The 136,809-nt window shown below is 40.7% G+C and overlaps 8 protein-coding genes and 1 long non-coding RNA gene across 13 annotated transcripts; 6 read left to right on the forward strand and 3 right to left on the reverse strand.

Annotated features, from left to right (window-relative positions):
- The first annotated feature begins 4,611 nt into the window (after positions 1 to 4,611).
- LOC101158634 (cadherin-6) lies at positions 4,612 to 24,545 on the forward strand. Of its 2 annotated transcripts, XM_004078930.4 has the most exons (12): positions 4,612 to 4,684; positions 9,456 to 9,770; positions 11,429 to 11,723; positions 11,813 to 11,932; positions 13,748 to 13,921; positions 14,728 to 14,915; positions 15,761 to 16,011; positions 18,448 to 18,584; positions 19,761 to 19,882; positions 20,259 to 20,376; positions 21,022 to 21,273; positions 23,257 to 24,545. In XM_004078930.4, exons 2-12 carry the CDS (start codon positions 9,528 to 9,530, stop codon positions 23,793 to 23,795), a joined length of 2,439 nt encoding a protein of 812 aa, XP_004078978.1. In that variant the 5' UTR covers positions 4,612 to 4,684; positions 9,456 to 9,527; the 3' UTR covers positions 23,796 to 24,545. The 2 variants fall into 2 exon arrangements, with proteins under 2 accessions (XP_004078978.1, XP_023821187.1); XM_023965419.1 differs by lacking the exon at positions 4,612 to 4,684 and having other exon boundaries at positions 8,759 to 9,770.
- Positions 24,546 to 25,941: 1,396 nt separating this feature from the next.
- Positions 25,942 to 31,589, forward strand: c17h5orf22 (chromosome 17 C5orf22 homolog). The gene is made up of 10 exons (XM_004078872.4): positions 25,942 to 26,188; positions 27,497 to 27,642; positions 28,424 to 28,573; positions 28,661 to 28,794; positions 29,138 to 29,430; positions 29,899 to 29,961; positions 30,124 to 30,245; positions 30,720 to 30,786; positions 30,988 to 31,127; positions 31,222 to 31,589. The coding sequence occupies exons 1-10, from the start codon at positions 26,120 to 26,122 to the stop codon at positions 31,376 to 31,378; spliced, it is 1,341 nt and encodes a 446-aa protein (XP_004078920.1). The 5' UTR covers positions 25,942 to 26,119; the 3' UTR covers positions 31,379 to 31,589.
- A 1,918-nt stretch (positions 31,590 to 33,507) lies between these two features.
- tmem70 (transmembrane protein 70) lies at positions 33,508 to 39,224 on the forward strand. Of its 2 annotated transcripts, XM_011486357.3 has the most exons (4): positions 33,508 to 33,781; positions 34,564 to 34,663; positions 37,863 to 38,073; positions 38,161 to 39,224. In XM_011486357.3, exons 1-4 carry the CDS (start codon positions 33,602 to 33,604, stop codon positions 38,303 to 38,305), a joined length of 636 nt encoding a protein of 211 aa, XP_011484659.1. In that variant the 5' UTR covers positions 33,508 to 33,601; the 3' UTR covers positions 38,306 to 39,224. The 2 variants fall into 2 exon arrangements, with proteins under 2 accessions (XP_011484659.1, XP_004078921.1); XM_004078873.4 differs by having other exon boundaries at positions 33,512 to 33,781; positions 37,863 to 39,224.
- Positions 38,574 to 43,915, reverse strand: LOC101161267 (E3 ubiquitin-protein ligase TRIM21). Its single transcript, XM_004078874.4, has 3 exons — positions 42,133 to 43,915; positions 40,363 to 42,040; positions 38,574 to 39,895 (listed from the first exon to the last, which is right to left on the reverse strand). The coding sequence occupies exon 2, from the start codon at positions 42,013 to 42,015 to the stop codon at positions 40,375 to 40,377; it is 1,641 nt and encodes a 546-aa protein (XP_004078922.1). The 5' UTR covers positions 42,016 to 42,040; positions 42,133 to 43,915; the 3' UTR covers positions 38,574 to 39,895; positions 40,363 to 40,374.
- Positions 43,916 to 49,341: 5,426 nt separating this feature from the next.
- On the forward strand, positions 49,342 to 77,291 carry LOC105356172 (sickle tail protein). Of its 2 annotated transcripts, XM_011486358.3 has the most exons (17): positions 49,342 to 50,301; positions 55,258 to 55,502; positions 58,853 to 59,018; positions 59,678 to 59,873; positions 62,125 to 62,212; positions 63,434 to 63,713; positions 63,897 to 64,143; positions 64,607 to 64,903; positions 66,632 to 66,721; positions 66,807 to 66,869; positions 67,007 to 67,044; positions 67,123 to 67,265; positions 69,542 to 69,717; positions 73,534 to 73,667; positions 74,332 to 74,479; positions 74,567 to 74,816; positions 76,687 to 77,291. In XM_011486358.3, exons 1-17 carry the CDS (start codon positions 50,025 to 50,027, stop codon positions 76,738 to 76,740), a joined length of 2,892 nt encoding a protein of 963 aa, XP_011484660.1. In that variant the 5' UTR covers positions 49,342 to 50,024; the 3' UTR covers positions 76,741 to 77,291. The 2 variants fall into 2 exon arrangements, with proteins under 2 accessions (XP_011484660.1, XP_011484661.1); XM_011486359.3 differs by lacking the exons at positions 49,342 to 50,301; positions 55,258 to 55,502 and adding an exon at positions 56,449 to 57,142.
- A 1,814-nt stretch (positions 77,292 to 79,105) lies between these two features.
- On the reverse strand, positions 79,106 to 103,680 carry paxip1 (PAX interacting protein 1). Of its 2 annotated transcripts, XM_011486360.3 has the most exons (23): positions 103,407 to 103,680; positions 101,391 to 101,525; positions 101,058 to 101,101; positions 99,620 to 99,683; positions 99,379 to 99,489; positions 98,627 to 98,702; positions 97,213 to 97,740; positions 94,966 to 95,078; positions 92,432 to 93,194; positions 92,263 to 92,357; positions 92,084 to 92,179; positions 91,116 to 91,253; positions 90,115 to 90,236; positions 89,539 to 89,723; positions 89,374 to 89,417; positions 87,616 to 87,683; positions 84,730 to 84,832; positions 84,473 to 84,641; positions 83,464 to 83,564; positions 83,025 to 83,159; positions 82,871 to 82,946; positions 81,096 to 81,156; positions 79,106 to 79,372 (listed from the first exon to the last, which is right to left on the reverse strand). In XM_011486360.3, the coding sequence occupies exons 1-23, from the start codon at positions 103,485 to 103,487 to the stop codon at positions 79,357 to 79,359; spliced, it is 3,324 nt and encodes a 1,107-aa protein (XP_011484662.1). In that variant the 5' UTR covers positions 103,488 to 103,680; the 3' UTR covers positions 79,106 to 79,356. The 2 variants fall into 2 exon arrangements, with proteins under 2 accessions (XP_011484662.1, XP_004078979.1); XM_004078931.4 differs by lacking the exon at positions 79,106 to 79,372 and having other exon boundaries at positions 79,620 to 81,156.
- A 2,646-nt stretch (positions 103,681 to 106,326) lies between these two features.
- On the forward strand, positions 106,327 to 107,154 carry LOC110016987. Its single transcript, XR_002875135.1, has 2 exons — positions 106,327 to 106,440; positions 106,834 to 107,154. It is a non-coding gene; the product is annotated as an uncharacterized LOC110016987 (long non-coding RNA).
- An 11,548-nt stretch (positions 107,155 to 118,702) lies between these two features.
- Positions 118,703 to 122,022, reverse strand: LOC105356186 (nuclear mitotic apparatus protein 1-like). Its single transcript, XM_011486438.3, has one exon. The coding sequence runs from the start codon at positions 121,211 to 121,213 to the stop codon at positions 118,745 to 118,747; it is 2,469 nt and encodes an 822-aa protein (XP_011484740.3). The 5' UTR covers positions 121,214 to 122,022; the 3' UTR covers positions 118,703 to 118,744.
- A 7,802-nt stretch (positions 122,023 to 129,824) lies between these two features.
- LOC101161508 (homeobox protein engrailed-1-B) lies at positions 129,825 to 135,570 on the forward strand. The gene is made up of 2 exons (XM_004078875.4): positions 129,825 to 130,605; positions 132,116 to 135,570. Exons 1-2 carry the CDS (start codon positions 130,194 to 130,196, stop codon positions 132,430 to 132,432), a joined length of 729 nt encoding a protein of 242 aa, XP_004078923.1. The 5' UTR covers positions 129,825 to 130,193; the 3' UTR covers positions 132,433 to 135,570.
- The last annotated feature ends 1,239 nt before the right edge of the window (positions 135,571 to 136,809 follow it).

Here is a 136,809-nt window from a genome sequence, read left to right on the forward strand (position 1 = left end):
GATCTCCCTCCACACTTTGGTTACTATAACTCTAAGTGAAGCCTCACTGTACGTACCGACTCACCAAGGTTGAGAAATCGTGCGAGGACAGAGGAAATGCGAGGGTAAAGGGAGAGCGGAAATGGCAAGATTCTGAGTCAGATGAAAAACATAGACTTTTATTCTGTACTTTGCCCTTTAATCTGCAGAAACACTTTGTTTGCGAAAATGACAAAGCCACACATGAGACTTCAACAAAAATTCCTGTTGTGGGAAATTACCCTTTGAAGACACCAATAAGGGAATTTGAAATTCTTTCCAACTTATCATGGGTAGAAAATCCACGTCAATGACTTCATTTGTTTCTCATCTTTAAAAAAAACTGACACGGTTTTAAAATGATCTCAAACATTAATTTGAAAGTTTACATAATCATTACACACATTGAAACTCACAAATGGTTGAAAAACAATCTGGTTTTTCTCCATAAATACCTCTAAATATACAGTCAGGAGCATACATATTTGGACAGAGACACATTCTTTCTAATTTTTTTTCTGTACATTACCACAGTGAATTTTAAATAAACAACTCAGATGCCATTGAAGTGCAGACTCTCAGCTTTTATTCCATGGGTTGAACAAAAAGAATTTCAGAAAAATGTGAAAAACTAAAGCATTTTTTAAACACAATCCCTTCATTTTATGGGCTTGTAAATACTTGAACAAATGAAATAAATGAAAACATCATTAATAATATTTGGTTGAAAAAACCCTTTGTTGGCAATGACAGCCTGAAGTCTTGAACTCATGGACATCATGGTCCTGACTGTACATCTCCAAACCTGCACCACCCAGTCTCAGGTGAAGTAACTACACACATAAATCTACCTAAGCTTCGGTCACAAATGCCCTTACAGGTGGATACGGGCCGTCTGTGGGGGAAAAATGGGCAAACCTGTTCGGGGCTAGCAGGTGGCCCTAAGGAAATCGCAGGGTCGTGGACCGCTTGGTGAAAGCGTTGCGTGAAAATGTTCATGGTGCGGGTAACATGTCGTAGAGAACACTTATAAATCAAACGCAAGGGTAAGTAAGGATGAAGTAAGAGTGACGTAGGTAAGACCCAAGTGTGTTGTACAAATTTTTCAATTTTTCTATCCCGACTAATCCTGCGCCCAAAGAGCCTGCTGGTTCTGTTCAAGTGATCAGTGTGTTCATCTTGTGTGCTCCTTACTTGCAGTTTGACTGTTAGAAATGAGGAAATTAGACTTTCAGAGGGTAGTTTGTGGGTATCCTTTAGGCACTTACGCATCATCTGTACACCCTGTGTGTGCAGCATTTGCGCGGTCAGTAAGGAGCTCGTGCACACACCTTAGCAACGACTAGAGTGTGGCGTAAGGGCGCCATACGCCAACACCATAAGTGCTTGTACCTGTTTAATTTACATTATCCTTACAAATTCTTCACAATACACTCACCATATGCACAACAATGGTATCAGTTTTCACAGCCGCATAAAACTCAAAAGAATTCAGACCTAACATGTAACCTTGACCTAACATGCATTTTTATGATTGATTATGAGCAAAACATTTTGGTTGATGAGACGTGTTTGTGAGAGGGATGTAAATTCACAGATGGAGGCTTGAAAAAGCTAAAATTTCTGCTTTTTTGTTTGTTCCTTTGACAAAAATACAAACTCGTCTACCATGAATTATATTAAAATTTTCTTTGTTCTGTATTGGTGGATTCTTATTTCATAATTTTGTTTGGACCCTGACTTCTCTTTTAGTTTAAACACAAAGAGAGTTCTCAGCAGCAGAACTGCTGTTGATGTAACTGGTTATTATTCTGTTCTATTCTAAATTGTGACTTCAATTATCAATGAAAACCTTGAGACATAATATGTACAACCTCAGTATTTATTGAAGTCATCAGGTTTAACCCTTGTACTATCTTAGATGACCCCACCCTTACATTGAAGTGTTCTCCCTACCATGACAAAGGTGGATAAAGGTGGAAAGATTTCATGTAATCCATGGACACCAGTGAAGATCACAAATCATTGAAGAAAAAAGGTTCAGAGCACTGTCTAGTGGGTCTAGATGACCCAACTCCCAATGTTAAAGTGCCTAGGATAGCACAATTTCATCTCTGTTGGAGAACTGAACAGAATCGAAAGTGGAGGTTTAATTAAATAGCCATCAAGTACAAACATGAGTCTATTTTTCATTTTCATTAACAATTCACGTGTGTTATAGTTAAAATCAATTTGTAGTCCAGGTTCATTGGAGCGACTTACTCTTTGTGGTACGGACCAAAATGTCAGCTGACAAGCCAGACATTTCAACTGACGGTCTAATCTTTGAGCCCAAATCTTAAATGATCAAAAGTCTCCCCACTAAATCTAAGCCTTTAATTCTGATGGGAGCAGTTGTCAGAGGTTTTGCAGAAACACTGTGGATTCAGGAAGGATGACTGGCAGGGTGTGATTGGAATGACAGGCAGACAGGATGTGTGCACCAGGAAAAGGAAACCAGCCAAGGTGACTGAGGAACAGAGGAACAGCCACACGATTTGACGATTTCAGATTTTCATTTGAACCATCACCTTCAACTGCAGACATACAGCCACAAAGGACGTGCCAGAGGCTGATTGGACTGAAAACAGCATCACGACATCAACCCTTAGAGTCTCCTGCAAAAACCTTTGGAGTGTGATAATTAACCCAAAAAAAGTCTTTTAAAATACTTTTTTTACATTAAAGTTGATCGACCATAAAGCTGATTTCCCTGAGTCTCAATAGAAAATCCAACAAGGACTTTGAGACGACTGTTGTGATTTTGGGCTAAAATGGAATTGAAGTGAACTGGCATGGCTCTAAATTAGCTAAACAAGACGTGGGTTGGATTTTCTTTTACTCGAATCTGTGGGTTTAATAAGATCATGAGAATTAAGATCAAGTGAACAGTTTAATTTTATGCTGTTTAGTCTCGGAACTGTTGTCAAAGTCCACATTCCCATAGGAGATGTCAAGATGTCTGTTTTTATTACATTACTGCCTTGTTCAAATAAAATGGATTGAATTAAAATGACTGTAAAATGAATTTAATGCTTTTTCAATAACAGTTTTGGTCAAAACCCTTTTCTCTCCTTTTTCCACTTATAAACATTATTCGGTTGTAAACCTGATCATTTTAATTGTGTTGTGACAACTCTATGTATTCAAAAGAGCTTAGGCATTTTGTATCGTTGTTTGTTTGACATTGAGGCAATAATTTAAAAGAAACCATCAAATTGGATCAAAGAAAAATTGTTCTTCTTAAGTCTGGAGTCCTGCAAATGAGCTTTTGGTGAAACTGCATAAGTGTGTATATGTTTGTGTTATTTTGTAATAATTAAAGATCTTTTTCATATTTTTAAGTCTCACTATTATGTTTCAGGGAATAATGGCATGATTTAACCACATCACAAATACTAGAATAAAAGCAACTGCCCTAATAAGTGATGAGTAAAAACATAATAGGTTTTTTTTTTGACAATTTTGCAACCACAAGTATTGTTATTTAAAAAAAACCTAATACTCTTTTAGGTCTAAATACATAAAATCTCTAAAAAAAATGTTTTTTTAAATAATTAGACTTTTGAATCGATCTGATTAACATAAAATTCATATTACTCTCTATTATTATATTTGTGGTCATGAAAAGGTTTCCTCTCTTGTGAAACTCAAATTTTTGTGAAAGTGGAACGAAAAAAAGATATCTGCCTGAATTGCATTTCAGAAATTTGTCATTTTAGTTCTACTGAGTTTTAGAAATAATTATTTATCCCACTTTTCTGAATATTTAATGTTGTAAAAACAACCAAAAATTGAACATGTTTTACTTTGACAGTTTTTTAGCAGATTTGGACAGTCTTGTTGAAGAGCCTCTCTCTTAATTTTTGCTAAATAATTCACAGCTCTGCTTTTTGGACAATTAGGACAGTGGGAAAAAAAAATCCCACTAACAAATCTTATTTTTAAGATATTTTATTTTGGAACAGTAAAAAACAGACAAACTGAAAATTTTCAAGGTAAGTTTTCAACTTTACTCTGTAGAATTCTAGTTTGACATTTCTATACAATGTCAAAAATAGATTAAAATAGAAGTCAAATGTTTATGAATTGTATTAAAAACATGTACTCAGAAATGTTTTAAATTGGTTAAATTTGCAATTATTTTAATTTTTGCAAACACGTTTGAGCCTTACAGCTGATAATATGAAAAGCATTTTTATCTTCATAGATAATCAACGGGATGAATTATTTCATTCCATATATTATTCCTCTTCGCATGGTTATTTTGGCAATTTTTTACGCCGGATGCCCTTCCTGACGCAACCCTCTCTATTTATCCGGGCTTGGGACCGGCACAGAAGTTACTGGCTTGCAACCCCTGTGGCTAGATTCCATATATTATTCCTGATGTTTCAAAATAAAAGCCTTCCCTGTCAGATTAATGTTTGACCTTTTCTGTAACGCTTTTTGTTTTCTATAAATTGTGTGAAATATATGCTAAAGCCTGTGTTGAACAGGGAGGTGCACCTTTTCTATGCCTGTAGCCTGTGGGCGGTGTTTGGGGTGGAGATGGAGCAAAGCTGCGCGGCGCTGCGCGGCGCAGCCAGTCCCGCGTGCGTCCCCGCCTGCAGGAGCGTCCATCCCGGTGAGTGTCCCTGACTCCCGCTGATAGTCGCTGTAACTCTGCTGCCGTTTATTTCCCTTTTTTGTGCCCATCTTTATGCAAATATTTTTGATTTTTTAATCTGTCCTTCCTTGTGGTCATTCTGTCACTTTGTGCCTCGGAGGAAAGCAGACCCCTTCAGGTTCTTCTATCTATATATATGTTGTTCTCTAAAGCACAAACGCAAAATCTATATGTGGAAACACTTTGCATTCAGCTGCTGGCAAAGTTCTTCTTCATATTTTTATTACAACCATATTTTGCTCTAAAACATACAATCAAAACAGAACCTCAGATACCTCAGTGCAAAGAAAGTCCAGCTTTTGATACAGACTTTGGTCCAAGAATGCAATTTAATAAATAGAAATTACATCGCTTATGAACCAGAATTCACTTACGTGGTCTGATGGCAGAGTGACAGTTTGTTGTTAAAAAATATTTAAATATATTTTTCATGGACTTCTGATACATGAAACGTTTTTTAAAAATTGGTTGTGCTTCATTCAGGTTTTTTTCTTCTTATCCCTCTGTTTATGATAGCATTGATATTATTCTAAATTCGATTTTTGCATAAAATCATAAATGTATGTATCAAATGTAAGGGTTTTGTGTGTGAAATCATTATTTTATGTTCCATTTCAAGCTTATTTGACATTCAGAATAACACCTTTGGTTAAGTTTAACTGTCAACTTTTTGCAAATATGCTTTTCTGATTCTGAAATGAGAAACCAGCCCAATGTTGTGTGTAAAGGATTCCCAGTGAGTGACATTATTGTTCAAAAAATAATTTAAAAGTATAAGTAAGTTGTTTATCCTTTGCAAATAAAAATGCACCTAAGGTGTTATGAATCTTTCAGAAAAAAACTTTAAAACAGGTGGATAAAAATCCTTAATCTGATTTAGATCAGTTAAATATCATTCCATAATTAGTAAGAGTCACATGAATTCACTTCAAGTTATTAAAACCCCTTATGATGATAAAATCCCATTACTTAGATGTTTTATTGTGGTATGTTATGAGCATTGTGAAGCTTTCCTTTTTTAAGTAATTTTGGTTTATCGTTAAATATGACGTCAAACATTTTCGGAGTACATAATTAGTTGATTTTGTGGTGTGCTATTATATACGTCAGCGGGAAAAAGTAGGATTATTCTAAATATTTATCTATTTGCTAATTGTGTGCATTTCTTACTGACTCACTCAAAGGGATCTGAAAAGTCTGTTAAATATACAAACTTGGTTTGTTGACTGAAGGACCCTGAAGTCTGTTCACTGTACCAGAGTGCGTCGGGTTTTATTGATCCTGATTGTAAAGGTTAACAATGGCTGCTTTTGTTTGCAAAAGCCTAAAATAGCTCTTTTTTTTAAAGCACCATTCCAGTGTGAGGGTGGTCTTCACTTTTTCTTGTGAATAACCTCAACCTACATTTGCCTTTAACATAATGTCTGCAAACAGTGCTGAGAAGCACAAAGGCTGACGTGGAGGTGCAAACTTTCTCGACTTCACCAAAGCTGAGAAATAAAAAAACAAAGACAGAATTTTGTGCTTTTCTATCGGTTTGTTCAGAGAAAGGATTTTTGTAATATCTTGGGAAATGAAGGATTACATTCAAATGACTTTCCTGGGTGATTAATCTGTAATAAACAGGTTTTCCTCAGGAGTTCCTCTGCACTCAGCTGATTTTATTGTCTTTTCGTACAGAATCCTGCTATTTGTAAGGAAGCTTTTAGTGTAAAAAAGAAATGACGTGTTAATCATTAGAAATCAAATTTACATAAACATTACAGCCAAGAATTTGTCATTTAAATGACAAATTCATTTATTTAATACAATTAATTCTATCTTTTCTCACATATAAATCCATCTGTTTTGATATCTCTGTTAGAAGATGTAGGTTTCTTCACAGTGACAAACAGAGTTTTTATGCTATAAACACTAAAAAAAGTTTTTAATTGCTAACTTAGAAGACTTTTTTGTCAGTCTAAAACAACGTGTTCCTTTTTTTTACATTAAAAAAAATTCCAAAGAAAAGAGACAGTTAACCTCCTGCTTTGGAGCGCTGTTCACTGTCTGAACGCTCTTGTGAAACCTTATCTCATCGATACTTTTCTGAAAAATACATTTTTCTGTTTCATTAATTAAAAAATGAAGAAATTACCAGCAAAAATGCCGGAACGACTGAAATAACTGGAGGCAACACAACAAAGCTTTTAAACTGCAGCTCCAACAGCGGGAAAGTTCCGTGCACTGTGAGTGGTTTTATGCTTAAAGTGTTTACTAAGATCATTTAAACTTCATGTTGGAATACAGCTGTTTTTATCTGCAGTCAGAAAATGTGCAGTCTTTTTCTAATACTTTTTAATTCTTGATTAAGTAAATTCTCATCAATTAAATTTCCTAACCATTCAGAAAAGAAAATTCAAACTGTTGAGTGGTTTAATTTCATGATAGATCTTGATGGATCATCTCTGTCAGTTGGAGACCTACAGATTAAAAAAGGAGGAGTGTTTGATGGACTCAGGTGATGTGATCGTCTGCTGAGCACACATCATCACAGAAGCTCTGAATGCTAATGAAGGCCTGAAAATGCTCTTCATGTTGATTGGCTCTGATGACACACAGAAGTCTTTGTGCACTGTATGTTAATGTATGTTTGTGTGTGTGTGTTTGTGTGTACGTGTGTAGGTGTGTGGGGGGGGTTGCATTTGTTTTGTTTTTTAAAGAGTAATTAGTCATTTCCCCATAAATCATGCGGTCAATTTAACTAAATAACTCCATAATTCATAACAGTAATCACTTCTCTTGTTAATTTGGGTCATTGAGAAGCCATCAAACACTGCAGATTGTGAAAACTATAAAAACTAGTGTTTGCATGGTTGGTATATAAGACAGAGTGACATTTATCTGCAGCCAAAGCTTTCAAGTTAAATGTATTTCTATGACAGATTTCATTTCTAAAGTTATCCGGACTGGTTTAGGAAACATCTGAAGGAGTTTCACATTTTGCCTTATTGACCATTAAACTTTATTAAATCAGCAAATCAAAAGAGCAGATTTAGCACCGACTTAAAGGCAATTGGTGTCAAAATGCTTTCTGAAGGTAACATGAACACAAAGCGGTACATGAATGTTATTGTTACTTCTATCATTTTTGCATACTGATTAAAAATAACACGTTCATGATTGTAAAACTATAATGATCATTTTAACATGAAAGGTGTCAAAGCGTCTGCCTGCTCCTTTTCAAACCTGTTAGTATTATATTACTGTTGTTAATTGTACAATAATTATTTTGACGTTTCCATCATATGGATGTTGTAATTATTAACATGTTTGACACGGATTTGGTTTATAAAAAGTCTAAAGTGTTAAGCAAATCCTAAACAGAAAATGTCACCAAAGCTTCTCCTGATTCAGAGTATATTTTTTCTTTGCTGTATTGAAACGCTGTGAAATAAAAAACTTGGATGACCACAATTGGGAACTTATTATATATTAAATTGTGCAGAGATGTTTTCAATGAAAACGCGTCTTGCGAATTATAAAAAAAAAATACAACATTGAAACATCTGTGAGGGCCATTCTGCATTTTCATCCTGTGAAGTTCAGTAGCGTTACCTAAAGTATTTATTAAAACAATTAGCTGTCTACAGGCTTCTATGTAAATATTCACAAAAATAACAACATTAACTTTTAAATACGGAGGTTTGCTATGTAAATATTACATAAATCTATCTAAAGGACACAAAAGCGCTCTGCTGAAAAGCAGCATAACAGGTTTCCTCTGATGCTCAGTGGAGCAAACCACAAAACTTCAAATTGGTGATCAGTGAATCCCACCTGCAGCTCCCCTTTTTTTTTTAAATGATGCAGCACAGTTTTAGCTGATGATAGAGTTCATTGTTAAAAGTCATAGTGAGAAAAAACATCTGCCAAGCCTTAAATCTGATCTGATCAACATGTCTTAAAGCTCCTAAGAAAAACAGATAAGACAGCGTTTAAAAAACATACTGAGGAAATTTCCCAGTAAAGTTATGAACCGATGATACCCAGAGAGGATCCAAAAATGATCCTTAAGTTAAAGTAGCATTACTACAAAAATATCATTCAAGTAGAACTAAAATGCAAATAGTAAGAAGTTGTCATCCAAATACCTATCTGAGAAATAAAAAAAGGATACGGTGATAATATTAAAGTTTTGAGTACTAGTTTGAATTTACGTAATTTATGGTCTAAAACATATTTGCAGATGTTCCAATACATTTTGAATTACTGGTACAAAAAGTAACTTACTATTTTTGAAGTTTTGCTAAAAACCTGCAGCTTATAAATGATGTGGAGTCATGAAGCTTGTTTTTCTTCTATTTTATTGTAATTTTAAAAAAACCTTTATGTGCCCGAAGAATAAATGGTACAAAGGGTTTACACATCAATATGTAAAGCCCAATGTAACTGAGGTTGATCATCATACATCTACTTTAGTAATAGTATAAAGAAGTATGATTTAGTATAGAAGTATATCTTAGAAAAGCTACTCAATAAAGAACTATTTTTACCAAAATTTACCCAGAGAAATGTAATTGAGTAAATGTAGTTGTCTATAAAACTTGTAGTCATAACCCTTAATGACAGACTGAGTGACACGGTTAGATCTTGTAGTTTAATAAAAGCTGTGGTGATTTACCGTCTTACATATTTGTTCCCCAGCATATCTTGAGAACTAACATCTTTTTTCCGTTTTTATTTACAGCTGATTCCAGCAACCAAATGAGCTGACGGGCGGTGATCCTCCACTCAAACTCAAAGAGATCAAGCTGTTGAGATGGATCATTCTCCATCTGTGTTCTCAGGAGTTATGAGGACCATTACATTGGGTATTGTGTGGCTCTTTCTCTGTCCTTCAGTGGATGCAATGTCTTTGAAAGGGCAGAATGTAGACCAACAGGAAGGAAAGGCAGAAGTCAGAGAAGAGACGCTGCCTAAAAGAGTAAAGCGAGGCTGGATGTGGAACCAGTTTTCCGTGATGGAGGAGTATACCGGGACTGACTACCAGTATATTGGCAGGGTAAGTGCTGTCCCGCTGTCTCCCAGCTGTTATTTAAATAAAAGAAAGGCTATCTGAGGAGTAAACAATTGGGATCAGTACACACATTTAAAGGAAAAAGGGAATCAGGTATAAAATTGAGGTATTTGTCATCAATTTACAGTAAAAGGTTTGACTTATGTTTACATATTTCATCTAGAGAGTGTCTTCCTAGTTCTGCATCCAAAACCATACCGGCTAGATGTATTCTAATTGGTTGTAGAACCTGATTTAATTAGAAATTGTGCTTAAATCTGGTTTACCTCTTCATTATTTTGTCTTAGACTGATGACAATATTTTTCAAAAAACAATTAGGTGCGAGAGACGGTCATTCTGACAGGTCAGGTGGCCACACCTAAAAAACGCAGACAAATAGAATAAAGACAATATTTTGCCAGATAATGAAGAATAAGGGCGAAAATCAACATTCTTGTGTCTTGCTTTAAGGATGGTGGCTAAATGCATAAACATTATGCCTGTGATGACACCTCGGGATATGCAAAACTTGGAAACACTTACATAAAAACATAAACAACATCAGTCAATGACCCACTTTCTGATTAGTGACCATTGGAAAGCATAACATGATGGGATAAAGGACAGAATTTCGGTCATCACAGCACGAGGAGAAAGTTTATGCTTTTAAAATGTGGTTTACTTTCTTTGTAAATTCAAGTGCTGACATGTCTGTAAAAATGATTTGGCAAAATCTGATGCTAAAGCACAAAAGTTTTAACCAGGAAATTAGAAAACAATAGCAAGTTATGAGCGTTTTCTAAAATCCTTTTACTTTGATTTGCTCATCTACATGTTCGATTGCACTTTGCATGCAAATGACATGTAGGAGTTTTTGTTTCAGATGTTTTCCTCACAGGCAGTCAAGACAACCTGTAGTTAATAGAAAATGTTCTCAAGAAATTAATGATAATTCCCAGGTAGGAGTTGATTTACCAAAATTAATAATCATTTAGAACATGATGTCAATCAGATAATAAGTGGCATGTAAAGATGGAACAGGAAGCCTCGTAATAAAACTTTATCTGCCTCATATTTATGATGGTTATTGCATCATTTCTAAAAGGCTGCACCATGTAATAATGAACACATTTTACAGTTGTTGTAAACTATCTATGATCAAAACCTTTCTGTAAACATCTATGCAACAATAGTTTGTGTGGACATCATTTGTATCTTATTTGTTTTTGTTTTTCGTATTAATAGTAAAGAAAAGCTTGTGTAGTCAGTATGCAGCAAATCCAAGCCACATTCTATAGCTTTAACGTTATGGTCTAAAACAGTTTTAGGCATAAAAACAAACAGAAAGTGCAATATTCCAAAAGCAGCCTTTTTTGCCTTCAGTGGGTACTTGAGATCAGTTTTCTTTTTTGCAATCAACCACCAAACTTCAGAAAAAGATTATCAGGTTTCAGAATTTTTTTTCCTATGAGCCAAAAAAAGAGAAAGTAAAAAAGTCAAGGTAATAAGGCACTCGTTTTTCAATAAATCTATTTAATTTCTTTATAGAAATATACATATACAAGTCTAATTTGGGGAAGCCAGGTTGAGAAAATGTTCCCATATAATAGTATCTTTGCACTGTGATGTGTAAAGTGTTTTACATGTTTGGGTCTTTCTGCAGCTCCAGTCTGACAAGGATCCGGACAACGGCTCTGTCAAGTACGTTCTCTCTGGCGAGGGGGCCGGCACCATCTTTGTCATTGATGAGAGCAAAGGGTTCCTGCACGCCACTCGGCGCCTGGACCGTGAGGAAAAGGCTTTTTACAAGCTCAAAGCCACAGTGGTCAACAAACAGACAGGTCTGCAGCTGGAGCCAGAAACAGAGTTCATCATTAAACTCCAGGACATGAATGATAATGAGCCACAGTTCAGCCAGGAGGTGTACACTGCCAGCATACCTGAGAGGTCTGATGTTGGTGAGTATTTCCCGTCCTTCACATTTTATTTGCACAGTGATCAAACCATTCGGGGACTTTTTCCTAACTTGTTAATGTGAATCTTCCAGGAACGCCGGTGATCCAGGTGACGGCTACAGATGCAGACGATAGCATGTATGGGATTGGTGCCAAGCTGTTCTACAGCATCAGCCGGGGACACCCATACTTCTCTGTGGACCCCACCACTGGTATTTTGACAGTCATCCATCCATTCAGCAGAATAATGCCATTTTGCAAATGTTACAAAATTAAAGAAGACAAAGGACACAGACTGAATATAAATGTGACAGTTTTGCAACCAAATCCAGTCACTTTTTTACTTACAGCTTCTTTTTCTGCTACGTAGTCCAGTGAGTAGAACAAACAAGTCATTCTGTGCAAGAAATTTGAAACAAAAACCCTTTCCTCACTTTAGCTCTCAGTACATTTAGTACTGAATGTTTCCAATATAAAACTCCTTACTGTGAATTTTTATCACATAAAATGAATGCTTTATCTCTTCATTAACAGAAAATTATAAACAAATCAATTTGCAAGAGCAGAAAACATTCAAGCCTATTAAACTACCAGTATGAGTGCAGACATTGCAAACATAATAATAACAGAGAACTATGACACTTCAGAACATCTGTTTCTTTTTATGATTTTAGCCCCAGTAGGGATTCTTAGTGCCACAAATTGCCGGTTTGGTCTAGGGTTGTTGCAGTGGTTCTCACCCTTGCTGTGCCGGTCTGGGTGTTGCACTGTATTGATTTTTTTGTGGCTGAGCTGACTCCTTGGTAGGAATAGATTCCCAGTATACTGTTTTAAGCTGTTTCAAGTTCCTCTTACAAGTTGTTTTTATAATAAGTATTAACTGTGTGTAATGGGATGCATGTACTAACGGAGGGAAGGGGGAAGGGTTAAGGTTGGAGTGGGTTTTTATTTTAATTTCTGTGTCCATCTCACCGCTGGAGTAAGACAGCAGTGAGATGTGCTGTTCATGTCTCAGAGGTGGAGGTGGGATTGCACCAAGGATCAAATCAAGTCTATCTTTATTCATATTGCAGTTTTTTAATATAGAACATAACCCAAAGTTCCTTACACCGGAACAAACAAATAATAAATGAGCACATCAATATGTCAATAAAAATAAATCCCCCCTATTCTCAGCCCTGCCCCCGACCCACACAGAATCTCTAACCCCATTCACACTTTCCACCCCCTTAGATGATAGAGATAAACATTGGGAAAGAAGCTGAGAATGGAAAAAGTTTATTGGTTTAAATCCTAATATTTGGAACCTCCCTCTCTGTGGATAGCTTGCATAGCCAGCCGGGTGCAGCATTGCAGGCGGGGACCCAGCCACACCACAGCAAGGATGGCGATAACGGTCCCTATCTGGAGCTGCCGCACCTGAATAGCAGCCGACCCAGAGGGAGAGGATCCAACTGAGTAGCCATAATCGGTTAAAAAAACTAAGTAATTAACAATAAAACGTGGAATAATTTCTGGTGTAAAATAATAAAATGTGATAAAGTGGATAAATGCATACATACAAAATTAATAAAACTATAAAAAATAGTAGAATTAGCTAAAAGTCAAGTTTAAAAGATGGGTCTTGAGCTTTTTCTTAAATGTTCAATGCTCTGCGGCTCACAGGTCGTCTGGCAGACTGTTCCATTAAAAAGGCCAGAATGAAATAGGATCAGTATTAGGATCAGCTCTGATCTCCTTCATGTTTGTTGTGGTGATGGACAGACTAACACATGAGGTTAGACAGGAATCTCTGTGGATATTGATGTTTGCAGATGAAATTGTGATCTATAGTGATAGCAGGGAGCAAGAGAGGTGGAGGACACACAAATTACCTATAACCTAGAGCACTGATCACTAATTTATAATAATTAAAAATGAAACTGTCTATTGTTAATGACCTTTACAATTATTCTGTCCATTGGAAACTACCGCACATAAAAAAGAAACAACAAAACGTGGAGTTCTCTTGTTTGTTTTATTCTCAGGTGTAATTCGTACCGCTTTGGGTCCTAAGGATATGGATCGTGAGACAAAGGAGCACTACCAGGTTGTGATCGAAGCCAAAGACATGGCTGGACAAAGAGGAGGGCTCACTGGTACTACTGTAGTTAACATCTCCCTCACTGATGTCAATGACAACCCTCCAGTCTTCACTCAAAGTAAGAAAAGTTCACCAACTGCAACAAAAAAGTGTATTTTAGAGTTGAGGAGCAAACATCTAAAGAGCATCAGACTAAAATATAAAATAGATATGATAAAAAAGTCAAGGAATGATTTGAAATTTCAGCTGCAAATTTAATCATTTGCAAAGTTTATGAAAGCTAATTATTAGCTGCTGTGAAAAATTTGCTGGCAGAATCCTCAGAGTGTAAAAAGATATGTAATGGTGACAGTCAGGGGAAGGGGAGACATTGCTGCTATTACACACTTTTATCTGCCAATGACAATGTTTGGCTTGACGGTATTTTGATGTTTAAAAATCTGATCAATTAGATTACTTATTGAATGGCCCTGGTTTACAATGTTTCATTTGTGGCTTTTGTTTTTTTAATTTAATTTAACTTAAATAAATGTTGACTATGCTGTTGTTCATGCAAGGATGTAAGAAACACAGTTTTGACGTCTTAAGATGTCTTAAGATGTTGCTGCCCAATGTCATCATCATAATACCCCAAATTTATTTATTATTATGTTATTATATAAATTTATTTGACTGAATTTAGGAGGATGTGAAGGACTTTTTCTTTTTACAAAAAAGGCAAAAATAAACAACCTGTCAAGTATGCAGTAGTAGAATTTTGTTCAGGATCTCAGAGGCTTGCTTTTGTATTTCTAGTTTGAAGACATTTATTGGCTAAATATAACAGTACAGATTTTTGACATCATGTGGTAAAATGGCTCTATAAAAACAAATGTACAAATGTATTCCACATCAGTGCAGCTTATTGTCAGTGCTGTTTTTCAGGTGTGTACCAACTAAGTGTTCCTGAATCAGCCATGTTTGGGACAGTGGTTGGAAGCGTTCAAGCTACTGACAGAGACATTGGGAGGAATGCAGAGATGTCTTTCAGTATCACCAGTGGGGACAGCATGGGTATTTTTGATATTTCTACCGACAAGAACACTCAAAATGGAGTCATCACTGTCAAAAAGGTGAGAGTGACTGGGAGGGTGTGTATATATAGCTTTTCTGGACTGAGATATCTGAGGTCTTACTGCCCCGAGTGCTCCAATTACCACAGGCACCACTGTCACCTTCACTTTCCATGCTTTCTCCAGTTCTTCTCTGAGTCCCTGGTATTTCTCCAGTTTCCCATGTGCCGTCTTTGTGATGTTTCCATCTCTTGGCACTGCCACATCCACCACAACGGCTTTCCTCTGTACTTTATCCACCACTACAATGTCTGGTTGGTTTGCCATTACCATTTCCTGTCAGGCTGGATCTGGAGTCCAACAAGATCTTTGCCCTCTCATTCTCTACCACTTTTGGAGGTGTTTCCCATTTTGACCTTGCGGATTCCAGTTCATATCCTGCACACATGTTTCTGTATATTATTCCAGCCACTTGATTGTGGCGCTCCATGTACGCTTTACCTGCCAGCATCTTACACCCTGCAGTTATGTGCTGGATTGTTTCAGTCAGCTCTTTGCACAGTCTACACCTTGGGTCTTGTCTAGTGTGGTAAATCTGAGCCTCTATCGCTCTGGTGCTCAGGGCTTGTTCCTGAATTGCCAGGATGAGTGCTTCAGTGCTGTCGTGCAGCAAACATGAAGGGGCACAACGTTGATCCTTGGTACAGTCCAACTTTCATCCTCATCTCTTCTGTAACACCTACAGTAGTTCTCACCACTGCCCTAGCAGAAAGTTAAGTTGCTGTTATGTTTGTGTTAAATGAAGATTACTTTATTATGCTGATATCTTTCTTCCAGCACTCCCAGAACATATTTACAACATACAATATTGATTTTCTTTCTTCTTTTTTCATCATTTTTGGCAGCCTTTGGATTATGAGAAAAAATCCTCATACACAATAGAAATCCAGGTCCGGAACAGCCAGAAGGACCATGTTTTCATGTTGAGAGACTCTAAAGACATGGCCACAGTTCAGATCAGGGTGGAAGATGTTGATGAACCACCACTGTTCAGCAAAGCTCACTACCTGATGGAAGTGAAGGAGGATGCACCAATCAGCACAGCTGTTGGGTCTGTTAGTGCCACAGACCCTGATCAAGTTCGTCGTGTAATCACGTAAGCTCAAATCTTTTCATTTTAACACATTCTCACAAAATGAATCAATCAAAATTTAAGTATTATGCATATGTTTTGTTTGGGCTCAAAGAACTTAGATTGAAAAAACTAATGAAAGAGGCTTGATTATTTAACAGTTGATTGAATGTTGATCTAATTTGAGTAGTTCCTTTTCTCTTAGACATTCCTAGAAGTGTTTATGAACCATATGGATGTGACAAAAGTATGTATAAAGGAAAAAAAAACTCTTAAGCAAGTTTATAAACATTGAAGTTATTGCTCTTCACAAGTCTGAATAAAATATTCATTAAATTATTTGCATTATTCAATTATTATTTGCATTATTTTACATTTCCATCCATTTTCTAAACTCCCTGAATCCCTTTTGTGGACACAGGGTTGCCGGAGCCTATCCCAGTGACTGTTGGGCAAAGGCAGGGTACACCCAGAACTGGTCACAGGGTCACACAAACACATACATTCACACGTAGAGACGATTTCAATCCCCAACCTATGATGAATGTTTAAGCTTGTGGAAGGAAGGCAGAGTGCCCAAGCAAAAACCCACGCATGCACAAGAAGAACATGCACATAGAAAGGTGCACATAGAATCTGCACATAGAAAGGTGCCAGCCAGGATTTGAACCAGGGCCTTTTTGCTGTTAAGCGAAAGTATAAACCAGTAACTACAACCCTTGCAACATGTCATTAGGTCAAAAAAGTCAAGATAGTTGTCCAAAGTAAGAGCTCTGTCTCCCCCCGGTCACCGACGGAGTTCTAGACACTGAAACGTTCTCCCAGCAACCCCAGCGCACACTTCCTGGATGCCAGACACCTGACTCTCATGTACAATCATTGGCCCTGCCTGTCTGACCCTGTTTTAGCTTTGTGGACTTTTAGCTGAGTTAATAAACCTACTCCATTTGTATCCTGCCTGTTCTTGAAGCAATAGTAGACTGTAAAATAATTAATAGAAACTATGAATTATTCAAAAACGCATTAGGACACCACGGGAAGTGTCAGTGTCAAAGGCTCCACAGTGTGGAGCTGTGGTTGGGACCGCCATTCTGATAACATTAGTCTAGTTCAAATTTTGAAAACTTTGAGAGCAGGTCTTTATATGTTGTCATTGTAACAATAGCTTGTTAAGAAAGCTATGTTTAGCTCAATACTGTATAATCCATAACAGGATACATGTTTACTGTAGAAGTTACCAGAGTGTTGGAAATGCCCCAATGTATCTACCTTGGGTAACCACTTTCACATCTGTAAAAATGTGACAGATTTGTGTTTCTAAAGTTTTTCCACATTGTGGCATTACTTTCATTGCGGCATTAAATCACTGCAATGGCTCCCTGTGCGTTTCAGGATTGATTTTAAAATTCTTTTAATGGTTTATAAATGTTTTAATGGTCTTGGGCCTTCTTATTTAAATGATATTATTTTAAAATATGAGCCCTTGCGGACCCTGAGGTCCTCTGGCACTGGCCCCCTAGTTGTTCCTAAGGTGAGGACCAAAACACACGGTGAGCCCTCATTCCACCATTACGGTCCTCGCCTGTGGAACAGCCTGCCGGAGAACCTCAGGGCCGCAGAGACTGTAGAGGTTTTTAAAAAGAGGCTCAATACCCACCTTTTTAGTCTGGCTTTTACATGACTTTGGTAATTGCTTATGTCTTTTATTATTTATCTATTAATTAATTTTTCTTTTTTTAAGGACTTTTATTATTATCTTTATGTTTTTAATATTTTACTTTACTTAATATTTTTTAATTACTAATGTTGTTATATCTTATTTTATTTTTATTGTTGTTATTTTATCATAATTTTTTTATTCTGATGTTTTTTACTCCAGTGTTTCATCTTGGGGATCCATTGTTCTGGGGAACTACCGGCTTCACCTGTAGGGGGTGCTGTTGCTGCGGTGCCCGTTCTCATTGGGTTGGCTGGGGTCCCGCTCTGTGGTCTAATACCTGTAGAGTGGGCCCTAGGCTGCTCTGTGTTGGGCGGGCGTTGTGTTAAAGACCCCCGTTGTTGGGCTGGGCCTTGGAGTAAATGGATCCCCATGATATCATTTCCTCACAGCAGGACCAAGCCAGACCTTCTTTTAGCTGCAGTTCTTTATTTGTTCAGGGTTTTACTGGGGGAACTGGGTGGGTGGAGGGAGGAATCTGGTGAGGGAGGATTCCCATCTGTGTGTGATTGTCCTGTGTTCTTAATAAATTTCATTTTTTTAGGATTATTTTATCTGCTTTTATGTTAAGCGCTTTGTGTTTTTAACTGAAATGAAAGGCACTATATAAATAAATAAAGTTTGAGTTTGAGTTTACTTTGATTTTGCTCTCTGATTGTGTTGGTGTCTTCAATAATCAGAAATCAACCTTTCTTTACTTGATGAGATTTTTGTAACACTTGATTCCTTCCTGTTTGTTGCAGATATTCAATTGAACGACACACTGACATGGATCACGTATTTGGCATCCACCCAGGAAATGGATCTGTCTTCCTACTCAAACACTTGGACCGGGAGCAAAAGGCCTGGCATAATTTTTCAGTCATTGCAAAAGAATTTCGTAAGTCTGTGGTTTTTGAGCTACTTTTTGTTACGTCGTTTTTTTTAACCATTGAGGGCTTTTGTCTGATTAGCAGAGTATGGGTTCATAAAAATTGTAAGGTCACTGCAAACACAGCAGGCCTTCTTCTAGGGCTGCAGACAGACTGTTTTATTTGTTTCTGCACCACCTCATTGCTTGAGCTCCTTCTCTGTTTTCCGCTGATTTATAATGTAGAATCAATGACACGATAAATTAAAATGGTGGCGTTTGTACATAGTGTGTTTTGAACAAATCATCTGCTAATTCTGATCAAATAGCAAAACTTTGTTTTTTATTTTAAAGGGCCCAAACCATGCTATTCTTAAGCATTTTATATGTGCATGTATATTAATAATATGCTACCTTTGGCACACAAAAGAACACTTTTTTAAATTAAATATGAGTAATTTTCCCCTAGTTCTTTACCAACCCAGAAAAGAAAGACGACTTGATCTCTGAGGCTCTGGCTTTTGCTTCCTTGTGGGCGCCGCCCATTTCATGACATCATCCTAGAGCCGGTGTCTGCAGCGTGTCTGCGTTTTGTCCACAAAAACAAATAACATCAAACGATTTTCCAAAGATGGATGACCATAGAAGGAAAGCACTTATGCTGCTAAGCTCAGTGCAGAAAGTGTGTGTGTGCGTGTGTGTTACCTGTGGGCAGACTCTTCCTGGAAGGGGCTGTTCTCACTTAAACCTGCTAGTTTTTGTGAGTTGGGAGGGGCTGATGCTCAGAGTGCAGGTTTTTAAAAGAACGCTCAGAAATGCATGAATGGACCAAAGTACTACTTTGGGATTTCTTTTCTGAGAGAATTAAAATTTTAATACACTTAAAGCTCAAAAAATTGATTTTGCATGGCATAGGCCCTTTAAGTCTTAGTGAATCAGGCTCTAAGAGGTTTGTTACAAAAAATTTTTTAGGTCTTATCTATACAATGTAGAAAGTTGCACAAAAAAACCCAACTCTGTCTGACTTAAAGTTGAGGCCATGACATAATGTAGCTGTTTGCATCTTCAGCTGCTAATGTTCTGTCCTCAGACTAGCAAAGTGCTGCTCAGCGGGTGTGAGCGGGTACCAGAGAGTGTTTGTGCTGTGATATGAACCACAGTGTGAATTTGAAAACAAGTCCAATTTTTCTGTTTTTTACTCTCTAGGTCATCCCCATCAGAGCAGCCATACTCTGGTCTACGTTCGCCTGCTGGACATCAACGACAATGCCCCCACCTTTGCCACTGATTATGAAACCTTTGTGTGTGAGAGAACCAAGGTTGGCCAGGTATTGCAGCTTGACATAAGCATAGTGAGCAAGTGTTGTGCCGGCACTAATGCACTCAAGTGCACTTTCCAAAACTCTTATGTAATGCAATGGTATGACGTTTTGACTCTTAATCACTTACCTGTTAATTTCTGGTGTAATGCAATGAGTTGCATTTAGATATAGTAAGCATAATAGGAACTTCTTATTTTCATTCAATGTTAAATATCAGCACTTACCTAAAAACCTACCTAAAAAGCTGCCAAATGTTTTAAATGTGACATGAAGGAAAAAACATCGAGCTAACCAGCTAGTTTATCAACTCAACAGCTCCTATGATGTTCTCGGACCATGCTGGATGCTATGTAGATGAAATGCGTGTTGATCTCTCTTCCAGCTAATCCAGACCATCAGAGCTGTTGATGCAGATGCTCCTTCAGCAGGACACAGTTTCTATTTCAGCTTGGCTCCTGATGAGGCCAACACAAGCAACTTTACTATCCGAGACAATGCAGGTAGATGAGAAGACGCTGGGTGCATGGGTTGGTTTTATAATATCCGAGTTTATTGTAAATATTTGCCAAAAATGTGTTATAAGGGATAATACGTTCATTCACGTTTGGATTTATTATGGTTTCTCACTTTTCTTTGTGAATAAACAGAATCCACATCTTGAAACACTGCAAAAAGGGCTGTTGCTCCTGCTTTTTTTATATATATTGTTACCAAGCTTGATGAGGATGCAGGTTTTATCCATGTGGAGTTAAAAAATCAATGTAAACGTGATGCTAAGTTAAGCATAAAGAATGCTGAAAATAACTTTTGGATAACTTTTACTTGAGTTGCCGTGTCCAAAGTGTGGCCCACGGCCGAAATGTGGTCAATTTTAATCTTACTGGTATGTTTGACTGAGAAGGCAGGCCAAGGACCTGCAAGCATGTGTCTGCAGAAATGATGAGCAAAGAGCTTTTGATTATTTCATGTCAAATACTCAAACCCCATTAAATGACTTGCATCTTTTGTCGATCATTCATTTTTTAGCTGCTTTTGTGTTGCTGAGGATTGTACAAACTGTCACATGTACTTATGAGATACACTGATCAGGCTAATGACTTTTGCACTGAAAAATCATTTTCTGACAGAACCTTGTTGTGTTTCAGACAACACTGCTGGGATTTTGACTCGTCGATCCAGCTACAGCCGCTTCCAGCAGAGTGTCCACTTTGTTCCTGTGGTAATCACTGATGGAGACTATCCAATTCAGAGCAGCACCAGCACGCTCACTGTCAGAGTTTGTGCCTGTGATCATAAAGGCAACATGGAGCTTTGTAATGTAGAGGCGATGAGTGACTCTCCTGGACTCGTCACTGGAGCCCTTGTTTCTGTTCTTCTCTGTCTCCTCATACTGCTAAGTAAGTAATAAAAAAATTCAAAGCTTCTCCCAACATAAACTGCTACAAATTTACTAATTTTGTGACATTGGACAAACTTTTGTCATTTGTCTTGTACTGTTGTAGTCCAGGGTGGGACACTGTTGTCCAAAACCCATCTCCAACTCTTATCAGTTTGATTTCATGCATGTCAGACAACTTAAAGAGAAATTAGTGAAGCCAAAATATGTCTTCAAGACAAATTATTCAAGAAAATGAAGGCCTGTTGAAAGTTAAACTCAGATTTGGTAGTGACGAACGGATGACTTCCCTTTTATTTCACGGAAGTGCCAAGCATTTAAATATTGATCATGAAGGAGAAATTAATAATTATGGTTTGAGCCCAGATGGACTTCTATGACACCAAGTCTTTCATATATTGGACCAGAGCTGTGAAATAAAAAGCCTGGAGTAATGTTTGCGAGATTTGCACCACGTCAACATTTAGCGCAAGCATCCTACAACTGTATGTGGTGGACATCGAGTACCAAGAGTCCAGTGTGATCACGAGGGACTAAATGCGTGTTCTTGAACTGGAGTCACATGCCCGGTGTGAACGTAGCTTTAGACCAGGGGTGTCAAACTCATTTTCACCGAGGGCCACATCAGCATAGTGGCTGTCCTCAAAGGGGCAAATATAACTCATGAATGAAAAATAAACGTAACTACTCCTTAATGTTAAATAACTCATTATTTATTTATTATAACTTTTTAAAGTGACAATTGCAGTTGCATGAAAAAACAGATGTTTGCTTGTTACTTTAGCATAAATCATTTTAAATGTGATTCTGTCAGGTTAGGTTATATGGACAGTTTAAGTCCTAAAGTATAGTTGCCCAATCCGATATTTTAAGTGCGATTCCCCCTAGATATGAATAAAAACACACCAATTTTTATATTTTTATTTTAATAAATTAAAAACTTTTATGCTCTTGAGGGGCCACATAAAATGACATGGTGGGCCACATTTGGCCCCCGGGCCTTGAGTTTGACACATGTGCTTTAGAGGATCATTGGATAAGGGCGTTGGCAGCATCAGCTCTGCAGTCTCTCAAAAATCCACTCTGGCAGCATCAAAACATCACACGCAAGACAAAGCTCCAGATTCACAACCTAGCAGTACTCTCCATCCTGTTTTATGGTTCGGAGACATGGCCTTTAAATAAGAGCTTAGCCACAAGAATAGATTACTTCGACAGCCGGGCTCTCAGGAACATTGAGAAGATCAAGTGGCCCCAACGCGTCTCCAACAGAGCATTAAGAGCCCGAAGGTGCCAGCCCCAAGCCTCCTGCCTTGTTTTGCAGTGCCGCACCAGTTTGATCGGCCACGTTTTCTGTCTTCCCTGTTACCGTCCAACGTAAGCCATTTTGCAGCTTAACCCAGGGGCTGCAGGCTGGAAATGACCTCAAGGCAAACCCCGCACTCGGTGGACATACATCATTGCGGGGGACGTCAAACCTTATGGGGTTGCCGTGAAGGATGCGGAGCCTCTGGCACAAGACCAGGAATAAATAGAAAAACCGTGTGTTTTTGGTTGGCTCTACGCACCGGGAAGGGTCACCCCCCGCCTTGATGATGACTATCATCAGAGTCGATCGCACCATTGCTGCATTCAAACAGAGTAAAGGAGATCCACTGCAAAGGGTCACAGTTCCTGGAGTTTTCTACATTTTCCTGTTTCCACAGAAGAGAAAGCTAGTGAAACTTGAAGGCTTTTAAAATTTGATGAAAACTACTATAAATTTATGAGATATTCATTTGTGTTCAAGGTCAAGTATTTCATCCCTATTGTTGGATAGGTTCAGCACATAAATTGTGTCATGAATTACCCTGATTTCCATTTCTTCTTCTTGCTATCAGCTTTCTTGCAGTGGTATAGTGTTTTCAAATGATAATTACGTAACCCTAACATCTATGTTACTCCTTTATTCTTTTGCTGTAAACATTTCTCTTGATTCTTGCAGTTGTTGTTATTTTCTTCACCACACTGAAACGCAGAAGGAAACAAGAACCTCTCATCGACTCCAAAGAGGATGTCCGGGATAATGTAGTGAGCTACAATGATGAGGGGGGTGGCGAGGAGGACACTCAGGCTTTTGATATTGGTGCACTATACCATCCAGCCCCAGCCCTGGAGGAGTCTGTTAAACAGAGGCGGGACATTATCCCCTATGACACACTGCTGTACCCTTCAAACCTGTGGCAGGCTCCCATGACTTCCGGTCCTGTGGTATCTGCAGCAGTGACCTCCAGCAACAATGAAGACGTGTGGGAATTCATCAACCAGAAGGTTCTGGAGAACGACTGCAACCCAACAGGTCCGCCATATGACTCATTGGCCACGTATGCTTACGAGGGCTCCGGTTCAGTGGTGGAGTCGCTCAGCTCACTGGGCTCTGCCTTGTCTGAGACGGAACAGGAATACCACTACCTGCATGAATGGGGACCCAGGTTCAGGAAGCTGGCGGACATGTATGGAGCCGCGGATAATGACTTTTCTTAGCAAGATGTTCACTGCCCAGAGGCATCTTAGGAGGTTTCTTATTCCAGAAAACCATAAATGCTCCTGGTGGGCTTTGCAGGGATTGTTTTTTTACTTTTACACACTGTCTGGAAAATCAGTGTATTCATGAATCACTTGACTCATTATGTAATAAAAACCAAACATGCCAAACAGCAAATTAAAATACTTTTTAAGCTATGCATTAACCACCTGTGCAATATGGGATTTGAAAACAAACAGTTTAAAGTTGAAAATCAAGTTTACTGATTTCTAACTATATGCAGGAATTTATATGCACTCGCAAAACAAGTTTTTTTTTGTTTGGATCAAGTGGCCTTCTGCTTCCCTTTAGGCTGAACTGATGAAGCATCTCAACTGGATGATAGATTAGGTTCTAAACAAGTGTTTTTTCATCTTTAGTGCTCTTTTCTTTTTTTTTCTTTTTTTGCTTGTTGACTGAAGCTTTGTTTGAGACCCTTGTAGCCCAGTATCTGCTCAGGGGGGCTGGCTTTTGATTCCAACTTTCACTGGATGGTTCAAGCACAAGTACTTTTATTAGACTCAAAAAGTGTGATTAAGATCACAAAAGAAAGCTGCACCTGTTTTCAACAGTGCTTTAGTCACTCCAAAAAGTTTCACTCTGCTTTTATGATTTCATTAGTGTAAATGTAAAAAATGGTCAGAATTGAATAGCTTGCTAATAAAAATGTATATATAACTCTTTTCTAAAAATAAAATGTTTGCTAAAAAGGGTTTGTACATATTCTAAATCTGGAACATTAGACATATTTGAGCATACACTGACATTAAACATTTTCACGACATTTAAATTAAAGTGAAGGACTAGTTTTAAGCACCCCTAAAAACATCAACACCATCTTAATTCTGTCAAAACAATAAGCACGTGTGACCCATAGACTCTTAAATTCTGTCCGTTTCAAAGCTCAGCATCATCTGTGCAGCTGATGAAATTGGGATTCTGACTCCAACAATTCACTTAAAGTCCTTTTTTTGCTAAAATGTGATTTGACATCCCTGGCTCTCCTCGAGCTACAGAGTTGCATTTTACTAGATATATAATAAAAATTCATGAATATTTATTTAAAAGTTATTTAACCAACAGATACTAAAAGACATCTAATATGCTGTCTTTTCTTTTAACAATTGGGTTTTGTTCCATATTAAATTGTTGTCAACAAAACATGAAACGAGCTTCTGCTTTAATAGTTCATTATGTTACTCCTTTTTTTTTCTTTTTTTTTAAACTTGTTCTGTCCAACAGCTGGGCAAACAGATGAGAGCTGAAGGCTTTGAAGATTTATATCAAAATTAAATCCAAAACATAAAGTTCCACAATTTCATTGAAAAAGCTATGACGAATATCTACACGGTTACATGAGAGGACGCGGATGACAGAATAACATGTCTATCAAAAAAAATTCACAATTCATTTTATACTAGGACTCAACTACAGTACGATATGTACAAACAATAACATTTTTTTACATGCAAAAAGAAAATGATACCTTTGACAGTTTGTGTTCCGTTACAACAGTATATTTTACCTTAACAACAGGGGTCATGAATCTTCAGACAAACCAGTGTAACTTTTGTTTTAGAAAAATATTCTGTCTGAACATATTTAATATAAAACATATCAACAACAACATTGACTGTGTTTTAACACACTGACAGGTTGACAAAAACCTGATGTAAAATAAAGAAAAATTCCAAGGTAATTTCTACAAGGATGTAGATTCATATCTGTAAAAAAGCTTACATGGGAAAAATGCAGCATAAATGTGTGGAGAGGAGACGAAAGGAAAAATCCCCCAAAACAATATCCAATTTGTTTAATTTTTGCACTGACCATACTTTTGCTCAAAAAAAATCATGCATAAAGAAAAATTGGATTCTGATTATATTCACGAGAAAGAAAAAAAGCCAGAAAGAATAGTTAAGCCTTTTATACATGATTTGATGAAAGGGTAACTTGTCCAGTTGTGATGATAAAATAAAATCGTCTTAGTTTTTTATTTTATTTATCAGCAGTTAAAATAATAAAAAGTTTAGCAAAAGTAAAATTAAGACGGCATACACTGTAATTTGGACGGCACTGTTTATTATCACCCTGTTTCTACCCGGACACAATAACAGTGACGATCTCACTTTCCCCGCCCCGCGGCATTGAATGTGGAAATTATTATTATTTCTTAATTAGGTGCTTGTTTGTTTTTTTATTATTAAAGGAGGACATACACCTAAGAAAAAAACCGTTGTGTTCACTTTGATATAGGAAAAACTGTAGGTGTTTTCGTGTTTGGATGAGTTCAACGCCGCTAAAGAGGTCGTACCGGGATCTGCCGGTGTGGATCGTGGAGGACCACCACCATGTAAGCAGACAAACATACAAACTTGATTTCCTTAACGTTTATAGCTGTTACTTCAGGATCTATATTAAACCAACAGATGAACAGACGCGTAACTGTAACAACGACTTTAAACTACACCGTTAACCAACCTGATAGCATTTCATCCAAAATAGGCGTGGATATGCTGGAATTACTAGACTCTAGTTAGGGACAGATCTGTATATCACCATTTATTATAATCAATAGAAATAAATGCATATAAATCATCTAAATTCAATGACAGAACACGGCAGGAGTTGTATCATGATATGTGGAGATTTCAATGAACACTCTGGGAGAAAAGAAGAAGAAAACAAAAAACAGTGAGGTCTTTGAGCAATTTATGGATGAGAGAAATTTGGTCCGGATCAATGGTAGGAGGAGGTCACAAATAATTGCACACATAGGGAACATATCAGCACGAGATCTAACACTGTACCGCAAGATCTTGAGCTGACAACACATCAAGGGTGGAAAGTGCAAGGAGACAGACTTTATAGTAATTTTAATGAGGGTTTATGGGGGAAAGGATGTGTGTCAGAGGATAAACAGCGGGTTGGATTTTTGATACACCTAGATGAAATAAAATACATTATATGAGTAAAAAAAAAAAAAGAGAGAATTTGAGACTTTTTACCTCATAAGAAAGAGGCATTTAGGATGATGCAATTAAAGGGTCTAAAGAAGAGCAAACAAATATAGAGAGAAACAGAGGTATCAAGGAAGACCTGTCATTTTAAAATTTAGGAGTATAAAAGATTTCAGACAAAGGTAAGAAAAATCAATAAAAAGACAAAGAGAGCTGGAGAAGATATTGTGCCAAACTAGTCAAACTACCCCAGAAAGTGAACTAAGAAAGATAAAAAGTATTTGAAGAAAATTGAACTTATCCAGTGTGTTATAATTGTGGGGTTTAATAACTATAACTAACAAGAATACATCAGATTTAATAGTTGATGCAATTCATTGTTCAAGGAGGACTTTAAAGCAGTTGATATGAAGTCTCTGGGTAAAAAACAAGTTTCTTATAAAATGCTTTAAAAAAAATCTAATTACTATTCCAACAAGTGATTCCATAAAGGGTTTAAAGATATAGTTGCTGGAAAATTTTGAAACAAATTTGTACATTCTTTTTCATTTTTTACCGCATCGACTCTTGCATAGACACTGTGTGTTTTTATCGATGAAGAACAAAAGTCACATTTTATTGGCCTTCTTTTCAGTCCTTGGCTTTAAAAGTACCGTAAGAAGAATGTGAATTTATCGTATGAAATATCTGCTTTCTGACAGGTGGTGCAGCACATATACAGGGCCATCGCCTCAAGACATCTCCCACCGAGTAATATCAAGATGATTCATTTGGACTCGCACCCAGATCTTCTCATCCCAGTCAACATGTCTGCTGACACAGTCTTTGAAAAAGAAAAACTCTTCAGGTATCGTTCTTGAGTCAAGCAATCAGCCCTTTAGCACTGAATCATGACAAATGACAAAAATCCCTGTACAGGTGGAATGGTTGGAGTGGATACTGCAATATTTAGGGATTAGAGGCAAAGTTTTTGCTGCTCTTCTCAATTCCAGATTATTTGTTTTCCTCCAGTTCTTCAGTTAACAGTGCAGGAAAAACTGTAAAAAGTAAGGACAGCACCGAATGAAGTCTAAGACAGCAGAGCACAATCCTACTCTTGCTCCTGGACTGACCAGGCTTCATGATGTGCTAATGTGGCGAAGAAACAAGACTCCAGTGTTTAGCCTCCTAGGATACAATGTCTTTTGCATTTTGCTGTCCCCATGTCTGTGATGCTTCCTCACTAAGGAAATGTATCTCATCTATTTAGGATTTTTTTTTATTGCTTTCCAGATCAGAATTCAGCGTTTTTCTCATTATACCAGGAAAGGTCTACAGTAGTTTTTATTTTTCTTGCATTGGCTTTTATTTTTATTTCCTTGAAGCCTATTGACACAAATATGCATCAAACCACTTCTGCTCTAACATTTAAAGTTACCTTAATTTAGTATCTACTTGAAAGCAAAAACATAAGTGGTTATTTTTCAAAGCTGATAATAAATTCAGGTATCATGGGGTCAAGAGTGAACTGATTGGACAAAAGCTTTAAAGATCCCAAAGGCCTAGTAAACTGTGATGTTTGCTTCATCATTACTTGAGTTGGTAAATAGATACATTTCAAAGCTAAACAGGCTTTCTATTTTTTTCAGTGAGTTGAGTATTGAAAACTGGATAATGCCCATGGTGTATGCTGGTCACGTGTCCAGTGTGGCGTGGTTGCATCCATACTGGGCCCAGCAAATCCGAGACGGAGAACAGAAAATGTGTGTTGGTCGAGACTCGTCAACCACCACCATCAGGTTAGGACAGAGGTCAAAAGTGGAAGTTTCCTGTTTTTTTTGTAATTCTGGCTTTTCTCTGGTCCATGCGGCTCTCCTCTTGTGCAGAGTTTCCAGCACAGACAACTACTTCCTCAGTGACGGTCTGTTTGTCTGTGAGGAGCAGCTGGAGAACTCCAAGCCTTTCACACTCAGTGTCATTCGAGTGAATTCTGTCAAACCAAGCTGTGAATCTCTTCCAGGTATTTGTTCTTTTGCTTCGTCACATGACTGCTGACATTTTCTTTTTAGTTGCAGCCAACTGCTCTAAATGACTTGAGTCTTTTATGTACTTAGGTTCTATCACATGCCAGCTGTAAACAAAACATAAAAACTTTAGCAGTTAACATTAGGAGATCAATTCAGTTATAGAAATTGAAGGCATTTACATTGTTATTGTTGGTTGTTTGGAAAGATTATAGATCAGATTATTTTGGTCAGAGGTGTCAGACTCAAGGCCTCAAGGTTCCGGCATCCGGCTGGTTTTTCAGAAACTTGGCCCCATCTGTTTCTACTCACCTGGATCAGATGTGTTTTTTATTTCAGGGCCTGAGGCTGAGGCTAAATGCTCAGCCAAAAGATGTTGTACTGAGAGGAGTGAAAACGGGGAGACCAGTTGTCCGCGCACTGCTTCCCCACCCGCCACATCAGTCCAGCCAGCAGAGGCCAGCGACAGAAGGGCAGGCGTGAGCAACAAAGATGGTGAAGACGATGATGGATCAACGAGTTATGTTCTTGGGAGACTGGCTTTACTTCTTGGTCCAACTGAGCCGTTCATCCTGGACATTGACTTGGACTTCTTTTCCTGTAAAAACCCCTTCAGAGAGCTTTATACAGAGGTGCAGGTGTTTCTTTTTTTCAAAAGTTTACATTTCTCCATCAAGTCTTTGTGCAACCTAGATTTTTGTGTTTTTGGTAAATGTCTTGCTTTATTTTCTAAAATTGAATTAGCAGTGATCAAATGTCTACAGTAATACAGACAGAAGGAATAGAAAAGGTAATCTGGTTTATCTTCTGACAGTGCACAGAAAACAAAGAGGGAAAGAAGTCAGTGTTTGTAGAAAAACCTGGGCAGTTATTAACCAAATCTATGTAATAAAAAATCAAAATATAAAGAAATTGGGGGTGAATGATTTTATTGGAATAGTGTTTTTAAAATTGCATTGTGAGTGTCCATTTTCTGTACATCCTGTGCTTCAATCATGTTTTCCAGCTGATCATAGATGCTGCAGCCTGCCTGCATTTCTAAGAGTCCCATGAAACACGTGTGTTAAAGGTGACCAGTATCATCTGTTCTCTCTGTCCAGGAAGAATTCTCCATCCTCAAAGAGCTATACAACTTCAGAGAACCCAGCCCAAATGCGGATAAGGTCAGATCTCTTGTTTCAAGTTAAAAACTTTTTTTTTCTTTAGTATTTCAGCTTCCCTTTTGGAGCATCATAGGAATTCTCCATTGATGGCGTGGAAGAAGAAGAAAAGTTTGCAAAATTTGCATTTGCATTTTTAACCACTGTGTGTATGTGTGTCTCCAGGAGGAGGTTGAAGAGTGTGTAGAGCTTCGTGTTCGTCAGTTAGAAGACCTTGAAGCAGCATTTGCTGACCTGTTGGAGGACGACGGAGATGAGACTGTTTCACGCTGGGCCGGCAACCCAGGGTACAAATGCACCATGTAGCATTTGTCTGGATGACAGAACTTATTTACTTATGCTCTTCATCCAATTACTAAAGCAAATACAAATTTACAACACCAGAAGTAGAAAGAATAGACATTTCTGGACCATCTTGAGTAGTTTGAATTAGTAGAAGGCGTTAGACCATAAGATGTCCTACATAAAGCAGATTCTTAGAAACTTGAAGGTAGACACCCATTCAACAGCTGTCCTGTTGATGCTCTTTTTTGCATCCTGAAGTTTACAACAAGTTTCTTGGTCTAGTAAATGTTCAAGAGCATTGCAATCATTTTCAGTTACAGTGCAAATAAACATCTTTCTGACTATAATTTTTGAAAAATATCATTTTGACTTGTCTGTTTGGATTGACGTCTTTTTGACGTCTATAACTTTTAATATTTGAGTGGGCAAATCTGTTACATTGTGTCATCTAACGTAGCATTCTTGTATTTTTTCAGATTGTCATCTTTAACCCAACTGATTTCTAGTTTGAAGGCAAGAAATCCTTCTCCTGACTATGAAATGGTAGGTGAGAGTTGTGTTATAAATCAATGTGTTGATGGTTAGAGATATAATGGATTTAAAATAATGTTTAGAGTAGGGCGGGGGTCTGTTTTAATTAAATATTCAAATTATGTATTTTACAAATGCCTTGAAAATGCCAAAAACTGAAATGGAACAATAAGAGTGAGGACAAATCCTTTCACCCATTATTGGATCTCCCAGGTTCACCAGGCGGGGTTAACCTGCGACTCTGCAGAGCTTCCTCACCATGTCAGCACTGACGAGGAGATTGATAGACTCATCTCAGCTGTGCGGCGTTTCCTCACCGCTTTACCCAAACCTACTCTGGTCACCATGTCTAGGTAACCAATAAAAAGCCTAGATCAAACCTGAATGTCCTGCTGTGCTGTGCAGGTAACTACAGTAGTTGGAACCTCTGTTTTTGTTTGCTTTCAGATCTAGTCTGGATGAATACTGTCCTATCGAACAAGTGGATTCAATCCAACATAGAGTTCTCACTGCACTTGAGAGTCTGTATGGAGTTCTAGACTTACATGAAGACTATGAAAAGTGCAAGACAGACACTCAAGACTGCCAGCCCCAGGCTACATAACAAACACACCAAAATACACCATTTCTTGATGACATCTCTGGAGTTTACATCCAAGACACTGGGTGGAAAATGAAAATGTTGTGAATTGTTTAATGGCTGAATATCGAGATGCTACAAGGATCCAGGTTCAAACTAAGCAAAACTAATCTACATTTGTACAACATCCTGAGAACTGACAAAAAAAAAGATTAAAACATCACTTCATAATAATTTATCTGTTTTTGTTGTCTGAAAATAATGGAGTGTGTTCCTTCCAGGAAAAAAATCCCATTGTGGTTGATGGTAATGACCCGAAACCATGTAACCTAAGTAGACAATACTATCCAGTTTCAGGTCTGACTCCTGCCCCATGAGCACATATAAACCAGCTCTTTTACCAGAATTGACAAAGCCTTCTGGATAAGAGGTGAAATGTCTTCAGCTTTAAAAACCAAGTCCAGATGACAACCTTTAAACCTACTACTATGATGGAATCTACCTGGATGAATGAGAGTCTTCATAGACATGTTGATGGTAAAGTAGAATTAGGATGAAGAAGCTGTAAAACCTTTGGCTAAAAGGCTTTTCATTATAAAAATTAGGAAGCAGTGGTAATGGTTTTTGTGACTACCTCTGATTTTTTGCGCATTGACGTCTTTTGTTTGTCTTGAGCTGCTCAAATCTTGTTGTAATTTACAATAGGAATGAGAATCAGTTATTTTGTATTCTGATCAATCTTCACAATTACATGTTTCTAAAAGACGTCAGAACTTACGACCACCTGTTCCTGCCAATTTTCTCTTCTTTGGCTTAACTTTAGTGAAATTCATGAGATTAGGTATTGTGAGTGATCATGGTCTTCAGGTCATCGGTGATATTCTTTAAATCTGGAACATATTTTCAAAAATTGGATTTCATCTCATGCATTAGTCATGTACTAGAATAAAAAGATGAACTTGCTTATTTGGTCACTACGCCCAAAGTATACATTATTTCATTTGAAGAAATGCCAGTCATCTGCTGTTTGATAAGATTTTTGATCATTTTTTGTTTTTACTCATTCAGAAACATGGAGATCATGACAAGGATTCACACACCTGTAGAGTAACATGCTGGCGCTGAAACACACATTTCAGAAAAACAGGAAGGTGCTGTGTTTTGATTTTCTTTGAATAGTTTTTGGTCAGCTCAGTTCTTTAAACATCAGAAGCTTCTGAGAGTAGGCCTAGGCTACTGAAAACCAAACAAAAACTGAAAAAAAATGTATTGACTGCTTAAAGTGTAACAGATATCTCTATGTTTTTAAAGAGGCGGCTTTTAGTTAGAAAGTTGAAGAAACATTTTTTCCTAAATATCATATGACTCCCTGAGTCCCTCCGGAGACTCAGGAAAGGCTGGAATTCCAACACCTCACCTCATCACCTTCTACAAGGGCACCATTGAGAACATCCTGACAGAGCTTCACATTATGGTTTGGCAGCTGCAAGGTTCAGGACAAACAACGGCTCAGCAAGATTGTCAGGACTGAGAACAAGGTTGTTGGTGCACCTCTCCCGATCCTGGAGGAGCTATAAGAGCAGCGCTGCCTACGCATACGAACCTCCATCATTAGGGACCCCCAGCACCCCTCTCATGGACTGTTGTCCCTCATGCCATCTGAGAGGAGGTTCAGGAGTATCAGCTGAAGATCCAGCAGGATGCTAAAAAGCTGCTTCCCACAAGCTGTGAGACTACTGAACGGACTGTCCTCATACATTCATGCTCTCACAAAGTGCACTCTGCAATAAGACCCAAAGGATTACCCCCAACCCACACAACCCGAAGACAGAATACATGGATACAGACTCTAACAACCCCCCCCCCCCTCCCCGGTCTCTATTTTACTTTATTTTATTCTATTTTAATTTTATTTATCTTATTTTATTGCTATTTTTATTCTTTGATTGTTGTTGTTTGTTTTTGCTTGCCTCTTTGCACTGTCGTGCCAGTGAGAAACAACATCTCGTCTCACCAGTGTATTTCTCTGCAAATACTATGTGTGGAATGACAATAAACAGAATCTTGAATCTTGAATCCAATGGGTCGTTGGGTCTCAACCATCAGGAAAACCTTGTAACAGTAGGTGGCGGTAAGTCACCAAGTGCGAGTTAAACTCGAAAAAGAAGAAGAAAAAAAGAACGAGAAGAAGAAGAAAAAACAATTTTAACTCGTACCTTAACCAGGGTCACCATCCGTTCTTAAAAAATGACTTATATCAATATTCTGCGGCCATTACGACCGCGTTTTGTCCTCTTTCCCGGATGCACGCGCTTCCCGCCCATCCGCCATGCAGCTCAGGCGTCCGCGTGCTGTCTGCGAGGATCTAACAAGCCGCTTCTTCAGCTTTCCGCTGCGGCGGAAAGGCCGTTCTCTGTCCCGGTAAAGGTATGTGACTGCCGGCAGAGACCCGGCTCGCACTCCACGGTCTTCCATGCATGGATGAACCGGAACTGGAGCGTTCCCACCATCACAGCTCCTTTCTCTTTGTTGCAGTTGCAGAGAGACAGCATCTCATTGTATCAGAGATTGATACAGAATGTCAAACCCATCTTACTGCTGACACTACTGTCAGTTTATTAGCAAACAGAATAATTAAAACAGTCCATCACAGATAACTTGTCTACATTTCCCATTGAAAGTATATATTTATCATAATATTTTATTTACTTGTACAGACCCAACTTGCTACATTAATTTGCCATTGACCAAAACTCGTAAATCATTTAGTTTTATTGATATTTAAAGTAGTATTCTGAAAACACCAACTCTGTTCCATACGCATTTTATTTTACTTTTCCTTATGTCATGTTTGCTTCTGCTGACTCAGCAAAGCCGTTCTTATTCCTGAGTTTTCATGTTAGATTATGTGTCAACTGCACCCCATTTCACTCTGATTACCCCAAAAAAGTGTTTTTTGATTGTAAAGTTTACACTTTACAATCAAAACATTTTCACATGTTCACATGATGCGAACACTGATATTTGCCTTTTTCTGTCAATCAAGCTTCATGATTTGTCTTTTGAATAGGCAAACATTTTGTGTCAAAAGTCACCTTGTGGAGAGTTGAGTGGTTTTTCAATAGATTTCTAATTAATAGAAAGTCCACAAATTTCTATTTTACTAGCAGAAACCAAAGTAAAACCATGCTTTCCGTGTTTTTATAAAGGTGTGGTCCAAATGTTTGAGCAGCCGCTGTCTCTCCACAACAACGCCCCCAAATGAGGGGAATCTGATCTACATTGGCAGCATGGGTGGTGTTGTTCGTGGTAAGTCATTCTCACTCTTTCTATTGCATCTGTGCAGTAAACCTGTGTTGATACTACATGTATTAATACACTTATGAGAGCCATTGACTGTATATGAGAACTGGACTGAGTGACCCTCCAGCCTTTGCATTCCAATATGCCACTGGGCTCCAAGAAGCCAAAATCCCATCCACTTCTATTTATTCCTAGAGTAACAAACAGCTATTACTCAGTCATTACATTAAAGTTGTCAGGAAAACTGTTGGAGCTGGAAGTAAGCCATTTTTCATGGGTGAAGTCACACTCACTCAGTTCAGTTCTCACTTACAGTCAACGGTGAGAACCGGTCCTCAACAGAACTTTGAGAGGACAATTGCAACCTCCACTCAATCTAAATAGATATAACTTTTTGAGCGTCCAAACTAAGGAAGTCCTGATCCAATCACGCGGTTGATGGCTTGATCATTATCGGATGTCGGCTCCCAATCAGTATCGGACATTTAATTTATTATTATAATAGCAGTGCTTTATACAGTGGTGGACGAAATTGTTGGTACCCCTCAGTTAAAGAAAGAAAGTCCACAATGCTCACTGAATTGACTTGAAACGTTCAAAAGTAACAATAAATTAAAATGTGTTGAAAATTAAATAATCAAAATCAGCCATTTACTTCTGAGTTGTTGATTAACAGAATTAGTTAAAAAAACTAACTAATGAAATAGGGCTGGACAAAAATGATGGCACCCATAACTTAATATTTTGTTGCACAACCTTTTGAGGCAATCACTGCAATTAAAAGGTTTCTGTATTTGTCAATGAGTCTTCTGCACCTGTCCACAGGTATTTTGGCCCACTCCTCATGAGCAAACTGCTCCAGTTGTCTCAGGTTTGACGGTGTCTTCTCCAAATGGCATGTATCAGCTCCGATTCTATGAGCACCTCCTGGGCTCATAGAATCCACTTCAGAATAGTCCAACGCTTTTCTCTTAGCCATTCTTGGGGATTTTTGGCTGTGTGTTTTGGATCCTTGTCCTGTTGGAAGACCCATGAGCTGCGACTGACACCAAGCTTTCTGACACTAAGCAGCACATTTCTATCCAGAATGCCTTGATAATCTTGAGATTTCATTTTACTTTGCACAACTTCAAGACACCCTGTGCCAGATGCAGACTCATTTTTGAGTCTATGACCGTAGAGCTGATGTGCCTCACCAAAAAGCTCCAGTTTGGTCTCATCTGTCCAAAGGACATTTTCCCACAAGCTTTGTGGCTTGTCAACATGCATTTTTGCTAATTCCAGTCTCAACCTCCTTGGTCGTCTCCCATGAAGTCCACTCTGGCTCAAACAACGACGAATGGTGCAATATGACACTGATGTACCTTGAACTAGGAGTTCACCTTTAATGTCTTTGGAGGTTGTTCTGGGCTCTTTGGATACAGTTAAAACTATCCGTCTCCTCAATTTGTCATCATTTTCCTCTTCCGGCCACGTCCAGGGAGGTTGGCTACTGTCCCGTGGGTCTTAAACTTCTGAATAATATGTGCCACTGTCATCACAGGAACTTCAAGCTGCTTAGAGATGGTTTTATAGCCTTTAAATTTACAATGTGTGTCTATAATTTTGTTTCTAATTCTCTCCTTCCCTTTCTGTTGTCCATGTTCAGTGTGGTTCACACCTTTCCACCAAACAGCAACGTGACTATTTGTCTCCTTTTTAATAGTCAGACTGACTGATTATGGGTTTGAAAACAGCTGTGATGTCAATTAAAGGACAAACCTGAGTTCATCATGACCCCCTGGGCGATTAATTCTCAGTCTTTTATGGAGGTACCATCATTTTTGTCAAGCTGTATTTCATTATTTTTTTTTTTTTTTAAATAATTCTGTTAATCAATAACTCAAAAGTAATGGCTGATTTTGATTATTTAATTTTCAATACATTTTAATTTATTGTTACTTTTCAACGTTTCAAGTCATTTCAGTGAGCATTGTGGACTTTCTTTCTTTAACTGAGGGGTACCAACAATTTTGTCCACCACTGTATATTTCCAATATATCATTTTGGATAAATAGTCTACTAGAAGTTTGCTTGTCATCAATGGATCATGACATTTTATTGCCATAAAGCAGAGCAGAATACAGCAGCATTTCCAGCTGGAGGCTAACAAAAACAGTTCAGTCATGCTAGCGAGACATTCAATGATTCGGACTTCTGGGATCAATAACTTTTAAAAACTGACAACAAGTACCTCTTTTGTCTTGTCCTAGCGCAAACAACAACTACAAATGACTTTCAACAGAAAATAGATCAGGTTTTTGTTTATTAATGCACAGCAGCCCCTAACTGTGCTAAGTGCTAGCCCAGGAATGTAACTTTAAGACCCGAGCTCTTCTTTGATTTGCTTAGTATTTCTCTGACAAACCCCAGTTAAGAAAATTAACTACTGTCGTGATAAAACCCAAAATGTGATGTCTAAAGAGGTTAAAGTCTTAAGAGGTCATATGAAGAATCCCATAATCATTAAAAAATAAAAAAATTTACATAAAAAATAAAAGGTTCTACTGAAATCAGCTTGTCACGAATACTCATCATCATGTTCATGCTGCAACAGAGTCATCATTCATTTTTAAGAATTTTAAATGAAGATATGAATCACATTTGGTTAAACATGTTTGAAAGTTCTGAGGAGATTAAAACTAAAGTCACTAAACTTTCTCATATGACTAATTATCACCTATATTTAGTAGATAAAAGTAGATTTCTTTTCCTAGTTAATAGTTGCACTATTTTAACTTGATTGTACAAGTAAGTTTACAGAAGTGCTCTAAGTGTTAAATGATAAAATAATGTTAATGAAATAAAAATGTAGGAAATTGTAATCCGCTTATTCATTTTGGGACTTTGTATCGGCAGATACTCAGTATCAAATGACTCAGAATCAGATCAGAATCAAAAAACCTGATCAGGAGATCCCTAGTCCAAGCTTAGTTGTAGAGTTGTGGTTAGAAAGGGGCTGTGATTAAAATTAGTGGAAGGGTCTATTAAGTCGTCGACTAGTCGTTTGCCAACAAACAAGTTGCTATTGCTCTAGTAAGGCAGCCTTTTCACATTGGTTGCTTGAGGATTGGTGAGATGCTGTATGAATGAACTGAAATGAAGTCAGAGAATTTGCATTGAGTTTCAATTTTGAACTTTTTCTCTGTCAATCTCGTTTGCACAGGCGTGAAGTTTTTCTCCTACAGCACCAGTTTAGCCACCCTCTGCCTCGTGCCTCCGATCCTCCTCAAAACTGCACTTGCGGTCCAGGGCTTGGCTGTTCAGGTGGCCTTTTGCAGTTGCATGAGCTTCTTTACCTTCCTCACGCCCATCCTTCTCCATCTTCTCACCAAAGGCTACGTGATCAGACTGTACCACAACCCCGACAGCGACATGTACACTGCCGTCACCTACAATGCTTTTATGTTTGAAAAGAAAACCGTGTTCCATCAAAGTCAGGTCCGTGTCCCATCTGTCAGCAGGATGTTCACCACCTTCTACGCTGGTCAAGCAGGGCTGCTGGTGAACCCAGACTATTTCGAGCTTCCGCAGGACTACAACCACTTAATGGGCTACGACAAGCCCTTCAGCTTCAGCCCAGACCACATTGACCCCGACAGGAGCTGACACACACACACTGATGTGTAGTTGTGTTGTCCAGCTGAAAGAGGAGACATTCGCTCTTGATGCAGAAACTGCTTCTCTACCAGTGTTAATAAATTACCAACCTGTTTTTGTGGCACACAGTCATTTTAAATTAAGGTTTGCTTTTAATTTTAACTTTTGCCTTTCATAAGGAACTATTGGTTCTGAAGGAATGGCTATTATTTTTCTCTTATGTTTTTATCCTTTCAGTTCAGTTTTAAAATCTTAATCATTTTCTGACACTTCAAAATTGTTTTTTTGATTGTGTTTTTATTTTCATGTTAACACAGCACAGGATAACCGTTTTGTAAATTATTTCAGTATTGTGTGGCAGAATAAATAATTTCTGATTTAGATTTAAATACTCTGGCTCATAGGATACAAAATAAAAAATTTAGATTATTCAAAACACTTCATTTGTTTTCATGAAGCAATTAAAAGCAGTTTAGGATACTATGTAATACAAAAATATGAAGTATAAAATGTACATTCACACATACACAACAATGGTATGTGAAGAGGAAGAGACAAGTCCAAATCTACTGCTGTGACAAATACAGGTGAATATTCTTCAATGTGTCTTCAGGCTAAGGGCCACTCAAACAAAATGTTTTGTTCATTCACAGAAAACAGGCCATTCTTTGACAGTTTAAAAGATTTGAAACAGACCCTTTGAAAGTGAGTTAGACTAGTCCAGTTTTGCAAGCTGATGAAGTTAGGCCAGGAGATATAAGATAACGTTTAGGAGATTTTACAGTCATGGAACTGGTAACGGATGACACGTTTATTGACATCAAACTATTTGAACTTCTGTAGAATCTGGTGTTGGGCAAAGAATTGTAACAAAAGTCTTCATGAAGAGTTAAAGTAAAAAAATAAAATAAAAACATTTCCCGATTTCTTTCTGAGCTCTCTCTTCTAAATATTGCTGTTATCACTCATGTTGGTATTGAGGTTTGCAATTGTAGCACCTTCTTATACCCCTCCTTGAGACTGTATGATGTCTGATCACCCTGTGGCTGTTCCCCTTATCAACCGTATTGTCTTCAACTCCCGTTTAGGAGAAACCATTTGATCGTGTCTCTCATTGTGTTTCTTCTGGAAGGTAGGGGAGTCCCGTCTCTATACAGTCACCTTGGCTCATACTGCCAGCAGTAAGTCGTGCCTGTCAGGAAAAGCCTTTGTCATTGGTTCTGTTGAGGTTTTATGGACAGACTGCCTAGGCCTAGCCAGGGAGTGGGGACCGGTTTAGGGTTTGCTTTTTTAGCACACTATATTGTTTTGCTGATTTTACTGAACCGCAGGGTTGCTGAGGAATCCCCTTAGAGATAGGGTGAGGAGCTCCATTTCCTGGGTGGAGCTGGGAGTAGAGCTTTTTCTCCATATTAAGAAAAGCCAGCTGCAGTGTCTCAGGTATCACTTTAAGATGTCTCCTAGATGCCTCCCTGGTATCCTGGGCATCCCCCATCAGGCAGAGGATCTTGGGTAGACCCAGAAGGTGCTGAAGGGACAATGTCTCTTGGCGGACCTCAGAGCGCCGTAGGTACCCCTTGGCAAAACTGGAGGAAGTTTCTGTGGAAAGAGAGTCTCTGGTTAGACTGCTGCCCCTGTCACCAGGCTTCAGGTAAGTAGTAGATGGATAGATGAAATTTAAGATTAAGCAACTTCCGATAAACAGAATTCGTGACAAAAGTAAGGCAGTTGGCTTCTCAATTTGCTCACCATTATGGATATTAGGTTGTAAAAAGGGCAGCTGAAATTACTTCATTTGGTTGGAGAGAGAAGTAAACCATTTTCAATGTGTGACGTCAAACTCACTCGGTCCAGTTTTTATTTAGGGTCAGTGGGTTAAACTGAAAGTGAAATTAGTGGGGGGATTTAAGGGAGAAGATGAATGGACCGACAAACTCTTCATCTTTAGTAAAAAAAATAACTTAAAGTTGTTCATTTGCCATTATTTTACAACAAAACCTCTTTATGATTCATCATTTATCACAATTTCATCTTTTCAAGTAATGTTTTTAAACATTAAAACTCACCACAGACAAAATCTAGTCGATGCGGTTTATGAGCGAGATGATGAGAGGTGCAGAGTTTATCCCTCGCTTGTGATTACCAGGACTGAAGAAGGGCCTCAGACTCTCAGTGAAGACACAGTCAGTGAAGGAGTAAAGGTGAACAGCTTTGTCTACATCAAAAAAGGACACCAAACCCTCCTCGTAACTAACAAACACTCCAAGCCGTTCCAGGTGCCAGTTTAGAATCAGGCTCACAGCAGGGCTGTCCAGACACAGGTACTGGTTTCCATCTCTCAAGCCAACTGCCCAGTAACCGTTGGCTGGGCTCAGTGGGTCGATTCCTTTCCTATCCACAGACTCTTTCACAACACCAAGAGTCCAGTCGGTTTTTCCTGTAACTTGTACCTCAAAATAAAATCTACCAAAAGAGAAGGTCTGCTGTCCCAGGACACTAGCATAAAGAGAGAACCTCTCCTCGTTTTCTGTCAGATCCCGTCTCACCTCCCCACAGCGGACTTGTTTCCCATCTTCAGATAGGATAAGGTAGGGGTTGGCTGTTTGGGCCTCCAGAACCACATCCACTGAGTACTGCCGAACCCTTTTCAGTCTTGCTTCGTGTAGCAGTCGCTCTTTCTCTGCACTCAGTGTTTTCTCCAGCTCTGCCACGGCTTCCAGGGCAGCTCCCTCAAACACTGGGAGACGGATATTTGTGCAAGTTCGAGTCATCGGGTTTTCGGTAGATTGCAGGCCAGTTAATTTCTGGAGGAGAAGGAGATGGTCCTGAGTTTGGGCGAGTTGCTGCAGCTCAGCAGTTCTTTGACCGAGGACAGAGATTTCTTGTTGGAGTCCTCTGATGTAGCCGTCGGCCTCTTGTTCTGTCCTCTTCTGTCTCTCCTCAATCATTTCAATAAGCCTGTTGAGACCTTTTTCTGCCGTCTGCATGAAAACGGTGAAGACCTGGACAGAATTGGCAATCTCTCTTTCTGCATCTTCCCTGCTGTATTTTTTTAGCTGTTCGATCTGTTGACTCTCCAGCTGCCTCTCTCTGATCATCTGCTGAGTTTCAGCTTCGACATCTTGCAGCTTTGTCCTCTTGGATTCACATTCGTCGCTGATGGACGTGATGTCGTGGGCCACATGTTCTGTAACAGAGCAGTGTGAGCACACACACAGCTGCTCGTTCCTACAAAAGAGCTCCAGAGGTTTTTTGTGCTTCGGACACATCCTGGCCTCCATGCTCTCAACCGGTTCACTGAGCATATGAGTCTTTAGTCGGTCAGACGTTTTATGGGGGTCCAGGTGCATGCTGCAATAGGAGGCAAAACAAGTCAAGCAGGACTTGACAGCTTTCATTTTTGTTAAAGTGCAAACATCACAGGGGATTTCTCCTGGTTTGGCTTTCTGGAGCTCCACGCTACTTTGTCTTTGGGTCGCCTGCTTGAACTCAGTGGCCATCTCCGAAACAAAAGTATTGACTCTCAGCTCAGGACGAACTGTAAAATGTTGTTTACACATAGGACACTGGCATCGAGGACTGCTAATGTTCCAGTTTTTGGTAATGCACATTTTGCAGAAGTTGTGTCCACACGGTATCGTGACTGGATCAGTAAAAACATCTAAACAAATGCAGCACAGAAACTGCTCCTCTTGTAAGCAACAGCTGGTCGCTGCCATGGTGTTCAACTGACAGAAAGGAAAACTGAAAGTAAAAACAAATGTCATCCTAACGCTCAGTTCACAACTCTAAAACATTCAGCCAATAAAAAGACAGGCAAATAGCTTAGACCTTACCTTAAGAACTGAGGAGGAGCTGACAAAATAAGAGTGTTTCCATGAAGTAAATTCTGTTTTATCTGAGGTTCAGCTGTTCTGTCTGCTCAATATTGACTAAAGAATGAGGAAATGAGGAGGTGCAATACTTCTTCCTCTTCTTCTTCTTGTTTAAATGGAGGGTGCAGCAACGTGAAGGTGCATTTCCGCCATCTACTGTGTAGAACTGTGAGTCAGAGTGGGGAACTACCTAACTTGACTGCAAAACAAAACAAAAAGCCTCCTCAAACTCAAAACTTCAATGTCTGACAACTTGAAACTGTCCTCCAGGTGCCTTCTGTCTTCCCCAGACCTTTTGCAGCAACACAAGACACAAACCACTGATTCCTCCTCTTCCCCACAATTGCACAAATCAGTGGGCTGTTTCCTTAAACATATACATGTACAGTATATAATGTGTATTTTGTTTGTCTTTACTACATATGTATTAAAATCACATGTTGTCAAAAAATGTTGATCATTTTTCAGGATGTGATGATTTAGATGCAAACAGTCAAAGTAAACTGAAGCCACTTTAACATTATTAACACCAAAGTCACTTGGTGTGTTACTTAGCAACAGACTGTGACATCACAGAAATAAAAGACCCATTTTAAGTTGCTTAGCAAAACACTTCAACAACAAAATATTTTAGTCTTTAACTCTGAATATATGTAAAAGTTACTTAGAAAATTTAGCTTACACATTGAAGCTCAGAAAACATTTATCATTTTAAACAAGTTTTTGTTAAATAAGCAACAAAAGATCATGGAAAAAGATTCTGCAAAGGATAAGAGATACTGGTAAGTGAATTAATGTTTATTTCCCCAACATTAACTGCTTCTGCTATTCTTCCTATGTATGTTTGGGTTTTCTGCAGGTTCGTCCCACTGCAGAAACACATGAATCAATTGATGACTTTAAATTATAATTATAGGTGGGAATGAGACTGTGTGTGATTGTGTCTCTGTGTGACCCTTTGTTAGATAAGCAAACCATCCAGGATGTACCACGCCTTCACCCGACCGGCGCTGAGATCGGCTTCCTCATAACTCTGAAAAAGATTAAACTGACTTGAAAAATGTATGAAAAACAGCCCGCAACATTAATATGTATTATTATTTTCAGAATCAAGCAGTACAACACAGCAACATTAAACATCTTCTGATGACGGACAAACCAAACAAGTTGAGAAGAAGACCAGCCTGAAAGAAGAAACCAAAGAAAAAAGTGAGATTCTCTGAACCACTAGAGTGTCCAGAATCTGAGCCTTCACAGCCGTCTGCTAGCACCCAGGACAACACCACAGTGTGAGGACTAACGGGGATGAGACAGGAAGAAAAAACTGAGTGGGAGAAGAGGAGGTCTTGTCTGAAGGTTAAATATGCTGACAAAGACCTTATAGTCTCATTGGTCCACACTACAACTGGCAGAAAAGTGGCTAGATCCAATTCAAAACTCAGTAAAAATTTGAATGTACAGTGCTGCACACAAATTTTAAAAAGGGAATAAAAAAACAGCAATCATAACACATTAGGACTACCAGACCACTGTACTCCACTCAGGCTCTGAGAAGTCACTGATCAAAAATGAGCTGTTTGTGTGCTTTGCGGAGGACAAGTTAGAGCTAGTTTGTGTGCTTTAAAGAACATGATTGTGCTTGATTTAAGTCCTTGATTTAAAAAGAAGCACACACGTCCTAAAATTGATTTTTTAAATGGATCTGATGCTAATTAAGTGCAAACACTCCACCCAAATGAACGTCTTTAAATTATTGGGGATTTTCATCAACACTCTCCATTTCCTAAGCATTTACACTCATTTTAGAACGGTTCCAAGCCTGAACTTGTACTTTTTTAATTGTCATGATTAAGTTGACTGTCCTTCAAATGTCCGTGCAGAATTAGTGAGCTGTCAGAAGAAGTACTTCCTACATAGACACCTACCAGCACACATCTTTTCTTGTCTGTTGGTCAGGCAAAAAGTAAAAAATACATTTGAATAAATAAACTATACTTCAAAGTTTAAATGCAAAGGGAACTATCACGTGAAAAGAATTTTTTTAATGTTAAATACAGTGCAATAATGAAACTCTTTTCTTTTTTCTTTTTTTTTTAACTTGTCCTGTCCAACAGCTGGGCAGACAGTTGAGAGCTGAGGGCCTCTTGTGTTGGACATATTTTATTTTAACAAGAGGGGTTATTAATCTTCAGACAAACCAAAGGTATGTCTGAATAAACCCCTTTTGTAATTGAGGCCAAACTTTATTAATTTCAATCATGTTTGACAATCTTTGGTGTTGGACCGGACGGAAAAGGAAAGGAGGGAAGAAGAGGGAGGGATGTTAGAGAGGGGGGGGGGGGGGATAAGACCATGAAGCAGCATAGAGCAGACAGGTTTACTGGTTGTTTATCATTACGGTACGGTTCAAATGTAGTACAAAAAGGGCGGGGCCTGTCCACACACACACTGAAATGTTATCAATACACCTGCTAGCTGCAAAAATGTCCCCATGTCAACATGTACACAAAACAGATAGTGTTCACACACGAACACCTATCCCTTCAAACCAACCAGTGTGAAACCCTTCATTCATTCAATCATGCAAACTATTAGTGCAAAGGTGAGCTAACACCTGTGCTCAGATGAGTGTTTATGTTCTTCTAAAATGGATGGTGGAATGTGAAAAGAAGGAGGAGGAGCGCCCAGCCACCCCCACACCCAGACCCCCGCCGCAGCAGCAGCGGCAGCCTGAACCCCCCAACGCCACACAGCAGCAGGCAGGGGACAACCGCTCCCCGGGCGACCAAATCTGCCATCCAGGCCAGGACCAGCAGGACCGCCGCGAGGCCCCCAGAGCCAGAGAGCAGGGAAGCACAGGGGAAAGAGAGCGGCGCCCCAACCCAACCAGGAGAGCAGCCCCCCGCCGTGCCGGAAGAGCCCAACGCAGGGCCCCACCCGAGAAGGGCACCCACAGCCCCAGACGAGCACCCCATCACCACCCAGGAGTTCCGGGCATCCCCCCGCCCCAACCCCAGGTACGAGCCAGGACCCCCCAAGGGAGACCCGCTCCGCACTCCAGGCAGCCACCCACCCGGCCCACGGTTGGTCCAGGGAGGGGCAAGGCAGGGGCCAGCCACCCCCACCCCGGAGGGGAGCACCCCAGGGAAAAAGGGGGGCCCACAAGGGGTGTTGTAAACATGGCCCGACCAGGCTCGGCCACTGTTGGAAGTTTTGCGGGGCCCAGCGCCCAGGGGCAAGGAACAGAACCCACCCCCAGGGACACGGACACCCCTCGGCTCAGGTGTAATGTGAACCCCCCCCCCGAGCGGAGAGAGTACCACCGGGCCCAGGAGACCGGCCCTCAGGGGACACGGTAGCCGTTGCCAAGGGACCCGTACCCCCCACCAGGGAAGGGGTAGGGGACAGATGGTCCTAGGTCCCACCTTCCTTGCAAAATGTGTGTGCGTGTATGTGTGTTTGTGAGGGTGTTTGTGTGCATGTGTGTGTGTTTTATGTTGGAGTGTGTATTTTGAGGGGGGAGGGGTGTGTGTACTAAGGGGGGTTCAGTTAAAGGGTAGGGCACTGAGGGGACATCTCCTGATTACTCACCCTCCCCACCAAGGGGACCTAAATGTCTATGTAACAACTATAAGTAATTGAAACTCTTTTCTTATCATTTTCAGATTCCAGCAGTACAACGACACAGCAAAATCAAACAGCTTCTGGTGACGGACAAACCAAACAAGATGAGAGGAAACCATTAAGGCATTAACCCTTGTGCTATCCTAGGCACTTTAACATTGGGAGTTGGGTCATCTAGACCCACTTGACAGTGTTCTGAACCTTTTTTCTTCAATGATTTGTGATCTTCACTGGTGTTCATGGATTACATCAAATCTTTCCACCTTTATCCACCTTTGTCATGGTAGAGAGAACACGTCAATGCAGGGGTGGGTTCATCTAGGATAGCACAAGGGTTACGACCAACTCAGATGTCCCATGAGCTCGTCTTATTGACTTTGACGTGAGCTGCTTGGCGGAAAAGCATGAATTTTCAGGATGTTTTCAGGTAGCAGATGTGCATCTACAAATAAAAACATGTCAAATGAGCATGAATATGACTAATGTTTGCTTTGGTTCCATGCACTAGAGGACATGGTCCCCCAGAAACTTTTAGGATTTCAATCAACCACAGTGTGGCTGCTTGGAGTAGTTCTGTACCAAACTCTCCACGACTGTAACGACTTTTTCAACAGGGGTGGGATTATATAAGTTTGCTTCCTTCCACTCCCTTTCAAGCAATATTTATTAATATGTCTAATTATCTAAAGTTTGATTAGTTATTGTACGAATGTATAACTGATGATTGGATTGTTTTTTGTGTATTCTAATTTGATTGCTTGCAATAAACCATTTCAAATCAAAATCAAAAACTGTCAGGCTCTGTAGGGACAATGGTTTAAGTCAGGTTTGTTAGTCGGTAGAATTCTGTAAAACATGCAAAGTTGGGATACTTGAGAACTGATGTTTGGAAATACTAGGCTTTTTAATTTAGCTGTAACCCTTGTGCTGTCCTAGGCACTTTAACGTTGGGAGTTGGGTCATCTAGACCCGCTAGACAGTGCGCTGAACCTTTTTTCTTCAATGATTTGTGAACCTCACTGGTGTGCATGGAGTACATGAAATCTTTCCACCTTCATCCACCTTTGTCATGGTAGGGAGAACACGTCAATGTAAGGGTGGGGTCATCTAAGATAGCACAAGGGATACAGCTGACAACTGCAGAGTCATCAGGAAAGTTCTGAGGATGTCCAAGGTGAACAGGGATGGAGAGCGCACAGTGCCCTTTGGGGCTCCCACACTATACTCATCACCACATCAGACAGGACACTGCCCAACCGGACATCAGCTGCAGCTTCTCACCCAGTAACCAGGGCTAGATGGTGTTGAAGGCACTGGAGAAAGACTGTGACTCTCACAGTGTCTCCACTGTCATCTAGGTGCGAATGACCTTGCTGCAGCAAAGCTGGAATGGAGAGAACTTAGAATTTACAATTGTATAATTTTTGGTTACACACATATTTACTGCTTGGTGTTGGTATGCAGTGTATATGGTCTGTATATGTGTGGGGGTGCGGAGTGGGGGTGTATGGGGTGTTGAGAGGCAAAGGGCTCATGCCACATTAGTTCACTGTGTCAATACATATTTGTGTAGTGCTTCATCATGTAGCTGCATGGCTCAGGGACATGCTTACTCAATTTAGAATCCTATTGGCTGGAGAGTTTTGAAAGGATTGACTCATGCAGACAACAACTGAGCAGAAACACAAGCTTTGAGAGCAATTTCAACTGAGAGCAAGAAGGAGAATTTAAGCAGAAAAATGGGAATTTCGTGTGAGGAGCAGTATCTCTGAGCGTGGACATAGCAGAACATTTGCACATGAAAAGAAAACAACATCTGAACAAATGACCTTAAAGTGTGAGTCTCAAAGTGAGAAAATGCCATTGATCGCATGCAGAGAGAGGCCTATGAAAGGCCACACAAAAGCTGACATTTTTCAACTCCAAAAAACGTATCAGAAATTTAAAAGAATTTGTTGAGTCAGAGAAAACACTAAAAGAAAGTTTAGTAAAAAACAAACAATTGAAGAGCTAAATTGCAACAATTAGCAATGAGATGTTCAATACCAGCCAGATATTTAGTTAGAATCCGATGGGGACGTTTGGCAGCGACTAAAGCCTAAAAGGGCTTCATCTCCCATCTGCTGCAGATGGATCCACTAAGGTTTATATGAGATCTCCATTCCTTCTAAGCTGATTGAAGCATTATTTGAAGGAATTTCTTGATTAGAGTTCTGACAGGAAGTTGCTTAGTTCTAGCAGAAACCAGCAGAAGGGACCCCAGGAGGAACTAAAGGAGACAGATAGAAGTTTGAAAAGATTTAAGAGGAAAAAGAATAATGGTTCCAAGCATGAGAAAAGGACTAGGGACCAGAAACAAGCAACTAGAAAATCCCCAATGTTTAAGCTTGAGAAGTCTATTGGGAAAACACCTGAGATGCTCCATACTGTGGACAAAAAGACATTTCCTGAAATAACGCTATAAAAAAAGGTAATTCCAGTTGTGACTGCGTCATGGACATTGAAAGGGAGGCAGGGCAACCAGGAGAAGTCACAGCCGACCCGCATGGAAAATAATTACACAAAAAACACAGAAACCTAACACAAGTGGGGAAGCATCGGTCCTGCTTTTTGAAGTGGACACCTGAGAATGTTGTTTTCCTTTGCTGCGCACCCAGGCAGCAGACAGGTACCAGAGGGGAAGACAGAAAGTTCCTTTAGGGGACCTAAAAAAAAGCCAAATGTTTGAGTTTTGAGTGAATATGAATCATAGAATTCCTGATGCTATGTTCACACCGGGCTTGTGATGCGGGTCCAGGAACTCGCCGAATGCGGGTTCTTGAACTCACTTTAGCACATAGTGTTCTCACTGGACTGTTGGTACCTGATACTAGCCACAGTCCAGTGAGAACACCATATGTACTAACAATTAGAAAAGGGTTGTTGCAAAATGTCAAAGGGGTGCAAATCTCACAAATCTTGCTCCAGACTTGACGTATGAAAGACTTGGTGTCATGGAATTCCTGCCGGGCACAAATTACAATTATTAATCTCTCTTTCATGATCAATTTTCCAACGGTTGGCACTTCTGTGTTTAGAAAAGGATGCTACCAAACCCAAGTCCCTGACTGATCACAGTTCAACTGGTTTATGTTTTGATGCGCGCTCATTCGTTGGCCAGACGTTTAGTACGGACAGAAAAACTTGTGTAGCGAGGCGTGAATGCAAGAATTTTGAACTTGGAAGCCCGAAACGCACAAATACGTACATTTACATATATACATATACTTTTCATTGGAAGTGGTCGTTTGACCTCGCGTTTCCAAGCCTGCTGTGAATGTAGCATAAGAATCCCACAAGACAGCTCCTGACTAATATTTAATACATCAAGAGCTCTTGAGTAAATCCATGTAAATTTTCTTTGTAATGCCAGTTCATTCTTTTCTTTCTTTCGTTTTCTTGTGAGATTGTGAACACATTTTGCAAAGCCACCAATATGTAGTTATACAATCAAATGTAAACCAAGGAATTTCTAATGGATGGTTTCCATATCCACAGAAGAACATATACACTCTGAAGCCTGGAGTTAAAATACATTTTCTGGTAACCTTTGCAGTGGAAGTAAGAGATGCATGAAAAGTATGAGAATGGGAGCAGAGCGCAGGACAGTTACTGTTCTAATATGTTAATTTAAACAGACCAAAGCAGAGCCTTGAGCAAATGCAGCAGTCGAGCAGAAAAAAAGTGGGAGGAAAGACCGAACATGATTGCAGGAGATAACTTGGAGAGAAAGGAGGGAAAAGGAAGAGAGACATAGACCTAAAATGAGGGTAGAAGGAGAGGAAGCCCTCCCGGAGGAGCTCAAAGGGAGCCAGACAAAAAATTGTTCTTGAGTTGCATACTTTTCACTGCTGGACACTTGTGGTCACAAACAGAAGAAAGTCTAAGGATTCAGGAGGAGGAAGAGGGTTTTGTCTCAGGGCAAAATCCCAAAGGAAACCTGGCAAACTGTGTTACCTGTCCTGGAATGACAGGACCCCCAATCTCAGACAGAAGAGGACCCAAACCAAGAGGACAGCTACAAGGAACAAAGAAGCTCATAATCATATGAATCTGGTGAGCAAACATGATTTGTCCATTTCTTCTTGAGAAGAAGTAATAAGAAAAAAATCAAGAGGAGAAAACACAGGGAAACGACTCTGATTTTGTAAGAAATAAAAGAAACAAGCCTTCTGCTCATAGCCTTACAAATGTCCAAGTCGTCCTCCCGTCTGTTTAAATCTGGAAGAAGTATGTGTCAGAGCCCGCTTTTGGTAAAGGAGCTGCCTTGCAACCGTTCATGCATGTTACGGACTGGAGAGAGGCTCATGAGGGCAGGCAGTGAGGGAAACCTGCTCTGGCAACAGAGTGTCAGCCATGAAAGACGCCCGTCTTTAGCTGGATTAGTGCAAAAGGCAAACTGGCCCATGGAGTGTGCAGCCCCACAACACAAACCTACAGAGAAACCAGGAAGTGACACCTGCAAAGGTAAGACGCTGCTTTCAAATCCTCAAATAAGAGTGTTAAGAAAACTGCATTTTATGCAAAAAGAAAAAAAAATTCTGCCAACTGTAATGTCATAATTGTTTTTTATGACACAGTAAACTGTTAATTTTTTTATTTTTGTTGCTAATAAATGTGCTATAAGGCTAAAATGGAGTATTGCTTCTATCACTTTGTTTCTATCAGACCTATTTTAAGTTGCAAAACTCAACATGGTGGGTTTTAAATTTAGAAATGAAGAACATGGAACAAAAACGTAAAACATTTATGATTGGCCGACTTTTTCAATATCAATGAACTTGTACCATTGAAAATCCAGTTCATAAGCCTGTCAATGTCTTTACATTTGCAGGAGGCATTTATTTGAGGAATGAGAATCGCAGAGATTAATATTTATTGACTGTGCCCATGAAAAACTTGACACGTATAATCTGCCTAAAGTGCCAATTTTTCCATAGTCTCTTGAACAATACATAATGAGAACATAGGTAATTATTTAGTAGTTGATTACAGGCCCATACCTAACTTCACTTTCTTTTCTAAAGTCTGAGAAATTGTTAGAAATCACTTCTGTGCCCATCTGAACTAAACGGTTTCTCTTGAGGAGTTTGGTCAGGATTTAGACGACATCACTGCTCTGCTGTAGGTAACCCTGGTCTGCAGTGAGGACTGAACGACCTGCCCTGCTGAGTGTGGTATACAGTACTATTAGGAGTAATCTTTTGACTCAAAAGACCGGAGAAAAGTAGTTTGCCATCTCTCGGTGGGTGGAGTGTCTTTGCCCAAAGTGGAGGAGTTTAAATATCTCAGGGTCTTGTTAATGAATAAGTGAGATTGACAGGAGGATCGGAGCAGTGTCCGTAGTTATGCGGTCGCTGTATCGGTGCTAATGAGAGAGCTGAGCCAGAAAGCAAAGCTCTCAATTTACCCTGTCAGTCTCCGTTCCAGTACTCGTCCATGGTCATGAGCTATGGGTCATGACTGAAAGAACGAGGTCCTGAATACAAGCGGCTGAAATGAGCTTCCTCCGTAGGGTGGCTGGGTGCTCCCTTGGAGATAGGGTGAGAAGCTTGGTCCCCCGCGGAGAGCTCGGAGTAGAACCGCTTCTCCTCCACATCGAGAAGAGCCAGTTGAGCTGGCTCGGGCACCTAGTCCGAATGCCTCCTGGACGCCTCCCTGGGGAGGTGTTCCGGGCATGTCCCACTGGGTGGAGGCCCCGGGAAAGACCCAGGACACGCTGGAGAGACTATGTCTGTCGGCTGGCCTGGGAACGCCTCGGGGTCCCAACAGAGGAGCTGGAGGAAGTGGCTGGGGCGAGGGAAGTCTGGGCATCTCTGCTTAGACTGCTGCCCCCGCGACCCGGTCCTGGATAAGCGAAAGAAGATGGATGGATGGACGGATGGAGGGATGGATAGAGTTTGACTAAAAAGGTGTTAAACACAAAAAACAGCACTTTGAAGTTCAGCTTTGTTTTGGATCCTGGGATTTCTTGATGAACTTATGGTTTCAGTGAGTGTATAACATCACAGGCTTCAGCAGGTCATACCCCACAGTGATCCAGTTATCTGATCCCCACAGTACATGAGCTGCACCTGTTTGCCTGTATGCCACGTTCACATCAGGTACTGTATGTACCATGCGCTCAAGAATGCGCTGAATGCCGGTTCTTGAATGCACTTTTAGCATACTGTGTTCACACTGGACTGACTTTACCCAAAACTAGCGAATGTACCACAGTTGGAAGAAGCTTGGTGAGAAATTTCATAGCAGTGCAAATCTTGTGAGTCTTGCTCTTAATTTTCTCTTTCACAGCTCTATTCCGATTTATGAAAGACTTGGTCTCGTGGAATTCTGGCCAGGGAAAAAACGTTATTACTTAATTCTCCTTCACGATCACTTTTCAAACAGTTGGCACTTCAGTGAATTAAAAATGGCACTTCCCACATGTCACTACTAACTCTGAGTCTCTGACTGGTCAAAGTTCAACGAGTTTACCTTGCAACACGCATTCAAATGACACGCGTTTTGTATGCAGAGTCCGAAAAGAGTCTTTAAAACTTACGTACCGATGTGTGAATGGGAGAGTTTTGAATGCAGAAAGCATTTACATAGACTTTTCCTTGGAGGCTGTCACTTAAACGTGTATTGTGGAGGCTGGTGTGTACGTAGCATTACAGAGAGAATGTGCCACTGCTCTACTCCTTCCCACTCATTTTTTGATGTTTAGGTTTCATTTTCAGAGACTTTCTTTAAATTTATATCTCCCTTTTTTTCTTTCTTTTTTTTTTACAGTGGGTGGACTTTTATTTTGCATTTCCACACTTCTTGGTTTCCTAAACTCTCCATTTAATCAATTAATTAATTAATTAATGCTTATTTGAACATCTCTTGTCTACAGCTGTGATCCGATGATCCAATCCTTGTCAGTTTGACCCTTCCTAAATAAAACCATGAGCAAGTTTAGGGACCTTAATGAACCCGGCCCTTAATGTTTTATGATCTGCATCACGCTGAGTCTTTTCTTCGTTATTCACAGAAATGTTGCTGCTGTCCTTGATGTCTTCATCAATTTGTTATAACCCACAGCCCACAGCAATGTGTGTGTGTGTGCAAGGGGTTGCCCATGCCACATTAATGCAGTGTGTTGAAGGACATTTGTATAATCCTTCATAATGAGTCTGCATGACTCAGTGACATGCTAATTCAGTCCTACAGGACACAGGGAGTCCATGCAGCAAACTTTAGAGCCGGGGGCAGAGTTGAGCTTTTTTTTAAAGTAAAATGCAGGATTTCACCCCAGTCTCTATCCAAACAACTTTCTCAAATGGTTTTGTCATCAGAAAAAGCTACAATAGTATTCTGTAGCTTGTGTTTATTAAGCAGACTAAAGGTCTGTTTCTGGTGCCAACATGAGGGGTCTCTATGACTCCATGAACTGCCCAAGCAGCAGTACAGCACGCTTTAATGTGGAACAATTATTTACCCAGAAAACACAGTTGCATAAAAGAAACTTGTGACATTTGTGTTTAGGAATTTAACACAGGAAATGTTGCTGGCGATACCTAAATAACACACAGTCTTTGACAGTCCTTGATTCTTTGACTGTTTAGGTGATAAATGTGAATCCGCTTGTTCTTTTTTTTTTTTTTTTTTTTAACTTGTCCTGTCCAACAGCTGGGCAGACAGATGAGAGCTGAGGGCCTCTTGTGTTGACATATTTTACTTTAACAATAGGGGTTATTAATCTTCAATCCGCTTGTTCTGACGTGGACAAAAGCGACTTTTCATTTCGTCTTTGCATTGATTTGTAACTCATTACTACTGTAAAGTGTTGCATATGAGTGCAAAGTCACTTTTCACCGCTTCAGAATCCGCTGGAATTACATTAATTGCATAAACGGTTAAAGAGTTTTGGTAGTCGACAGAATGTGAACACTAGAACTTAAACTCTGGTGTTAAAGGGCTAAATAGCTAAATTGCTTTGTGTCACAGAAAGAAATCAAATGGAATTTCTACTTTACGGTATATAATAATGTTGCAAAAAACATTGTGTGAAAGTTTTGTTGGAGCATCCCACATTAAAACTATCTGAAGATATACCCCCCCACCCTCAATCTGGATTGTGCATAGAACAGAAGACGAATGGCCAAATTAAGAGTCTTAAGTTGTGTGCACATGTAGACAAAGAGATTGTACCTGCTACTTAACTAGGGTTCACAGGTGATTTACTGAGACTGCACAAGGAGCAGACCCAAACTGAACAGCAGCTGGGTTTTAAGAGAAATAAATGTACACCCAAAAATACACGTTGGATGCTTTTCCTGACACACTCCTCTGCATTTATCCAGACTTGGGACTGGATTGTGCCTCCTTGCCTTCCACTGGTACAACCTGCAGTATTTGCTCTGGGTGTGGGGGCTTTAGTGCACGTGTGCATTCAGTGCATTTGTGGCTCAGGGAAGAACAAAGTTTTTCGTCTGTTTGTCTGGGTGCAGATGCACTTCTAGACCTTGCCAGAGCAAAACCTGTTGGCCAGGTGGGAACCGGGATGAAAGCAAAGTTTGACCATTTCCTGAGCTCTGAAATGCTGATCTTCTGGAGAGTGTACACTATTGTCTTCCAGTCTGTCCTGATGCAGATATCAAACTGGTGTGTAAGAAAGCTTTTCTCTGTGAAATAGTAGAAGCTCACCAGCAGCTTTGTCCTCAAGATGTTTATTTAGTGTTACTAGCCCTTGTGCTATCCTAAGCACTTTAACATTGGGAGTTGGGTCATCTAGACCCACTAGACAGTGCTCTGAACCGTTTTTCTTCAATGATTTGTGATCTTCACTGGTCTCCATGGATTACATGAAATCTTTCCACCTTTATCCACCTTTGTCATGGTAGGGAGAACACGTCAATGTAAGGGTGGGGTCATCTAAGATAGCACAAGGGCTAGAAGATGGAAGGACTACTCTGGCTGTTTGATGATGACTGTGATGTTGGAGGGGATTTTGAGGGGTTGAGGATGCCACAGAGCTTGAAGGTCTGGACCCTCTCTATGCAGGCTGCTGTGATGCAGACAGGGTTCTGCTCTGTGGTTCCTGAAGTCAAGAAGGGTTTCTTTTACGAGCTGCTGTTCCTGTGCACAGCTTCATCTTACCTGGAATCAGTCCCACCGCCACATGGGTGTCATTTGCATGTTCTGTTCTCAAAAAAAATTTAGGCAGCCCCCTAGTGGCAAGATTCTTGCAGTGTATTCTATCCTCTCAGGTTTTTCCTAGTGCATTCTGACTGTTCTATAATGTTCTAAGATGCACACATTTTTTTACATTTTTAATGTTGTACCTTAACGGCTAAATGAGAAAAAAAAAACGTAAAATAAATATTTTGTTTAGTCGTTTGTTTGAGAAACAGGACATGATTACTGAAATCGCCTCATTGCTTTTGTTCCTCTTAGATCTGAGCAACAGTCAATGCAAAGCATGTTCATCGTCCAACTCTACTGAAGACAGCAATAACTGCAGCCAGCAGTTAAACACAGACCCTTCCAGTGCTGGGCCAGACTCCCAGTCTTCCAGTACCTTACCTCAAAGGTGTTGTGCCGTGGTGCCGCAGCCTCACATTGGAGCCATGAAGGAGGAGCTCCCAGAGCAGGAGGATCATCATCAGACCGCAATCATCAAGACCTGCACAGAAGAAAAAGTGAGAAACAGCTGGAAAGTATTGTAGAAATAATAACTGAGCTTTTTTATATTAAAAAAAGTGATATTTCTAAAGTTATTCATACACTTCCGTACATTCGGAAGGAAAAAACTTCATTACCCTAACTATTACACCCTTTCCTTTAATTGGTTTTTGCAACCCTCCACTAGTATTAAAGACTCATAACCAATAAACATTGCTTGTTTTTTACATTGGCATTTTTCTCATGATGGAGGACATATTTTAATAAAAATCAAGCTTTTAACTGTATTTCTAAGGATTTCTTTGTTCAATTTGTTGAGCAGAAAAAAAATGATGTTTGAAGAAGATCATACATGTAGAAAATACACAATGCAGAAATGACGTCCTAGAAAACAACAGTCTTTGACTTTGGCCAAAAAACACCATAAACCAAAATCAAAAGACCACTATCAGTGCTTTGAAAATAGATGAAAAAAAGATGTGTGACATCCAACCATTTCAGGTTGGCGTAGACCCTCCAACTTGCTAAAGATCATCCTAATCTTTAGCTCCCTATTCAGATTTTTGGTGGATTTCAAACCAGGACTTTGTCTTGACCACCGCAAAATGTTCATGCTTCTGTCATCTAATAATTTCTCTATCACAATTGCTTTGTTTTGGGTGATTATGCTGAAATGGCCTCAACCAGCCTAATGCTGTTGAGGATTTTGATGTGTTTTGTATTCTTTGGAATGCTGTTGACTACAGTAAATTTATGTTCCATCACCACGTTTGGCTGTGGGGACGGTAAATGGTATTTATGTTTATAGCCCTTTACTACCTTCTTAGACGGCCCAAAGGACTTTACAGTCACAGTCCCATTCACCCATACACACACACACACGCATCCACACACTGGTGGCAGTTTCTCTGTGGAACACTGGCGCCAACCTTCCACCAGAGGCAAGGTGGGGTCCAGTGTCACGCCCAAGAACACTTCGACACATGGATGGCGGGCGGGTAAGGTGGTAAAAGAACCTGCGATCTTCTGATGAGAGGTCAACCGCTTTACCTCAGCACCACAGCCGCCCATAGCTGAAGCCAAATCTATCTGTATGCAGCTTCCAATGAACAATCCGGAGAAGTGGTTTATAGGTTGCTTTCAAATATTATCACGAAAATCGATATATCACAAAAATGAGAGATTTATTGACAAATTATTCCAGTTTGGGGTTAAGTAAATGAGGTACTTAGAGGAACATATTGAACACTGAAATCCTTATAACGTTTAGACTAAAGAGAAAATGTTTAGCAAATCTGTCCTGTTTGAGGTGAATTGGGGTTCTCCCTGTCCCTCTTTTAGTTAACGTTGGTATGAAGCTCCATGAATAATTCATGCTGGCTTTTACCAAGTAGTGTCATGGGTGGGGTTGGTAGGAGGTGCAGCAACTTGCTGGAGACGTGTCAGTGAGCAAATCTTGTATTCTGGTCGAACTGGTAGAGCCAGCAGTGCTGTCGATGGATCCGTGTTGTAACAGTCAGTTGAGGAGGCTGGCTTTCAGATGCGTCCAACGCAGGTAAACAAGCTGCAGGTATACTCGCCAAAGGCAGCTCCCACACAGGCATGACTTTACCCTAGCAGACGAGTCAGAAAACATCAGAGAAACTCAGCCTTTCAGGTAAGAACCTTCAGCATAAATACACTCCAACATCTTCTTCAGCTTGCAGTGAGCCGGACCCTTTGTGTGTTTTAGAAGTGACAGGTTCTAAAAAGAAGTCGCATGGGTAACCAGCTGTATACCACTAGTCATGGAGGAATCCATAGAACCTTCTGTCCAACCTGTACTTGTCTTCAGGTGTCCATCTCAAGAAATCTAAGTTCTTCGGGATTGCTTTGGGTTTACTTTTTTCCTGCAGTCAGGATAAATTTGTGAAAAAAGCATAAGGAGTTAACATGACAAAATACTGCCCTGTTGGTTCTGTGAATACTTCAAAGAGAAATCCCATTAAGTGTTTCTTCATTCTTGATGGGAAAATGATTATTTTTATGGCACTTGTGTTATCAGACAGCATTCCACAGACTGTCTGCCAGCACGTATGATGGGCTAAAAATGGAAGGCAAACTTTGGATGAGATCAGATTAAAAAAAAAAAGGATTTAACTGATGATGGAAATTATCACTATCAAACTACAGGATAAAATAGTCTGTAGTTTCATCCTAAATGTAGAGATAATCTTGTTTTTTGTTTGTTTATTAATTTATTTATTAGTCATTCATTCATTGTAGTATTTTTGTACCCAGACATATTACTGGATTCACATGAGATGAGTGTGCAAACTTTCAAAACTACCATTTTGCTCAAAACGCATTCGTAGGTTCTGAGAGAAAACAGATCTTTTAGGTTGATAAGAACAAGGAAATGTTTAAGATGACTGGACGCTGAGACACCAAGTCCTAAATATAAGGTAGATATTTTCTATTGTTTAACCCTTGTGCTATCTCAGATGACCCCACCCTTGCATTGACGACAAATGACAAATCATTGAAGAAAAAGCTTCAGCGCACTGTCTAGTGGGTCTAGATGACCCAACTCCCAATGTTAACATCCCTAGGATAGCACAAGAGTTACGGAGAAATTAAAAACAAATAGTAAATGGTGTCCACTTAACTACCACTTCTCTGACTTTGCAGTCATCACACACACATTAATTTACTGATGGTGGGAAAGCTGCCATGCAAGGCACTAACTAACCTGTAACCACCAGGAGCATTGTGGGGCTTTGATGTCCCTGTAACTTTCCAATCAAAGATTGATCACTTTATCACCACGCCCAACAGTTTATTAATCAATGCAAAACTTTTGCTGACATTTTTTTCAAAGGAACTAAAAGATTTCTACATACCTGGCTGACCATGATACATGCATGTGTGCTTTTTAAGCTCCTTAAAGAAATACTTCAAAGAAAGTTTGAGGAGCAAACACATCACCACAACCTTCTTTCAGAAATATGAGTTTATGTACAGAAAAGCAGCACAAATATCACCAAAATCAGTCCTTCTGGGGGCAAATTTTAATAGTTTTTCACACACAGGTTCTTAAAAGATGAAAATTATGTCCCACTTCCCCCACAACATGAGTGGAAAAATGAATGTCACTCACTCAAATTATGACTAATTTATTTATGTTGCACAAATATTTGGGTTGTGGCATTTAGACATAGTACCCCCCTGAGAAAAAATGCTATAACTTTAGTGTGTGCAATTATGATTTACTATGCCATCAATAATTTGGCGGAATTGATTGTTGGCCGTCTTTCCTTTGGTCTAAAGGTTTTCTTCTTTATGTCTCTTAAGATCGATGTTTGGTTTTCTTTTTTATCATGTCCAGGAAAAACCTCTGCAAACCTCTGAAGGTGTCCATGTGGACCAGAACCCTCCAGCTTCAGAGAGAATGTGGGATGGAGAGGCGCCAGGCCCCTTTAGAAGGGGCTGTCAAACCCGTGCCAGCCTGCCTGCAGGGCACTGGAGCAGCCACCAAGCTGAGCGTCCGTTAGGTATGTGGAAGGATAATTGTACACAACTCCTTCAGGAGCACAAACATGTGAACTGAGGGGTCTTCGCATGATTATTTGGTTCCAAAGTCCAACTGACTAAAAAGAACTGATTATTTGGTTGCAATCTGGTCTGCAATCAAAGTTAAGATTAATGGAAAATGATTGTTGGAAATTTGAACCAATGAAACGATCTATGAGGAAAAAAAGTACAAAAACTCACATATGTACTCCAAAACCTGTAAAGTTATAGGTTTTTGCCAATGGAACTTGACAACCCCAAAAAGTTGAGTCAAAAATCCAAAAAATTAAAACAAGATGAGCCATGGTGTGACTTGCAGTTAATTTAAAGCCAAATGAGCTAAAATGTTTCAAATTCGGGTGTGTTATTGGAATTCCTAATATTATTCATTTAAAGGATGGAGATGACCTGGTGATCATATTTCGATAAATATAGGAGGGAAGAGGACAAAGTAAGGCCACGCCATTCTTGACAGTTTCAGCACAGGAGCTCAATTTGTGAACGATGGTCACGAGGGAGTAAAGGGGTTTTCTTTACCTTTAAAATTTAAGACAACTTAATCCAACGTTTTGATTATTGTGTGAAAAAGAAATCAAACACATGCTACATCACCAATGACGCGTTTCTGTCTGGTTGTCAGGTGTGCTGTATTTGCAGTATGGTCAGGAGACCCTACAGGTGAAGATGCCTGCAGAAATCAGCTGTCTGGACTCTGTGCACGCTCTGTTTGCCACTGCCTTCCCCTACCTGACCATGAAGATGCTACAGTCTCCTAACATGGGCATCTGCATCAAAGACATCAACTGCAATGCATACTACGACATGAATGACATAAGGTGAGAACCACTTCATTCTGTCAGTTTATAGGAACTTTGGGCAAACACAAGAAGAACTTTGAAATACACAGACTCAGTTTGGTTTTCTTTTGAATGAAAAAAGGGTTTTGACAAAAATGTGCTTTCTTCACATGCATGTTGTAAAGCTTTATGAGATGAGAGTCAACTTATGATGTTGCACCATTTGTTTTTCCAAGACTCACAAAATAAAAAATAAAAATTGTAAGAGCCCTTTAAATGAGAAATCCGATTATTGATTATCGAACTTTTCAATTTGTGTTTTGGGTTTTGTCAACATAAATCAAAATATACAACAATTTGCATTGGTTAGACCTGAGTTGTTTGGAGCATTAACAAGGACTTGCGGTGTGATCAGCGTTTTTGACTAATCTATAATATCACCTACTCAGACTTCTGGGTTCCCCTGTGCCGGTCCCCAGAGAAAATACAGGGTTGTGTCTGGAAGGGTCTCAGGCATAAAAATCTCTGCCAAACCACATGTGCAAATCAAAGCTTCTGCATGGTGATCCCTGAAGGGCTATCCCGAAAAGTGAACAACAACAACAACTTACATTTCTATTACGGCTGTTGACCACTGTTCTAAATAAAGGCCCCATTTTTTTGCCACTTATAAGGTTCCTGAACTTACCACCCTGGTAAGTACACTGTTTACATACTTGCCTGTCCTGCTAACTGCTCACTGGAATGCAACACAGCTCAGTGGAACCTCTTTTCACACAGCAAAAAGGCCCCAGTTTAAGTCCCAGCTGGGGGACGTGAAACAGAACACCAATGGGGGACCTTTCTGTGTGGAGTTTTCATGTTCTGCCCCTGCATGCGTGGGTTTTATCCGGGGACTCCGGCGTCCTCCCACTATCCAAACACATGCTCCAAAGGTTAATTGGTTACTCTAAAATAGGTGTGAGTATGCATGGGTGTGTCATTGTGGCCCTGCGACAGACTGGCAACCTATCCAGGATGTCCCCTGCTGTCGCCCACAAGTGGCCAGGATAGGCTCTGGCAGCCCAGTGATCCACAAAGAGAAAAAACTGATTAGAAGATGAATGAATGTTGCAGGTGACAGCTCGTAGGAAACACTTATACAGCACTTCGTATTAAGTAAGGGGGAAGTAGGAGAGACGCAGGCTATCATACGGATATGTCATTTTTTGATCTCTGGAGCCCTGCGCACTGCACACATAGCCCATTAGTGCTATTAGTGATGATTAGTGCATGCTCCTTCCGTGTCCCTTGCGAGCTCTTTGCACGCGACCTGTCTGTTAGAAGTGAGATCCTCCGGGCACTCACATATCACATACTCACCCAACAGTCGTCAATAAGGAGGCAGTACTCGCTGCTTACTAACAACTAGAGGTTGGTGTAAGGACATGACAACATCACCCTATGTCAGAAGTGCTATACAAATACTTCATAATACATTTATCAAACACATGACAATGGTACAAGTCCCTTGGGGTGGCAGTTCGAGCCCCAAGGGAACTGTAAGACAAACCTGAGCTCCCCTTAAGATGCAGCTGCTCTTCTCTACAACTCTCAACTGGCCCCAACAACCCAAAAACCTGCAACACTATTACGGCTCATTCTCCCCTATGGGCATGTGAGTCAGGCATTGCTTAAGATTCGCTGTAAAAATACAAACAGAAACCAAAAAGAAAAACAGGTTGTACACAATTTACTGTCCAGACAGAGCTGTAAGGTGTCTATAACCCTTGTGCTATCTTGGATGACCCCACCCTTACATTGACGTGTTCTCCCTACCATGACAAAGGTGGATAAAGGTGGAGAAGATTTCATGTAATCCATGGACACCAGTGAAGATCACAAATCATTGAAGAAAAAAGGTTCAGAGCACTGTCTAGTGGGTCTAGATGATCCAACTCCCAATATTAAAGTGCCTAGGATAGCACAAGGGTTAAGCCATTAACAGCTATTATCAAATACCCAGAATCCGTTTTTACAATGAGAAATTTGACTTCTACAGAAAAAAAGACCACTGACATGATTTTTGACAGCTAGCCTCAGTATTTCAATGAGGCACAGAGGATTGAACAGACCTTACACAGAACCCATGTTATCAATGTGGTGGTCAAAGTTTGGTTTATGCACTTCTGTTCTGACCATAAACCCTGAAAAACCTGCTATACCCATTAGCGGACGTCTGACAACGTTTGGTGTATTGACCGTTTCAGTGACATGCAAAAGTGCTCACAGAAATGTTATCTGCTTTCAGAGACATCAAGCCCTATTCCTGTCTGAAGGCTTATCACAAGGACCCCAGACAGGTCTTCCACCCCTGCAGCAGGTTTGACGATGGCAAAGTGAGTGTGAGGAAGAAAACATTTACAGGTTTTTTTGAAACATCCATCTGCGGCGCACTGCTGACACCAAAACACAGAACTTCCAATGATTAAAAATTACTGTCATATTTTTTTAACAGCCATCATTCAACTATTGCTGAAGTTCTTTGAAGAGCAATCAACCATACAGTAAACACTGTTGAGAAGTTGCCTGAAAAAACAAAGGTGGAGCATTTAGGGTCAAGTCTTCTGTTTTCTTTACATGAATTTGACATGTTTTTACAGAATGGGGCTTTTTCTTGGTTTTCTAAAGGTCACAATATGGTTTTTGTAACTCAAAACACATCACTGTTACTACAGCAGCACTGATGTAATGACACAGACTGAAGGAAGCCAGTGGGCAGAAGACAGACTGGTTTTACACCACAGACACTGACAGCTTTCTATTTTTATTCACCTACTTTTACTGCCTCAGATTCATAGATGGAGCAGTGGCTCTCAATGGGCGGCTGGCAGACCTTTGTGGACCCCGAGCTGAAAGCAGAACTCCTTCACTGTTGCCCACTGTCATGCTTTTTCAGAACAAAAGAGCAAATGAGGTCCGTCTTTGCTTGCGTCCCCCAGGGACGTAAAAATCTCACTCTTGTGTTCATAGTGCGCAGAAACATAGGAGGCTAACTGACAGACAACAGTGCTCGAATTCTTATATTTTTACTTCATTCTACAGACATAGTTGTTTATACGTGTGCTCTGAGATGATTGAAAACTTTTTTTTTTCACTCTCAATGAATCTGGATTGTTTTTTGAAAAGAGAGTAAGGTGAGTTGACCTGATGGTGGAGACATGAACATTAGTCTTTGTGGAGACGAGAACTGGAGGCAAACTCTGAAATGGGGTCAGACTGACTTCCAGCATCTGTTTGGTCAGCAGGTGTTAATGGACAGCTATCTCCACGGCAACGATGCATTGATTGGCTGCGAACACGTCGCAGAGAGTTCACAGCAGAAATAAAAACTTTGCCAGGAGCCTAGATTGGATGAAAATGGCTGTACTTCTGACTTTTTTCAAATATAATTTTTTTTTTAAATACAGTAACTTCATACATTCTTTAGTTAAAAAAATGTGTTTATTTAAACTTAAAGCTGGATAATGGTCTGATTGTCAATTTTGTGTTTGAACCCATCTCTGTTTATTTTTTATTGTAAATTAAAAAAAAAAAAAAAGGGAATTGTTTTTCTACAGATTTCTAAAGAGGTGTTGTACGGCAACCATGGTCAGCTCAACAACCAGTCCTGCTCCACCTTGACTTCAAGCATCCTGCAGGGGTCGATGTCCCCACCAGTGGTGCGCTCCATGCCCTCTTCTCCATCCAGGAGGACATACGGTGGCAGGGGTACAGGTGGGAGAAGAGGAACATCGCAGTCAGGAAGTTCCACACTACCTCGGGAAAGCTTTTCAAGGGGAGGTCAATCCAGCACCTCCTGCAGCAGTGTCATTTTAGAAAGGAGAGATGTAATGCCTGGTAAGACCCACATTTTTTAAACCTTCCCCATCCTATTTTCTATGGGCCCCAATGGGCTCTATTTTGTTTTTAAGTTCTTCAAAAAGTTGGACTTTGACACATTTTTTGCCATATTTTTGCATATAAACGCCTGTAGACACAGTTTTCAGCCCATTTTACCCTCTGTATATATGTGTGTATTAGATAACCAACTCAGTAATAAAAGCAGAGCCTTGTTGCTTTGTGGAGATGGAGGAGTTCCTTACCCAGAGTCCTGCCCTTCCATGGATAGGACAGGAAGAGGTCACCTCAGCATGACCTCCTCCCAGTGCGGTGCTCCCCCCGCAGACTCGGTGGATGTGTCTGTCCGAGGGATCCCGGGCGGACTGCCGCAGTACCGTGCTTCCATCAAACCATTGATGGACCATGCAGATTACCAGTCACTGCACAGGTACAAACAAGTCCTCTGCACCAAGCTCAGAAGCCTAAGGAGTCATGAACGAAGACAAATCTGTCTAACCCAGTTCAGATAAAGCTTTTTTTCCAAATTTTCTCCTGTATTTAATTTACTTTAATTGGTTTATTTAAATAATCAAAAATGACTCAGAATCAGACTGTAAACGTGTTTTCTGGGAGCTAATGGTGCAGCTCACTTTCCACTTCACCTTGGTCATCCTGTTGCTCCAAACTCTACAACAAGACTTTGGAATTTAATGAGACATGACACAAAACCCTCTTAATTTAAATAGCCTGTTAAATTTTTGCTCCTTTTTGTGCTTGTTTGACTTCAGAAACTTTCCTTCAATTACAGAAATTTAGACAAACTAATGTGGAATTTCTTGTTTGAGTTCCACCAAAGTTTTTTAGTTGAAAAAAAATCTCCTTTGTGTCCCTTTATTTTTGCAACCACGAAGACAGAAATGCAGAGGGTATGGAGACAGTCATCTTCCCCCACTGGGAGGCAGAACCCCTCCGATGTCCCCCCACAGAACGAACGAGTTGAGGATGATGGAAGAGCAGATGTGTGGAGGCTGGGGCCTGATGTCTGCAGAGATGTCACCCATCCCGTGCTTTCTGCAGCGGGAAAGTGATTTTGCGACAGCGGATATCATGAGCAGAAGTAGGGGCTCTTCTTCTTCTGCATCGTCTGTGTTTGTGGACAGTCCCCAGGGACTCCCAACGAGCCTTGGGACAACCAGCAGCGCATACAGGTGAGCTTCCAACAAGCAACAAAGCAGAGAAACATCGTCTTTTATATGCTCCCACAACACAACTGTAGGGGTCCCACAGCACAATGTAATGTGAAAGTTTTGTTTGTGAATCACATGGTTGGTTTTATGTTGGATGACATGGAGTTTACCAAAGTGCTCCAGCAAATAAAGACCCCCCCCCCCCCAATGAAAGTCATGTTTTTGGTGTTTTTTACATGTTCTTGTGGCATTTTTCTCATGATAAGAGACATATATTAACTAAATTTAACCTCAAATTGCGTTTTCTTTATTCAAATTGTTGTAAAACAGGAGTAGATTAAAAAACTTAGTTTGAAAAACAGGTTGTAGTTGTTGCTATGATAATCAGGCCACAAGCTTCCTGCATTGCTCCATTCGATTGCTTCCACTTGCTTTTCCAGACCTATAAATCCACGTACGTCTTCTTTTTCCTCATCTGAGCTGTGTTAATGCAACACTTAAAGAGTTGATTTTAGCTCTGAGCCAGAGAACTTATGGTCTTTATCTACACAGTGTTAACCCTTGTCACTTTAACATTGGGAGTTGGGTCATTTAGACCCACTAGACAGTGCTCTGAACCTTTTTTCTTCAATGATTTGTGATCTTCACTGGTGTCCATGGATTACATGAAATCTTTCCACCTTTATCCACCTTTGTCATGGTAGGGAGAACACGTAAATGTAAGGGCGGGGTCAGCTAAGATAGCACAAGGGTTATAGTGACCCTGAACATAGTGTTAACTTTTCCGAGTTAACAAGTGTTGAATTACCCCCACAGAGTCATTTTAACTCAGAGCAGTAACACCGACACTTGGAAAATGAGGGTGGGGCCTTACACTTGCTGTTGTTGTAAGAACTTATTTGACATTGGGGAATTTGCCTCTGGCTCAAAACTGTACGGCTGGATGGCTCAGATATTGCTCGCCATTTTTGTTGCACCACTGATGTTGAGTTGGGGTTGTGAGGGACTCTAAGCTAGCAGGAGACAGTGTAAACAAAGGGATCAAAAGAGCGCGGGTTCACTCATGCATCAACAGTCCTGCCCACAAGTCGGAGGCAAATTTCTAATGAACTACTGCCACTCTGCAGAGACTATGTCCTAGAAAAAGACAGGTTGGATTTTGGCTAAGAACGGCATAATCATAATTAAACGTTCACTGGGAATTTTTTTTCAATAGATCTAAAGATGATCAGAGTTAGACTATAAACCTTGTGCTATCTTAGATGACCCCACTCTTACATTGACGTGTTCTCCCTACCATGACAAAGGTGGATAAAGGTGGAAAGATTTCATGTAATCCATGGACACCAGTGAAGATCACTAATCATTGAAGAAAAAAGGTTCAGAGCACTAGTGGGTCTAGATGACCCAACTCCCAATGTTAAAGTGCCTAGGATAGCACAAGGGTTAAGTGTCAATGCAGTTGAGATATAAACATTTTTTTGCACTTAAATTGCTAAACTCTGGAGGTTAGTTTTTACATTTTCTTTCCAGATTTTTAACAGATTTTTGGGTGTATTATTTGGTTTTCTTCACTTCAAAGTTTAATTGTCTGACGGCTGGTGACTGACTGAAAGTGGGAGTATACTTCAGATGACACAGATTTTACCTTTAGAGATGTTTGGGGCAGAAGATGTGGAACTCACAAATTCAAATGATTATCTATGTGTTGAAAAAAAATCTGTATTTGTGCTCCTTTTTTTAAATCAGTGAAAAAATCAGTGCCATGGAGAGGCAAATAGCCAGCCTGGCGGGACTGGTCCACCAGGCTCTGTCTATGGGATCCGATGTGGCTCCTGGGTTTGTAACAATGAGCAGTTGCACCTCTTGAAAAATGGACACAATAACACGGCTATTTAGTTGTGTTTATTTTCTTAAAATGCAGGTTTGATGAAAGGCTTGAGTCTGTTTCAAATGGGAAATCAGAGGCTCGTTTCACAGTTGACTGGTAGGTCAAATAGTCTTTATAAGTAAAAAGTAATGACTAGTAATTATTAAAAATGAAGCATTAAGATAAAGTGAAAGTCATAAAAAGATTATTGAGTACAACAAAAGTGGTTTAGCTAATGGATTTTTTTTCTTTAGTGACCTTGCTGAAGAAAACCTCAACAACAACATACTTGGTGAGATCCACATCCAACACATGCGTTAAGCTGCTGTTTCCCTGCTGATAACTTTCACTGATCCTGGTCGGCTTTCAGCTGCTTCGGTTACAAACCCTGACCTGAATCCTCTGGCTCTTGTCGCTCATCTGCCTGGAAACGGGCTGTGGCGGGGTTTGATGGAAGCACAGAAACAAATTTCTGAACTGCGACTGCAACTTGGAAAACTCAGGTCTACACAGGTATGTACTCAGCTGTAAGCTCTAGTGCCTCGAGTTTAGGTTTACCTAAAGCACATGTGTCAAACTCAAGGCCCGGGGGCCAAATGTGGCCCTCCATGTCATTTTATGTGGCCCCAGAGAGCATAACAGTTTTTAATTTCTTAAAATAAAAAATAAAAATCTGACTTGAAATATCGGATTGGGCAACAATACATTTGGAATTAAATACTGTCCATATAACCTAACCTGACAGAATTAAATGTAAAAGGATTTATGCTAAAGTAACAAGCAAACATATGTTTTCTATGCAACTGTAATTGTCACTTTAAAAAGTTATAATAAATGAATAAATTAGTTGTTTAAAATTAAGACGTAGTTACGTTTATTTTTCATTACATGTAGTTGATTGTATAAGTCATTTCCGGCCCTTTGAGGACAGCCACTGTGCTGATATGGCCCTCGGTGAAAATGAGTTTGACACCCCTGACCTAAAGTAATAACTGATTGGAGCAAGGGTGTTGTACTTCAGGCCTTGAGCGGCAGCATCCTGCTCGTATTTCAGAAACCCCCTCTGCTTGATTCTGATTACCTAGGTCAGGTGCATTTTCTCATTAAGAAGTTTCAATTGCAGGTTAGCTGGAAAACATATAGAACACTGACCCTCAAGAGCTGGAACTTGACACCTGAGGAGTACAGGACTAAAAGAGTGACTCTAAAATGATGAGGTCTGAGTTTGTCTTAACCCTTGTGCTATCCTAGGCACTTTAACATTGCGAGTTGGGTCATCTAGACCCACTAGACAGTGCTCTGAACCTTTTTTCTTTAATGATTTCTGATCTTCACTGGTGTCCATGGATTACATGATATCCTCTCCACCTTTATCCACCTTTGTCATGGTAGGGAGAACACGTCAGTGTAAGGGGGGGGGGGGGGGGGGGGGTCATAGGATAGCACAAGGGTTAAAGAAGGGGAGTGTTGAGGGTTTCAGAGTTCCTGCGTTTTAGGGCACGAAGGCTTTGCTCCTCATGTGGGAGAGGCGAACAGTGAGGGGAACAGCACGATCTGAAGAAGCAGGAGGAAGTGGATATGTAAAGGAGAAAACATGAGTTCTTAAGGCGATTGTGAGTTGAGTTTTGGGTTTGAGTTCAGTTAGTGCAGGGCTGGCCAACCCTGGTCCACAGGATCCTCAATCCTGCCCGTCTTCCAGTCCTCTCTGACCAGCTTGTTGCTGATTAGCTGACTCAGGTAATTCCACATCCTGATTGACTGAACACACCTGATTAAGTTTTCAGCATCAAGTAGTGCAGAGAGCTGGAAAACAGGCAGGGACGAGGCTCTTGAGGATCAGGGCTGGACAGCCCTGAGTTAGCGTTTATGTAGAAGTTTTTAAGGTGATGTACTTCTGATCTGGGGAACCTTGAAGATTGGAGGTGGAATCAGTACAGATAAAAAAAAGTTTTAACTTTGAGATGGAAGATTTAGTGCCAAAAAGTAAAGTAAAGTTAAAGTCAGTTAGTTTTCACGCACCTAGGTTTGTGAAATTTGTTGTCTGCATTTGACCCATCCCATATAAGGGAGCAGTGAGCTGCAGACACAGCCGCACTCGCTAACCATTTGGTGGTTTATCTCCAAATCCAACCCCTTGATGCTGAGTATCAAGCAGGGAGGGTCCCATTTTTAGAGTCTTTGGTATGACTCAGCCTGGATTTGATCCCACAACCTCCAGTCTCAGTAGGAGTTCAGTAAGAAGAAGTGACCGAATGTATTTATTGTGGATGTGATCAGTACTGGTCTTCCCCAGTGGCAGGTTTTGCTTCAGTAAACCAAAACCTCCAACAGTCAGAACTTTACCAAAGGTCAGAACCTTACTTACCTAAATAATAGGATGCTTAGAAGAAGCAGCAGTGGCGAGTCTTTTCCTGGGGAACTGTTCTTATGCAATAAAGGAATTATCCATCCAGGAAATGATGGTTAAGATTGTCGTATTTACATTTGTGGAAGGAAATTAGAATGATAAAAGAGAGAGGATGGTTTAGTTTTTCTATGTATTACTAATCATGTTGAAATGGAAAGAAATATATATATTATTTTTCAATGACAACTTTGAGAACATTAATATTTTTCTAAACTAGAGAGTTCATTTGAATCACATCTTATGGTTCTCCATTTTAATACGCATCTCCTAGAAAGTCTGCTGAACTGTCTCGCCGATGGTTTTCCTGGCGATGAATGCGTTTCTGGAACTTCTGGCTAACAGTTTCACACATTCTTTTTTTTTTTTTTAACACACCTTCAAGCTTTCAAACATGGACACCATCAAGTCAATGCTGATGATAGCCCGTCAGGAGCTGGTTGTGCTGATGTTTGATCGACTGACTCGGCTGGAGAGGGTGAGGAATCAAAGGAGAGCGTTGGTGGAGGAAGACCGGCTTCACTACCTCACTAACGAGGAGAGACTCCTCACACAGCTTTGGTGAGAACACTTCAAAATCGACCTATAAAATGTCAAGTTCAGCTTGTGACTTTATAGTCATGAGATTAGAAGGAAGACAGCTTGAAATTTTTTAACACATCTAGAAATTCCGTTAGAAGGTGAGGGTCACGTCCATTTCTGCAGAGATGACACTAAATGTGTAGGTTTTAGATAGAGGGCAAGAAGGCAACAACAATCTCCTCTGTAGTTTCACCTGTCTGTGGACTACATACACGTGTTATGCTACATACACATCAGGCTTTTGACGAGCGCTCAAGAACATGCTAAATGAGGGTTCTTGAACGCGTCTTAGCAAAAGGTGTTCCCACTGGACTCACTACCTGATGCCAGCGCATGTACTCACAGTTGGAAGGGGCTTGGTGTGAAATGTCAAAGCAGTGCAAGTCCCAGGAATTTTGCCCCAGGCTTCTACTCTCACAGCTCTATTCCGATATCTGAAAGACTCTGTGTCAAAGAATTCCAGGCCAGCACAAACCGCAATTATTTATTTCTCCTCTGGGATCACTTTTCAAATGGTTCGCACTTCTGTTAATTAGACACATGCTATCCATGCGTCACCATATCCAAGTGCCTGGTTGGTCAGAGTTCAACTTTTTTCACTTTCAATGCGGATTCAATGGACATGCGTTTTATACGTAGAGCTGAAAACTGATTGAAAAACTTGCCCAAAATGTGCATTTTTGCATGTTAACTGTTTCGATGTCATCGTGTAGACACACAACAGCAATTGAACATAGAATGCAAAAAAAAGCAAAAATCAAGTGACACATAGACTCATTCTCTGTTTTTGGGAAATCGATGTCTGCAGTTAGCCGCAAGTGGAAGTAACTCAGCTATCTTAATTTTAACCGGAAACACGTCACACAGTTTCATGCATAGAGCCCAGTGCTGTCCAATTGTGTGGACTAGACTGATGGACAGACCAGATACCTGTGTAGCATGTGATAAAGCTGCCACAGGAGACCCAACCTCTGCAGAGCACTTCATCCATTATGCAAAAAGAAATTCTGCACAAGGTGCATAACATGATGGAGAAGAGTGAACATCCCCCTTCAATGTACTCATGAAGGCATCCTGTCTTCTGGTTCAATGCTAAATGGCTGCTACTCATTTTAATGTCTCTTTTAGGAATTCACAGAATATTTTTTCCATTTAAATCCTACTACCCATGAGTGGTCATGATTCAAGACGTTTTTCTCCTTAACGCTGCGTGCCCACATCCCAGCATCAGGCTCACTGAGGCAGCTGCATCCAAGGGGAAGTGCTTGTTTGCCGTCACATCAGCACCGGAGGTCGTGCAGATGTGGAGATGCGTATTGTTAAAAATAGAGGTGGGGGGGTGGGAGGTGAGCTGATCCCTCATGACGTGGTTGTCACAGCGAATTTTCGCATTAGCATGCAGCACATTTATTCCCCTCCAAAGATAACTCCCTAACTTAGTAGCAAACAGAGGTCTGGCATTTATCCGTGTAACCGGATGAGTTTGAGATAGTCAGCTCTGAGCACCACATCCAACCACAAGAGATTAGCGAAATGTCAATACATCAAGCAAGAGACGACTGAGCGCACAGTCTTTTCTGCAGGGAACATAGAAAGAAGGACGTATCTAGAACGTTGGTCAACACACGGGTCAGTGATTCTACATCACCATATTTGTTGCAATGACATCTGAAGCGGTACTTCTGGGCTGAGCAGTGCAGTGCTTATTTACATGATTAGACTTCCTCCTGTCGCAGACCCAACTCTTCAGATTAAATCTTGTTTTGTTCTCTTGTGACACAATATCTTCTGAACCTCATGTCATTGCAAAAATGTATTCTTTTTAAACCCTGAAAGCCTTTACATGTCTGCACACAAAAACCCTCAAAAACGTTGTTTTCTTTTTTTGTTTTTTCCTGTTTAAAAATATTTATCATAATTATACCGTCCAAAATTTCTACTAAAGTTAGAATCATAGATTAGATGTCAGACATTTCATTTTTATGATGCAAACTCAAGACCTGCAGAGACCTCCGTTCATAATCTTCAGCCCCGTTGTGAGAGATTGTTCCCTCCTACAACCCCCAGCATGAGGCAAAAGACATGGATGTGGCTGCTTTTCTCCAAGCTTGTGTCGGACTACAGCCGCTCTGCAGAATAAACATGGACCATCCTTCAGTAGAGATCTGGTGTTAAGACTAAACTGAGATATCCGGAGCCCTGAGTGACATTTGACCTGTGGTTCTTACCTCAACTCCTGAAAACTATAACGGATCAACTCCAGATTGCATGTCACACATGCAGGGACGACGCCAAAATGTTCAACATTGACACTGTTCAGAAAGATCTAGAGCCACTAAGCACTTCTACCTGCAGTTCCCCTCAAAACGCTCCACCTGCTTTCATCTAGACGACCAGTTAATCCTCCAGATCCTGGATTTCCTGGCAGACAGATTACAGCATGTTTTGTGTTGCATCTCAGCTGGCTCCATCCTTGTGTGCTTTCTCCTCTGCTCGTCATCTTCTACACCAAAGACTGCAGATCCACACAGCCAAACTGCCATGTGGGATAATCTGCAATGACACAATGACGTCCTGCTTCTCACAGAACCATTTTCAGGTTCTACAGGGGCTTGTGGAATGGTGCAACAACTCACAGCTGGAGCTAAACGCCAGCAAAACTAAGGAGATGGTTGTGACCTTCCCACAGAGGCAGAGGTTATCTGATCACAGCAGAGACCCCATCCTCCACAGGGAGCCAGTGGAGCAATATCCTGACATGGAGTTCATTGTTTGTGGAGTCAGCAAAAACATCCTGCTGATATTTAATATTAATTTATTAAACATGTCATCACATTTTCTAACAACATTTTATCCTAGGCACTTTACCATTGGGAGTTGGGTCATCTAGACCCACTAGACAGTGCTCTGAACCTTTTTTCTTCAATGATTTGTGATCTTCACTGGTGTCCATGGATTACATGAAATCTTTCCACCTTTATCCACCTTTGTCATGGTAGGAAGAACACGTCAATGTAAGGGTGGGATCATCTAAGATAGCACAAGGGTTAATTTGCCACTACTGTGTTAGCATAGTAAATTGAAATAGCTCTAAATGACAAAAAGCAGCAACTGCTCCTCCTCCTCTTCCTCCTCCTTTAAGATTGCAGGTCAACAAAACCAGACACTGAAGCCCAAAAGCAGCTTTGAGTCAGCTGATTTAAAACCTGTCAAAAGGCTGGTTTCCAAGAGCATTATGGGTTCACACTCCCACGTGTTCCAGAATACGGCTTCCTGTCAGCCTTCCTCCTCGAACTGAGAACATCCCAACGACACCTCAAGCAATCAACTGACACGATCGAGTAGTTTTGCTGTATTTTGGTTTTCTCACTCCTTTTTTTCTGTGCACTGAGCTCAGTAGTTCAGTAAATAAGCTGCATTCCTCAGTGTTTGTGGATTCTGTACCTTTTCTATGAGCTCCCTCTCTGCTTTCTTCTTTTTGTGACTCCACACAAAATTCTTAGTTTTATGCTCCTCCTGTTTTTGTTTTTCCCCAATATTTAGGCTCTTTTAGTTTGTTTTTTCTTTAAACAGTATATTTTTTGGTCCGTTTCTCACACTGTTCATTGTCTGTTTACTCTGTATAACATTTTTATTTTCATACTCTTAAATCGGATGGATGGAATTTTTAACTCTCCTATGGAATCTGAGGTACACCAACAGGTCAGCTGACGGAGTCGGCTCACTGCTGCCCTCTTCTGTCAGCTAAAAGCTGAATTTCTGCTGGTTCCTAACAGAGATGTCTCTCCCCAACAGTGAACTGGAGAGGTACGTTCAGCGCTTGCAGAGCTCCGGCTCCTATCCTGGCCAGCCAGCAGTCACACTGAGTGATGTGGAGAAGGCGGCGGTGAGCCTGCGGGAGCTCGGGGAGGCACTCGCAAGCCTGAAAAGTGGGTGACCGCAAAGTTTCTGCACACAGCACTGCAACCTATGTTTGGATCTGAATCACACAAACAACACTGAAAGTAGAATTTAAATTTTTACAAATTTTTTGTGTTTATTTCTGAGCAGAAGACTATACTGCTGCTTCACCAGAATAATGACTGGCCTTGTTGTCACAAAAAATAAAAATTCGGGGAGCAGTTTCCTAAGATCTGAAATAACAGCACCAAATCAAATGCACGTAGAAAATAGACTGCATGTGCCTGAGTTCATGGGATTCAGTCTGCCTTAATGTGGGATTGGCAAAAGAGGGAAGTTTGAAAGGCTAGAAAGGTTTAACCAGTTCCACATAAGTCCTTCAGTCGTCCAAAAGCACAAACATGATAGCCTATGTCGTAATGATCTTTGTTTCTGGCCTTCCAAAGTGTTTACATGAGCAGAAATGCTGCAGTATTTATCGTCTTTGGTTGGCTTCTCTTTTGAAAGACGCCCTAAATATAAATGTAAATCAGTTGCTGCAATCCTGCTCCACTGCTGCAGTCTTTTTCCATTTACTCTTACCAGTTTTAGTAAGAGGTTGCTTGTGTTATTTTGCCTGTTTAATGTCTGAATGTGCCAAAGTTTTTTTTTTTTTTTTACATGTCAGGATTTTTTATGTGTTTGCGCTGTCAGATGAGTTTCCAGAGCTGCAGAGGAAGTTGCAGTCAGCACTAACGCTGGAGGTGGAGGCAGTGAGGTTCCTGAAGGAGGAGCCTCAGAAAATGGACTCCATGTTAAAGCGGGTCCGAGCGCTGACTGAAACACTCAGCTGTATGCGCAGGTACCTAGAGAAGAATCCACCTGTGGTCCACCACTTCCATTATTGAAACTTGAGCTCCTTCTTTCATTTTTTTTCTTTCCCCAACAGACAAGTGTCAGGGTCGTCCAGGTCAGCCAGAGCAGACCCACTCAAGCAGGGACCCCCGACAATCCACAGCCCTCACAGTTCACCGACTCTCCAGCCTCGATGCTCAGTTAAAGTCCCGCCCTTTTCTGTGAATCTGACAAGTTCAGCCTCTCCTGCCACAGCCCGCAGAATGAGCACAGAGGCCACCCACCATGACCACAACACTTCCTTTACACCCAATTTGAGACCGGACTCATCCGCTGCGATGCAGGTACTCCAGCAGTTCAAACACAATCACTAATCAGATGTTTGTGTCCTGAAGGTTACTTGACTTTAAACTATGGTGTGCCAAAGAAAGAAAGAGCACCGGGGTCAGCAGTTACAGGATGTTGGATCACGCTGCACTCTACTGTCAGTAAACTGACACAACTTCAGGCAAATGTAGAAAAATAGGAATTTGTAAGAACATCTTTGGACCCCAACTGAGTGAATCCACACTACTCATACAGTAGGTTAATTTACACAGGTAGAGGTTGTTTTTTTTAGCGTTTTAGCTTAAATCTGGGTTAGAATCTATGCAAGAAACCATACACGAAAAATAAAATGAAAGAAGAAAAAGAAATCCAAAGCAGCATGACAGAAACAGAAGCTGCAGAAATCTGCAAATAATTTTCATAAACCTAACAGGCCCCACTGGGATGTAGCTTTCTCGTTAATTTTTGATTGATTCTGTGGAAAAATTTGGATTGTCAGGCCAGCATCCCTCCAATGTTAGCCCCTCTTCCTTTGGATCACCAGAGAGGACAGATAAAGACCCACATCAGAGCAGTAGTTTTTTCGACATCTACGTACTGTCCGGTATGTACGGCCCGGTAACCTCTGTGTTAAGGGTTAACTGTAGTTATATGTGGTCTCTATAGATTCATTTTTTACATTCATCATTCTAAATCCACAATCATCTAGAAAACATTAGGAAATCAAAAACCAAAACTACTCCAAATGTTTAGTCGTTAATTAATAAACACAACTGTAAATTGTAAAATATTCGGATAATTTGTCTCTCTTGTTGATTAACTGTTTAAGTGAGCTTCTCTAATGTAAGTAGAGCCCATTCCTTAAAGCTTTTACAAAGTCTCAATAAAAAAGGTCAAACAAAGGGATGTGAGTCCAAACGGAGCTTCTTCTCATCTTAAAGTCCCACTCTGATCATCTTTTTGTAAAAGTGCCCTTGTAACCCTTGTGCCATCCTAGGCACTTTAACATTGGGAGTGGGGTCATCTAGACCCACTAGACAGTGCTCTGAACCTTTTTTCTTCAATGATTTGTGATCTTCACTGGTGTCCATGGATTACTTACCATGGGTTAATTAGGATCATGCCGTTTTTAGCCTGTTTTCTAGGACATAGTTTCTTGAGAGCGGCAGGAGTTCATTAGGTGGGACTGTTGCACGAAAGCAACCCCACCCCACTTCCCCTCCACTTTGCTGTGTAAACAGAGCTCTCTGTTTTCACACTCTCCTGCTAGCTTGTAGCCTCTCACACACCAACCTAACATTACCGGTGCAAAAAAAGGGTGAACAATATTGTAGCTATCCAGCTGTAAAGTTTTAATCCAGATTCCAGCTCAGATGAGGAAAACAAAGATGTTCATGGATCTATTTGTCTGCAAGTGGATGCATCAGAATGGAGCAGAGCAGGGAGCTTGTGGCCTGCCCAGAGTGTATTTCTATACCACAAATAAGCTCTTTTTCAAAAGGCTTTTTTTTGTCTGCTCTTGTTTCACAGTGATTTGCATAAAGAAATACTCAGAAATACAATTTAGAGCTTAATTTCCTTTTATACATGTCTTCCATCACCAGAAAAATGCCAAAAGAACAAGTTAAAAACACCAAAAACACAATTTTCACCCGAGTAGGTCTTTAAGCCCTCCTTCTTCCCCTTACTTTTGCATTTCTCACCCTTCTCCATCCATCCATCTCTACACATCATCTTTACAAGTCATTTTTCTGCTGCTCGAGGTCTGTACTCTTGCATCTACATCCTGTTGCCATGACATCACTATAAATACCTTCTGGAAGCAGTCAAATCTAAAAGAAAAATCATTTAACATCACATTTTGTTATTTCTGAAATCCTATTCCAGGCCCCACCAGGAAACATCCAGGAGCAAAGCGACAACCTCAAACGGAATGGTTGAAGCCAGGAGAGAGTAACAAAACCTGGCTGAGAAGTTCCACTGGTGGGACATTCCACGATGGTTGTGGGAGAACCGCAGAAGACTGTTCGGTGAACCCAGCTGTTACAGAAGAGATCATCTGTCCAAACGAACGTTTGTCATTTGTAGGGTTTTTACTTTTTGGACTGTTAACTTATTACAGGAAAATGTCAAACTGTCATACACTATGAGTTTTTTATGATTTAGAAAGTCATTATGTCACCCAGCAAATCATTCCAAAGATTTCTGTGTGAACAATCAGAAGAACAAAATGTTGAGATTGTTTTTGTGTGTGTGGAATTTGTATTACCCTGACCAGGTAGCACGTCTGCACCGTTACAACCGAAGTTAAGATAAGATCTGGATGAAACATTCAAACATTGCTTTAGTGTTTCTAATGGTTTAACTGGATGAATTCAGAAATTTTTATGCAAATAGTTTTTTTAACGATTTATAAATTTGATAAGGAACATGGTTTAATTCAACAAGATTTAACTCAACTTCTTGAATAAAATGTTTCTTTTAACAAATTATTTCGTGTAAACAGAGTTAAGCTTATCACAGTCTAACACAGGGGTGTCAAACTCATTTTCACCGAGGGCCATATCAGCACAGTGGCTGTCCTCAAAGGGCCAGAAATGACTTATACAATCAACTACATGTAATGAAAAATAAACGTAACTACGTCTTAATGTTAAACAACTAATTTATTCATTTATTATAACTTTTTAAAGTGACAATTACAGTTGCATAGAAAACATATGTTTGCTTGTTACTTTAGCATAAATCCTTTTACATTTAATTCTGTCAGGTTAGGTTATATGGACAGTGTTTAATTCCAAATGTATTGTTGCCCAATCCCATATTTCAAGTCAGATTTTTATTTTTTATTTTAAGAAATTAAAAACTGTTATGCTCTCTGGGGCCACATAAAATGACATGGAGGGCCACATTTGGCCCCCGGGCCTTGAGTTTGACACATGTGGTCTAACAGATCAAAGCAAAAGGACTGGATTTAAAAAGGTGATCCATCAATCATGAGATGCAATGTTGATGAAATCCATGGATCAGTTTACTTTACAGCAGTTTTGTATATTTTGTTCAGGCAATAGATTTTTTTGATATAAGGTGTAATTTAATAAATGTAAGTTACATGTATTTTTCATATCAAGTAAAGAAAACACTTCTTCAGAAAAAAACTAAAAAAAATCAGCAAAATTATTTTAAATCTAATCACTGGGAATTTTGCAACAGGAACTATTTAACAATGTGGTTCAACGTTTAATTAGCGTGCTTTGGTTAGTCCCAAACTGTCAAGTTAAAAAATAAAACCTGCAGATCCTTTTGACCCACAACTACCAGAACACATGAATTGTGCAAAGAGCAGAAAAAAAAAAAAGAGTATAGTATCTGTCTCGTTTCCTCTTCACATAGAACCCTCTTATTTTTTGTAGATGAATTGATAAACAGCAACCTGTAAAGACACTTGCATTCGTTGCACAGGCATCAAATGTTGGTCCACTGTTAACTCTTCAGTGCAACAGTTGTGTATGTTTCAGAGTAGTAATGCTGTGATTTTTCCAGACTAATGGCAGAATTCTTTTATTGTGACACAATTTGAACTTCTAAAATATCTGTTCTTCCCTAGGATTGTGTCTGTAGTTTACTTGTATAAATAAACTGAAACCTATGAGGCTAAAACTCAACGTTTCCCAGTGTGAGTGGACTCAGAGGACAGCTTGACTCTAATTGGTCAAATGAGCTGTCATTAGTCTCACCATATGGTAATTAGCTGGCATTCATTTGCATGTGTACCCCAGCACCTGTCTGTGGAATTAGTGTGCATCTGGAGCAGTCAGGAAGTAAAACCTCACAAGAAATGGTTCTACATCCATTAAGACGTCCTGATCTCCTCACAGAACTGAAGAGGGTTGCAGAACCTGAGCTGCACCATTGTGCTGTCCTAGGCACGTCAACATTGGGAGTTGGGTCATCTAGACCCACTAGACAGTGCTCTGAACCTTTTTTCTTCAATGGTTTCTGATCTTCACTGGTGTCCATGGATTACATGAAATCTTTCCACCTTTATCCACCTTTGTCATGGTAGGGAGAACACGTCAATGTAAGGGTGGGGTCATCTAAGATAGCACAAGGGTTAAACATGGTCCAGCCTGCTCCTGCGTTTGAGGTCATCACTGGTAATCCCACCCAATCACCCTCCTGACTGCATGACCTTGCAGCAAGAACCCCAAACCTTCATCAGGAGGACCGTTTGTCTCCTAACACCTGCATATGAATCTGCTGTCCTCTTTTGAACCCAGTTTTATGTTTTGAAATAATCATAATATGAACAAAGACAACCGTTTAATAAAACTTTTCAAAATTTATTTCAAAAGCTTCAGGTTTTTTTCTTATTTTTGTTTAACACATTTTATCTTGAAAAAAGGAAACAAATAATCCTCTGTTATATTAAGAAACATTGCACAAAAATAACTTCTTCTTCTCAAACGGCTAACAAGAAGCTACAAAACAGGGAGGGAAGTTCTGCAAAGCCAGAAGCCGCAGCGGACGCCAGTCATCTGCAGCGTCTCCATTTGGTCAGGTGAATTTATATGTGAGAAGCGTTAAGGAATCAGAATCTGCAGACGTCACACTAGAACGCACATGTTAAAATGCATCAATGCAAAGAATGCTGCAAAAATCCATAAAAAAAAGCTCATTCACCTTTAGAAAAGTATTAACAGATAAATACTTTTACCTTTGATTGTCTGTGACTTAGTGTGTAGTTGAACAAACCAAATACGTTGAAATATAAACGTATAGGATATTTGGATATATGACAAAATTAGTTATAGACTTTATTTTTTCTTTTTTTTAAGTGCAAATATCATTTTTTGGAAGAAAATCCAGTGAGTTCAAGTGTGTGGTTATGCATCTTCTCTAATACCAGGGAGAGTCCAGCATGGGATTTGAACCCCTAACCTACAAACAAAAAAGTGAGGTCCAGATTCGAGATTCATTTTTGTTTGTTTTTCTCTTCCGTGCCTTTTTCATTGTTGAACTCTAAAGTGTCTGGGTTACTTTTATTCTTTCTATGTTGAGTCTTTCGCTGTGAAAACCTGGAAAAAAGGTTGCAAAACTCCACTAGGGAAGCACTAAACCAGGCTTCTTCTGGTTGAAACGGGTCTGAATTCATATTGAAAGTTTCAGAAACTTGTTTCTACACCAAGACAATAGGTATTCCAAAGATGACATCATGAAGGACCACTGTCTGACCTCTGTTTTTCTTCAATGACGTCGCATCGCCCACATGGATCAGACGTCAACATTAATGTCCACGTCTGTGATTGGCTGGCTTTTGTGGTGCATTTGTAATGCTGTGCCCTGCTGTTTCATACGGAGTCCGTGACCCGACATTCGTAGAAAAAAATAAATAAAGCCAATCCCACGAAACAATAGTTCATGTGATGAGTCATTCATAAACAAAGATGACTTGGTGCTTCCCCATGTCATATTCTGATATTCATTTATCCTGTTGTAATTTGAATGCACCTCAGTTACAGTAGTGACACGTTGATCGGTCGAGATGCATTATGGGATATCTGTGATGCATGATGGGGTACGTACAAAGCTACATGTTTTGTACGTATTTTCACCGAGACAATAAATAAATAGATCCCCTAGTTTGATTCTTGTCTTTATTTTTTTCCTCTCTTGAATTGTTGTGGGTCACAGAGACACGGATTAGCGGCGGAAAACGGCATCTGCAGCAGGACGGAGGATGTGAATGAACGCAGACATGGAGACATGATCACTGATGCTTTTGGAGAGCTTTTTCACATAAACAAATCCCATCTCCAAGCATTCCAAGTGTCTTCCATGCATTGAAATGCTCACATCTGTGTTTATGAATGACTTCTCACATGAATTAATTATTATTATTATTTTTTCCCCCATGTCAGGTCACGGGCTCCGTAGTCTCAAGCACAGATAAGAGAGTAAACACGGTTCTGTTTGTAAAAGGAGACTTTTTTTTTTTAAAGGCTTGAACTGAACATGTATTCTGTAACAGGAGACAGTAACCAGGTTAGTTTGGTTAAGGTTAGACCTACATATGCAGTCATATTTGTATGAAGGCTCTGCATGAAAACTGCAGAACAGAAAGGACCAGACTAAATCAAGGAACCAAGCAGCATTGTGGGTAATAACTGTATTATAGACGCTCCCGTCTGCTTCTAATCTAGTAGATAGACGTGATGTTCAGACGAGAGGTACTGGCTGCTGACATAACAGAAAATAAGCTTCAGGCTGTGAGACGTCATCAGCTGAAAGGATATGATTGATAGTCCAGCTTCTGGGTGAGAACTCCGGTCAGAATGAACTCTGCATTGTGGACATCTGCACAGATCAGACAAGATACAACATTCATTAGAGACGACGACGTTCCAAAGAAGCTGCAGGTTGGCTGCTTCCTCAAAAATCATATTTTACCACTGATAGGGAAAAAAAAGGGTCAGGAGCTTTAGAATATGGAGCAAAAAAAAAAAAAACTAATCAGAGGCACAGCACTACACAGATGCAGAGAAACTCACACCTCAGACTTTGTGAACATCAGTTTCAACAGAGAGAACAGGAACAAACATCAGGCCTTCCTGTCCTCTGCTGAATTGAAATCTACACACTAAGACCAGAATCGGCCGTTTGAACCCCATGATCCTCGACTACATAAACGTCGCCACCTCCACTGAAACCAGACAGAGGGAAGCTCCGCCCCCAGAACCTGTGGAGATCTGCAGACGCTGATCATAAGTTCAGATGCGTCTCGTACAGAACTTTGATCTTCCTGCTTAGCTGCTGGCTTTGCTGCCATCCTTTAACTGATGAATCTGTTGGACCACAGCTCCACCTGCTGCAAAACGGGGAAACAACAACAACAAAATTCCACTGTGATGGTTTTAATGATCAATCACCAATACTTGATCCTGCTTCCGCTCAAGCAGAAGACAGTTGATAATCCATGTTTTCTCTCTGGAACGGACAGCTGGAAGTCTGCAACAGAATGCCCTCCTTGATCTTCTCACTACCTACTGTTTTACTGTCAAAGCCTTCCCAGAGGTCTTGAATGCTGATTATTGTCTGTTCCTGATTCACAACCATTTGAATAAAGAAATGCTCAGAAATGCCTGGTTTTCTCTACGCATATCCTCCATCAGACAAATGCTACCAGGACATGATAAAAACACCATTTTCTTTAGAGCAGGTTTGCTTTGTTCTTGCTAACATTGTAGAAACGGACACTTTTGACCTAATCAGGCCAGAATCACCACTTTTTTCGAGTTTTAGAGAGTACAGGGAAGTGTACTATAGAGAAGCAGTCACAACAGGGCACTGCTCTTTGATATTTCACAAAGTTTAACTGAGCTGCTGCTTGAAGAAACGCCGTTTCATTTCAAATCAAATACTAGAAGACATAGCATCTTAAAGAGCCTATATCATGCTATTCCTTAGCCTTTTATAGTAAACAATATCCTTCTATATGATAATATACCTTTGGCAAAATGAATGTTTTTTTTTTACTTAAATCTGTTATTTTTGAGCCTTTTTGTGTTTCTGATTCTTTTTCCCCCCCAGAATGACTGCAGATGTCTTGTTTTCCTCAGATGCTACTTTACATGTCAATTTAATTGCTTGTGGGTGCCGCCCATTTCATGACATCATCCCAGAGCCGGCCTCAGCAGTGTCTGCGTTTCGCCCACAAATACGAACAACATCCAAACTTTTGCAAAGATAGATGTGCATCTTCTGCATAGAAAAGGAAAGAGTTTTGCTGATCACTGCTACCTCTGTGGAGAAAATGTGTGTGTGTGTGTGTGTGTGTTAGCCTGGGGGCGGGGCTGGCAGTGCAGACTCTTCCTGGAAGGGGCGGTTCCCCACTTATTTACATCACATGTGAGAACCTGCTTGTTTTCCTGGCTTGGGAGGGGCCGGTGCTCAGAGAGCAGCTTTTTTAGAGGAATATTTAGAAATGCGAGGACAGATCAAAGTACCACTTTGAAGTTTCTTTTGGAAAGGAATCTTGTTTTAGTTAGACTGATCGCTGTGTGCACTTTACCTATATTTTTCATAAAGTATTCTCTGCATAGGTGGAGATCGTTGTCACAGGATATGAGGACGATCTCTGGGAGGTTCTGCAACAAAAGACAAAGTCAGCGACTCTCATTCAACTCAAACGGCGGCTGTTGCTGCACGATTGGCAGGTGCAGCACCTTGTTCTGTTTGTGCTCCATGATCTTCCGGTACGACGGCTGCTTGGTGAGCAGCTTCCCTCCAGCGCTCTCAAGGATTGCCTTCATGGTGCTGAAGCTGGGGCAGACTCCCGGAGTCAAGTAGAAGTACTTTCCCTGTATCAACCATCACCACAAAGACAAGCAATAGCACCATCGCATCACGCTCAGACAGTTTCACCTTCATTCATTTCACTCTTTACTGTTTCTATCCTCCAGTCTAAACTCTCCCTGAATCAATGAAGTGGATTCTTCAATGATTCTTCCTTTTCCCTTCAAATTAAAGCTCATCTACTTTTAAAACAATGCGCAAAAGGATTTTCTTTTAACTAAAGGGAAGCCTAAAAAAGCTGCACATTCGGTTGTTAATGAAATTTGAAAGAAATGAGTATTTTAAGCTAAAGTTGATTTTTTGTGTCACCTTGAAGAGTGGAGCGCTGTGGGCTTTCCTCAGAGACTCCTCCAGACTGAAGTTGAACAACACCTCTGCCTCAGCATCCTTCAGAATAAAAGCCTGTTCACCTGAAAGAGACATTTACAAAGTCAGTTCAGCTGAACACAACTTCCTCCTCCTTTAATGGAAAACCAAAACCCAGGCCATCTTAAGGAGCAACACAAAGAAATCAAAACAAGTAGGAAATTAGTGAAAATGATCGTAATTTAATATTATCCACATGATTTAAGATTTTAATATCTTCAAAAGATATTTTTCATAAGCTAGATGACTAACAGAATGTAATAAAGATTTAATGACGGCAATACATGTCATTTAGTCGAAGAAAATAAAAGATCAAATAACGCATCAAGGTTCTTTTTTGTCTAACAAAACGCTTATATGGGTTGTTTACATGCTATTAGACTGCAGATACTATTCTACAACTTAATTTTATGTCAGAAGGAAAAGGTTTCAATGCTGAAGCATAAAGATTTTTAATATTTACTGAAAAGGTTTTGGACATACTTTTTAATATAATAGCTTTTTGTGTCATTTGAGGTCATCCTTTCATTTGTTGCGTTTTTGCCGCCCAGTCTGGCGTTTATTGCACTCAGGAGCGTGTTCGTGAAGCAGAACTGCAGAGATTCATGCATTCCTCACATCGAATAAAAATGTATAATAAACTAGCAAAAATAATTTAGGGGGGAGAATTCATACGGCTTTTACTTCTTCTCACTCCCTTTAGGAAATTTCTTGCTTTGTTTTCCATATTGTCCTATTTTTTCACTAAAAGTAAAATACGATCCCATCACTAGGAAGTCTTTGCACCCATCACAGTCAGTAGTTCTCAAAGGACGTTGCTTCAGGTTTTGCTCGAATTCAGGCTTAAAAATAAAATCCCACATAACGCATACTTTTTTTTTATCCTTGAGGTGGGAGATATTTCAATTCATATTGATTAGATGGCTTTCTGAACTGGATGCGATGCACCTACCTACAAACTTCTGGCTTCTCCAGCTCTCCTCCAACCACTCGGGGCTCACTATGTGTTTGACCACCGACATGGCAGTGAGGAACTTGACGGTGCGGGTCACCTTCACCGCCACCAGGTGAGTGGCTTTCAGGCTATTTTCAGCCAATTCCCCGCCGAGAGCGTGAAGCCTCTGCACAACATTGAACAAAAACGCGACACATAAGAAAATAAATCACTCCGTACGGAAAAACGTCTAGATGGGAGGAAGTTGATCTAACCTTTGTGAGCTGCTGCACCTGTGGGGGCTCAAAGCCGGTGAAAATAACATGTGGAGTAGATTCTGGAGGGAGTTTCTTACTGGGGGAATGTATTTCCTCCAACCTGTACACAATCACAGAATGGAAGGGTGAAGTATTGAAACACTGAGTAGCTCAAAGTGCTTCAATGGAAATAATAATAAAACAAATTGATGAAAAGTCAGAGTCCTTTATTATCCAGACAGTTCCCAGGATGGACGCCGTTCTGTCTGAGACAGTTTTAGATTACTACCTAATCCTAAAACCATTAAATTGTGGTGCTAGAGAGGCCTACCTCCTCCTTCCCCATTTTTATACTTCAGTGGAAGCTCATTTGCAGCGCTGACATCAACTGACACAGGACTGGGGTCATCAGAGCTCACAGCTCAAAACTAAACTCAGTCAAGTCTATAAGGTTTCTACAAAATTCTGGTGCAAGAAAACATCTGGACGAGTCGCATCCCACCTCTACTTCGAAGTAGGGCTGGGTTGATAAAGGGATTAATCAATCTGAATCGATCCAAGCTTTATAGATCAATAATCGATCCATAAAAGCAGAGATGACCTAACACAAAACAGCCGTAAGGCGAAAGTCTGCTAGCTTGATGCTAAGGTATAATGGAAAATCCCATAGGACGGCTAATGCTAGCGCTCGTTTGACCTAAACCTTGCTGTCTAATAAACAGCTTCACATATTTATTGGGATTAATTTTTCCAATTTTTTTTAAGGAAACATTTTTAAAGTAACCATTTGTGGTCTAAAGCCAATTTTTTTCTCATATCTTCTAGAATAAAGTGTAATGCTGTAGCGTCAGCTCCACCTAGAGACCAAAAAGAAATGCCCTCAGTAGAGGCAAAACATAAGGATCTGGGGCCTCATTTATAAAACTTTGCGTAGGATTTGCGTCAGAAGTGGCGTACGGATAAAACATAGGACGTGCGTACGCACAGAAATATTCAGATTTATAAAACCGTGCGCACGCACATCCTACGCATCTTTCCCTTAATAAATCACAACCAATTCTAAATGCAGCGCAGCTTTTGCGGCCTCATGACACGCCTATAGTTCCCCATAAATAGTCCGTGAAACGCCCACGAATGAATATTCATTGATTGCAAAACCATGCCAAACACGGAGAGAAAATCAAAAAAACGTAACTTCACTCAATGTGAAGTAGAAGTTATTGTTGGCGAGGTGGAAAAGAGGAGAAAAGTGTTTGTTTGGAGGGCACAGTGTGGGCATTACTAATGCCAAAAAGCCACGTGAGTGGCAAACTGTGGCAGACGCCGTAAATGCTGTAGCCTCACAACCTCGGACCGTGGCCGGTAGTGCTCCTCTGTAACGCCGGGCCCAAAAGCCCACAGAGGTCCAAGAGGACGGCTCGAGGAAGTCGGAACCGGCTCATAAGCCACTCATAAGCAAATCTTCTTGCTGTCTAAAGATGCGTTCTCTCTGAATTCTTCCATTTGCCACATCTTCTAAGAGCGCAAGATCAGCCATTGTGCGTCATTACGCATTGTGATGGGGCATTTTATTTCCCTCCATTTAATTACATCTGACAAGCTGCAGAAGTCGGTAATAATCGACGTGGAAATGGGAAATTGTTCAGCGCAAATGTAATTTCTTGTTGCTTTCTGAATGGTTGAGACATACGCCATACATTGTTTCATCAAAAATAAAACAAACTAAAGGCATATGCATGAATACCATAATTCCGTAACTGATGAAGAAGGTTTTACTATGAAAGCAACTTTCCCCAGTGGACAATTAGTACGTCTGTCCGTCCGTCCGCACGCCCGCACCTATCTGCTCCGCCAGACGGACACACTGACGGGAATGTCAGTTTTGTACATTATTTCGTTCTGTTAACTATTATTTATGAGGATGAATTGCACTACATGCCAATATTGTAGAACATATTTCAATTTTCTTTCTGCAAATAAGTGTTCATTTGAATTTCTGTTGTAATTTTCGTTTGATTGTTTTTGTTTGTTTCACTGCTGATCGATCAAACGGGTGTTGGTGTAGGCTGTTAATTGTAAGACTTGCTTTGTGAAGTCTTCATGTTATTTCTGAGAGGCAGGATCGTCATTCTCACTTTCACGTGTTTCTTCCATCTGCCGACGGTGTCGCCGTTTCTCATTTCACCCGTTTTTGTGCGTACGCCTGGGTCAGAGCTTGCGTGAAGGACCGCACATTTTCCCGTCAAGTTTGCTTTTTATAAATCTCAACTATTGCATAGAGAGTGGCGTACGCCTTCTTTTGTGCGTACGCAACGTTTATAAATGAGGCCCCTGCACATTTCTTTTGCAGCTTCTCTTTTTAAGAAACCCTGGTGTTAACAATCTCATTGGTTTATTATTTCACTAATACATTTTACAGTATGTGAACTGTATTAGATTAATAAGAATATCTTCAAAAGATAAATAGATTATTAATGTATTTCTCTACAAATATGTCTAAATGTGTAAACCTTGTACAATCGCATTGATCATGAATTGAATAAATTCTAGAAATTCTTGGTGATACCAGCCCTACATTGAATAATTGACGTCTCCCATTTCTACAACGATGAAGACAATTACACTTTTAGTCGCATAAAAAAAAACAGTGAGAAAAAAAGTGAGAATGGCAACTATGGTTGGAGATAACAGAGGATTATTAAATTATTAAATTGATGAATTGATTGGACTGACAAACAGTAAAAAATTTAGGTAGAAAAATAGTTTTCTTGGATTACTAACCGCTTTTTTTGATTTTTCTGTGATGAACGTTGGTGAATTTAAAGCTTAGAGATACAAAGAGATGCAGAGAAATCCTCCATCAACCATGGCTTAGAGTTTAATGAAGATACATGGTCCACTGACCTGGCCTTTTTGCTCGCTGGAGCACTGCTGGAGTCAGATGCCTTCTGCTTTAACAGTAGATGCAGATTCTGCAAAATGAGATGAATGCAACAGGTTGAGTGGAACATTTGACTCACTGATGAATTAAGCCTCCACACTGATGGTATAAGTCAAACACGGGGGTATTCAGTCATCTATAGCAGAGGTCCCCAACCCCCGGGCCGCGGACCGGTACCGGTCTGTGGGTCATCTGGTTATCGGGCCGCACAGAAAGAATAAACAACTTACATTACTGCCGTTTTATTTATTTTGGAATCTGAAAGATGTTTTATTTTGAAAAATTGCCAGATTCTCTGTGCCATCCGTCTTTGTCACTCTTGATGCAAGGCGCTCTTCTCGGTCACATGACAGGTTACCGCTAAAATAAAACCCAGGAACTAGCAAAATGAATCAAAAACAAACATCTTTGGAAAGTTTCTTTACCAAGGGGAAAATGCACAGCCAGGACACAGAAGAGGAGCCTTTGACTTCCAAAAAAAGAAAGCTACATGTAATAGACAGTTCTTCTTTTTTGCACCACGAGTGTGGGAAGGGGAGAGGATGATGAGACCTGTGCGATGTACAATGTCATGCATGTCAAAATTGTCTGACATCATACCGGTCCGTGGCGCTAAAAAGGTTGGGGACCACTGATCTATAGGAAGCATCTGGAGTCTGAAAATCTTTTTCTGACAGAGATGAGCCGCAAGCGTCTCGTAAAATCAGAGGTTGCAGTTCTCTCTTTAGGCAGTCCTGTAAACAGACTCTGCCTAAATGTGTAGCAGAACCTCCTAAAGAACCAGGAACTAAAGCCCAACAGGAAACAGCTCAGGTACATTAAGGCAAAGTGTCGGCATTTGCTCACAGTTCAGCGGGAGGCAGAGAGTGAATGCTTTTAGCAGGAACCTCAATTATTATGTTGAATCGTTAGGTTGAACTTCTCTTAATCATTTTACAACAGTAGAATCACTGAAACTCAGAGGAGAATCAGCCATTTTAAAGCCTGATGGGCGAACAACAGAAAACTGACACAAAAATCATGATGAACTGATAGGACTGAAGTGAATTCTGGACCTTGAGGGAGATTCAAAGTTGATTTAAAAGTACAGTCTTGTTTTGTTTTGGTCACTTCCCTGACTAAAATTCTGACTTGGTGCTAGGGCTGCACGATATGAGGAAAACTCGCATTGTGCCATATTAGTGATCAATAACGCAATGACGATATAACATGCCATCCATGAACAAATAGCAAAACAACCAAAAACATTTCTATTTCTCTGAAACAATTTAATTTAAATTAGAGTCAATGTAACTTAAATTATACTCCAAATGACCCTCATCTACATAGGAGGCAGTCATCTAACATAATAGGCCTCCTTCTGATTGGTCAACATCTTGAAGGCGTCCATCTGATTGGTCAAATGCATAAATTGATTTATTTGATTCGCTAAAAACTTCATGCTGCCATAAGATTGTTTTAGCACATTTAAGGTAACCATATATTTAAATTTCACCATTTTTTGTAATTAGTATTGCATAGCTTGATATTGCGATAACGATACATTTTAGATTTATTGTGCAGACCTATTTAGTGCCATATCATAAACAATTAAAAATAAATATATCAAATTAGCAGATATTAGTCTGAAAATATCAGCATATTTACACAAAGCCAACATCCTGCATCTCCAGTTCAGATGAACACTAAACCCTCAGAACGGTGGAATAATCCAAACTCACCGCCAGCGCCTCAGGTGAAACTTTGACTGCAGTTCTCCAAGCAGCTGCAAAAAGAGGAAATCCAGCACGATGATCAACAAACACCGTGTTGGAGACGCCCACATTTTTAAACCATTCAGTTTCTATCTGGTTTGGGGTGAAAACAAATGTTCCGGCTGCTCATACCCAACAGGTTTTGGACCAGCTGTGGATTAGGAGCCAGAGGTTCCGGGTGGCCGTAGAAGGAATATCGGCTGTGCTGGATCTGCCGCAGCGCCTCAAAGTTGCCCAAAAGTATATCACACAGCCACTGAGCGTTGACGCAGGCGATCTTCCACTCTTTAGCCTTTTCATACTTAAGTCCACTCGGTCTGCAGAGAAATTAATCCACTACCATTAAAGTCATTCCATTTTCAAACAGGTGATACAGTTGTTGAAAGCAGCCGAAGGGGGACAAGTTCGACGGTGTGTCGCCCTTTGGTGAAGTCCCACAATCCTTCACTTGGCTGCAGGCTGGCCGAGAACTACCAATAACTACCAATCCACTTGTAACAAAAGCAGCAACTAATTGAAGTTGTGCTGCTGTAAGTTGTAAGTTCAGAGGCGGAGTGAATCAGCTCAGTAGACATTCGACAAACGCACCAGGTTTGGGATTTTTGCATGCAGTCTGCAGTGCTGCTGAGTTTTAAAGCAGAGAATTTGCTTCTGAGCATCCATCACACTGATGCGTTCCACAGCACTCATTCATCTTCCCAGCCTTACTCTTTGCAGATGAGGACGGTGTTGCTGCGGCACAGGTATCCTGTGAACCTGGCACCGGCCAGGTAAGCCATCAGCTTCAGGTCGTCTCTGTCGGCATCCACGAAGCCCGTCACTGATATGATCTGAAAGAGGGGTCACGGCAAACAAAAAGCTTCAACGCCACAGCACAGTCCAAGGTTGAAGAGATCAGTTCTTAGAATTTAAATGGATTCATTGAGTTTATTCTCAGCGGAGGATTTCTTGATAATAACACCCAAAGGGCAGAAACCTGTCAGTCCGGACAAAACAATGGTAGATGACAGCTTAGAGAGACACTAGACAACCGTTTATCAGTTTTACTATTTCTTAGCCCTTTTGCACCAGAGCTTTAGCTCCAGTGTTTACATTCTTTGGACTTCCGTAACTCTTTAACCGTTTACGCAATTAACACAATTCCAACAGATTCTGAAGTGGAGAGAAGCAGCTTTGCACCAATATGCAACACTTTACTGACGTAAAGATACTTTTCTTCAGAAGTACGTTAATTGCGTCAACGGTTAAAGAGTTGCTGTAGTTCAAGGAGCCTGTGTTATTTAGAGAACAGCTCCAGTATGAAATGATTAGGCGCTATTGCAAAAACTACCGGTAAGTGTGGCCTTTGTTTTTTAATGAGCCAAGAGTTTGGCTATTGTGACGCATGAGCCAGGCATCCGATGAGAAACCCATTTTAGATGGAATCTTTCAGTGGTGCGACCAATGAAAATCTTGGATCACACCAGCCGTTTGGTGGTAAAACCAAATAAAATTGCTGCAACCCTGAAAGTATTCATGTAGTTTAATGAGACATTACCCCCATATTGTTGTCTTAAACAATCAGTGGGACTATGGTGAGACTAATACATTTAGAGTTAAAGCGCTGAATTAAAAAAAAACTCAATACATTTGTAAAACACATTTGATGCTATAAAAACGCACAGTTCAAGTGTCCCCTCTCCCCAAAACGCTGTACAAAGTGGACTTACATGCTGAGAGCAGGGTTTTGCCCCCGGAGGGAAAGCGAAGGGCAAATGCAGAGTCCGGTGAGGAGGAACCATTCTCTTCTTCTTCAGCACTGTGTTGAGCCAGTGAGCCGTGACGCATCGCTTTCCTTCTCTGAGAGCCTGATGGAGATAAAGCAGATGGTTGAAAGGCTAACAGACTCTGGTAACTCTCCGGTCACTGGAATGGTCTTTCAGAGTCCAATCTTCATTTCTCTCGATGAAGCACACATCTAAAGAAAATAAAGCTCAAAATGGCATTTCTGAGGATTTCTTGATTCAAATTGGTGTTAATCAGGAGCAGAGAAAAGAAAATGCAGTTTGAAAAGCTTGCAGCTGTTCCGTAGAAGCTACTACGGGTGGATCATCAGCTTCCTGCTCCGCTCCATTCTGATGCATCCACTTGCAGACAAATAGATCCACGATCTTCATTATCCTTGTCTGAGCTGGAACCTGGATCAAAAGTGTACGACTGGATAGCTCCAATATTGCTCAGCATTTTAGTCGCACACATAATGATAGGTTGGGGGTGCGAGGGCTGTAAGCCAGCAGGAGAGTGTAAACAGGTGGCTGACGAGGAGTGGGAACGGGTTTGCTCTGCGCCAACAGTCCCGCCTACAAGTCAGAGGCAACTTTCTAATGAACTCCTGCTGCTCTGCAGAAACTATGTCCTAAAAAAAACAACACAAGTTTTTGGGTTTTGTCTAAAACGGTACAATTAAAAGACCACTGGGAACACTTTTAAACTAGATCAAAAGATGATCGGAGAAGGACTTTAAGAACTGAATTATTAATCTCTCCTACATGATCAATCATATAATAGTTTGAATTGAAAGGGATGCTACCCGTACATGTCCCTCATGGGTCAAAGTTCAACAGGTGCACCAAAAGATTTGATTTTGAACAACTGAGTCCGATTGTACAGGTAAATGAGCTTTGCGGTGGGTTCTTACCTGTACGTACACGTTGCTGACCTGACTCTCACATAGAAGATGAGTGCAGCGGCTGGTGAGGGTGGGATCCACGGTACCTCCACAAGCCTGGATGACCTGGTAAAGGAGTTTGGATAAGTAACATTGACCAACCTCGTTTGCCTGCAGTCTTTTTCTGAATGGTGGGGTTGAGTTCCTACCCGTTTCCATGTAGCGAGTAACTGTTTGTCTGCCATTTGCTCCGGATAATCAGCAATAACAAACACACATCCAAGCAAAAAGCCATCCTGTGGAACTGAGAGCAGGAGTTCTGGTTCAGTATTAGTATTTCCCAACAAATGAATCCAGATTGATGCTGTAACGACTCACTGTCTAGCCCTGGTTCATGTCCAAACAGCTGGGAAACAGGCTGTGGGTGGTGAGGCTGTGGGTGCTGATGCTGCAAAGTGGTGGTCTGCTGCTGTGGAAGCTGGAGGACCTGCTGGTTCTGGTTCTGCAGATGCTGCTTCTGGAGGTGCTGCATGTGCTGCTGTTGCTGCAGCAAATGTTGTTGCTGTAGATGCTGTTGGTGCAACTGCTGTGGATTCTGTTGTTGTTGTTGCTGTTGCTGCTGCTGCTGCAGCAACATCTGCATGCGCTGCTGCTGGAGCTGCTGCAGATGTTGCAGCTGCTGTGGCAGACCTGGTCGCAGGAGCTGCTGAGGTCGCAGCTGCTGCTGGGGGAAGGCGTGGGGCTGCTGCTGCTGCTGGGAAAACATTTGCTGTTGATGCATTTGTTGTTGTTGTTGTTGTTGTTGTTGCTGCTGCTGCTGTTGCTGTTGTTGGTGCAGAAACTGCTGCTGCTGAGAGAAACCCTGTTGCTGAGCAACCTGTGACTGTTGCAGCTGCATCATCTGATGCTGCTGAAGGTGCATTATGGGATGCTGCTGCTGCTGCGGTAACTGGTGGTGTTGCTGGGCAGTCTGGTGTGACTGCTGAAGCAACTGCTGCTGTTGCTCTGCTGTGACGGACTGGCCTGTCAGCTTGGAGTGGTTAAAAGCGGCGGGGTTGCAATTGCTCGGGGTCTGAAGGCGGTTCTGATTGGTCTGAGGCTCCATAGCTTTCGTTTGATTCCCTGCGAGATTTTGGATGATCTGCAGGGAGACAAAGAAATACTTTGAGAAAAACAGAACTTAAGCATCTTTAGACTAACCACCACTCATGGAAAATCAGCTGTCAGGAACGCATGACAACAAATAGCTTTTGAACAAAGTGGAGCAGGAGCTACTGAGGAGGATGATACTTGCTTTCTGATGCTTTTTTGTGTGACTTTTGTCAGAAGTTAATGCCATTTATAAAGTTAGTAATACTCAAGTTTAGTGTTAAATAAAAGTACTTCAGGTTCAGATTCAGCCAAGTTTACAAACAACGACAGCATTTACTGTCAATTTTGATGCAGACGCAGACCATAATAATAATACCTTATAATATGATCTATAAGGTGTAAAATTATAACAGTATAATCTGTAACAATAAAGTATCCGACATGCAATGTTAAATGGTTTTCATGTACATGGTTTGTTATTTGTCTTCTCCCTCCTGTTTTTCACGTAGAAAAGTATCAATAAGAATACCGGATTGATGCCACATTGATAAGAGGAGTAGTATTGATCGAATCTTAACAATACCCATCCCTAGTTTTAAAAGCCCATCCATCCATTCATTCATTTTCAGATCCCAATGCATTCCTTTCAGGGTCAGTGGGTTGCTGGAGCCTATCCCAGCTGCTGTTGAGTGAAGGGGGGTTTATGCTGAGCAGGTCGTCAGTCTATTTCAGGTCCACACATTCACACTTGGGGACAATTTTGAATCACCAATTTATCTATGGATCATGTGTTTGGACAGAGGGACGGAGCTGGAGTCCCCGCAGAAATCCCACACGTGGACGAGGAGAGTATGCCAAGTCCAGCTGGAATTTCAAGCAGGGCGTTCTGCTGTGAGGCAAGAGAGCTAACCACGACACCCCCATGTAGCCTTAGCTTTAAAGGCCTTTTTACTGACAACCATGAACTTAAGGCCTGATCAAACCCTGTGGAGCAAACGTTTTGCCAGGCTGGGATTCAAAAACTGTTTTTTTCAGCTGCAGTCATTGAATGATGGTTATGAAGTGCAGGTCACTGAAACCCATCACCATAGAACACCAAATCTAAATCCTGATCGTGAATTACTCATTTGTTTACTAAACCAAAGTGGTCAGAATGATTCTTCTTGACTTTCCTGCTGCTCCCTTTAGTGGTCGCCACAGTGAATCAACAGCCTCCATCCATTTCTATCCACCCTCCCCCGACATCAACCCCCGTCATGTCCTCCATTACATCCATGAACCTTCTTTCTTTTCCCACATATCACTCCAGTCTTATCACCTTTTACCAACAGAACTACTGATCCTCCTCTCAACATGCCCACAGATCTCAATCTGTTTGCTGGCATCCACCTCCATAGCATCCATCATGAGCTGTTCCTCTGATAGATACTTTCCTGCCACTCCAGACTTCCATCGCATCTGTTGTCTTCTTTTGCCTGAAGCCATATTGTTGATCATAAATGTTCATGTCTGACTTCAGTCTAGTTTCCACTACTCCTAATAACTTCTTTATGCGACTCATCAGCTTATTCCTCTGTTTCCACAACTCAGAACGTCCCTCTTGTTTTTCAAAATACACTTTTACTCCATTCTTCAGGCATCATGTCACTCTTCAAGGTGGATAATCTCATCCATCGTCACGACAACGTTCATTGACAAACACACCCTTGGCAAATACCAAAAACTGAACTCAGAGTCCTCCCAACTGCATTAGAAGGATTAACCACAGAGGAGATAGATGGAGATGGGCAGCAGTAAGTGTGTGTGAAGAAGCTTTTTACATGAGCGACGTTGGGTGGTCGGTTGGCAGTCTGCACATCAGAGGCATTGGTGATGTTGCAGAGGGTTATCATGGCCGTACTCCATCCAGGAATGCCTTCAGGAACCGGTACACCTACAGAAAACAAATGAAAGGTGGAAAAGAAATTCAATCCTATGCAAGCGTTCTCAGAATAGAGCCACGCCATCACCAAAGGATTACATTTTCATCTATCCCTATAGAAGAGGGGCGTCACAATCACAACTATTAAAACAAATTCAATATGGCTTAAAATAAAGGGTTGTAGCTGTGACAAATCCTTAAAATCTTTTAGCAAATTTAGCAACAATTATGAACTTTCAGATTAAAAGGCCACTTTTGTGGTGTAATTCTGGCTTCTCCATTATAAATGCAAAAGTATTGTGTTGCTGTCGGTCACATGACTCACAAAACCTTATTTAAGTACTTAAACTCTATTGGGGGATCATATTTAATGGATTCAATGCATCATGTGCAGGGAAGGGAATCTCAGGGTGACTCTCGATACGACGTGATTCACCATACATGGATCACAATTTCATATTGCAATTATCAATGTTACCTTGATCATCTAATATACCACTATTATATAAACAAATATATCTTTATTTTCGATGAAACCTTTTTTTTAAACAATTTAAAACACAATATATGAATTTAACCATCCTTTGCAACAGTAAAATAAAATGATCAATAAATACTGCTGTGTCTTTGTAATAAAAACATACACTTAATGATAACTAATGAACAAAGCTCCAATTATGAACTAAAATGTATATCAAATAGCCTCAGTGGAATTAAAAATTCACAATGATGTACTTTAATTATTAATATGAACATTCAGACCCATATTTCGTCACACCCTAGTCTTGTGTGCTATTGTGTTTATAGATGACTTTATTAATCCCACGATGGGGAAATTTCATTTATCTGCAGCAGCAACAACGACATTCAGAAATAATATATATAATATAACATCAAAAAGGACATTCATATCAAATTATTAACAATTTTTATTAAAACTAATTAATAAAAATATTATTAGAACTATTATCAAAATGATTAAAATAATTATTAAAAAAAGAGAGCAATTATAATGTCAAGAAGATAGCATCCTTTGCTATTCATTTTCATTAAGTTATGAATGAATATCTGAAATAGATTTTACAAACATATGTATTTTTATCATCTCATCTTTGAAATCAATCATTCATGGAGGATCACAATACATCAAATATTTATCAATTGTACGATTTCCTGGTCATTGCAGGTTTGCGCTGCTTATTGGCTGTTGTACAACAGGTTTTACGGTTGCCATGGTGAATGAAGGATGTGGACTCAAAGAGCATGCCGTAAAAATCTAGATATTTTTCTTCCTGGAACTATTTATTCAGTAAAGCTTGCATTTTTGATGCATTGATTGCTTGCTCTCCATATGACTGACATGAACCCTTTTACACTGGAGCTCTGGTTCACATTCTTTCTACGTCTGTAACTCTACATCCGTTGACGCCATTAATACAATACCAACGGATTCCAAAGAGGAGAAAAATGCCACACCCTATGGTAATGAAGTGCTTCCGAGATCAACATAAATCAAGTAATTCTGTCATGGAGGAAAGCAGCCTTGCGTCATTTATTTGTGCAAAGCCGATATGAAAAGCCGCTTTTCTGGGCGTCAGAATCGGCTGATTCGCCTTCATCCCATAAACCAGGGGTCGGCAACCGGCGGCACCGGAGATGCATGCGGCTCTATCATCCCTGTGTAGCGGCTCTCCGTGGTTTGGTAAAATAACCACCATGTTCCAAGATTGCTGTGGTGCCTTCAACACCATCAGGTAGTGCGAGCGGGCAGGAGGAAGAGGGCAGCGTGAACGCGCGGAGGGGGCGTGTCTGAAGCTGTGAACGCCGACCAGAGTCTGTTATGGGATGGAAAGTTTTTCTGGAAAGACAGTCAGTGGGGATCTCGTAGGGGACAGATGTACATCAAAGAGCGTGTATTATTCGAGTGTCGCCTATGACATCTTTGAACATACAGACTGCAAGAGATCAAAGGTCAATTGGGCTTCCAACACCAATATACCCCAAAAAGCATTACTGTCAATCAAAATATTTATCTGAAACAAAAACATGTCATCTTCTAAATAGGTAAACTTGGGAAAAATTCATATATATGCTGAAAACACAAATACAGGATGGAAACAGTCATCAGAGGCGGGGCTTTACTGACCTTGCTGCGTGGACTGATTGATGGCAGCGGCGGCAGAGCCGGTCTTTGCAGTTGTTGCTCCTTCGCTCCCTGCTACAGAAGGCACAGTGGAACACAGGTTGATGAGGCCACTCCCCGCAGACGAAGCCAGATCCCTGATACCAGGTGGGCCGGTTCGCCGCCTGGCTGTGCCAGTTGAAACTGGAGCTGTGGGAGTGACAACTTCCGCCGGAGTCCAGTTCAAGTTGGTGCCCTCCTTCTCGGTTGGCGAGTCATCGTCAGAATCGTCGAACATCCGCTCGCTGCGACGCTCCGGTTTGCGAGGAGATGGTGGTGACACAGAGTTCAGTCGTTTAGGTCCCGGGCGACGGCGAGGGCTGGACTCCTCTCCGGAGGAACCACCACTGGATGGTCGCGATCGCCGGGGGCTGTAGCTTCCATCAGAAGGAGAGCGCATATCGGAAGACTCCCCTTCGCTCTCCTCCTCTTCCTCTGGTTCCACATATGTGAGTCTGGGATGATAAAGCGCCTCATCCTTCCTGTTTTTATCTATAGAACAAAGAAAAAAAGTCACTGATTAATCCAGAATAGATCTGTAGAAGTTCTGATTTAATAAACACACTATTGTGAAAAATACAGAGACAGCTACAATATTATTGTAGGTATGATGGTTTTTTTTATTACTGGGTGACCAACCAATACGCATTAATATCTAGGGCACTAGATAGACCTGCACTATTTAGTCTTTTAGGGGCTAGGGAGGGAATTCTGACATAGCTGTAGTCTGGATTTTAAGTAAACTGGTCAAAAAAAAAAAAAAAAAAAAAAAAAAAAAAAAAAAATCGGACATCAGATAGGACAATAGGACAGATAATGTTGGGGGACTTTGTGTCTTATAATTAAAGAACTTTTTACTAATATCTTTGGTAACAACATACACCAAACTACAGCCCACGGGCTGAAAAATGGCAACATGGCAGCAAAATGTGAAAATGTTGACGGCATACAAAAAGCATTCAAGAGTGCAAAAAAAGAAAAGAAAGGCGTGTTGGGGATTTGTGCTGAGGGTTATCCGTCTGTTGGTGATATTATTGCTGTAGAATTTGGATTTCTTTTGCCCCTTCTTTCATGTTTTTCATATGTGCTGAGGTCAACAAATCGTCACTAAGCTTCACTTTTTTCAATGAAATATGTTGGGAAACTTCAAAGAAATAGAATCAGTTTGGTCTAACAAGACAAGGTTTGAAATGAAGGTGAGCTGGATTGCAAAGCAGTGAACAATTTAATCCGACTTTTAAGTATTCAACACAGCAAGAAAGAAAATATCTTACTTCCAGTAAGATTCGATCAGTTAAGTTTCTACAGAAATGTTTTTCCATTTCATTAAATGGTCCAAACAAAACCGTGGTTAAAACCCGAGCAGGTGAGACGGTACCTTTGACGGAGTCTGTGATCCAGTCTGGAGTCACAATCTTGATGCCAGGATGTTTCAGGGCACATTCAAACTTTGCCTGAACACAAGACCAAACAGAAGGAACAATGCTGTGACACTATGACTGGAATAACTGTCATTAGTTTTGCTCGTCATGAAATCCTTAAAGTTTGACTTTAACAAAGCAGAATAGCTGTATAAGTCTCCAAGGATAAAATGAGATGAAGTCTGATCAAGCCACTGATCAGACTGACACTGCTGTGTGCTAAATCCTGAAAAGAGCTGATGTGTCAAAGACGCCTTTAAACCGGAGACACTCCAGGCAGTTTGGGAGTCTGCAGGCGTTTTGGCTCATAGGTCGGCTAACACACCTGTTGACAGGTGCAGACGTCTCATTGACAGTTACATAGAAATCCCTTGCTGCAGTGATTATTATTAAATCATTCAATCATTGTTAAACAACCATTTAGTCCTTTATCAATACCAACAATCACTCAATACAATCACCAACAGGATTATAAATGACAGCCGGTCATTTTTGAAGTCAAACAGCACTTTTGCTGCTTCGATGCATCGTTTCATTTTATTCAAACAAAAAGTGGTCAGATTTGGCTTCTAGCTGCGTGTCGCAAATTAACAGATAGTAGGAAAACTGCATGCAAAAAAAAACAAAAAAACGTATGTGGTTCTGTTATGTGTAAACAAATGCTCTTTCAGGTAACACACTGTTCGCTGTAACCCTTGTACATTCTTACCCCTTTAGCCTCCTTTACCACCAAGTGGGTGACCTTCTTGTTGAGGTTCAGCTGACAATCTCCTCCATAAAAGGTGACGTAAGCCCAGAGAGCGCTCAGATCATCTGGAAGCTTAGAAACAACACAAATCTTTTCATTTATGGCCTCTTCCTTCAATCGAAGCTACAAGGTCAATCAGTTGTTGCTAAAAGAGCAGAGTAGGACCGAGCATGAATGTTCTCAGATGTACAAACACACTTACACTGGGAAGACAAACCGTCACCCCAAAGAAAATCTGTCCTGATTCTGGGGAGAATCCAGTAACTCTGGAGTTCACAGTCAAAGGAAGTCAACTCCAACAATACAAGCCCTTTTTCCAAAGCTTTACATGTTACCATACTGACTTTAGTGCTTGGTTTGGAACAACCTGCAACACTTAAAAAGCCATTTGGGTCAAACTCTCACCAACTACAACCCAGAAGGAACCACAATTCTTACTTCACCCTTTAAAAAAGGGGCAGCACTGCTTTGTATTTCTATCATCATTACCATTATAATGAGAAAAAGAGCTGTTGTGTTTTGGCATGAATAAACCATTTTTAATAGCATTTTTTCTGAAATAGTTTTTAACTTTTGACAGAGGTTTGCATGACATCCTTTAAAAAAAGCTGCAGCAAATGTGGTGGTAGGTAAAGGAATTCCAGTTGTGATTTTAAAATAAAATAAAAGTTTCAGTTTATTTTGTTGTTGATACACCTCAGCCATAAATTCATAAACCAAACTTCTCCAAATTAAATCAGAGCCAATGAAGTTACCGTATTTTTTTGAAAATTTGAGGCCCACTTATCGGGCCGATACCATGCTATCCTTAAGCCTCTTAGAGTGAACTAAATCCAAATATGATCATGTATTACCTTTGCAACACTAAAGAAGGATTTTTTTATGGAATATTTGTCGCAGCTCATTTTCCAACCCGGAAGTAAGACAGCTTGATCTCTGTGTGGGTGCTGCCCATTTGATGACGTCAATCTAGAGCCGGCCTCGGCAGCGTGTCTGAACTTCTGGAAAGATGGTTGTGCATTTGTGCACATAAAAGGAAAGCGTTTAGCCGATCAGTGCTAGCTCCATAGAGAAGGTGTGCGTGTGTGTCAGCCTGGGGGCGGTGCTGGCAGCATGGACTCTTCCTGAAAGAGGCTGTTCTCACTTATCGACGTCAGCGCGTGAGAACCCGCTCCTTTTCGTAGGTTGGGAGGGGCTGGTGCTCAGAGCGCAGGTTTTTAGAGGAACGCTCAGAGATGCATGTGTGGATCAAAAAAGTGGATTTTGCATGATATAGGCCCTTTTAAATCCTTTGATTATTTTTAAAAGTCACTTTTTTGTATGGCTTTGATAAACAGAAGCTGCATTGCTGGATGGAGTGTCATAGCATTACAATGAGCGTAGTCAGGTGGAGTGGTATGTACTGTGATTCAACTGTTTGTGACTTAAATGGATAAAGTTTGACTGTTTTGTTTCGCTTAATGTCTCTTATAGTCAGAAAAATGTGATCCTTTAAAAAAATAAAAACATTTCCTTTTTCCTCAACCAGTGAGCCACAATAGGGAGGTAACTTGGCGCCGGTGCTTCAGGTTGCAGACCCCTAGTTTAGAAGAAATGTGGAACCAGCTTGGGCCTGTATGAGGATTGTGATGGAAGGATACGGTAATAAGTCTCCACATCGCACCGACAGGATCACCCAGGACGGCTGCAGAACACAGAAAAACATGTCAGTGTGTGGTAATGAAGGTATCTATGGATACATGCCTAACAGACTTCTGATGAACTCCAGCAGCAAGATACTGGAGGAAAATATTGCCGAGCCAGAGATCTGCACCTTTAATGCCACACTTAGCTTCTGATAGATGTGAGGTAACAGGATAAAAACAAAAAGTGGAGATATGTTGAAAAAGACCCGCTTTGCTAGATAGGTGAGCATGGTCTCAACACCAGCAGACACAGAGAAGCTGGAGAGGATTGCTCAAGTCTTCTCTTACCTTGACAACAGGCAGGTCAAACACTTCCCTTGATTCGCCGACCTCCGGGTTGTCACCGTCTTCTGCAATGATGTGAGTGGCCAGAGCATTGTAGGACACCTCCTTCCCTTTTCCAGATTTGAGCAAATGGACAACCTGGAAGACGGGCAGAAGACAAACCCATGATTGAAAAAAACAAAAACAGCACAGAGAGGAACCTCAGCAGTAAGATGCCAGGCAGCTTGTATCCTTGCTGGTATCATCTGCTGATCTATAGAAGTTGCTTTTGCCTTTCACGTTGAGTCAATTCAGTTTGGAACGATTGACTCCTTTCTCAAAAGACCCACTCAGATGAAAATAGCGTTTTTTTGTATTTTTAACACTCTTGTTTTTTAATAAAAGAGAACACGTATACAGAAATTTTAGCTTAAAATTGCATTCTGGAGCGTTTTTCTTTTTTCAAATCTCTGTTAATAAGGATCAAAAATTAAAAGGCCATGTTAAAAAAAAACTGTAGTTGTGACATCACAAATACAAGCTCCCTGCTCAGCTCAATTCTGATGCATCCCCTTGTAGGCGACTAGTCTTTGTTTGTTTTTTTAGAATCCATCTAACAATGTGGGGACTTTAAATCGATTTCAAATCATCCACAGCACTGAGGAATCAGTTCCGTCTGTACAAATAGGAAACCAGAGATTACAGACCCAACGCTGCCATTGTTAGCTACTCACACTGAAAACCTTCACTTAATGCTGGAACTATTGGGATTTAAGAGACGTCAGCTTTAAAACGAGCAGAGAAATGTTAGTGTGACACGTGGTTCTTCTGAAATTCAGCAGAAATGTAAAAAATACTAAAACAAATTGCCTTGTTTGACTTAGTTATTAACAATACATTCAAAGAAGGGATTTTGTACTGAAAAGTTAATGTTGCAAGTAAACATGATTTCTTGAAATGTAAATTAATAGTACATTTTAGAAGTTTAAATCCATAATGATTCATTGTGTGCTTCTATAGTATGTGTATTACCTTTTTAGCCAAAGGATCTGTTTCCTAAGACTAACACAAAGCTTTTAGAGACAGTGGATCACTTGAGAATGCCCTTTTGAATAATCTCCATGGGAATTTGGTGAACCCTGTAAAATGCTCCCCCAGGATACAGAAAAGTGTTAATCTGGTGCTGAGAGCAGGCCTGGTTAATCCCTCAGGTGGTATTATTACCTAACATTATGGTCGGGAGTTTAGTCAGGCAGCTACCTTAAAATGTCATCTTTTTCTTTGATGACTAAATAATACTAATATTGATCATAATAACAACGAGATCTATCTACCAGTACACACACATTTTAGAATGATTAAAAGCTTTTAAATAGGCCTTTAGGGGAATTAAATTCAATATGTTTTAAGAGACTATTTGAAGATCCGTGGTCTCCCTGATGAGTGAAATCTGCCTTCATTATACGGCTGTAGCTGAATAGTTACCATCTACTCTCCAGAGGGGAAAACAACGCGCTTAATCTGAAGTTTACCCAGAACTCTCAGCAGTAATCGCGGCTCCGCGCGCGCTCAGTCACGGAGAATGTTTACGGTGACAAGTTAGCACACATAGCAGCCGTGTGTGTGGCCCGCCGCTCCGACCTACGGTCAGCTCGGCCATAATAACTACAGACTATGAAGGTGACAACAACCAGAAACAGAAGCAGACACCTGCCGAATGCAAGTACTATCTGCGCGCGGGCAGCTATCCTCTGACGTCACTTCACGGGCTTGAAGCCCCAGCTAATGCTAACAGCTCCAAGGGCTGCTCTGATCGAAAAACAAAACATATCTTCGGGGGTCAGGACTTCATTTCACTCTTTTACCACCGCGAATCATATGATCAAAACGCCCCAGAGGGTCTCTTGTTTAATCATGTAGAATGCTGATAAGCTACATTGCTAGTTAGCTTCTGCAGCATCACCCCGTTAAGACTGAATGTGTGTGGCTAGTTAGCATGATAACAACCAACACAGTGATGGCTAATGTCCAGAACCTTACCTTTGGGTCAACGTCCCCGACCACGTAGAACTTGACGTCTTTAAAAAGTTCGTCCGGGACAGTCCACTCCTCTTCGGTCATGACTGTCTTTTTACTGTGGAAGACAGATTGTCTGGAAGCCGCTCCCGCCTTTCCACATCCAGGCTCCGCGGGATCTCTCCTACTGCTGCCGCTGCTGCTTTAGCTTAGCTTTAGCGCTGTCAGCTTGTCACCGCGGACGCTCCACCAGCGTCAGCTTGCTCTTGCGCGCTCTTTCAACTGCATCGCTGTGCGCACGCTCAAACACGTCCGTCAACACACGACGCTCTGTAGTTCCGCTTCCACTGAGAATGTCGAGGTCAAAACAGTTAAAGACCCACTCCAATGAAAATTGTGTGTTTGTTTTTTCTTCTAGCATTTTGCTCATAATGAAGGACATTCATTCATCTTCTACCATCTATTCCTACACTGGCAGGCTTCAACAAGCTCCCTGTTCCGCTCCATTCTGATGCAGCCACTTGTGGAGGACTAGATCCATGTACATCTTTGTTTTTTCGTCATCTGTGCTGATGTCTGGCTCAGAACTGTACAGTTGGATAGCTCTGATATTGTGCTTGTTGTTTTTGTTGCATTGGTAATGTTAGGTTGGGGTGTGAGGAGGTGTGAACTAGCGTGTTACAAACTTAGGGATGATGGAAAAAGGGGACTCCCTGGCATGGCCGGCCCTCTCTATACGCGAATTACGCAGCCGCGTAGGGCCCCCGTCATCACCAGGGCCCCGAAGTGGCGAAAAAAATGAAATAAAGAAAGACCCAAATCTGGCAACCCATTTGATAGAATTTCCGTACCAACGTGCGCTCTGAATGTTGTGCTAAAGCAGGGGTCGGGAACCTATGGCTCGCGAGCCATATATGGCTCTTTTGATGGTCACATGTGGCTCGCAGACAAATCTTTAATTATACTTTTTTTTTCATTAGACCAGTCCTTCTCGGGCGCGATGCGATGCCAGAGGCGCGCAGTAGTAGCGGTGCTTGGAGAACAAAATCTGCGCCAGCATTGTCACTTTACTATTATCTATTATTTCACAGAGTTTGTACCAGCCGGAAACCTGTGAATTGCCGTGCCCAAAACTGCACGCTCCCGTCTCTGAGAAAGAGCGCGCAGATGCGGGGACGGGATGTGAGAGGAAGAAACCAGAGGGTGGGGGTGAGGGGTCCAGCAGCAGGTGAAACGCGCAGGGATTGTAATAACATAAAACCCGCTGCCCGTCACTCACTGCAGCGTGTGAGTGTGTGTTTGGCTCCACGTCTGCATGTGATCAGTCTTTGTCACATCTACAGAACATTCAGACCTACGATCACGTTTGAAGTCTCAACGCCTGCATGAAGCAGAAACTCACCGCGTATCAACCAGACTAGACCATCAGCAAAACTACCACGAGAAATACTCATCATTTATTAGCAACAGCATAACAATGTTATTAAAAAGAATCCACAGACTTATTGTACTTTAAAAGTGTTGAATTTACATCAAATGCACACATTCATTTGTATGTTTAGTTTTAAACATATTGTCGCGGACTGAGTTGGATGGCTGTTGGGCCGCGTTAAAAGTTCTGGAGTTCATGAACGCATCAAGCAGAGATCTGATTGGCTCTCAGTTCTGTCGCTCAGCCTGTTGTTAGGTAGTTTGGACCAATGGGGTTCAGCTGTGGGCCAAATAAGGGAAATGGGAGGGCTGACGCGGCAGGAGCGAATATAAAGTTGGGAGAAGCGCTCTTGTCTCTGCGGGAGAGATTGAGGAGTTGCTGAATTAATTTTACGGCGTTTGTTGCGGTCTACAGTAACCAGAATAAAGAACCTTAAATGAGGTTAAGTCTCCATGCCTCAGTGTGGGAAAGAGACACTACATTATTGTATGGCTCTTTCGAAATTACATTTAAAAATATGTGGCGTTTATGGCTCTCTTGGCCAAAAAGGTTCCCGACCCCTGTGCTAAAGAAACTTGCCTGCACTTTTGTGATCCCCCCTTCAACACACCTGAACCAATCTGGCAACCCAAATAAGGGCGTCACGCCCCTCTTAGCAACGATTGGTCAACATCATTCCATCTGAGCCATACACAGTGTGCATTTAAGAGCGCATTTTTGTTTCAATAAAGTTGGGAAAAAGAAAAAAACGAGCACATTTTATCACACTGGTCAAAGCGACAAGACAACTTCATGCCAAAGATACTTTATCCACCATTAGGAGCTGAAAAAAGATGAACTTCAACATCAATCACAAGGTAAGTTTGGAGGATGTTGGAGCCGTATTTATACATTATCCTGCCTTTCTTTGCAGCTGCGCAATTTACGTCAAATACTTATACTAATCGATCCGAGGTGAAGATTGCACATAAACAACCCCGTCATTTGCAATGGAAAACTCGAAAATAATTCTGATATCCAAGTTTCCAAGATCATGAGGTCGGACATGACCTTCCAAAACGGCTAATAGCAGAGAAAAGTAAATAATGATGATGGTATGGTGGCTGAAAAATGTTTTAACTCATGTTATCATATTGTTTAATTGTTTTGCCAACACATAGTGCGTTCTATATTTTCCGGTTTATGTCATTAAAAAAACTGCTGTTTGTTATAGCAGGTCAGGTAGTCTGACTTACTTTTTCAACATTGAATGTGTCTTAAAATCTTGCATTGGCATAAAATATGGAGAATCAAAACTGCCAAATACATAGGAAATAAATGTTCTCATTTATAAATGATAATCAAAATAAATGTACTAATTTTAAAATCATGAACGTAAAATAATAGATAAAGACGTGTATAAATGCTTATATTTCCATTTATACTCAAATTATTGTTCACATTTATTATTTATAAATAGGTACATTAATTTCTTATTTGTATTTTGCAGTTTTGATTCTACATAATGATGATGTTTTGCACAGTTCCGTCTCAGCCGACAGTTTCTTCTGCTCTCAAAACGTATTGGAGGAGGTGCAGCGTCCACATCCCAAGATGTTCTTGTCATCACTAAGGATGGACTCTCAGGTAATTTTATAGCATGTAAAGTAATAAAAAAACAGTGTCTGCATAACCCCTTATGTTCATAAACAGCAGCTGAAGAGAATGGAGTCCCAAATTCTTCATAATTAAATTAATAAATATCACCTCATGCAAATAATCAAACAATAAATCTCTCATAAATGTATAAAAAGATCATGAAATTGTGAAAAACCTGCACACAGATTTTAAATGAGCCATTATTAATATTCTGCTATAGATATTTTATTGGCTTTATCAGTGATTATTCTATAATAATAATTCTTGTTTTTTAGCTGCAGAAGAAACTACTGTCCCCACTTCTACTGTTGAAAGGGAAACATTTGACTGTTTTTCTTTTCACTGTTTGCTTTTATTGAAGTTCTGTATCTTATGTTCCAGAGGCTCCAAGAGAGGCGTATATGGAAGAGGAGCCTACTGGATCCAAAATTCCACCTACCTCCAATCCAATTGGTCCAGCTAAATGACCAACCACACTCTCTGATCCAGTAAGAATGGATTTGGTGCAGAGAGGTCCTTTTCAGACTGAGAAAGACTCTGACTTTCCAAAATCCCCTCATTGAGCTGTTGTGTTCTTTATGTTGGATTGTTTTATCGTTATTTGATTTTCTGTTAAGTTGCTGTTTTTAAAAGTTGGAGTTTTGGGAATGTAATTTGTTGAGTGCCTAATGTTACATTAAAAAATATATATTTATATATCTATATACATTTGTCATTCATATTTATTTCTTTGCATTTAAAATTTGTTGTGCACCACTAAATGTGTATCCAACATGCAGGCAATATACTGTATTCAATTCTTCGGCAGCAACAATAATTCACAAATGTATTAATAGAGAGATCTCATTTATATCACAACAACAGTTGTGTTTTTTGGTGCTGTTGATCAGTTAGAGGGCCCACAAATTAAATTTCGCTTAGGGCCCCCAGAAGACCAGGGCCGGCCCTGCTCCCTGGCAACAGTCCTGCCCTCAACTCAGAGGCAAATTTCGAATGAACTACTGCCGCTCCGCAGAAACTATGTCCAAGAAAACAACACAGATTTATTGATTTGGCCTAAAAACGGCATAATCATAATCAAAAGACCACTGGGAACACTTTTATAATAGATCAAACAATAACAATGAGGGCTTGAATCCATGGTCAGACCAGGGGCCTCATTTATAAAACTTTGCGTAGGATTTGCGTCAGAAGTGGCGTACGGAAGAAACATAGGACGTGCGTACGCACAGAAATATTCGGATTTATAAAACCACATCCTACGCATCTTTCCCTTAATAAATCACAACCAATTCTAAATGCAGCGCAGCTTTTGCGGCTTCATGACACGCCCATAGTTGCCCCTAAATAGTCCGTGAAATGCCCACAAATTAATATTCATGACTTGCGAAATCATGGCAAACACAGAGAGGAAAACAAAAAAACGTAACTTCCCTCAATGTGAAGTAGAAGTTATCATTGGCGAGGTGGAAAAGAGGAGAAGAATGTTGTTTGGAGGGCACAGTGTGGGCATTACTAATGCCAAAAAGGCACGTGAGTGGAAAACGGTGGCAGACGCCAAATGCTGTAGCCTCACAACGTCGGACCGTGGCCGAAATAAAGAAGACATGGTCGGACATCAAAGTCGAGGCAAAAAAACGTCTAGTGCTCCGGGGGGGGGGATGCACCGGGTGACACGCGTGGTTCCTCCGAGTGCTCCTCTGTAACGCCGGGCCCAAAAGCCCGCAGGGGTCCAAGAGGACGGCTCGAGGAAGTCTGAACCGGCTCAGTAGCCAGTCGTCCTCGTTTGCCAGCAAGTCTTCTTGCTGTCTAAAGATGCGTTCACTCCGAATTCTTCCATTTGCCACATCTTCTAAGAGAGCAAGATCAGCCATTGTGCGTCATTACGCATTGTGATGGGGCATTTTATTTCCCTCCATTTAATTACATCTGACAAGCTGCAGAAGTCGGTAATAATCGACGTGGAAATGGGAAATTGATCAGCGCAAATGTAATTTCTTGTTGCTTTCTGAATGGTTGAGACATACGCCATACATTGTTTTATCAAAAATAAAACAAACTAAAGGCATATGCATGAATACCATAATTCTGTAGCTTATGAAGAAATGTTTTAATATGAAAACAACTTTCCCCAGTGGACAATTAGTACGTCTGTCCGTCCGTCCGCACGCCCACACCTATCTGCTCCGCCAGACGGACACACTGACGAGAATATCAGTTTTGTACATTATTTCGTTCTGTTAACTATATTATTTATGAGGATGAATTGCACTACATGCCAATATTGTAGAACATATTTCAATTTTCTTTCTGCAAATAAGTGTTCATTTGAATTTCTGTTGTAATTTTCGTTTGATTTTTTTTGTTTGTTTCACTGCTGATCGATCAAACGGGTGTTCGTGTAGGCTGTTAATTGTAAGACTTGCTTTGTGAAGTCTTCATGTTATTTCTGAGAGGCAGTTATGGAATTACGTTTCTGCCATTAACTGAAAGGGCGTAAAGACAACCAAGCGGGCGTATTTAGGAACTGAGTGAGTGAACCTTAAAACCGCGCAGGCGCAATTCTAACTGAGAAGTGATCTTGCGCGGTCAATTCCTTTTTGCGCGCTCATGTGGATTTACGCTCAGTGTTAAGGGGGCGTTTTTGTCACTTTTGGGGCAGGAACCTTTCTGGTTGATCTGATTGGCTGAAATTTGCATGGCCTATCGGCGAGGCAGAGGGGCGGGACCTTCATTTTTCAGGGCGGGGGGGTTAACAGGCGGCTCTTGAGCTGCATGTCGCTCTCTGCCTTTTATCATATTTTCTATATTCAGTACTTTCACAACCATTAGGTGAAAGTCTTACATTTTCTCCAAAATGTACAGAGCGGCCCTAATGTGTTGTTGTGTGACTTCGGTAAAGAGGATCTAGGAGAGAACAGCATGATGACGGTACGGAGAGAGGAGAGGACGTGAAAGAAGACACCCCCCCCCCCCCCATAGTACAAAGGAGCAGATATGTGCATAATGCAGAACAACTTCGTTTTGGAAACCCTGGAAATGCAAAGAGACACGATTATGAGGCATAGTTTAAACTGCAAGCTATCAGCTACGCGGAGGAACACGGGAATAGAGCAGCTGTGGTTCGGTTAAATTAGATCTTCACAGATTCGGACTTCCTGCTTCAATAACTCTTCTGATCAACGTTCAAATGTGTCAGCAAGTATCTCACTCATTTTGTATTAACACAGAGAGTGAACTACAAAAGCATTTTTAAAGAAAAAAGTTCGTTTTTATTGCCTTTTAATCAGAATTGTTCGTTTTAAGCTGTGAATGCAGACAGAGCAGCGAGCCGGCTGCCAAGGGACCGTCAACAAAGTGCAACCTCTGTGAAACGGCATTCTGTAAAAATCAGTGAACTTTTAAAAAGGGAATAAATGTCTATATTTATATGAACTGGTAATGAAGACTCGTCAGCATAGTCATGCTACATTATTATTTATTATACAAAATTTTGTTAAAAAGTCAACCTCTATTTTATTTCTTATAGTTCTTAAAATTTAATAGAGATATTAATCATAACATAAATGCTCAATAGCTCTGAAGATACTAAAGCTTCTGTCACCAAACCTCCTGTACTGACTAATCATGACTTCATTGTCCTACTGCAACAAAGATTATGCAAAAAAAATAAATTGGCACCTTCAGAGCTATTGAGGATTTTTGACCAAATCTGATCCATTTTTAATTATGAAAAATTCCTATAAATAAACAAAGTGAACTATTGACATTCTTTATTTTAGTATGACAATAAGGTCATGTCAAGTTACTGATAATTTTAGTCATGATTCATATCTATTAAAATTTGAAAAAGTATACGCAACAAGATAAAATAAAGATGGACTTTCCTACAAAATATGTATTGTAACAAGAATATGCTTTATAATAGTTTTATGATTTTTTTGTAAGATTATTGATTTTTACACAGTGGTGTTTCACAGAGGCTGCACTTTGTTGACGGTCCCTTGGTAGCCGGCTGCTGCATGTCTGCATTGACAGCTTAAAGCGAACAATTCTGATAAAAAGGCAAAAAAACGATCTTTGTTCTTCAGAAATGCATTTGTGGTTCACTCTCTGTGTTAATACAAAAGGATTGAGATATTTGCTGGCACATTTGAACATTGATCAGAAGAGTTATTGAAGCAGGAAGTCTGAATCTGTGAAGATCTTTCTAAGTTAACTTATCGAACCTCAGCTGCCAGAGAATTTAAAATAATGAATCCATGGTTCGGAAGAGAGGACGCTGGAAAACCAACTCCGACAAGACAAGAAGATGCAGCAGCAGCTGAGTTTCCGCGAAAAAGGAAAGGCCTGTGTTGGAAGAACGACTCGAGGCTCAGCGCTGCTACTTCCAGCAGATGACTGTGAAAAGCTTATCATCCTCCCCCCCTTACCGGGACGCAGCAACGGGCGAGTTACGCTACACTTTGGGACTGCAGGACTTAAACTTGGCCTGAGGTGTCTGCTGTCACTGTTCTTTGGAGCCGCATAGCAAAGAGACGGACTCTGATGATGAGGAAAGGGAAGCCGGCGTGTTTGATAGAAATGTAGTCCAGCTGTTCCAGATGCAGAAGATGAGGACTTTGATGGATTAGAAATGCTGATTGATGACTGAAAAAATAAATCACAAACAACTCAGTTTTGCGCTCGCTGCCTTTTTTAAACACACACCAGCGTGCACGTTTCACCGGTATGTGTGTTAACGTTAAATACAGAAAAAACACTCAAAACTGAAACGGCGCCGTTTAATCCAGTGCTGTTGTAAGGAGAGGAGAGGAGGGGGTTACGAGAAATAATATGGCTTTAATTGTGTGTGTGTCTGGCAGGTCAGTGTGTGGTGTGGTTGACTATCACAGTTAGAAATGTCGGCTCTTTGTGTCAAACTTGTTTGCCCCCCCCCCCTGTTAGAGGCAATCATAGAAAAAAAAATGCGGATGTAACGTGGATTAAAACATTAACCAACGACCCAAAACTAAGGTAAGAAAGTGCAACGGGTTTTTTGTGGTGTGGTGGGAAGTTTTTCTCATGTGAAATTCACAGCATTTGTTACAGTTTTAATGCTTTTAATCCACGTTACAGCCGCCGTTCCTTTTCTATTAAAGCCCCAAAATGAAAGTCCCGCCCCGCTGCTTGGCATGCAAATTTCAGCCAATCAGATCAACCAGAAATGTTCCTGCCCCTAAGTGACAAACACACCCCTGAATACCGCCCCCAAGTGACAAAAACGCCCCCTTAACACTGAGCGTAAATCCAGGTGAGGGCGCAAAAGAGAACTGACCGAGCAGGATTACTGCTCAGTTAGGATTTCAGCCGTTCAGTTGTAAAATGCGGGGTCGCTTAGTTAGAATTACGCCATCACAGTTGTAAGTTTCACTCACTCAGTTTCTAAATACGCCCGCTTAGTTGTCTTTACGCCCTTTCAATTTTTGGCATTTATGTAATTCGATAGTTTAGAGCTAGAAACACCAGGACAGTTTAATAAATAAGTCACATCTAAAATCATGAACAGTCTTCATGAGTGTCAGTATTGTGGTTTGTCCTAAACTAAACAGATTTTTCGTCAAATATATAGTTTTATTTATTTATTTTTCATTTTTTTTTATTTAAATCTGATTAAAACATTTTACAATGATTTTCGATGAGGTGGTGAATTGAATATTGGTGAGTAATGATGACATTTTATGTAAATGGCTTTTCATAAAAGTTAAATTAAAGTTTGGATTTAAGACCCCTGATTGCTATTACAAACTATTCATTCGTACATTTTATTTATGTTGTTTCTATTTGTAGAAAACAACAAAAACAAGAGATCTTACAAAAGATCCTTTGCCTAGGTAATGAAAGGGGAATGTCACGGGGTGAATAGGGGACGTACCCAGGCGCAGAGAGAAGAGGAGGCAGGAGGATGCAGGGAATAGGGTTTAATAACATAAACTCGAAACTACAAAAACAAAACCACTGCAACAGGCAGGCAAAACTCGAAACACTAGAAACGCTCGAAACAGGGGAAGACCAGAATACAATATGGACCAGCACAGGAGGAAGGGAAAGACAGGACTTAAATACATACAAGGCAACAAGACACAGGTGGAAACACTCAGGACTGATGGGGCAAGGTAAAACTCGAAACAACAACAAAACAGGAAATACTACAAAATAAAACAGGAAACCAAGGAAACAAAACACAAAGAAACCGAAACCGTTACAGGGAATAGAGAGAAGAAAACGTTTGTTTTCTGCTCATACTTAAGGGAGGAAAAAAAAGAGTAAAAGAGTAAAAAATAAAAAAGGCATTGTATAGAAAACATCCAGTGGGGCAAAAAAGTATTAAGTCAGCCACCAATTGTGCAAGTTTTCCCACTTTAAAATATGAGAGAGGCCTGTAATTCTCATCTATAAGAGAGAAAAGGAAAAAAAATATCCAGAAATTTACGTAGTCTGTTTTAAAAAATATTTGTAAATTATTGTTTTCAAGTCCCGGCTGGGGGACGTGAAACAGAACATCAATGGGGGACCTTTATGTGTGGAGTTTGCATGTTCTCCCTATGCATGTGTGGGTTTTCTCCGGGGACCCCGGCTTCCTCCCACTGTCCAAAAACACGCTTAAAGGTTCATTCATTGGTTACTCTAAATTGTCCATAGGTGTTAATGTGAGAGTGCGTGAGATGGGTGTGTAATTCTTGTTGCCCTGCAACAGGATGTCCCCTGCCTTCGCTCGCAAGTGGCTCCAGCATCCCCGTGACCACAACAGGGACAAACATGTTTATAAGATGAATGAATGAATTTGTAAATTATGGTGGAAAACAAGTTTTATTATATACCCTTTGTTGGCAATGACAGCAGTCAAACGTTTTCTGTAAGTCTTCACAAGGTTTTCACCAACTGTTGGTGGTATTTTGGCCCATTCCCCCATGCAGATCTCCTCTAGAGCACTGATGTTTTGTTTTTCTTCACACCAAGCTGCTTACCTATTACCGATTCAGTCTTCCCAGTCTGGTGCAGGTCAACAATTTGGTTTCTGGTGTCCTTAGACAGCTCTTTGGTCTCGGCCATAGTGGAGTTTGGAATGTGACTGTTTGAGGTTGTGGACAGGTGGTTTTTATGTAGATAACCAGTTCAAACAGGTTCCATTGATACAGATTAATACCAGTGGAGGACAGTGGATCCTCTTACAGAAGAAGTTACAGGTCTGTGAGAGACAGAAATCTTGCTTGTTTGTAGGTGACCAAACACTTATATTCCACCTTAATTTGCTAATAAATTTTTTAAAAATCATACAATGTCATTTTCTGGATTTTTCTCATTTTGTCTCTCATAGTTGAGGTATACCATCCATCCATCCATCCATCTTCTTCCGCTCATCAGGGACCGGGTCATGGAGGCATCAGTCTAAGCAAAGATGTCCAGACTTCCCTCGCCCCCACCACTTCCTCCAGCTCCTCTGGAGGAGGATGTTCTTGGGAACAACCCAAGACGTTTCCCAAGCCATCCAAGAGACATAGTCTCTCTAGCATGTCCTGGGTCTTCCCAGGGGCCTCTGCCCGGTGGGACATGCCCGAAAGACCTCCCCAGGGAGGCGTCCAGAGGGCCTCTGAACCAGATGCCTGAGCCACCCCAACTGGGGGAGGAGAAGGGATTCTACTCCGAGCTCTCTGCTGCTGACCAAATCCTCTTCTCACCCTATCACTCAGGGCGCGCCCAGCCACCCTACAGAGGAAGCTCATTTCAGTTGCTTGTCTTTAGGACCTCATTCTTTCAGTCATGACCCAGAGCTCATAACCATAGGTGACTATTGGAACATATGGTGAACTAAGAGCTTTGCTCACTGGCTCAGCTTTCTTTTCACCACAACGGACCGGTACAGCAACCGCATGATGGCAGATGCTCCAACCCACGTTTTGATCTCATGCTCTGATATTCCCTCACTCGTGAACAAGACCCCAAGATATTGGGTATACCTATGATGAAATATACAGGCCTCTCTCACCTTTTTAAGTGGGAGAACTTGCACATTTGGTGGGTGACTAAATACTTTTTTGCCCCACTGTATACTTATTTGCTATAGCATATAGGTACGCTTGTAGTTTACATTTAAACATTTAGTTTAGATTGACACAGAAAATTGCAAGAATTACCCTAGAATTAAGCAACAAAGTTCATTGATTGTATATTTGTAGTAATTTTTTTCAAAATAGTCTTTTGAAGATGTTTGGTTTCTTTAAATGGTTATTTTAGATTGTTCCATATCCCAACTTCTTGAATTTGTTCTGATATTGGCAATGAGAAAATCTCGTGTCCTTCTAAATTGTTAGTACTTTTTCTTTTTTTAATCTTTCTATGTGGGTGTACATGTACTAGCTGGTTACATCCACAGAAGATGTAGCAGACTGTTAATATTCAATCAGCTATCCCTTCTAGCCAGAACTCGACATTAATGGTGTTATCAAATCACCACTAAACTAGAATCATTTTAAACCCCTTAAAGTGTTTGACATTGAGTACATTTTCTGTGGTATTTTAAGACGCAGTGGCTGATAAAAAGCATGTAGGCAAAAATACAGAGACCTTGACTAAATTGAGGAGCTGTCTGACAGCCTTAATGACGATGGAGCTGCTTGCTTGCTGACCCCTGCAGGGATAACACGTAGACATTACTTTCGACATGCCTGTCATGAGACAATTGGTCCTGCCGCATCCCTCCATCAGCCTTTGCCTCCCTGCCCCCAGCCATCCACCAGCCAGCTAAGGGGGTGGCTCTGTCACTACTGATTGGATGAGCCAACAGACGGCCTCATCACCTGGTGACCAGGCACTTATTAGAATTAGATGCCTGTCTGTCGACATTTAACAGCATGTAAAACACTGATGAAGTCTCAACTGATGTTTAATTTCACTGGAATGACAGCTCTCTGCTAATGAGGTGGTCTCATTTTACAGCATCCTGCAAGTGAAATTCATATATATCTGTGCTGATCGTAATAACCATTTTTGTTTCTGTGCACACACTTTGCATAACAAACCATAACCTGGTGAAACGTGATGTGGCAGAGGGTGTAATCCAAAAGGCCTAACCTTCTCAAACACTAAATGCCTGGAGACAGTCAGTGCAATAGAGTAGCAGCTGAGCTTCCTGCCCTGGCTGCTGTCCTCCTTTGAGCTTCACTGTGATGAGAAACCAACATTTTTCAGGTAGTACGGCTATTGACGTTCATTATGCATTTGATAAATCTGCTTCAACAACTACCTGCAAAATAATAATTGAATAATAACTTTCTCCAACTAAATGAAGCCAAAACTGAGGTCCTGGTCTGTGCTCCTGACAGTTGCCTCACCCAGATAGTCTAGTGGCTTGGTCCACTTGCTTCCTCTATCAAGCTCTCGGTCAGGAACCTTGGGGTGACTCTACACCTGGTTTTATCCCTTGACTTTCAAGTAGGGTCACTTGTTCTCAATCTTCTTTTTATCGTCTAAAAATAATTGCAAAACAGAGTCCAGTTGTGTCGCATTCTGAGATAGAGATGCTAATCCACGCTTTTATATCTTCTCGTCTTGATTACTGCAACTCCATCTTGACATATTTAAGCAAAGTTAAGTTATTGTTTCGTGTTGTAAGTTAATTGTTTAGTGTTGTGACGAATTGTAGTATGTTATTTTGTGTTGTGAGTTATTGGGTTGTGAGTTATTGTTTCATGTTGTGAGTTATTGTTTCGTGTTTTAAGTTATTGTTTCGTGTTGTAAGTTAATTTTTTAGTGTTGTGACGAATTGTAGTATGTTATTTTGTGTTGTGAGTTATTGTGTTGTGTCGTGAGTTATTGTGTTGTGAGTTATTGTGTTGTGTTGTGAGTTATTGTTTCGTGTTTTGAGTTATTGTCTTGTTGCTAGTTATTGCGTTGTTTTGTTAGTTATTGTGTTGTGAGTTATTGTGTTGTGAGTTATTGTGTTGTGTTGTGAGTTATTGTGTTGTGAGTTATTGTGTTGTGTTGTGAGTTATTGTTTTGTGTTTTGAGTTATTGTCTTGTTGCGAGTTATTGCGTTGTGTTGTTAGTTATTGTGTTGTGAGTTATTGTGTTGTGAGTTATTGTGTTGTGTCGTGAGTTATTGTGTTGTGAGTTATTGTGTTGTGTTGTGAGTTATTGTTTCGTGTTTTGAGTTATTGTCTTGTTGCGAGTTATTGCGTTCTGTTGTTAGTTATTGTTAAAATTATTGTTAAAATTATTTCGTTTTGTGAGTTATTGTTTCGTTTTGTGAGTCTTTTTTTCGTATTGTGAGTTATTGTGTTGTGCTGTGAGTTAATGTGTTGTGAGTTATTGTGTTGTGAGTTATTTTTTTGTGTTGTGAGTTGTTGTGTTGTGAGTTTTTGTTTCGTGTTGTGTGTTATCTGTTGTGAGTTATTGTTTCGTGTTGTGAGTTATTGTGTTGGGCTGTGAGTTATTGTGTTGTGAGTTATTTTTTTGTGTTGTGAGTTATTGTGTTGTGCTGTGAGTTATTGTGTTGTGAGTTATTGTTGCGTGTGGTGAGCTTTTGTGTTGTGCTGTGAGTTATTGTGTTCTAAGTTATTTTTTCGTGTTGTGAGTTTTTGTGTTTTGCTGTGAGTTATTGTGTTGTGAGTTATTGTGTTGTGAGTTTTTGTTTCGTGTTGTGAGTTATTTGTTGTGAGTTATTGTTTCGTGTTGTGAGTTATTGTGTTGGGCTGTGAATTATTGTGTTGTGAGTTTTTGTGTTGTGCTGTAAGTTATTGTGCTGTGAGTTATTGTGTTGTGAGTTATTTTTTTGTGTTGTGAGTTTTTGTGTTGTGCTGTGAGTTATTGTGTTGTAAGTTGTTTTTTCGTGTTGTGAATTTTTGTGTTGAAGACCGGAATTGCCCACCTCTGTTTTGGAGTTAGGCTTTGGTAACTCTTTAGTCAGAGTAAACTTCAACCTTGATAATATCTTAATTTATTGTTCTTTTTTGTGTGAATTGCTCTTAGTCTGGCCCATCCCCTGGCATCAATAGGCCCAGGCAGGGGCAATCAAAGGGGGATTTTCTTGGGCACACAAACCCCTCCACCGCGATAAGGTGGCAATTCAAGGAGGGGGAATTTTTTTGTTTTTTTTTGTTTTATTGCTTTTTAATTTTACTTTTAAGATACATAACACTTTTGCTATTTTTTTTATTTCATTTTATTATTATTTTAATTCTAAATATTAGAAGACTAGAGTTTGGGGGTTTTTTGGACAGAGGGAGAAACCAGAGCACCTGGAGAAAACCCTGTAATTAAAAAACGCTTTTATTTTCTATTTATTTTAGTTCATTTTATTTATTTATTTATTCTATGGATTAGGGGAATAGAGTTTGGGGGGTGGTTTTTTGGACAGAGGGAGAAACCAGAGCACCTGGAGAAAACCCTGTAATTAAAAAACGCTTTTATTTGCTATTTATTTTAGTTCATTTTATTTATTTATTTATTCTATGGATTAGGGGAATAGAGTTTGGGGGGTGGTTTTTTGGACAGAGGGAGAAACCAGAGCACCTGGAGAAAACCCTGTTAGATTAAAGGGGGGGGGGGGGGACAAAATTACCTAATCTACAAGAAAAATATAACTGTGTTGTCACTAAAATAATCTTTTTTTTTATAATCAAACAAGATAAAAACTCAGATAAAGATTAAAACAAAACCGAAGTATTTAAAGAAAACCTAGCTAAGACATAAAAGGGGTGTTGTGAAAAGTTACCTTTAAAACAATAAAATAAAAAATAGACAAGAGGATACACATTTACAAGATAGACATTTTAGAATAGAAAAAGAGACAAAGCCACACTAGTTTTTACCCACACAATAAAAATGAAATGTTTAACTCTTTAACACTGGAGCTTATCCTACAGTTTGCCCGTTCTTGGACGGTCATAACTCCATCTGAGGTGTTAAAGAGTTAAAGCCTAAATGTGTGTGGGTGTTGGGGGGGGGGGCTTGGCATGTGTCAGGGTTGTCTGTGTGTGTGTGTGTGTGTGGGGGGGGTGTTTAGTGTGTGTGAGGGTTGTGGGGGGTGCTTGGTGTGTGTGAGGTAAATGGCGTATACCTATAAAGCGCTTTTCAACCTTCTTCGAAGGCCCAAAGTGCTTTACAGTCACAGACCCATTTACACACATATTCACCCATTCACACACACACATTCACACACACACATTCGAACACTCAACAACAATCAGTGGGGGGGGGGGGGGGGGGGTGCAGGTAGAAGGCTCTCTCTCCAGACCTGTGGTCGGGGGTCCACTTAGTCTTTCTTTCTAGACCTTCTAAACAGGTTCAGGAACCTCCGACCAACACTTTTCTTTGTGGTCTTCTCTGTCAGCTCATCCACCTGCTGCTGTAGTTGATGAATTTGGACCTGGAAATCCTCTTGAGTTTTTCTGATGATGGTCTTTTTCTTCTTGACTACTTTCTTTAGGTGAGCGATTTGTTGTGAAAGGGTGGACTTTTCTTCTTCCAGCTGTTGTCTTTCTTGTTCCAGCTGCTGCTGGCCTTGCTGTTCTTTCTGGACCAAAGCAGCTCTTAATTTGGTGGACTCCTCTACCTCCAGGTCAAAGCTGAGTTTGGCTTGATTTGTTTTGACCCTCTCTTGTTTAAGCTCTTCTTCCATCTGGTGTAATTTCAAGCCGAGGTCCAAATTCTTCTTGTGATGGGCCTTTTTTACCATCTCAAGCTGTTGGTGTTTTTGCTCCAGCTTTTCCTTCAAGATGACCTTAGAATTGCTTATGACCACATCTTTCTCTTTGATGGTTTCTTTTAATTTTCCTATGGCCTTCTTGTTATTGGAGAGCAATTCCGAAATTTTCGTTTCAGTTTGGTAACATGCTGCCTTATGCTTCTCACAATTTCCTTCTAATTCAGCTATTTTTTCCAGCATGGAGTCTTTTTCCCTGTTCCATGCTTCTCTTTCTTCATCCATCTGATCTTGTTCTGTCTCTAACATCATAGCATAGTGATACTGAAGATCCCCTTTCTCCTTTTCAAAATTTGTGGTAAGCTCCAAATATTCCTGCTGTTGCTTCCTTTTTAGGCCCTCAATCTGATTTTGTAGCAAAAAGTTCTTTTTGGTTGCAGCCTTATTCTCCTCATGAACTTTTCTTAATTCAGCCATTTTTTGCTTGAGGGAGTTGTTTTCTTCAATTTCTTTAGCCAGCTCATTTTGTGCTTCTGTTAATGTCAGCTGATGGTAATTTAGAATACACTCTTTCTCCATTTCCAATGTGCTGGTGAGGTCCAAATGTTCCTGCTCATGCTGCACTTTTAGGTCGTCCATCTGACGGAGTAGTTTGACGATCTTTTTCTTGGAGACTCTTTTAGACTCAGTCACCTTGGTGTCCTTGTCCTCCTGAGCTTTCTTTAGCTGAGCGATTTCTTGTAAGACAGAGGACTTTTCTTCCTGCCATTGCTGTCTTTCTCGGCTCATCTGTTCTTCAAGGTGATCAGCTTTCCGAGCAGCTTCCCGCAGCAAATAATCTTTCTTCCGTTGCTCCATTTTCAGGTCGTCAATCTGACCTAGGAGTTTTACGATCCTTGTCCTGGAGACCTTTTCAAATTTGCTCATGATGGTCTCTTTTTCTGTGATGGTTTCTTTTAACTGTTCCATGCCCTTCTCATTATTGGAGAGCAATTCCAAAAAGTTCTTTTCAGTTGCAGCCTTATCCTCCTCATGAGCTTTTCTTAATTCAGCCATTTCTTGCTTGAGGGAGGTGTTTTCTTCTCTTTCTTTAGCCAGCTGATTTTGTCCCTCTGATAATGCCAGCTGATGGTCATTTAGAAGACGCTCTTTCTCCATTTCAAATTTGCTGGTGAGGTCCAAATGTTCCTGCTCATGCTGCATTTTTTGGTCGTGCATCTGACGGAGTACTTGGACATACTTTTTCTTGGAGACTCTTTTAGACTCCGTCACCTCGTCCTTCGGCGCTATCATTGGCTGAGTGATTTCTTGTAAGACAGAGGACTTTTCTTCCTCCAATTGTTTCCTTTCTTCTGTCAGGTGGCTCAAAGAGGTTTCAGCTTTTGCTAAAAGTTCTGTCTTGTGGCTCATCTGTTCTTCAAAGTGATCAGCTTTGAGAGCAGCATCAGCCAGCTTCTGGTCTTTCTGCTGGAGAAGCTCCTTCAGACGCTCTCCTTCACTTTTTAGAGCAGTGTTCTCTACTTGAAGTGCTTCTGCTTTCTCCACTGAGGTCGACTCAGAGGTTGAAGTTGACACATCCAAAGCAGTTGCACTTTGTTTTCTCTTTCCCAAAGGTTTGATTTCCTCAGGCTGAGTGGATTTAAGGACAGACACCGGCTTCACAGGAAAGAATGCAGCTGGGCGAAAGGAGACGATTGGAGCAAAACTTAAGGGTTTTAGCCCTAAGGTTTGGTTTTGCGGGCAGGTTTTAGGCTTGGGGTTTTCCCAATCCTGCCGTCTTTTTGGTTCAGGAGTTTCTGGCATCTCAGGAAATTCTTCATCCTCATTTTTAGAAAGGAGAGAATAATCATAGTGAGGAGTTTCTGGAGTCTCAGGAAATTCCTCATCATCATCAGAGGGGAGAGGGTAATCATAGTCTTCCTCAATGTCATCCCAGTCCATGAAAGTGTCTCGTTCTTTAGGATGGGTAGAATGAAACGCAAAATGAAAAGTGGACTCGTTCTCCACAACAGAATCCAAATAGCTGAGTTGTAAATTCTTTTGGTTTTTTCGGACAGGACGGCGTCTTGATGGTTCCATGGTACGATTTATTGAAATTTCTAATGACAGTTTGACAGCAAAAATTCTTTGTAACTGAAGGAAGTTTTTAAACTTGGTACTTGGCTCTTCGCAATAGACGAACCTTGTGTGAATGTGGATGAGAATGTGCAGTTTTTGGTCCTATAAACAAGCTTTTAACAATACATCATGACAGATGATGTTACATCATATGACATCATTTGACATCAAATGTTTTCATTTGAAGTCATATGACATCATATGTTCTGATTTGATGTATCAGTTACGTCGTTGGTGGTGTGATGCGTAGTGATGCAATCAGCTTTGGTATGGGGGAGGGGTATTTTTTCTGGGGGGGGGTGGGCAATATTGACTGTTTTTACCTAAAATCTATTTTTAGGGTAAAGAAGCACACACTGACACACACAAAAACGCACCTTTGCAAATCACTCACAATCAAACGACCTAAAAAGGATTTGAATCCTGATATTGAAGGCCGGGTGAAGTTTCAGGAGAGAAAGGGAGGTTTACTCTAAATTCTTGTTATGTTAACAAATATTTCTAGTTTAATTTAGTCTATTTGTTTTAATGATTAGCACATTTACATTTTAGGCAGGTCTTTCATTTTTTTCTGTAGCCTCCTCTTGAGTTTGCTTCAGTGTCAAATGTAAAATATTCAGTCTGCACAAAATTGAACAAACCGATTTCTTTAAAAAGGGAAATGCATTTTATTTGAGATCCATTGGCTACTGTGAATGACTCAATGTGTAAGAATAAGTGATAACACTACCATGTTGGTTGAGGCATTTGTTCCAACTGATTAAAAAAAAAAAAAAAAAAAGTTTCTTTATTTTACTTTTATGTTACTGGTCCGGCCCACTTGAGATCAGACGGGTTGAACGTGGCCCCCGAACCAAAATGAATTTAGATAGATAGATAGATAGATAGATAGATAGATAGATAGATAGATAGATAGATAGATAGATAGATAGATAGATAGATAGATAGATAGATAGATAGATAGATAGATAGATAGATAGATAGATAGATAGATAGATAGATAGATAGATAGATAGATAGATAGATAGATAGATAGATAGATAGATAGATAGATGACTTTATCAATCCCACAATGGGGAAATTTCATTTATCTGTGGCAGCAACAGGACATTCAGAAATAATCTATATAATATAACATCAATAAAGGACATCACATTGGAAAATGACAAATGACATTTATGTTAAATAATTAAAAATATTACTAAAATTATTTTGAAAAATTATTATTATTATCAAAAGTGAGATTCTTATTAAATGACGATTTATCGTATTTCGGGCAGATACTCGAAGCAGTGTTTTCAGGTAAATACCCCAGGGCGGTTCAGTTAATTAACTCACCTGCTCAGCGTCCTATTTAAGCCAGGTGCGCAGTTGTTCATTCTTTCTTACCTTCAGCGCTCTTTTTTCGCCGGTCTCCGAGGCCGCGGGTCTCCGTCTCTTTCGGCGTCTTGCTGTGTTCCCCCGTCCTTCGGATGGATGATCCCCATCTTTCTGATGTGGGGTTTTCGTTTCGCCGCGTCTGCTCTCCTTAATTTCTCCTCCGATCCGCGGGCGGCTGACGGCGCACAGCGCGTTCGTTTCGCCGCAGTCGCGTGCATCTGCAAGGGGTGTGCTTTCCGCGATGTTCTGGATGTCCGTGCCCCCCGATCAGGAGTAGTCCGGGTCTTCTCGTCTGCCCTGGTCACCCCAATTATCCACGGTGAGCGTCATGCGGTACTTTTCCCGTGTAGTTTTCTATGGCTGCGTCTCACTTCCTGTTTACTTCGGTGACGTCACGCCCCTAAGGACCCTGGGAATTGTGGTTTTGACTCCGGGTCCTTCATGATGCGCTTCTGATTCCTTTTCTGCTGCGTAGTTCTGTGTCGTCCGGTTGTTTTTTTCAGGGGTTGTGGGGTCCTTTCTGTGGTTGTGAAGGCTGGCAGTCCTCGTTTGGACAGGTTTCTCATGCTGGCTGAATTTATCGTGGCTTTTAGCATTTGTTTTCTGTTGCTGTTTTGTTCTTTGGGAGCTGTGTGTAAATCTTATCTTTAATTTGATGCTGGCTTTATTATTATGGCGTTTCTTCTGTTTGTTTTCTTCGTTGTTGTAGCTGCTGGTTAGTTAGAATGTGAATCAGTGTCTCTTGGACCCGTCTCTGCTCTGTGGACATTTTTCCCTATGATTGGTCTCTCTTATGCAGCGTCTATGGCTCATTTTATTCACTCAGCGATCCTCGTTCATTGCCCCTGCACATTCTGCATCTGGTTCTGCTTCGCCTGTTTTTCCCCGCTCTGTGTACCCCAGTGGGTCCTGCCCTGTCCTCAGGGACTTGCGTCGGCCGCATTAGTGAGTGTGTCGGTCTCGTCGCGGCCTTGTTTTCTCGGCTGGACAGTTAATTTGTTATTCTCTCTCTAGTTTGGTTGGAGGTTTGTGGGGGCTATGTGATGGATTCTTCCGGGGCATCGTTTTCAAAGCCGCCACTGAGGGTGGCCCCTAGGAAGTGTTCAGGTTGACGTGACTTGATCTGGACCTGTTAGCGCCTCGCAGTTAATCTTCTGGGCATCAGTGGCCTGGTTCCCCATGCGCCTTCAGGATTAGTATACATTTTCTTCAGCTCCCCATGCTGTCTCCACGATTTTCCTCCGAACGCGATATAAGGCTGAGGATGACTGTCACTGATGGTCTCACTGTTCTGCCTCTATGCCTCTCAGTGGCGTCTCTTGGCCTTCAGTTGGCGCTCGAGGTGTTTGCCGGTTTACCTTTCCGTTGTCGTGGCAGTCCTCATAAAATCGACTTTATCGCCCTGTACTGGATATTTGTAGGCGATGGGTGCCCTTCATTTTGCATGTTATCGATGATTTCTTGGTGGCCAACTTTCCTCTGTATCCCTGGTCTTTTGAATCTCTGTGAAAAAACTTTATTTTCAAAATTGGGTTTCCACGTTATCTATAATGTACGGTCCTCCACCCGTCCGGATTTCTTTTTCTTCTATAGATTTGGGTGGTTCATTGATGCTTGTCTCTCCCCATTATGTCATCTCTAGCTTTTGTGCAGCATGTCGTTTATTCAAATTTTGGTTGGATATGATTCGTCAATGATTGGGCCACCTGACATTTGCTGTAGCTTTGGTCCTATGGTCATCCGTTCATCTTGTGTTCTTGTTCTGGGTTGTTCGATCCTGGGCCACGTGTTCCTGTTCTGGATTTTCGTGTTTTGCGTTTGATCTTTCCCTCTCTATGCCTGGAGTGGTTTTGTGATACCTGTTGTGTCTTCAGGCTCCCTCCACTTGTTCTCCTGAGTCTGCGCCTTCTGGTTTGGGGGAAAAGGATTTAAGAAGAGTGGTTTGTGTTTGTCCGGCCGCCAGAATCTACGGCTCTGATGGTTCTTAAGGGGTCGTCCGGTTATTTCATCCTTGGAGATTATATTAAGGCTGTTTCAATATTAAATGATAGTATTGTGTCATCGGTTGACTTGGTTAATGTTTAAATAACACCTTGAGCAACTTCTACCCTGACCGTAGGAAATATATATCACTTGCGCTCTCAAGCTTAGTTCAAGAGTTAAATCTTGTGTCCACAAGTCAGTCTTCTATCTGCTTTTTTTAAGCAGATGACACTCTGCTAGATGCATCCCCATTTAGAGGCTTGTTATACTCCGCCTCTAAATGCTTAAGGTTCAGTCTAGCAAAAATACTATCAAAACCTATGATCCCTCATGGCTCTCAAGTTCTTTTTTGCAGTATCCAGTCGCCCTTGGCTAATTAAAAAATTTGAGAACCACTTATATCAAATACAAGGCATCAAATCCAGCCGAGCTGTAATCCTTTGCCACGTGGGATGTTGACCTTCCTCATCTACAAATCTCCTTGGCTACTCTTCCCATCTACTACTCCTCGATGGCCTCCTGAAGGTGCGTCCCTCTGAAACTGTCAAAGGTTACTTTTCTCATCATTGGAATATATAAAAAATTGGTGTTAAGATTTCGTGCAGGTCATATATTTCACTATCATTTCACTGTTGGAATTTGTAATTATGGTGGTTTCTAGGGTGCGATAAATCCACAATGGGTCTTTACCTTTACTATCTACTAAATTTCACTTTCTCAGATTTGTTTTTTAAAAGCACTGTTATTTAATTTATCTCAATCATTTTGAAACTGATCAGTTTCTGGGTTATTTATATATTCTTGTCAAGACTAATACTGCTTTGTTTTTATCTATGCATCGCATCCTGAGCCTGCGAACACCTACGCCCCGATCAGCTTCTCCGTTTCCAGGAAATGATGTCACCCATGCATTCCTTGATCTGGTGCTGCAACGATGACTGCTCGACGTACCTATTGCTGCACTGAAAGTGACGGGGCGTTGGACCTCCTCTGCATTCCAATGACACTTCTGACTGAATTAATTAATCAATGTCAACCGCAGAATGAATGTAAATTCTTCGATTATAGATGTTAAAAGAAAATTATAGCCAGGTGGAAGCCTCAAAATTTAGGTTGCTCTAAGTTGTATCATAGTCTGCGAGGAGCTCGAATCTGGTTCTTAAGCTCATTTGTTTGTAGTATGCCAAAGAAGCATAGTAATTATGGGCGTTGAACTCGTTCTTAATATTGGGATGGAACCTCATTATATGGATGTTCCTTGAGCGCTTATAATTGGTATGCCAAATGGAGAAAATTATGGCTATTAAGCTCGTTCGTGGTACTGTCGTTGGGAGCTTCGAAATAATGGATGTTACTTAAGCGCGTGTATATATAGTTGCCAAAATGGAAGAGTTTATGGCCATCAAACTTGTTCTTGGTTTAATAGAAGTTCCAATAATGGCTGTTAAGCATGTCATACGCCATCGGAAGCTTTGGATTGGATGTTAAGTTAGTGTATCATACGGGTTGTTTGGCGGTTTAAATTATAGTTCTGCACAGCGTTTTGCGGAAGTGAGCTTACGTTCTAAGATCACGTATAAGTAATTTTATGTTGGCTCCCCTTTTGTTTCTTTCCCTCTCTCTTTCAGATAGTATGTTCCTCTAGTGGTTTCCACGAACGGGAGCGACCCTACGGTCAATGGTGCCGGGTCACACATAGCAGATCCACTAGATAGCATGTCCCCTTCGTGGCGCTGTACTCGAACGGGGGCGGCCCAACTGTCAATGGTGCCGGGTCACACATAGCAAATCCACTAGATAGCATGTTCCCTTCGTGGCGTTGTACTCGAACGGGGGCGGCCCAACGGTCAATGGTGCCGGGTCACACATAGTAGATCCACTAGTTAGCATGTTCCCTTCGTGGCGCCGTACTCGAACGGGGGCGGCCCAAACGGTCAATGGTGCCGGGTCACACATAGCAGATCCACTAGATAGCATGTTCCCTTCGTGGCGCTGTACTCGAACGGGGGCGGCCCAAACGGTCAATGGTGCCGGGTCACACATAGCAGTCATACTGGGAAATGAAATGAAAATGGAATGCTGCCGAAAACACACCCCATTTTATTACACACTGATTATACATTCACATTTTCTCTTCTTCTGGATGATTTTAGTGTTGGGGGTTTTGTTACCCGAAAGTTTTATGGAAATTTTATGGAATTTTATGGAAGTTTTATGGAATTGAACGGAGCCTTATGCCAAACGAAAATATGTGAATGCCAACTTAAAGAATGTGGAAAAATGTCAAATAAATATTTCTTACTGCAAGAGTTGTCTGACTGAAATGACGATTTATCGTATTTCGGGCAGATACTCGAAGCAGTGTTTTCAGGTAAATACCCCAGGGCGGTTCAGTTAATTAACTCACCTGCTCAGCCTCCTATTTAAGCCAGGTGCGCAGTTGTTCATTCTTTCTTACCTTCAGCGCTCATTCTTCGCCCCACCCTCCTCCCCGGCTTCCACCTGTGGGCTCCGTAAAGGGGGGTTTTGTTACCCGAAAGTTTTATGGAAATTTTATGGAAGTTTTATGGAATTGAACGGAGCCTTATGCCAAACGAAAATATGTGAATGCCAACTTAAAGAATGTGGAAAAATGTCAAATAAATATTTCTTACTGCAAGAGTTGTCTGACTGAAATAAAGAAATAAATATTAAATATTAAATAAATACAGCTGCAAAAGTGTAAAAAACATGCGGTCTGCAAAACATGTAAACTGTAAAAAAATATTACAATTATTATTTGATACCCCTTATACAGGCCCTCACTGCAACCCTTAAATATACCAAAAATAACAAAATAGAACTTTCATAACTGCAAATGGAGGGGTGTTAGATGTTCCCTTCCCTTCTTTAAGAATCAGTTTTAATCACATTATCTTTCATAAACAAGATTTAAAACCTAAAATAATGCAAAAATTATCTCATAATGAATAATAAATTTTTTTACTTCATTGACTGTCTTTTTTTCCCTTATTTTACTTGATTAAAATTCTGCACCATTGAAGTCTTTTTTTTTTTTTCATTTGTGGTTGCACGCCTGTGGCGTTGATGCTGCGTGTTATCCTTTGTTCAGTTGGAAAAAATAAATGAACTTTGGCTTTTAGCCAACACGTTACTGGCTACATCATCCAAAGGCCGCTAACAAAGGACCAACACTAACGGGTGAAGGACATCCGGTCGACACGGAAACACACAGACTTTCTCCAGCTCCACCTAAAGTGCAAGTCCTGTTCTGTTTTAGAAAACGTCCCAGTCTTCGTCAAACAAAGCCAGTTTAGTACCATTTAATTTACCAAAAAAAATGAACTTCTTGACGTATATTGAGACTTGGCACAGAGTCCTGCTCTGTATTTACTGAGGCGTGTCCCCCAGGATACTCTCAGGAGGTACAGGCCACGGTCATGGAGGAGCCTGTGGTTTCCCACACCAACCTCCAACTGTCCCCTGCCTCTCTGCCTGAGCTGTTCTCATTAGAATGTCTCTCATTTCAGTGTCATCATGTCCCACAACAATATGACTTTATTACCCCCAACCTATAAAGTCAGGCTTCATCAGTACTGTGTCCACACCCAACCAGAGAACCTGATCCTGAAAGCTCAGAACTAAAAACACAAAAAAGATTTAAAATATTTCACCTCATAGACAAGAGCAGGACAAGCAGCTATAGATTCTGTGAAAAAAAAAAATATCAGGACTTTTAAGAACATCCGCTTACAGCAAATAGATCCATGAACGTCTTTGTTTACCTCGTCTAAGCTGGTATCTGGATCAAAACGTCAATGTTGCTCACCATTTTCGTTGCACCAGTTATGTGAGGGGCTGTGGGAGAGAGTTTAAACAAAGGGGTCATTGCTTACCTCTGCACCAACAGTCCCACAACTCAGAGGTGAGTTTGTGATGAACTTGTGCTGCTCTGCAGAAACTATGTCCTGGAAAACGGCACAGGATTTTTTTTCCGGTCATCTTTTGATCTATTAAAACAGTTTTCCCAGGGATCTTTTAATAATGATTATGCTGTTTTTAGACAAAAACAAAATTAATAAAACTGTGTTATTTCCAAGAAGTTGGTTTCTGCAGAGTTTATCAGATAAGATAAGATAAGATAAGATAAGATAAGATAAGATAAGATAAGATAAGATAAGATAAGATAAGATAAGATAAGATAAGATAAGATAAAGATTTATTGATCCCAGCTTGGGAAATTTGGTTGTTACAGCGTCAGCGTTAGGCTAAAGATACAAACATACAAACAATAGATGACAACAGAGGACCAATCAGAAAGAAACATCAGTGAAAAGAACAGTTGTATTGCGTGACAGCTCAGGAGAGAAAAAAACAAACAGACAAACCTTAAACGACTTTATCTATTGCGAATGGATGACAAGTTATAGAGTCCAATGGAGTGAGGCAGGACTGATCTCCTGTAGCGGTTGGTGTGACAGCGAAGCTGCCTTAGCCTGCTGGAACAAGTGCTCCGCTGACCATCAAGTACAGGATGGAGAAGATGCTCTGGATTATCTATGATGGATACCAGCTTATTCAAAGTCCTCCTCTCCATCACAGCTTCAAATGTGTCCATTTTACAACCGATTACGGAGCCAGCCCTTCTAATCAGTTTGTTCAGTCTATTACTGTCCCTGGCAGATATGCTGCCCCCCCCCCCCAGCAGACCACCGAGAAGAACAGAGTGCTGGCCACAACAGACTGGTAGAAAAATCTGCCACTGGATTGTGGGCGGGACCAATATGGCATGGAGTAATTTTTAAGCCTGCTCCAATTTCCAATCATCCCTCTGTTTACACTCTCTCCTGCTAGCTTACAGCCCCACACACCCCACTCAGAAATGCAATTTTGAGCTTACATTTCTGTACACATGTCCTTAAATACAGAAAAATGCTAGAACATGTTCAAAACACCAAAAACACGATTTTTTTTTTATCACAGTGGGGGTTGAAAATAGCCACGAACCGATTGGAGCACGTGACAATAGGCCCGAGGGTCAACTCCAGAATCGGTGTTGTCAAAAACAACTTTTATCCGTCACCTGAACGCATCTGGACCCCATTGCACGAACCTGTGTCTTCGGGGAATTCCCGAAGCCTCACGTGACACAAACTCTGTACCGTCATTGGTGAGAGGCACGTGTCCGTGTCTGGGCGCTTACGTCATGGCAGAGCATCCCAGCCAATCCAAGAGAAGGAGCAGCGAGCGTGGCGTAAAAGCCGCCCGCTGAACGCTGCGTCCTGGGTGCGGGTTGAAACCGGAGGCGGTGATTGTTGTTGAGCAGATGAAGTTTCTGTTGGTGCAGCTGCTCTGAGCAGGTGGACGCAGCAAACGCAGTTCCGGTCCAGAGATCGAGACCTGCAGGATGTCAGCATCACCTCAGGTGCCCTCGCAAAGACTCGTATCCAGGAGTGCTGCAGCAGAAAGAGACGTTTCTTTTGTTTCGCGGGTTCTGGACGGATTCTTGTTTTGCAGGGACTGATCAAAGCAGCTCCTGGGTTTACTCGTTAGAAGGAGCAGGTGGAGGAGCACAGTGATGGAGGAAAAGAATCCCCAGGACCCCGGGGGCCCACAGAACTTCCGCCAGGAGTCGAGCCGCGGCGTGTGGCCCCTGCTGCAGCCGCCGGGTCACCAGCACCAGCCCACCAACTTCTACATCGACAACATCCTGAGGCCGGACTTCGGCCTGCGGGGGAAGCGCGGAAAGGAGGCCCCGGAGGCCCCGGAGCGCTGCACCGGGAGGAGGGCCCCCAAACCGGGGAGCCCAGGGGCCGCAGGGCCGAGAGGGAAACAGAGCGGGGACCTGGACCGAGGCTCACACCTAAAACCCGGGGACGACGAGGTGAAGGTCAGGGCCCACGAGCAAGGCACCGAGACCAACGCAGCCAAGCCGATGCTGTGGCCGGCGTGGGTTTATTGTACCCGTTATTCGGACCGACCCTCAGCAGGTTAGTAAAAGCTTCTTTTAACGAAGTTAGATAATAATAACTAAATAAACTAAAGCAAAATGTTTTTAACGCAAATAAAAACTAAATGGTGCGAAAAATAATAACCCCCCCACCCCCTTTAAAGAAGTCTTTAATTAATTCTTTTTGAACGATATATTTTACTATGAGGTTTAATCAGTTTGAACAGAACAAAAACGTATAGGTTCAACTCCCAGAACTCATCATAAACTTCTCTAAGTTTATTGAAATTTAATTTAAAAAAAGGGAAAAACTTCTTTTGTGAGATGATGGAGAGGCTTGGTGTGTTTTGTTGCTGCACGATGGTCAGAAAAAAGCCTGAAGTCTGTTTTTTTCTGTAAATGTTTAAAAAAAAAGAAATGGTCTAAAAATAAATTTTAAAGCTTCCAAATGTTTGAAATAGTTCACATTAGTTCAACATGAACACAATAGTTCAGCAACAACAAGGGAGGTGTTTTTGTTACATTCAGATTTGGGTTTGAAACTTAAAAAAAAGAACTTGAAGTCAATTTCGCGACAGAATAAAAAAAATGGGGGAAAGGCCTAAAAATTGAGGAAAAGGCTTCGAAAAAGCGAGAAAAAAGTGAGGAAAAAATTCCAAGTTTTACGCCTTTGTTCCTTCGTCTTCTTTGTTCTATTTGCATAATTTTGTACAAAGGGTGGGGGTGAAAAGTGAGGACCCATGGGTCCCGGAGGAAAGCGCCGCTATGGTTCCCAGAGAAGACCCGCACGATGCCCCCCCCCGAAGCTGACGGAGGCCTCCGTCGCTCGGTCCCTCATGGGCCTAAATAGAAATTCTACAGATGTAAAAATATATAAACAACCTTTTATTGATCCAGAATCACACACACTGTTTTTTAGGGATTTTTTATATATTATTTGAATTCAATAAATAAATACTTTAAAGGATTTTAGTGTACAAGTCAGTATTGTGAAACTCCGTCCCGTTTAAAAGCCTGATCATACATCCTAAAACGAAATAGATTTAAAAAAAAACTCTTTCTACTCATATTTACTTTGACTTAACATGTAAAAAGGTGGGATTAAAAAAATATTTTAAAGGTGCAAGAGTTGGAGTTAATATTTTCATAATGCCAACAAATTATTTAGCAAATAGATTTATATTTATTTCTTTATTTTCTAATTTCCATAAACATAAAGGCATTTTACAGAAAAAAAACAAACAAAAAAACCTGATGGAGTTGAGTTTTCTCAGACAAAAGCTGTTTTCTCTGAGTTTTAAAGGGGCGCGCGCTTCGTCTTCTGCCTCTTCTTCCACGCGCTCAGGAAAACACGATCAGTCATAATGGGAGGTCAGAGCCCCCCCTCCCCATGGGACGATCGCACGCTATTGGCCCGAAACGCTCGTTTTCTGAACCACTAACCGGAACCGAGCTGCGTTTTCTGATCTTTTTCCCAAACCTTATTAGAAGTTGGGGTGTCTTTGTTTGTTTGGCTGAAGCTTTGCTTTGCCGCCCCCTCCTATCCGCAGGGCCCAGATCCCGCAAACCAAAGACAGCCGCCGCTCCGTGCAAAGAGGACAAGCGGCCCCGCACCGCCTTCACCTCGGAGCAGCTGCAGCGGCTGAAGGAGGAGTTCCAGCGCAACCGGTACCTCACGGAGCAGCGGAGGCAGAGTCTGGCCCGGGACCTCGGCCTCAAAGAGTCCCAGATCAAGATCTGGTTTCAGAACAAGCGTGCCAAGATCAAGAAGGCCTCCGGCGGGAAGAACTCCCTGGCGCTCCACCTGATGGCGCAGGGACTCTACAACCACTCCACGACCAAGGACGGCAAGTCTGACAGCGACTAGGAACTCGAACCCACGACGAAAACCCCATGCAATAAAGCGCGATTTAAAGTTTCAATACCGCAACAACCGCATATTTCTATGTGCGGGCCTCTGTTGGGGGGGCTGGGTGGTGTCCTGTGTTCAAATCAAGCGAGCTCACGCGCTCCGGCTGACGAAGCGCGCGTGACAGCACGGACAGTGGAGGGCTCTGAGAGCACGCGCTCTTTGATGACCTGTGTCACGTGACTCTACGGCCTCTGTGGGCCTCTGATTGGACACAACCGAGAGAGGCGAGTCGGTTGGCACGCTCCCGAACCCAACCCCAGGTAGTCCAAACCCGCAGGTGAGCGCACGTGAAGGGGCGCATGCGCCCAGCAGAGCACTTCACATACAAAAAAACAGTTTGTGACCTCCCTGCTCAGGCCTCCCGCGCCCTGTCTCCCGGGGAGAGAATACCGTAAAGGGTAGAGAACACCGCAATGGTGCGAACGTGTGAACAAATGCGGGAAAAGGGACATGAAAAACGCGCACAGAAGTGCTTTAAATGTAGAGGTCGTTCTACCCCATGAACTGAAGATCAGTTTGTAGTTCTCGAAACAAGAAGACTTTTTTTTTTATTAATAATATTATTCTTTTTCTCTGCGCTGCCTTTATCTGAGCCTTAAAGGAACCACGGGCTCCTTCACAATAAAAACAGAAAGATTTTGCGCTTTCATCTTCATGACTGGAAGAAACAAACCCAAAGAGATTTTCCATTTTTTATTTACAAAGCTTCACTTTCTTATTTCCCAGCTATATTCTATACTTGAAAATGAAATTCTGTCTTTGCTGGCTCTTACTTTAACCAGACAGGAACCGGATGGTGCTTTCAAATGAAGATTTTTATTATTATTATTTTTTTTTTTTATCAATGTGAGTCTAAAGGATTCAGCCTTAAAATGTCACAAAGTCTGTGGTCGTTTCCTGTTTTTTGCTGTGTGCCGCTTTTTCATGAAGTGGATTTCAATAACAAAGCATCTGCGACCTCCAGGACTTTTCTGTCTGTCATATTTAGACTCAACGGTTTTGTTTTGGAGCTAAACGTTTCATGATAAAAAAAAAACATGAATCCCCACGTTAAATTTAGACAAAAGAAAAAGTAGAAAAAGGAAGGAAATATAAAGGATATATTATCGTTTCCAATTCATCATTGTTTATGCTTTTCTGTCTACGAGTATCCTAAATGTTTTTTAACGTCAGCAAAAAACGTGTTTTGTATTAAAAGTAACTTTTTGTTTTATTTTTATTTTATTTACCAGAAGTTAGAACAGTTTTTGTTCTAGTTCCAAAGCTTTTCATGCCAAATTATCCATTAAACAGATTTTATTTCTCCACATCTGTGGATAAGTGTCTCATTTTCTGCAAAAACACGTTTCTTTGGGGTTTTTTAGCAGTAAAGTTACCTATTATTTATTGTTTAAAAAAAAGATTATTTGTTAATATCTGAAGGATAACGTCAATCCTGCCAAAGTAAACAACCTTCTGGAAAAAAGAGACAATTTAAATGAACAGAATCAGCGCGTAATCTCTTAAGAGTCTCTGTAATCCGTTCATCTAGTAAATTAAAATCAGACCTGATTAGACACATTGTATGTCTGCTCTTTGCATCCGTGCAATTAGTTTGGTCGGGTCGTAAAACCAAACGCAAAAACGCAGTTTGCGCGTTTTTGCGTTTGGTTTCACGCTGCCTCCGCGACACAACAGAGCGTGCAGCTTCTGCAACTTGATGTTGACTAAGTGATCGGGAAAAGATAATCGGAAGTAAATCTGTGTGAAGCCTCGTTCCATAGAAAGCAGCCACCTCGGCCCTAAAATCGGGAGGCGCACGAAAAGTTGAAGTATATGGTCATGGGGCCTCATTGATCTCCTCATACTTCTGATTGTTCCGCAGTTGAATCCAGACAGACAGAAGCACGTTCGTGTTCAACACCTTTTACTCCGTGGCTTCTTATTTAGGCGCAAATTAAGGAAACTTTCAGCCAATTATCGCATTCCAAGTTGGCCCAAACAATTTTTAATGTCAAATAAAATAAATATAAAAGGTTAAAAAAATGATAATCATAATTAAAAAAATAATGATAATAAAGTTGATGTCAAAACTTTTTGTGTGTGTGTGTGTGAGGGGTTGAATTCCCATAAATGTATGCGCTCAAAACCAAGAAAAAACACAAAACCTATGGACGGAGATTTTACCAAAAACGTGTAAAGTAAAACGAGAACACACACACACAAACAGGTAAATAACAGAATTAAAAATCTATCCCAAATTTTTGATGTTTTTAAATACATAAAATTCTTTGTTTGTGTTTTAGAGACTTAAGAATTCATGTTGCAAGGGTCATTGAACGCACCACAGTGTTCCTGGCATTTTTTAATCACTTCCGTTGCCGTGACAACGTATTTCCAGATTTACTATTGGTAGGAAGCCACAAAATCTGCCTGTCTGTCAGGGGGAAGTGTTTCGCTGCTCATATCTGAAATATAAATGCAAGAAAAAGTCATCAGGAGTCTAAGACGATAAGACGTTACTTTCTAGAAGAAGAAAAAAACATTTTAAGTCCCTTTTTTTCCTAATTCTACGTTAGTTTTTTTCGTGTTTTTAAAATTATTTTGTTTCTTTCACCGTAAAAACAAAGATATTTTCAAACAAATACATTTACAAAAATAATGTGCAGATCTGCTCAGGAAGTGCTTTTATTCAACCAGAGTAGCAGTGAACCATCGGTGTCTTTTTTGGAATGGATCACATTTCTTCTTCTATATGGTCACAGTGACTGACTTGCTGCTGGATCCAGAGTGGAATGTCATCCCTCATTAATGTGGGAGCAGGCTGGTCCCCAGCATGAAGAGGAGGAGGAGGAGGAGGAGGTGCCAGTGGCTGCTCCAAACAAATACATTGTTAAATTGCCAACATATATATTTTTAAACTTCAATCTTCCAATCCATCAAGCACCGAACAAGAGTCTGTGCCGGAACGGGCTTTGGTAAATAACAGTTTTCCTTTTCCAGCTGCAATCTACTTATGTGCGTTCCTCACAAATGTGGCTCCATAATAACAATAATAATAATAATAAACAATGACATGAAAAGTTATGTCAACGAATCTGTCAAACAACTGAATTTGCTTCCTTTTTTAAGCAGTTTGCATCAAGCTAACTGTGTTTGGTTTCAAACAAGAAGTTTCTTTACATCTTTAGTTGAAAACATGCAGAACTGATGTTTTCCATCAGTCCAGCTGGGTTCGGTGCTGAATTCCTTCTCTCTGATAGAAGCTGTAATGATTTGAATGTTCTTTTGATGAATGAATTCTGGCAAAAGACACAGCCTTTAGGGTGGCGTTAGACTTGTGTGGTTCTGACCTTGGAGTTGTTGCAGCGTTTAAGATTCAGTTTCTTTTGATTCATGGATCAAACACATTCATTTGGATTGTTTCATAAATAAATTCAAATGTAGTCCATTCGAATGTTTAAACAAGAAAATTGCATGTTGGTTCTTTAAAAATGTCACCTTTGCACTGATCTTTGGCTATGAGCTGTCTTATGGGGGTTGCCATGCAACGCATCAGCGACCGCAGCCAAAGGGAGAGCAGGAAAATATCAACTTTACGCAAAGTTCTTGTCATAATCGCAGGCTCTGGGACAGGCAGTGGCAAAGGGCAGGAACTTGGAGAAAAGAGAGGTACAGATCACAAAGTGTTGATGTCTTCCATGTCCCCGTCAGACAAAAGGGCAGCCCATCCAGCCCCCTTCCCCCCACTGGGAGATTTGGCCGGAGTTCTTTAAATGCTTCCTAGTCAACTTGGAATATGGAATGAAGGGGACGGACTCTTTGTGGCGGAAATATAATTCTGGCGACTAAAAGCTGGAGAAGGTAAAGAATGGGGGGATGACATCAGAACGATTTCACACCCAGGCCGTGGATGGCCGGGCCTGCCCCGGGCCTCGCTGCGCTACACTGATCAAAGCCTGCTATACTGCAACCCATCCCCACCACACAAAAGGGGAAAAAAAAAAAAGAACACTTAACTATGCTAATCTGAAGGACAAATATTTTTTTAATCTTATTAAAAAACAAGTTAATGCCAATAATTGGTGGGCAAACTTTGTGCAGGGTGATGATTTCTGAGGAAAAAAATCCAGCTCAGAGGGACAAAGTTCCCCTGCTTTATTTCTGATCTGTCACCTTCTATAAATGCAGATTCCTGAAGCAGTTCTAGTTCTGCAGTGAGTCTGGGCTGATGCTTGCAGCTCTCCATGGCATGCTAAGGAACTTTATATGCACCAAAGTTATAAAAAATATTTAGGAGTTTCATGAAGAATATTTAGTTTTCTTTGGATGTTTGCTTTTACAATACTGTTT

This window comes from Oryzias latipes, chromosome 17, assembly GCF_002234675.1.
Source record: "Oryzias latipes chromosome 17, ASM223467v1".
NCBI classification, from domain to species: Eukaryota; Metazoa; Chordata; class Actinopteri; order Beloniformes; family Adrianichthyidae; genus Oryzias; species Oryzias latipes.

Excerpts from the sequence above, each read along its gene's own strand:
- paxip1 (XM_011486360.3), bottom strand. The coding sequence starts at position 103,487 with ATGACCGAAGAGGAGTGGACTGTCCCGGACGAACTTTTTAAAGACGTC. Across the intron at positions 95,079-97,212 it reads CAATCAGTCCACGCAGCAAG|GTGTACCGGTTCCTGAAGGC; the intron begins GTCAGTAAAGCC and ends TGTTTTCTGTAG. Across the intron at positions 83,160-83,463 it reads ACAGCGCTCCACTCTTCAAG|GGAAAGTACTTCTACTTGAC; the intron begins GTGACACAAAAA and ends TGGTTGATACAG.
- LOC101161267 (XM_004078874.4), bottom strand. The coding sequence starts at position 42,015 with ATGGCAGCGACCAGCTGTTGCTTACAAGAGGAGCAGTTTCTGTGCTGC.
- LOC105356172 (XM_011486358.3), top strand. The coding sequence starts at position 50,025 with ATGTCCAAGTCGTCCTCCCGTCTGTTTAAATCTGGAAGAAGTATGTGT. Across the intron at positions 62,213-63,433 it reads GCAGGTTTGACGATGGCAAA|ATTTCTAAAGAGGTGTTGTA; the intron begins GTGAGTGTGAGG and ends GTTTTTCTACAG. Across the intron at positions 66,870-67,006 it reads GCTCGTTTCACAGTTGACTG|TGACCTTGCTGAAGAAAACC; the intron begins GTAGGTCAAATA and ends TTTTTTCTTTAG.
- tmem70 (XM_004078873.4), top strand. The coding sequence starts at position 33,602 with ATGACTTATATCAATATTCTGCGGCCATTACGACCGCGTTTTGTCCTC. Across the intron at positions 33,782-34,563 it reads CGTTCTCTGTCCCGGTAAAG|GTGTGGTCCAAATGTTTGAG; the intron begins GTATGTGACTGC and ends GTTTTTATAAAG. Across the intron at positions 34,664-37,862 it reads CATGGGTGGTGTTGTTCGTG|GCGTGAAGTTTTTCTCCTAC; the intron begins GTAAGTCATTCT and ends TCGTTTGCACAG.
- LOC105356186 (XM_011486438.3), bottom strand. The coding sequence starts at position 121,213 with ATGGAACCATCAAGACGCCGTCCTGTCCGAAAAAACCAAAAGAATTTA.
- c17h5orf22 (XM_004078872.4), top strand. The coding sequence starts at position 26,120 with ATGAGTTCAACGCCGCTAAAGAGGTCGTACCGGGATCTGCCGGTGTGG. Across the intron at positions 26,189-27,496 it reads TCGTGGAGGACCACCACCAT|GTGGTGCAGCACATATACAG; the intron begins GTAAGCAGACAA and ends GCTTTCTGACAG. Across the intron at positions 30,787-30,987 it reads CTTCTCCTGACTATGAAATG|GTTCACCAGGCGGGGTTAAC; the intron begins GTAGGTGAGAGT and ends TGGATCTCCCAG.
- LOC101161508 (XM_004078875.4), top strand. The coding sequence starts at position 130,194 with ATGGAGGAAAAGAATCCCCAGGACCCCGGGGGCCCACAGAACTTCCGC. Across the intron at positions 130,606-132,115 it reads TTCGGACCGACCCTCAGCAG|GGCCCAGATCCCGCAAACCA; the intron begins GTTAGTAAAAGC and ends TCCTATCCGCAG.
- LOC101158634 (XM_004078930.4), top strand. The coding sequence starts at position 9,528 with ATGGATCATTCTCCATCTGTGTTCTCAGGAGTTATGAGGACCATTACA. Across the intron at positions 9,771-11,428 it reads ACTACCAGTATATTGGCAGG|CTCCAGTCTGACAAGGATCC; the intron begins GTAAGTGCTGTC and ends GTCTTTCTGCAG. Across the intron at positions 20,377-21,021 it reads TACTATCCGAGACAATGCAG|ACAACACTGCTGGGATTTTG; the intron begins GTAGATGAGAAG and ends GTTGTGTTTCAG.